The sequence below is a fragment of the Xenopus laevis genome, chromosome 3S, assembly GCF_017654675.1.
Source record: "Xenopus laevis strain J_2021 chromosome 3S, Xenopus_laevis_v10.1, whole genome shotgun sequence".
NCBI lineage: Eukaryota > Metazoa > Chordata > Amphibia > Anura > Pipidae > Xenopus > Xenopus laevis.
In genome coordinates this window covers 21,708,534-21,852,712 of record NC_054376.1, presented here as the reverse complement: position 1 = coordinate 21,852,712, position 144,179 = coordinate 21,708,534, and the positions used below count along the sequence as shown (strand labels likewise).

The 144,179-nt window shown below is 39.5% G+C and overlaps 2 protein-coding genes across 7 annotated transcripts; one reads left to right on the top strand and one right to left on the bottom strand.

The window, feature by feature from the left end:
• Positions 1–28,600: 28,600 nt before the first annotated feature.
• Positions 28,601–46,591, bottom strand: letm2.S (leucine zipper and EF-hand containing transmembrane protein 2 S homeolog). Its single transcript, XM_018255012.2, has 11 exons — positions 46,402–46,591; positions 45,145–45,217; positions 40,082–40,466; positions 38,734–38,877; positions 37,222–37,362; positions 36,849–37,052; positions 35,126–35,245; positions 34,899–35,015; positions 33,859–33,945; positions 33,181–33,222; positions 28,601–30,083 (listed from the first exon to the last, which is right to left on the bottom strand). Exons 2-11 carry the CDS (start codon positions 45,189–45,191, stop codon positions 30,057–30,059), a joined length of 1,314 nt encoding a protein of 437 aa, XP_018110501.1. The 5' UTR covers positions 45,192–45,217; positions 46,402–46,591; the 3' UTR covers positions 28,601–30,056.
• A 23,008-nt stretch (positions 46,592–69,599) lies between these two features.
• On the top strand, positions 69,600–137,473 carry LOC108712682 (histone-lysine N-methyltransferase NSD3-like). Of its 6 annotated transcripts, none has more exons than XM_041588076.1 (23): positions 69,600–70,222; positions 78,779–79,554; positions 85,552–85,717; positions 86,523–86,677; positions 89,947–90,480; positions 97,016–97,142; positions 106,747–106,847; positions 108,970–109,015; positions 109,886–110,016; positions 110,353–110,466; positions 110,807–110,933; positions 111,053–111,250; positions 112,869–113,042; positions 118,558–118,701; positions 124,435–124,591; positions 126,061–126,263; positions 127,156–127,268; positions 127,996–128,265; positions 128,732–128,848; positions 130,338–130,479; positions 132,446–132,552; positions 133,244–133,448; positions 135,259–137,473. In XM_041588076.1, the coding sequence occupies exons 2-23, from the start codon at positions 78,823–78,825 to the stop codon at positions 135,498–135,500; spliced, it is 4,305 nt and encodes a 1,434-aa protein (XP_041444010.1). In that variant the 5' UTR covers positions 69,600–70,222; positions 78,779–78,822; the 3' UTR covers positions 135,501–137,473. The 6 variants fall into 6 exon arrangements, with proteins under 6 accessions (XP_041444010.1, XP_041444005.1, XP_041444011.1 ...); XM_041588071.1 differs by having other exon boundaries at positions 124,432–124,591; XM_041588072.1 differs by lacking the exon at positions 69,600–70,222 and adding an exon at positions 70,229–70,402 and having other exon boundaries at positions 124,432–124,591.
• The last annotated feature ends 6,706 nt before the right edge of the window (positions 137,474–144,179 follow it).

Below are 144,179 nucleotides of genomic sequence, written 5' to 3'. Positions count from 1 at the left end.
GCGTTTTTGTAGAACAAAAGGTGAAAGGATTTGTGCCCTTTATAAAGTGATGTTTGGTGAATGAATGATTCTAAGGAGAGGGTGCTGATATGTGCAACCTTACACTGGTAGTGTGTAATTTACTACAATAAACAAGACACACTGCAGGTCAATGGCTGCACTGCTATTCGGTCTACAGCTGTGGTTCCCAAACTCCGCTTTGCCGGAGTCCACCATCAGACATTCTGTCTGCTTTGAATGAAGCATCCCGCAATAATGGCAGACTCTTAATTTAAATGCTAAGCTAGAGGAGCTCTACAATATAATACATTTCTATTGCAACAAATGTTCCCAAAGGATCTTTCTAATATAAAGCAGGAACGTTTAGCTGGAATCTTTTTCCAACAAAGACACAAAATAAAGCAATCTCTTGGTTGGCTGTGTAATATGCAGATTTCTTAGGATGGCTGCAGCACTCCACCAAGGGGAGCTTTGTCCAAAACTTAAAGAGGCCCTGCCCAAATTGCAGGGCTATTTCCCTTGAGGAACCCAAAAATGTGGTTTTGGAACTTGTGTTGGGGCATTAGGAGGCATCAGGGAGACTTTAAAGGTGGCCATAGACCTTACAATTACAAACTTTCCTGTGACCATTGGACACCCAATCAAAATGTTTTGGCCAGCTGGATTGATAAGCCAACCGATATCCAAGTTTTCTGCCGATATCGGTCAGCTTGTCTCCCAACATAGACTTACTGAATATCGTAGGAAATTTTTAATTTGTTTTGTCACAGTTGATAAATGTTATTTACAGTAGGTTGTTGCTCTGACAAGGTATAGTCTAATCCTCCTCATATTTGATAATAATAATAAGATAATATTATCTTCCTCATTTTTTAATTGATCTGTAACGTCTGACAGCCATATATCTCTACTGTATAACAGTTCCGTGTATAATGTCTCTGCTATCTACTCTCTGTCAATCACCTGAAAACTAGGTTCCTCATTCCATACTCATATATCATAGGGAGCACAAATTAGGCAGGGATTCCTATTCTACCACACTGCCATGCCATCATCTCTAATCATGTTAACTTTATCACATAATCTGTCACTCTAGGTCATCTATTCTCTATGATCTCTCTGTTCTTGTCTCTCTGCAACCCTTTTTATTGCCTACTATCGTATCTGTCTCTGAGGCTTTTATATGTGGAACATAGAGCTCCATCTAACTGTGGCAGGTAGCTTAAAGGAAAACTATACTCCCCGAACAATGTAAATCTCTACAAAAATATAGTGCTTAAAACTGCTCATATGTAAAATTCTGCTTCATGTAAATAAACCATTTTCATAACAAAATACTTTTTTAGTAGTATGTGCCATTGGGTAATCCTAAATATAAAATTTCCATTTTAAAAATGAAGGGCCGCCCCCTGGGATCCTATGATTCACGGTGCACACAAACAAACCATACATGTTAGGTCACATGAGCCAATTAACAATTAATCTGTTGCTTAAGTATTCATTTTGGGGGTATAGAATTCCTTTAATATTCCCCATCATTCTGCTGGGGCACATTGATCCCCATGCAGTAATGATTCCTACTGAGAAGACTGCAGGCAGCAATCACAATACACCATGTCTCGTATCCCTTATGATTTAGGGGATTTCAGTGGTTGAAGATCAGTATTTCCAGGAATGGAAACTATTTTCACTGACAATGAAATGATCTGTCTATCAGCCCCATAGCTAACAATGACTGAGGGGATGGGTAGAAGCACACATATGCCAAATGCCTCTAATAACCTGAAATGGGAAAACATTCGGAAAATAAATATTTTCATTAAATATTCAGTATTTGAGAAATAATTTTGGTGAAATATATTCTAGTCATTTTATGCCCTGAGTGTCTTTATACAATGATGTACTGACACTTTGTGTGCTTTATAATGATGTATTTCTGTACACTGATAATGACCAAGTTGCTCTCTATAATGATGATGAGTATCTGTATACATTGATAATGACCAGGCTGCTCTGTATAATGATGCAGAGTATCTCTATACACTGATAATGACCAGGCTGCTCTGTATAATGATGCTGAGTATCTCTATACAGTGATAATGACCAGGCTGCACTGTATAATGATACTGAGTATCAGACCAGGCTGCTCTGTATAATGATGTGGAGTATCTCTATACACTGATAATACACTGATAATACACTGATAATGACCAGACTGCTCTGTATAATGATGCTGAGTATCTCTATACACTGATAATGATCAGGCTGCTCTGTATAATGATGCTGAGTATCCTATGGGCCCATATCCAGCACAATACCATGGAATACTCTCCTTACATACAGACCCTGCAGCTGCTAAAGCTTCAGGCACCACCTTGTGTATAAGTATCTAAGCACATCATGGCACAGAACCTTGTACTTTTGTTTCACATTTTTCTTTTCGCAGGGCTACAGTCGACACATTAAATTTCTCATTTTCCGAAAATTGATTTCCTGTTGCACGGGACTGACAGATTTATTTCACTTTTATCAACTTTTCCTGACTTTAAACCTTTGATCCTATTACTCGATTGATTGACATCTGTTGGTATTTCCTTAGCATTCTGGGAAATCTTTTACTGGCCGGTTCTTGTGAAAAAATGTTATATGATTTATGGGCATGAGCATCTGTTTAAGTGTGGAATATAGGGAGGCTGTGCAGTAATGCAAAAAGTACATTAACAGGAAACTCCCTACTCATTGGCTGGGGCTGTGCCCAGTACTGACCAGCAGATAATGATACATTACCCATTCTCTATTGAGCACTGTCCAATGAGGTTTAACAATTAGACAACACCTAGAATGGAATGCACAGAATTCTTACAAGCACAAGGTGTTATCAGCCTTACTTCTGTGGGTTTTCAGCCTTTTGGGTCTAATTTTTCCATCTCTGAAGTTGCTCTTCTAGAACTGATCATAGAAAAGTCAGGTGATTTTCTCTGCTCACTAACTTAATTTTCTAACGAGAGCAGCATCCTAAGACATCACTCTGCTCACAAAAGTTATTTAAGCTGACTGCAGCCAGTTGACCAACATAAGCGTCTGGTAGTGCTGTGGTTTTAAGTTAATTGTATTGGATTTACAGGTATTGGATCCGTTATCTGGAAACCCGTTATCCAGAAAGATCCTGTAGCCAGTTTCCTATCCATGAGCAAACGACTTCATTAAGCCCAACAGACCTTAGTTTAGAAAACAGTCGTTTGTGGGGCACGGTATCAAACGCTTTGAAAAAATTCAAATAGATCACATCTACTGCCACTGTCCAGCATCTTACTTACCTCATCATAAAAAGCAATCAAATTTGTCTGACATGACCTATCCTTCATAAAGCCATGCTGATTGCTGCTCATAATGCCATTCACTAGGACAAAATTTTCAATGTGATCCCTTAACAAGCTTTCAAATAATTTGCCCACCACAGATTTCAAGCTTACTGGCCTTTAATTGCCAGGCTGAGATCATAATTCCTTTTTAAATATTGGAATAAATAGGTACCATACCAGATGAAAGTGAATCTGAGAAAATCAGAAATAGGGGCCGTTCTAAGACTGAACTAAGCTCTCTTAAAACCCGGGGGTGTCTGCCATCAGGTGCTGGAGCCTTGTTTACATTCATTTTTATTAAAGCTTTAATGAATCATATCCTGAGACAGCCACTGACTAGATTGAGCTGAGCCATCAGTGCAGCTATGAAGTGAATCTGGGAACTTAGACTCCTCTATTGTATACACTGAAGAAAGTACTGATTTGGCACATTTGCCATTTCTGTATCTGTTACAACCATACTGGTACCATTATTTAAAAGAGCAACTTAAAAAACCTTTTCGGGTTAGTCTTCGCCTCAACCGCTATGCTCTCTTTATTTCCTTTCTTTGCCTTGCAGATTGCAGTTTTACAACATTTATTATAGTGTTTATATTCATTAAATGCAGCTTCTGTCCCAACAGACTTGTAGTTTTTAAATGCCTTTCTCTTCTTTCCTATTATGAGATTGCCTATGACTAAGTGCTAGTTAAGCATGAAATGCGTTAAGCGCCTATTTGATGTTTTATAAGATGTAATAAATTTGTACCTTTTTAAATTTACAAGCATGCTTTGGAGATTTTTTTTTAAGTTATTTGGCTGTACCTCTGTTTGATCACTAGAGGACTCCAGCATGCTATGATTATGTTTACTATGCTCTATACCAGGGATCCCCAACCTTTAGAACCCGTGAGCAACATTCAGAAGTAAAAGGAGTTGGGGAGCAACACTAGGATGAAAAATGTTCCTGGGATGCTAAATAAGGGCTGTGATTGGCCATTTAGTAGCCCCAATGTGGATTGTCAACCTACATTGAGGCTCTGTTTGGCTGTACACCTGGTTTTTATGCAACTAAAACTTGCCTACAAGCCAGGATTTCAAAAATAAGCACCTGCTTTGAGGACACTGAGAGCAACATCCAACGGGTTGGAGAGCAACATGTTGCTCGCGAGCTACTGGTTGGGGATCACTGCTCTATACCCAAACTTACTTAATAGTCCTCAACAACCTGTGCCATAAAATTGTCATGCAACAACTTGTTCCCATTAACTGATCTGGCAGTACTGCTGCTCCAGTCAATGTCTGGGTAATTAAAATCCCCCATTATCATTACTTTACCCAAACTAGCAGCCTTTCTATTTGCATCAGGAGCTTAGCCTCCTCCTCCTCACTGGTACAGAAGCCCATTAGGGGGTCTATAGCATACTCCTACAATTAATTTGCTGGACTCTTTACAATTGGTGAAGAACTCCAACCATAAGACTTCTGCACCCTCATTTTCTAACAGAACTTCCTCCTTTATATACGCTTTTAAATCCTGCCTAACAAACAGACATAACTCTCCTCCTTTTCTATGTCCTCTGTCCCTCCGAAACAAAGTATAGCCACTGATATTTACTGCCCAGTCTTGCAACTCATTCAGCCATGTTTCGGCCAGACCAATCACATCAGCACCTCCAGCTCTCCCATTCTCCCAATTGAGCCTCCTATATCTCCTGGGCCCCCTGCAGCTGCAGGGTTTGCTTTCTGTGTAGTTATGCCAGGACCTCCACTTAGCTCCACCTACATTTGCTTCTATAACAACCTCTACTTTTCAGTCCCAAGAGCATTAGTGAGGCTGGGCACCGATGTTGGGCAACAGGTCTGGTTTAAAGTCTGTGTTCCAATTCATCACACAGATGTTCAGTTGGGTTGGTGGTCAGGCCAGTCAGGTTCTTCCACTCCCATCTCAAAAAACCTATTCTGTACAGACCTGACTAGAATAGCATTATATACTGTAACCTTAAAGGAGAACTAAATCCTAAAAAGCACTATTGTTAAAAATGGCATATTTTACATACTGCACTTATTGCACCAACCTGAAGTTTCAGCTTCTCAATAGCAGCAATGATCCAGACTTCAAACTTGTCATGGGGGGTCACTGTCTTGGAAAGTGTCTGTGACACTCACATTCTCAGTGAGCTCTGAGCAGCTGTTGAAAAGCTAAGCTTAGGGGTTGTCTAAAATTATCGAGAAAATTAGGTTGGCTTGTAATATAAGCTGATGCTACAGGACTGATTATTAAATTCTGATGCTAATTGCACTGGTTTCTGTGCTGACATTATCTGTATTAATTACTAATCAGCCTTATATTGTGACATTTATATTCTATGTATGTATACAGTATATTGTGAGTGTGTCCCTAAGCTAAGTGACAGCAGCACAGAGCATGTGCAGTGAGTCAGCAGAAAAGAAGATGGGGAGCTACTGGGACATCTTTGGAGACACAGCTCTTTACTGCTAAAGGGCTGTGGTTGCCTTAGGCTGGTACAGAAGCCCAAAAACATAATGTACAACATTTCTAGCATACTTCTGTAGTTAAGCTTTAGTTCTCCTTTAAGTTATTTTTTTCCAGTGGAACCAGGGTCCCAAAACCCAATATTCCTCTACCACAAAATTTTACTATTTATATTATGCATTCAAGTAGGCAGTGTTCATCAGAATGCCAGTGAAACGTCATTATTTGCTCTAGAGGACACATTTCCACTGCTCTATAGTCCACTGATGGTGACTGTTACACTGCTCCAGCTGACACACAAAATTGCACATGTTAATGTTAGCGCCAGTTTTGTGTTTAGGTCCGGTGCCACCCTAGGCAAAAGACCTATGTGCACCCCGAAGTTTATGGAAGTGACATCACTTGCATGGCTGTGTCTGACGTCACTCCCACACACAACATGCCAATAGCCTCTCACCCCGCTGCCACAGAATTTATATAGAATGTCTCCAGTGTGGCTGAGGAGATTTTTAACATAAAATAAATAATAATCTATTTCAGTGCCGGGCCAGCCTGGACAGACGCCCTAGGCAGCCCAGCTGGTTGGAGCGCCCCAGCAGCGCACACGCAGAAAACCTGGTGTGCGCTGAAAAAACGCGTGCACGCGCATGCGCAAAAGAATCTGTTGTGAGCGCATGCGCAAAAGCAGCGTGAAAGTTAAAAGCGCGCATGCGCAAGCTGACAAACGCGGCCAGAGAGGGGGACCGGACTAGGGGTAGGAGAGGCAGAAGGTGCGTGCCTGGCGCCCCTCCAGCTTTGCACCCTAGGCACGTGCCTTCTCTGCCTACCCCTAGTTCCGGCCCTGATCTATTTTAAAGACACCTCCTTTAAAGCTGTCGCTCTAGGCTCAGGCCCTTGAGTGTCTATAAATTTGTTTGCCTTCCAGTTCTTGATTCCATAGACAGTTTGGAACTCAGCAGTGACTGCGACCTGACGATACAGTATGTCATCTTAGACAGAGTGTCCCTATGCCTTTGAATAAAATCTGTCTCAGGATATATTTGGTATTTTACCGGCCTAGCCGGTAAAACACCTGCCAAGGCCAGGGCCAGTATTACAAATTTACCGCCAATGCAGTTGCCGGTAATTTGTAATGCCCTTTAAAAAAAAGCCCTCGGCCTGCCCCCATTTGCACAGAACTTACCTTTTTTGCAGTGTTCTTGACATCGCCGTGATGTTGCTCAGCCCCATTTTGCGTCACGCTGTGTAGCCCCGCCCATTTTTGCGTCATGGACCGCCAGCCAGTTCTTTTTTTCAGTAAAGGTGGTAACCCTACCCTGGCCACATTGTCTAATTGTTTATATAGACACATAAAGGGTTATCTATAGATGGCTTAAAGGAGAAGAAAAGCTACCAAGGTAGTTTATTGCCAATAGATTAGCCACAATAGTGCAAGTTATAACACTATTTATTCTGCAAAATGCTTTACCATATCCGAGTAAACAGCTCTAGAAATTCTCTCTGTTTGTTTAGGATACAGTTGCCAAATTAGCTTGGGGTGACATCACTTCCTGCCTGAGTCTCTCCCTGCTCACTCATAGCTCTGGGCTCAGATTACAGCAGGGAGGGGAGGAGGGAGGGGGAGAGAGGAGCAAACTGAGCATGCTCAAGCCCTAGTCATGGAGGTTTAAGCTGAAAACAGGAAGTCTGATACAGAAGCCCATGTGTACACAATAGAAGGAAAGCAATGAGGTGTTTTTTTGAGAGAGCAGCATTACTTTGAGTGTTTATTGGTGTAAAGATAGAGGGGCAGTATAGGTAAGCTTACTTACTTTTAACCTTTCTTTCTCCTTTAAGAGTGGAACAATGATATTCCTTAGATCTGCTGAGAGTCGGCCTTGGGGGCCCGGGGTGTGTTTTTGCCACGACCAGCCAGAAGAAGGAAGGTCGCAGCAGCAAGGTTCGGATCTGGGCCTGCGGGGCCCACAAGAGTCAGTGTCGGTGTCCTATCAGACCAGTCCGACCCTCGATCTGCTTAAAAATAAGGTGACTATTCCATAGAATGTTGTTAGGAAACATTTCTGCTGAGAGTCCCCACTGGAAAGAAAGACAAGAGGGTTAACGTTTCCTTTAGACATTCCTCCTGTAATCTGCCGTGAATAGATTGTTACCCTGGAGAGTTGGGCCAGAACCTGACATGTGGAATTAGGATGGAACAAGAAAGGCAAATATTTCTTTCATTGCTGATAATGGATCTTGCACAAACGCATCCCCAAGCCCACATAGCACACAAGATTCCAAATCTGTCTTTGGGAAACAACATCTGATTTTACAGTAAACAGGATAATGGTCTGCAACGGACTGGGGTGTAAATATTTTCTATAGGAAATAAAAACAACCCTGCTCATTATTTCAGTCTTTCGTGGCAACTGCCTGCATTCTTCCTCCTAAGTAGCTCAGCAGACGCAATGGGAGGAAGAATGTTTTTTTTTCTTCCAAGTTAAAAAACACACACACACCAAAAAATTCCATCGGAGGTACAAAATATTGCTCAATGTGTTGATGGTCCCGAGGGTTTTCACTTCACTAGTAATAATCAGAAACACAGAAACATGAATCACTCAGAAATCACAAAGTGCTTCTAAATTCTGCTTAAAGAGTAAATTTAATCCATTTATATATTTGTTTAGTCTTTAACTAAAAAGTATTGCTTTTCTTCAGTTTGTATTTGAGCAAAAATTAACAAAAGATTAAAACTTTAGATAACCCTTCACTTTGAGCAAGAATGGTAGGATGGAGTCACCTATGTGCCTCCCATACCTGTCCCTCATGAATAAAGTGATGCCAAACCCAGGCAGCATTATATTCATCTGGGGGCATGCAGGAGACCTGCAACATTTTTGTGCAGGGCAGGCAGGGTAGAGTTCTACAATGGGTCAGTTACCCGCAGAATATTATTAATTAACATGTATTTATATAGTGCCAACATATTTCTTAATACTGAATACCCGCAAAGTGGTCGAGGTTTCGGGCAAAAAGTCCCCAATTCCTTGGCTATGCGGGCAGTCCATGGTTAACCTGGCTGGGTACCCAACAAAGGTGTGGAAACCCTTGTGCTTCTTCCAATTTTTTATTTTTTTTGGGAAGATTCAGCACCGGAGTGGGACCCCAGCCAAATGTGACGTCACTTCCAGTTTTGCATGTCCCCTGGGTCAGAAGGTTAATTGGCCTATTGTGGGTTGGGTAGCGGGAACATGTGGGTCAAATTGTTGTTTGCTGGTACAGGTTTCAAAAAATAAACCCGTGCAGGACTCTAGGGCATAATGTAAAGTGCAAAAAAACATAGACATTGTACCTGTTTTTTTGCACTTTGCTCCCTGTCCTGCGCATAATAAATGACCCTGCTATTTTTAATAGATAATAAATTTAACCACTAGGGGGACTATTCTGTAGATGCTAACAATAACACATTTCAGTTAAAAATCCTTGAATTATGGCATTGCTGCAAAAGCTACAGACTTTCATGAGTTATCATTCCCCTCTACATAAACATGAATACCTTGCTGTTCACAGGATTCAGAGAAATGACACACAATTTGCCTAGACTGCCTTGTAATGAAGTGATGCCAAATGCTAATAAATAGTAAAGATAAAATAGACCAATAGCAGCAATGTCTGCTGCCTTTATTTGAGGATATTGATAATTAAATACATTGTACTTCTAGACACTCCCAAGGGTATTGGAAGCTGGAGGCACCTGAAGGCAGTAACCTTACTAAACTGTACTTGTGCTTAGGCTCTAGAATTTCTAGTTGGCCTGGGTAATATCTAATAAAGTGATGTAGATATGTTGCACCTCTGTGAAATGTTTTTTAGGAACCCTCCAAAAATCTTTAACGGCTTCAAGTCCAGAGGTGGAACTAGGGATGAGCAAAAAGGCACGTGCCTAGGGTGCAATGGTAGAGGTGGGGTAGCTAGAACCCTATGCACATAACTTTCCTGCCTTTTGTATACCCATGTGCATCAGCACATAGACAAGTGCGGTTGGCGAGGGTTGTTGATGCCACAAGTTGCAGGAGCCGAGGTGGTTAAATGATAGAGGGACGATGGTAGGGGGTTGCCTCTGGCGCTCTTTTCATTTGGCCTGGTTCTGATGAAGTCCCTCAAAACTTGGAGAAGAAGATCTGTTGCATATAAACTGATCCTGTAAATAGTTAAGAGTACTGGCTTTATCTAATATAAGCAATTATAAAACAACTGGACTTGCTGAGTAATTATTGAAGATGTTTCACTACTCATCCGAGCAGCTTCTTCAGTTCATATGAAAATCTTCATAATCATAGTACTGGCTTTACCTACATATGATATGTGTTTACTCTGGCCAATACTAGGGATGGGCGAATTTATTCGACACTCATTAAAGTCCAGATAGGGAAATTGGATAGAGGCTCTGGCCTAGTCACTCGCCAGTGAAATAGTCAAAAATAAATGGAAAGCCAATACCTTGTCTGCTACAAACGGGTGAATCACAAACTTTATTCCATGGTGCTCACAACACTTCAATGTTCAAAAAAATGAACATTGAAGTGTTGTGAGCACCATGGAATAAAGTTTGGGATTCACCCGTTTGTAGCAGACAAGGTATTGAATTTATTCGACAGGCACTTGACACGCAATAAAATAACTTTGGCGCCCATTGACTTTAATGCATTTGGACAAAACAGTAGCACGTCTATAAAAATGGTCAGGTGTCAAATTTATTTTGACACCCATATTTGAAGGACAGGAAAGAATGACCCCCAATTTGCACCACCCCATTTATTATTCAGTAAGTCCCATGACAGGAAGTGAAACGTAAAACGTAACCTTTATTAAATTAGTTAAAATCGACCAAGGTGAAAGGGTTAATTTAAAAATACAAAAAGGAGGAGCACATCATTAACTGCATGCAGTAATCGACCCCCCACAAACAACTCTAATAATTGATCATATTCAGCCTATTGAGATCATAAAGAGCATATCATTCGTGGGATGGATTGCATCATGTCCTGTATATAATGACAACTATGGTGGTACTCGGTACCCAAGGGGTTAACACACTAGTATGTGCAGAAATTATAATATGAGCAAGAACTGTGGGCAATGTTATAATTGAACCTCCACAGTATCCGCAACACCCTGTATATGACAGAAGTGTGAAAGCCAAAAGTCTGTCCCAAAGGGTTAACTAATCGGCGTTGCCCAAGTGTGACCACTAAATTGTCTTTTAATCGTCCTACCACGGTACAACCCCCAGTATTGCTGGCGGGTCCGCGGTAAGGTCAATTGCGACGCAGGAAGAACTTTAGTTGCAGTAAATGTGCTACCTGCCTAATTGAGCTAAAAGAACTGAGAGGCGCCTGACGCGCGTTTCACTCGCACCCGCGAGCTTTGTCAAAGGCAATCTGCGGCGCGAAGAGGAGTGCATCTATATATAGGTACGGAAAAACCGTTACCGTTCAAATCAGCCAATGCGCATCGGTCTAAAAGTCATCAGCCAATGCGCACACTACTGGAGGCTCATAGGGAGGAGCGAGTACTGCTCATTCAATGTCCCAGTATCCGCCTATCTGCAGCTAACATGCTGATTGCAATACAAAGTATCTACTTGGATTGTCAGTGTTTAAGGGAGATAAGTTGGCAATTTTATCGTTACTTTGTTACATTTCCCTTAAGCACAGTAACAAGTATCAAATACCAGAGAAATGGTTATTTATGTATGATTAGTCATAGTAGATTTAACCTAGTATCCAAACTACCTCCTAGTATATTTTTATCAAGAACAAAAGGCCATCCTAGACTGCATATCAGAGAGCAAGGAAAAATCAAGGATTTTTTTATATAAAAATATTCATGGTAATACTCTCATTCATACCATCAGGGCCCATGGCATGCATGTTGAAAATCCACTCACTCTCTTTGGCCAAGAGGGATGATTCCAAATCACCTCCCCTAATTCCAAGAGATATTTTGGATAATCCTGTCACTAGAAGACCTTTACTATTATGGTTGTGACATTCCAAAAAATGTCTGCTCACTGGTGGTAGTTTCTTTTCCAATTTGATCCATTCCAATGCCCTGTCAATGCTTGTCACATGTTCTAGTACCCTTTTCTTCAAGGCACGGTTTGTTTTGCCAATATATATTTTCCCACAGGGACAGGTCAGCATATAGATCACACAGTCAGTATTGCATGTAAAGCATTGAGTGATGTTGTGTCGTTTGCCAAACCTATCAATGACCAATGATTCATTGTGCATATATCGGCAAGCTTTGCATTTCCCACATGGGAATGTGCCAGTTCGTGTTGTTTTATTACTCTGTTTACGGAAATGGCTATTGACCAATCGATCACGAAGGTTGGGTGCCCTACGACAACATGTCAGTGGTCGTGGTCCCAGTGCATTTGATAGAACTGGATCTGTCAATAAAATGTGCCAATGCTTCTTAAGTACGGAATCAATATATGGCCATTGTTTACAGTACGTACTGATAAAACGTACTGTCTGCGACTCTTGATTGACAGGATTCCTGGTTCTATTGAATAAACTATCCCTCGGAGTCCTAAGGGCCCTTGTGTAGGCTTTCCGAATCAGTGTCAAGGAATAACCCCTAGCTATCAAACGTGTGGTAAGTTCACTGGACCGTGCCTTAAAAGTGGTAGTATCCGAACAGTTGCGTCTCAACCTAATGAATTCACCTGTTGGAATGCCCTTGATTTAGAAGATCTAATTTCTGAACAAACTGAACCAGCACAGACCTTGAAACCCAAAAGCCGATTCATGCCACCGAAAAATATCTGCCCAGCGGTTAATACTTTTGGTGAATTAGTTATGAGAGACTTCATGAATCTGCCTAAGTCCGGTCAAGATAATCTGACACAAGCTGAACGTTCAGCTATACAACAAATCAGAGACTGGGACGATGTTATCATCAAGCCCTCTGATAAAGGAGGGAATGTAGTCATCTGGCCAAGAGTCATGTATTTGACAGAGGCTCTAAAACAATTGAATGACAACCAATGTTATCATAAATTACATGGAGATCCGACCACTGCATTCAGAGTTATGTATAACACTCTCATTACAGATAGCCATCAGACTGGGCTTATCAGTAAAGGCGAACACAAAGCCCTGCTCAATGTATTTTCTGTCACCCCAACGTTTTATATGCTGCCGAAAGTGCATAAAAACATTTCCAAACCACCTGGCCGACCGATTGTATCGGGTAATGGAAACTTGTGTGAGAAGGCTAGCCAATATATCGATTCAAAAATGAGGAGATTTGTTGTGAACCTTCCCTCCTATATTCAAGATACAGGAGACTTATTACACAAACTCCAACATGTTAAGGCAGATCCAGGTACCCTTTTGGTCAGCTGTGATGTGGAATCATTATATTCTTCCATCTCGCACAAAAATGGCTTATGCGCAGCAAGATTTTTCATGGAAACAGAAAGTGATTGGGACAGGGAATATATTGATTTCATGGCCGATCTAATTGAATTTTGCCTTAGTCATAACTTTTTTGTGTTTCATGAGAAATTCTATTTACAAGTGCGAGGGGTTGCGATGGGTGCTGCATTTGCACCCACCTATGCAAACCTCTTTATGGGCTGGTGGGAGGCTTTTTGGGTTTTTGGTGATAAAATGTCCCGATTCACACCTTTTATTTCATCCTGGTACCGTTACATAGATGATCTGATATTTCTATGGACTAGTAACCAGGAGTTACTCAATGAATTTCTACTGGCACTGAATGATAATAACCTGAATGTCAGATTAACACATACCATCAGTAATCGTAGTATTGATTTTTTGGACATCACTCTAACATTAAATGATGATGGTTCTATCTCTACCGATTTATTTCGGAAAACCACAGCCACCAATTCCATCTTACACTTTGAGAGTCACCATTCAGTATCCACCAAGAAGGGCATTCCAACAGGTGAATTCATTAGGTTGAGACGCAACTGTTCGGATACTACCACTTTTAAGGCACGGTCCAGTGAACTTACCACACGTTTGATAGCTAGGGGTTATTCCTTGACACTGATTCGGAAAGCCTACACAAGGGCCCTTAGGACTCCGAGGGATAGTTTATTCAATAGAACCAGGAATCCTGTCAATCAAGAGTCGCAGACAGTACGTTTTATCAGTACGTACTGTAAACAATGGCCATATATTGATTCCGTACTTAAGAAGCATTGGCACATTTTATTGACAGATCCAGTTCTATCAAATGCACTGGGACCACGACCACTGACATGTTGTCGTAGGGCACCCAACCTTCGTGATCGATTGGTCAATAGCCATTTCCGTAAACAGAGTAATAAAACAACACGAACTGGCACATTCCCATGTGGGAAATGCAAAGCTTGCCGATATATGCACAATGAATCATTGGTCATTGATAGGTTTGGCAAACGACACAACATCACTCAATGCTTTACATGCAATACTGACTGTGTGATCTATATGCTGACCTGTCCCTGTGGGAAAATATATATTGGCAAAACAAACCGTGCCTTGAAGAAAAGGGTACTAGAACATGTGACAAGCATTGACAGGGCATTGGAATGGATCAAATTGGAAAAGAAACTACCACCAGTGAGCAGACATTTTTTGGAATGTCACAACCATAATAGTAAAGGTCTTCTAGTGACAGGATTATCCAAAATATCTCTTGGAATTAGGGGAGGTGATTTGGAATCATCCCTCTTGGCCAAAGAGAGTGAGTGGATTTTCAACATGCATGCCATGGGCCCTGATGGTATGAATGAGAGTATTACCATGAATATTTTTATATAAAAAAATCCTTGATTTTTCCTTGCTCTCTGATATGCAGTCTAGGATGGCCTTTTGTTCTTGATAAAAATATACTAGGAGGTAGTTTGGATACTAGGTTAAATCTACTATGACTAATCATACATAAATAACCATTTCTCTGGTATTTGATACTTGTTACTGTGCTTAAGGGAAATGTAACAAAGTAACGATAAAATTGCCAACTTATCTCCCTTAAACACTGACAATCCAAGTAGATACTTTGTATTGCAATCAGCACGTTAGCTACAGATAGGCGGATACTGGGACATTGAATGAGCAGTACTCGCTCCTCCCTATGAGCCTCCAGTAGTGTGCGCATTGGCTGATGACTTTTAGACCGATGCGCATTGGCTGATTTGAACGGTAACGGTTTTTCCGTACCTATATATAGATGCACTCCTCTTCGCGCCGCAGATTGCCTTTGACAAAGCTCGCGGGTGCGAGTGAAACGCGCGTCAGGCGCCTCTCAGTTCTTTTAGCTCAATTAGGCAGGTAGCACATTTACTGCAACTAAAGTTCTTCCTGCGTCGCAATTGACCTTACCGCGGACCCGCCAGCAATACTGGGGGGTGTACCGTGGTAGGACGATTAAAAGACAATTTAGTGGTCACACTTGGGCAACGCCGATTAGTTAACCCTTTGGGACAGACTTTTGGCTTTCACACTTCTGTCATATACAGGGTGTTGCGGATACTGTGGAGGTTCAATTATAACATTGCCCACAGTTCTTGCTCATATTATAATTTCTGCACATACTAGTGTGTTAACCCCTTGGGTACCGAGTACCACCATAGTTGTCATTATATACAGGACATGATGCAATCCATCCCACGAATGATATGCTCTTTATGATCTCAATAGGCTGAATATGATCAATTATTAGAGTTGTTTGTGGGGGGTCGATTACTGCATGCAGTTAATGATGTGCTCCTCCTTTTTGTATTTTTAAATTAACCCTTTCACCTTGGTCGATTTTAACTAATTTAATAAAGGTTACGTTTTACGTTTCACTTCCTGTCATGGGACTTACTGAATAATAAATGGGGTGGTGCAAATTGGGGGTCATTCTTTCCTGTCCTTCAAATATTTATCATTAATCCTTGACCCTGCACACCATTTTTGTGCTTTTCTTGTTGGTGGAAGGTGCTATATACTCCAATTTCTGTACATTATTACGTTATTTTGACACCCGTTGTCTTTAATGCATTTGGACAAAAAAGTTGCGTAAAATTTGTTGCGAATCAAAATTATTTTGACACCCACTGACTTCAATGCATTTCGGAAATTTTCTGCCGTTTCACGATTTTTTCCTGAGTTTTAGCAAATTTTTCAGCGATGCGAAATGGGACAGATTCGCCCATCACTACCCAGTACCCACCCCTAAACAGATGCCCATGGTCCATCGGGCAGAAAAACCAGGCTGTGTAGGAAAGATCATAGAGAACAAATGTGCCTATATATATATATATATATATATATATATATATATATATATATATATATATATATATATATATATATATATATATATATATATATATATTTATATATATAAAGTCAATGTGGTGAGCGCACTCTTACCGGATTTCTTTCAAAGTGGGTGCGTTGGTCAAGGTTACATAATAGTAAATGGACCCGCACTCCAATGTTTTTGTGAAAAAAAGTGATGAATTTTATTCACAGATGCATATCCTATAGAATGTGAAAATAGTGTTTTGTTTTTATTCACAGATACATAGCCGACGTTTCGGTCCCCATTGGTACCTTTTTCAAGGTGACTTACGCACCCACTTTCATCAAATCCGGTAAGAGTGCGTTCACCTATATATATCGTAAAGGCTACTATGCACTTTAATAGCACTTGTACACGAGGCATCGGACAATCCCAGGAGGCCTACAGCTTACACTTGCAAAGCCAATTGCCCCAGAGACAAACCAATAGCTAAAGGAAATCTGCACTGGGAAGCTATTAGCTGTGTCTGAAATGTGTTTCTACACAATTCTACATCAGCAAATAACTCTTACCCCCGGGACGGCCATATCATTCCTTTCAGACTGGACACATGTCGGATTCATATTGTACTAAGTAGAGCTCAGTTCAGATGCACAGTGCGTGGCAAGAGCAGGTTTAACTGAGGATCATTACAGGTACCTGGATCCTTCCCAGCCAGCACAAGAAATGTGTAAATATTGAGACAAGCCTCATCTGTTCCGCCTGTAAACTCCAGGTGGCAATTTTGCCTGACTCAGTTGACCAGTTCTTTGACCAGTTCTTTCTCAGAGCATGTTAGTGCAGGACAGGAATTCTAGTATGTTGGTAGTGCTGAGTGAACCATATACAGTGTACGAGTCAGTCATGCTAAGTGCCAGTTGCTTATTGCCAATAAATCAGACCAAAGAGATCTGTCTGTGACAGCATGGGTCAAGTGCTTGCAGCAGGAAGATTGGTTTACTCTTTGTGCTACTAGAATGGCAACATTGTATTGCAGAGGGGGACAGGTTTATTAAAAGGAGATCTAACCCCCTCAAAAATATCTTTAAACTAAGTTACTGAGAGTGATCTTCTCAGCAGTCTTGTAGTTGACTGGCAGAATAGAAAATCTTTCTAAAATAGTTAGTTAGCCAAAAATGTAATGTATAAAGGCTGGAGTGACTGAATGTCTAACATAATAGCCAAAACACTACTTCCTGCTTTGCAGCTCTCTAACGCTGAGTTAGTCAGTGACTTGAAGGGGGACACATGGGACATAACTGTTCAGTGAGTTTGCAATTGATCCTCGGTATGCAGCTCAGATTCCAAAGCAAACAGTTATGACCCATGTGACCCCCCCTCATGTCACTGATTGGTTACTGACAGGTAACCAATCAGTGGAAACCAAGAGAGCTTCAAAGTAGGAATTGGTGTTCTGGCTATTATGTTAGACATCCAGTCTTTATACATTACATTTTTGGCTAACTAACTATATTAGAAATATTTTTTATTTTGCACAGCCTATCTATTTACCCCGTTTTTATTTTTATACTGAACAATTCCTTTAACTATAGAGGAAGTTTTATAGGATTTAAGGATCACAGGCACCATCCTACAGAGCAACTGAACCTGATATAAGAAATATAAAACTGCTAATTTATTAAAGGAAAACTATACCCCCCAAACAATGTAGGTCTCTATTAAAAGATACTGAGTAAAACAGCTCATGTGTAAAACCCTGCTTCATGTAAATGAACCATTATCATAATAATATACTTTTTTAGTAGTATGTGCCATTGGGTAATCATAAATAGAAAATTGCCATTTTAAAAAATAAGGGCCGCCCCCTGAGATCGTAAGATTCACTGTGCACACATACAAACCACATGTAAGGTCACATGAGCCAATTAACAGACAGAGTTCTGCCTTTTGCTTCCTCACTTCTTCCTGTTACAGTTAGTGTTGTAGTATTTCTGGTCAGGTGATCTCTGAGGCAGCACAGATAGAGTCACGAAATGGTGGCTCAAGGCAAGAGATGTAAAAGGGCAATATTTGTGTAAATATATATTCCAGTTTGGTAAGATTCTTTAATATGTCATTCAATTTGATATAAACTATCTGTTGCTTAAGTATTCATTTTGGGGGTATAGTTTTCCTTTAAGAAGCACTAAAAATAGAAAATGAATGTAAATGGCAAAATGAGTAAGTTTACATCTGTTCATTGTTTGTCTTTAGATCCCATTTAAGCCAACTGTTTCATTCCCTTTATTGATTTAGTTGCAGGTCTCTGTATTTTTTAAGTTTAATAATACACAATAGTAAGGGAGAACAAGGACTCTAGGATAGTTTGACAAAAATATTGGAAGAAGAAGAGGCTTGAGAGTGAACATTACAGAACCAGAGGTGATTATGACATGGCCATAGTACATGAAACCACTAGTGCATGTAGGTCCAGGGTGGGCTCTTAAAACTGACCCAGACCATGTGACCGTGCTGAGTTTTTAACTGGCTCCTGAGTGACTGCAGGAAACTTTCTATAGAGGTACGTAGCTGCAATTAATAAGAGCCGGCTATTTATAAGAATGATAAAATGAGCCAGTGGACTCCTCCTATAAGAAGAGCATTAATGAATTGCAAGTGATTGCAGGTGAAATGGGCCTAATTGCCCTTATCATCTGCATCACGTCCAACATAAATATGGAAAGTATTCAGAGTCTGAACATTCAGTATGAAATATTCATGGGGACAGAGAGGCAGCGGCCGCTGAAAGAGACTGTGCTCAACTGCAGACATTCCATTTCGCTGCATTTTTGGGTCTCAAGGGCCCTTCCCTGGGATAAAATCAGTGATCAATAAGAGATTTGGTTTGCAAAGATGTTTTTAATTTCTACCTGCGTAGAAAGTGCTTGCAGCTTCCTGGGAATAAGATACATTAATCTGATTGCAGAAGGGACGGATGAGATTCCTATCACTTACTGAAAATGCTCTCTGACTCACTGCAGAGCACAAGGGGAACATGGAGAATGGATGGAAGAGCAGCTGGCGTGAGGGGGGAGTGAGAATAGGACAGTGAGTGACATGGAGTTTAAGACATGGGGGGATAAGCATGACAAGACATCAAACAGATCCATATGGAATGTTGTCTAAGTAAACATTGTATGTCAGGCTGGCTACTAGCAACAGACATTAATATCACCTCTGATAACCCTCTTATTGTGTTATAATGTCCAACCTGCCAACATGATAATTAGCATTAGTCTTCTTTTTTTTAAAATTTTGGACTAGGCAATGATGCCAGTGTTTTAAAGTAATGAAAATATAATGTACTGTTCCCCTGCACTGGTAAACCTGGTGTGTTAACTTTAGAAAGACTACTATAGTTTATATAAACAAGCTGCTGTGTAGCCATGGGGGCAGCCATTCAAGCTGGAAAAGGAGAAAAGGCTCAGGTTAAACAGCAGATAACAGATAGGGTTGCCACCGGGCCGGTAAAGATGATGGTTGATCCCAATGTTATTAATACGGAAAAAAGATAAATATATAGGAAGGCCAGAAAAGGTGGCAACCCTGATAACAGATAAACTCTGTAGTATACAATGGGATTCTTCAAAACTTGTCTGTTATCTACTGTATATCCTGTTGTTGCCCCCATGGCTACACAGCAGCTTGTTTATATAAATTATAGTGTTTCTAAAGCAAATACACCAGTTTTACCAGTGCAGGGAAACAGTACATTATATTGGCATTCCTTAAAGACAATTTTCTTTTTTGGAATCACTGTTCCTTTCAAGAGAGCTAATTAGAAAAGCCCATCCAATCCTTACTGACTTAAGCCTGTCTTCTTTATTAAAAAATGGGGGGTCTAATAAAAAGGTCAGGCTAATGACACATATGGAGATTTGTAGCTGGTCACAAGTAGGTTTGATGGGGTGGGGGGCACACTAGACAACAACCTCCAACAAAATTAGAAATCTAACTACAGTCACTAATCTCCCCGTTTGGCACAAAGCAGAGTAGACTGACCCATGGTTATAGTTTTAATTTTTAAAAATGTATATTCTTCTAAAAAAAATAATCTATGTCTTGTAAATGTGTAATGGCATAGTTTATGTTTACATAGCTTTAAGAAGGGGTTGGATGGTGTTTAGCATGTGAGGGAATACAGGGTTATGGGAGAGCTCATAGTACAAGTTGATCCAGGGACTAGTCCGATTGCCATCTTGGAGTAAGGAAGGAATTTTTTCCCTCTCTAAAGCTGGCCATAGACTTGATTTGACTTTCGGGCCGTGTATGGGGTGTCCCGACATTTTTCGTGCCATGGCGATTGGTCGTTCAGACAGGTTAGAAAATTTCTGACGGCTACCGATAATATCTCTGCATGTATTACCGATCTGACGATATCAGTGGGAGACTGCCCCAGCTTTGTTCGGACCTACCTTTCATACGATTGCTGTCAGGGGCAGAACATCGTCTGATCTGTTCTTTTACTACTTTATTTGATCTGAATGGATAGTGGCAGGTCGGGAGATGGCACGATCGTTCGTCCGATGTGAATCTGCAAGTCTATGGCCACCTTAAGGCAAATTGGAGAGGCTTCAACTGGGGGTTTTTTTTTGCCATCCTTTGGATCAACTAGCAGTTAGGCAGGTTTTATATAGACTTAAAAGGTTGATTGAACTTGATGAACGTGTGTCTTTATTCAACCTAACGTACTATGTTACTATAGCATGTGTTATCTGTATATCTTTATTGACTACTGGGTAACTTAAAGGAAAACTATACCCCCAAAATGAATACTTAAGCAACATAGTTTTACGTGGCATATTAAAGAATCTTATACCAACCTGGAATATTTATTTAAGTAAATATTGCCCATTTGTATCTGAAGCACACCCTTGAGTGTACTTTTGCTGTGTATTATGGCTGTGTGTAAACCAGGCTAAAACTGCTTGTAATGTGCCCCAGACAACAAGGTACACGTGCAACTCCCTGCAACTCCCGATACCTGGTGTAATTCAGTGCAGCAGGAGATTCCGCCAGACAAGTTTCTTTGCAGTAAAATAAACTTGTTTATTAACAGAGAACTGTTGCAATGGAGTGATTCAAAGGTACTATGATATTCACAGAGATAATAGAATAGCTTCAAACAGCAATATTCCCTAAAGGGGGTACAAGGTGCTCCAGATGAGCCAATATCCAATATATCAGAGTAACAGCAATAATAGATTTAGAAGATAGTTACCACTCTCACTAGGCACTATCCCTCCAGATGAACACTAAGGCATGGGATTCTCAGCCTTGTCTCTCAGCACCTCACCCACTGTATTCAGCCTGGGGTCTTGGGTCTTGATACCTTATCTGGTCCTCAACTTACCAGCTGTAGTCCCTGCTCTAGTGGTTGACACACCACGGGGTCATAACCCCTCTACTTCTCCTCGTTGGAGCCACATCTGCTCCCTAGCTTCCCTGTGCTGACTCTCACTCCTAGAGTGACTATTACCGTATTTACTATTGCTAACTCACACTTATTTAGCTTCACCGGCAGACCTGTACCTCTCAGTGAGGCATAGTCCCAGGACAGACCTCGAGCACATGGAGCTAAACCCCTTTATACCTTGGAACTACTGCCACCTAGTGGACAACCCCTTATTAACTGTGGACCCAGAAAAAGGGACATAGCCGCCTGGGTTAACTAAGGGACCCTTATGTGTCCTATTATAACAAAGGGGACTGCCTGAGGAATATACTCAAATCTCAGGGTCCCTACACATCTCTTGCCTTGAACCACCATTTCGTGATGGTCTGTGTGCTGCCTCAGAGATCACCTGACCAAAAATACTGCAGATCTAACTGTAACAAGAAGAAGTGTGGAAGCAAAAGACAGAACTTCTGTTAATTGGCTTATGTGACCTAACATGTATGGTTTGTTTGGGTGCACCGTGAATCCTAGGATCCCAGGGGGTGGCCCTTGTTTCTTAAAATGGCAAATTTCTATTTAGGGTTACTCAATGGCACATGGTATTAAAACTGCATTATTATGAAAATGGTTTATTTAGACGAACCAAAGTTTTTTTTTATAGAGACCTACATTGTTTGGAGATAAAGTTTTCCTTTAATGTTGCCATCAGGGCATTTAGCCTTGTACCCTCAGCTATAGGCCCGGCCCTGGTTGCCATAAAATTCTATATAAATGTTTCCCTATATTCTGCAGAGCTGTTTTAATAATAATAATAATAATAATAATAATAATAATAATAATTAATAATAATCATAATAATAAGCCACATGTTACATAGATGATAACTATGTTTAGTTCCAGTACTTCACATTGCCCCAGGAAACCAGCAGAAGCTGGAAATTTCAGATTTCTTAGCTCTCAGAGTGGTCTGCACCTTTAACAAGCCAGTTCAGCAAATTTCCCCCTTATTAGCATGGGAAGAGTGATGGCTGACAGCAATGGACTTGTATGAATCGATTCCTACACCCAAGAGCAGGTTCATCTGTCTAAAGGTCTGGAAGGAACAATATGACAGAGGCTCATGAATAATTCAAGCAGTTTGTGCCTGGCATGCAGGGTCAGCCTCTATGGAAATGGGAAAAAAGGCCCCTGAAAATTAACAGAAGTGTAGAATTGATTGTTTCACTTTTCATTGTGGACGTTTAACCTTGGAGCTGGTACAGGGGCATGTGATACTTTGGAGGACAATAAGAGAGCAGCTTTGTATGTGGATATGCTGTTTAATGCTATTAATGAGCAGAGACACCCCAAGGGGGGAGTACAAAGGCCAATGTGTCCCTGTACCTCAAGCCATGGGCAGGAATGTAACTATAGTGGAAGCAGACCCTATGGCTGCTGGGGAGGCCATGTGTAAAGGCCCCAGGGGGGCAATGATTGATTAAACAGGGATGCATTTCAGTCCAGGGCTGCCCTAGGCATTGTAGCACCCCTTCTCCAACTGGAGCATTTACTGCTCAGACTGCCCATGTGCCAATAATTTTAAAAAATTTTTAAAAATATATATTTAGGCACCCAAAGGCCGCCCCTTAAAGCTACTGCCCTAGTCCCATGTCTATACTGTATATAAATATGGCATAAATGATAATTGATAACACACAGTGTTGGCTCATGGGTTGGGCCTTGATTTATTTCAACAGCACATGATTCATAGTCATGATGAGCAGAATAATGTGTGAACGTGTGAAAATGGCACATAAGAACATGTCCTGGTATATGTGGCAGGTAGAGGGGATTCCAATATGGCAACATGATGTTACATTACTTCATGAGTGGCTAACAATTCCCAATACAACCCAGGTAGAACCAAGTTTAAAAGCTGGGATAATGTCAAATTCAGGGCCTTGGACTACCCTCACTGAATGGAATTAAACTATTGATTGTGGTTGGGTGTGAGAAAGACTGGGGAAGTTCACTCCAACACTGCTTCCAAAGATTCCTTGTCTTGGAACCAGAGGCACTTACAGAAGTAGCGTACAGAGTGAGAAGGTGTGGGAACAGGTCGGTTGCGTGTCCTACAATGGCAGGTTTGTGTCGGGTGCAGGTTGAGTTTTTCCTGACTGGCACACCACTAGATGGAACTGTATTGAGACCTTCAACCACAGTTCTTGTCAGCAAGTTTAACCAGATCAAGGGTTGCATCAAGGGGCTTATTAATGAAAGAGTGAAAATAAAGTTCCCAACAGTTCATTAGTGGTGACTTCACTTGTGTGAAAAGAAAGTGGAGGGGTGTTATGATGATTTCAAAAAGGGGTGTTATTCCTTTACAGAAACTGAAGAAAAGGGAATATTAGGCTGTTCAAAAACATAGCGGTTTTTGCATTGTTCTTTACAAACTCAAACATTCACTGTATAAACTGAAAAATGTTACAAGATTTTGCTTTCCTTTGAATGACTGAACTAATATTGAGTTGTATAAGTAGTGTTTCTGAGAACTGCTGCACATCTGTGTTGCATGGAGTTCACCAACTTGTGGCACCTTTTACATTCTACAATTCTTCAGCATTTCTTGGTTTTGCTTCACAAACAGCATTTTTTATGTCACCCACAGGGATGGGCGAATTTGACCCGTTTCGTTTCGCCAAAAATTTTGCGCGGCGAAAATATTTTGTCGCGCGTCTTTTTTTTTTGACGCACGTCTCCATACAAGTCTATGGGCGTCATTTTTTCGGCGAAACGAGGCGAAAAAATTCGCCCATCCCTAGTCACCCACAAGTTTTCTGTTGGATTAAGGTCCAGAGATTGGACTGGCCACTCCATAACGTCAATCTTGTTGGTCTGGAACCAATAGGGCTGCCACCTGGCCAGTATTTTACTGGTCTTGACCAGTAAAAATTATACTTGACCCCAATGTTATTAATAGGGAAAAAATCTAAATATATAGGCCGATATTTTTTTCCAAAAAGGTGACAACCCTAGGAACTAAGATGTTGCTGGTTTACTGGTGTGTTTGGGGTCGTTGTCTTGTTGAACCCCCCATTTCAAGGGCATTTCCTCTTGGGCATAAGGCAACATGACCTCCAAGTATTTTGATGTATTGAAACTGATCCATGATCCCTGTGATAAATAGGCCCAACACCATAGTATGAGAAACATCCCCATATCATGATGCTTGTGCCATCATACTTCACTGGCTTCACTCTGTACTGTGGCTTAAATTCAGGATTTGGGGGTCGTCTGACAAAGTGTCTGCGGGCCCTAGACCCAAAAAGAACAATCTTGCTTTCATCAGTGCACAAAATGTTGCTCCATTTCTCTTTAGGCCAATCAATGTGTTCTTTGGCAAATAAGCTCTTCAGTACTTCTTTTTTTCAACAATGGTACTTTGCGCGGACTTCTTGCTGATAGCTTGGCTTCTAATTGTAACAGTATCACAGGTAACTTTACACCTTCTTTGATCTTCCTGGAGCTAATCATGGGGCGAATCTTTGCCATTTTGGCTATTCCTCAATCCATTCCAATATTGGTTTTCCGTTTTCTTCCATGTCTTTCAGGTTTTAAGGCATTTGAGATCATTTTAGCTGAGCAGCCTATCAGTTTCTGCACTTCTTTATATGTTTCCCCTTCTCCAATCAGCTTTTTAATCAAAGTACGCTGTTCTTCTCAATAATATCTGGAACGAGCCATTATTTTCTTTAAAGGGCACTTGTTGGGCAAAAATATTATCCCCAATCAAAGGTACAGGCTAATAGAGCCGGCACTCCACTTGGGGCTAACAGTAGTTTTTTTTTTTTAAATTGTCATCAGGGGCAGGTGAATGATGTCAGGTGTAGGGCTGGGCAAGGGGAGGGCGATCACTATTAAAGCTATTCACTTTAAAGCTCTGTCAAGATTTGGAGATGTGGACAGCCCTTCTGAAAACTGGCCAGGTGGCACCCCCCCCGCTAGAAAGTTACACAAACCCCCAACTAGGCAAATGTGCAATTTTCACCAGTACTCAGGGACACAAATGTTGGGGGTAGAGGTGATTCCCTTTGAAGAGTCTGGGGGTACACAGATTATTGTATATTGCATTATGCTGGCCATCCAGCAAGATCCAGTCAATAAGCATTTCCTCCTACAACCTGGTCTACAGGTTGAACTATTCCCTACACAGAGTATGAAACTATCAAATGGGAATAATAATATACTGTAGATATGTATAAACAAATATGTGCTGGCACTACATAGTGATTCTTACAGAGATTAACATTGGCAGCCCAGTTTTTAGACACCACAAAAGCTTATTTAAAGCAGATGTTTCTCTGGGAAGGGGAACCACTGGAAGAGAAACATGAGAGTAAAGAAGACCTGGGGGGGAGAGATTGAGCTGAACAAAGGGATACTTGTTTCAGGTCTGCAGGCAGGTAATGTGTCCTTTTTAACCATAAATTATCCCCTTCTCCTGTGCCAAGTTTGACTTGGCAAAGGCAAATAAAAATTCCTCTTGCAAACATGGAATGATAATGGTTTTCTGTAGCACACTGACACCTAGTGGTTACTGAGGGTAATGCACTAGGAACAAGTAGATTTTTATATGGATAATGTGTAGTCATGCCTCCATGCTGTTAGAAGCCTCTGAGGAAGTCGGACACCGACGAAACGCGCCAGGCAAAGCGGTCAGCGTCATCCCCAGGTGCCTGAGAGGATACATGCGGTGGCAGACAGCGCTGGATGGAGTCATAGCTGCTGAATCTGGACTAATCCTTACACAGGCAGACAGAAAGGGGGACTCAAAATGCTTTTAAATACTTCACAAATGTGAGTGTAATTGTAAATTGTGTTTTAACTAATTCCTCCCAACTGTTCAGTTTTCAGAGGGACAGTCCCCCGTTTGTACTGGAAAGTCCCGTTTTTCTCTGCACCGAACAGCCAGAAAAAGAAACAAAGTTTCTAACTTAATTGGCTTTTGGCAAAGAGCCATAGCTGCATATAAGATACTTTTGTAATAATTTCAAGATAAGCAAATAAGTAATTGTAACAATATAAGATAACAAGTCCCTTGGGAGAAGTTAGACTCACAGCTTAAAGGGCAATTCACCTTCATTAGCAAAAATGTAATAACTGAAAAAAAACACAGAATTATGTACAAACTTTAACCTGCCAAATTTTGTAAAATGATGAATGAACATGGTAATTAGGGGTGTGGCCACAAAAGGGACGTGGTCAAAAAATTGCCACGCTATGCGCGCCAACTTTTTTGTCTCTCTTTTTATTTCTGAAATGTTGGGAGGTATGCCCCAGATCTACACTATTATTGTGTTATGGATGGTCTTTTGAATAGTGAAGAAGCCACTTCAGACAAGACACCAGAAGACACCACTGGCAAAAATCATTTATTACATGCAGATAGTTTGTGTAAGGGCTCTTACTGACCAGTGGTTGTAGCTGCACTCCCCTGCTTGCCATTTTTCTGCGTTCAGCCGCAGGGGAGCGCAGGAATGGATGCATTTAATCTTTTTTCAATGGGGCTGTACTGTCACCGCTCATCAGTAAGAGCCCTAAATGTTTTAAGTACACACCTTCATCGGCGCATGGTGAAATTTTAAGTTACTAAAACCCTATGTACCTTGGGACAAATTAAAGGTGGATTGAGTGAGTGTGGGGTGTTGTGGAACTTTAACAATAAGGAATACTACACTATATATTACATTTTCTTGTGCTCTTTTCCCTGCTTTCATTCCTAATTTAGGCGAATTACCCTGAGCTTTTGTAGCGCTGACTCGATTACTTTATTGAATTGTGCAAGTCTACACTCGAGAGAGAATGAGTTTTTTACGAGCCGGAATAAAATGATCCAGGACTTGACACTTGTTACATGGGGTCACCACCTTGGAAAGTGTCTGTGACACTCACATGCTAAGTGGGCTCTGAGCAGCTGTTGAGAAGCTAAGCTTAGGGGTCGTCACTAATTATCCAGCAGAAAATGAGGTTGGTCTGTAATATAAGCTGATGCTACAGGGCTGATTATTAAATTCTGATGTTATTTGCACTGGTTTCTGTGCTGCCATGTAGTAATTATCTGTATTAATTACTAATTGGCTTTATATTGTGACATTTCTATTCTATATGTACTGTATATTGTGAGTGGGTCCTTAAACTCAGTAAGTGACAGAAGCACAGAGCATGTGCAGTGAATCAGCAGAAAAGAAGATGGGGAGCTACTGGGGCATCTTTGGAGACACAGATCTTTACTGCTAAAGGGATGTGGTTGCCTTGGGCTGGTACAAAAGCTAAAACATTATGTACAACATTTCTAGCTACTTTTTTAGCTAAGCTTTAGTTCTCATTTACAGTCGTAGGGGGCAGTCAGTGCAAACTGGAACCCAGAGCCAATTTAGCACATACAGAGAATATAAATTCCGTAGTTAACTTGCAATCCTACACAGTTTCTGAGGCTGTTCTGCCACACAAATACCCTGCCAGAAAAGTCATTTTGAACTTGAGCCTGTGCCAGCTAAATTGGTTTTGGTTTATGTCCAAAGATAGTCAAATAGCATCTGAAGGTTGCCAGGGTTTACGGGGAGTTGTAGTTGTAGCTTGTGTTTTCCCATTTGGGTGAAGATATGGCATGCAGGGGCACTATGGAGGAAGCATACCCTGCGACAGCTCGGGGGGTCCCAATGGGACATGGACTGATAAGCATTTCCGTGTATGTTTGAAAAATATCTTATAACCAAAGTTTAGAGGGCCTTAAAGGAGAAATCAACCCCCCCCCCCAATTAAGAAAAGCCCCTACCTACTAACCTAGATAGTCGCCCTCCCTGCATACTTCAATAGCCCTGAAAATGTTTAAAATATTCCTCACCTATCAGTACAGAGAAAGTGCAGCAGAGCTTCTGGGCGACTAAAAATGATTTTGTGTGAGGCCCAGTGCCTTCTAGTTACATTGCCGATGGCATATTTAAAATAAATAAATAAATAAATAAATACACAAACACATAAGAGTTAAAAACAAATTTGTGACATTTAATAGAGGCTTTGTTTCCAGTTACAGACAGCAAGGAAAAATATTCAACTGTACATACAAGAATATAAAGTATCTGAGCATAAATGTACAGTGGTCTACATTGGTTTATTCCAAAAATCCCTATGTACATATTTACATACAGTATAATTTAAAGGTCATCTATATAAAGAGATACTTACATAAAATGGTATTTCATTTCCATGTAAACTGTTGGACCCATGCGGTTTATACAGAACAGTTATTAGGTCAGCACTAATTCAGGGAGATACACTGGTCTCTTCTCATTGCAACAGACAAACATGGGGCTGCATTTTCAGGCTGGTGACGAGCCTTCCCAGTCTCAGTCAAGATCTGAAAGTTTCCTGTACTGGAAGCTGTAGCTAGACTCCCTGCAGATTAACTGCCGTTTGCCAGTACAGCTGCAAGGGTCACATCTGGATCCTGACTGAGGCTAGTTTCAGACTGATGACCCCACCCAATCAGCCACAGTTGGAATCCCAATGTAACCTTTGCAGCTGTGTTGTCAACCAGCAGTAACTAGGACCCTGCAGAGTGACTGCTGCAAGGGTCAAATTAGGATCCTGACTGATGCTGTTTTCAGTCCAGTGATTATGCCCAACCAAACAGGATCTAAATGTGGCAGTTGTAGTTGTGCTGGCAACATGGATCCTGACTGAGGCTACTTGGGTGCAGTCATCACAAGGCTGAAAATGCAGCTGCAGCAGATATTTTTTTTTTTATGTAGTGGAGGAGGGGGCATGGGAAATGCATGCTTGGTCTGCCCCATTTTCCCCTCACTGCTGTAATAAAAAAAAACTGGGCCCTGTAAAATACATATAATTTGGTGATGTAATTCTCAGCATTATGATATGCACCTGCTTTAACCATAAATGGCAGGGGACAAATATGACACTTGAGAACCTTGTCTCAGGAGGCAGCGAGTGGCCAGTTACAAGGGGTGGCCTGTGTAACTTAAAGAGCTGAATTTCAGGGTTTTAACTCTGAATTTCGGCTCTGCTAGTGCAGAGAGTGGTATTGCGCTCATTGCACTAGTGATGCTGCCCTCCTTTGAACCGCTCAGACATTGATTTTTAAGCGTGGATTGGGAGGCGGCATCTGGCAACAGAAGCCCCAGAATTGCCCCTGGCAACAGGCGTCTGTTCCGTCAATCGCTGATAAATTAAGAGTATAAGCAGCATCAGTATACTGCAATATATAGTGATACCACAGCAAAAACCCAGCACACCTAATAGCACCCAAAGAGGGAGCGAAATGCGTGACACAATGCAACAATTCTGGGAAGTTCACTGCACTCTTCACGTGCAAAGGCACCATCGTTCTAGATGAGAGGTACACAGGAGATTTTTTTTTTTAAATTGTCGGCTGAGGTGCGACTTTCGGTGGACCTTGCTCTGCTCCTGGTATCCAGCGACGTTACACCCCATTGGCACTGGCTTTTGTCTGCAGCAAAAAGCACAAGATATTTAACGTTCACCCCAGTCTCACAGTAAGAACCTAGAACTGACAAAATGACAGTTACATTTCATCATATTAGATAAAATTAAGTCTCTTTCCTTAGGTCTAGTTGTAAAAGGGAGCAGAAGCCTGCATATGGTTTGACTTAGCAGAGAATATCAAGAAGAAATGTGGCCTCCTTACCCCAAATGTTAAATTACTGCATTGTTACTAAAAGTCATAGTAACACAGCAGGCACGTTCCCAAATAGGGTCAACACACAATATCTGCTACACTGTCACAGCTCCCGATGACATGGAAAGCAATTCCCAGATAAGCACAACTCGCATGAAAGAGCACATCAGCAGCATTGTATCAGGAAAAGAAGATATTGCAGGCCGGCCCAAAGCCAGAGGGTCGGGCGAGTTCGGGCCGACTTCCCCAGTACATCCTCAGTCAGGTTTAAGAACTTTAGCCTCCATTCTCCCCGCCCAGCAGCCTTCTTCTGCCCCACTTCCACCTCTGCGCACGCCTTATTATATACACACGCAGGCCAGCCCCTTTCATGATGTCACAGCAGGGTAGGCGTGGATAGATATATATATATATATATATATATATATATATATATATATATATATATATATATATATATATATATATATATATATATATATATAGATAGATAGATAGATAGATAGATAGATAGATATATATAGATAGAGGGGAGCGAGCCGGGTTAGGGTCGGGTGCGGGTTGAGTTTTTCTCGACCCACACATCACTAACTCGGCCGGTAGCAAAACATTTTAAAGGGGAACTATCGCGAAAATGAAAATATAATATAAGCTTCATCAAACTGAAATAAGAACTTTCTAAATACGATCAATTAAAAATTCTGTACCGTTTCTGAAATAATCAAGTTTATCTTTACTAATCCTCTCTCAGTATCTTCATTCATTCTTCATGCAGCAGTTTGGTGTCAGATGAATGATCCAATTTATCTTATAGGGGGGCTCCTTTTGCCTAGAAGATGTATTAGAGCTCACAATTAAAAATCACCACACATCATGTCTCTCTACATGCAGAATTTGTGCAAAAGGCAGTTATTTTGTTAGATTTTGTTTGTACTGGAATCAGTTATTTGAATGAGCACTTATTCAACTGCTAGGAAAGGAAACCCACCTATAAGGTATATTGGATCAAACTGTCAATGATTATCTGACAACCAACTGCTGCATGAAGAGAAACAGATGCTGAGAGAGGGATAGTGAATATAAATTTGATCATTTCAGAATATTAAATTGATTGTTTTTGCAAAGTTTCTTATTTCAGTATGATGAAGCTTATGTTAAATTCTCATTTTCGCGATAGTTCCCATTTAAACATTGTTGCAGTAGTAATGTAGATAATTTGCAGACAAAAGTAGCAGAGAGAGTTTTACCATGGCAGAGAGGAGGTAATCATCATAAGAAATTAAAAAGTTAAATGGATATATTTATTATGTTCTCGGTAACCATTAGGTCTGAATTCCATTTTTGATAGAAGTTGTTTTGTCTAGTTCGATATTTTTAAAGGATGCACTTTTTTGGTACAGATATAGGATCCGTTATCCGGAAACCCATTATCCAGGAAGCTCTGAATTACGGAATGGCTGTCTCCCGTAGACTCCATTATAATCAAATAATTCAAATTTTAAAAGAGATTTCCCTTTTCTCTGTAATAATAAAACAGTAGCTTGTACTTGATCCAAACTAAGATATAATTAGTCCCAACTGAATGTAAAGCAATCCTATTGGGTTTAATTGATGTGTTAATGATTTTTTGTAGATTTACGGTATGGAGATCCAAATTACAGAAAGATAACTTATCGGGAAAACCTCAAGTCCCGAGCATTCTGGATAACAGGTCCCATACCTGTATAGATAGTCTTTTATCCATTGTTATTTCATTTGTGAAAGAGTTAACAATGGGGAGACATCTTAGATGTGTCACTTCCAGTTGTTTGCCTTTTAAATTTAGATTTTTATTGTGTCATTTGTCTGCCTATGAATAAGTGGCAGACGCACAAAAAGCGGCAGGTGTTATTTTAATGGATTTAATAAAGATAATGTTTTAAGCAACATCCCACCCAAAGCGTTCTGGAGTGCAAGAGCCAAGTATTTAAATTCTTAAAGGATAAGTAAACCATACTGTCATGGGAAAAAAACATTTTTTCAAAATGAATCAGTTAATAGTGCTGCTCCAGCAGAATTCTGCACTGAAATCCATTTCTCAAAAGAGCAAACAGATTTTTTTATATTCAATTTTGAAATCTGACATGGGGCTAGACATATTGCCAATTTCCCAGCTGCCCCAAGTCATGTGACTTGTGCTCTGATAAACTTCAATCACTCTTTACTGCTGTACTGCAAGTTGGAGTGATATCACCCCCCTCCCTTTTCCCCCCCCAGCAGCCTAACAACTGAGACACATTCAGTTACATTGAGAAGGAAAAACAGCAGCCTGCCAGAAAGCATTTCTCTCCTAAAGTGCAGGCACGAGTCACATGAACAGGGGCAGCTGGGAAATTGACAAAATGTCTAGCCCCATGTCAGATTTCAAAATTGAATATAAAAAAATCTGGTTGCTCTTTTGAGAAATGGATTTCAGTGCAGAATTCTGCTGGAGCAGCACTATTAATCGATTCATTTTTGATTTTTTTTTTTTAACCATGACAGTATCCCTTTAACTTTTAGTATGATGTAGAGAGTGATATTCATTTAGCTTTTTATTCAGCAGGGCAAATTTTTTTTACAATCTGGTTGCTAGGGTGAAAATTACCCTAGCAACCGTGCATCGATTTGAATAAGAGACTAGAATATGAATAGGAAAGGCCTGAATAGAAAGAGGAGTAATAAAAAGTAGCAATAACAATACAGAGCATTTGTTTTTTAGATTTGAAAGCTGGAAAGAGTCAGAAGAAGAACAATTATTTTAAAAAACTAAAATAAATAATGAAGACCAGTTGAAAAGTTGCCTGGAATTGGACATCCTATAACGTATGAAAGTTAACTCAAACTCACTCGTTTAACCCAGTCGAACGACTGACACCGACATACTTACATTTTTTGAGTGTGTGGCAGATTCTGAAACAAGTTCTTCTTCCTGCAGAGATTGATATAAACATTATGTTGGACAGCCCGAGAGAAGAGCCAAAATCTCATTTTACATGCAGTCAATCATTTCCCACTACAGGTATGGGATCCATTATCCGGAAACCCGTTATAAAGAAAGTTCCAAATTACGGAAAGGCTGCCTTCCATAGACTCCATTTTAGCCAAATGTTTAAAAATGATTTCATTTTCTCTGTAATAATAAAACAGTACCTTGTACTTGATCCAAACTAAGATATAATTAATTCTTATTGGAAGCAAAACCAGCCTATTGGGTTTACTTCTTGTTTACATGATTTTCTAGTAGACAAGGTATGAAGATCCAAACTAAAGAAAGATCAGTTATCCGAAAAACCCCAGGTCCCGAGCATTCTGGATAACAGGTCCCATACCTGTACCATGGGTCACTGGTACAGACGACTTAAGGGGAGCTGCAAGCCCTGCAAGAGGCTGCCATATACAAATTTGTTTCAATTGTCGAAGGAGACTTGAAAGGCCCTGATCACATGATTACAGCACAAGCTCTGAATAATGGCTATGATTGCTGCTGAATCTGGAAGCATCATTTTTTATAACAAGACTGAAAATGTGGGTGAAGTGGGGGGGGAAGAAACTTAGTTGTACTTACCTTTAACCCTTTCAAGGTAGGAGCCGTGTCAGCAAGATTATCCTTAGTGTCTATGGAGTCTACCACAACAGGCTTGACTTTAGGGATCTAGAATAGAACATTAGAGAATACAATATTACCATAGGAAAGTGGAGCCCAATACATGCATGAATGCCTGTACCGAATGCCATGAAAAAGGAAAGAAAAGTACAAAAAAAGATGAATAAAATAATTTTTTAAGATTTACGTGTGCCAATGTTTGAAAGATAAGTAAACCTTAAAAATAAGTGAATGTAAAACTGATGAGGGTTCTATTCTAAGCACTTTTGCAATGTCCATTCATTATTTTATTTTTTTTAATTCCAAGATATTAAATTTTTTTTTTCAACAGCTCCACCTGCTGGTCATTTTCCTGACCAGTCTGACCACCAAGTAGCCAAGGAGTTGTGAGGAGAAAGAAAGAGGCTGCTCGGATGTTCTTCTGCTTAGGAAAACAATTAGAAACCTTTCTCAAATCTTTCCTAACCAGAAAAAACATCAAACCAGCCCTTTTTCTTTCTCCTGACTACTTGGTAGTCAGAATGGTCAGAAAATGGTCAGCAGCAGGTGGCGCGGTTGTAACAAAATCAATTCATATGAACAGTAGATGTATCCTTTAATATTTTGGAATTAAAAAAATTGATGAATGTACATTGCAAAATGCTTAGAATAGCATCCTCGTAAATTTTTACTTTCAGTTATTTCTAAGGTTTACTTATCCTTTAATGAAAGAGTTATCGATTAAGGGATATGGTGTACGAGGCATTTTGAACACCAATGCCCTTCAGTGGAGAATGGCAGCAGTCAAAAATCTCTGGTTTGCTCCATAAGCTCTGTTTTATTCCTCCCAGCATGGAACCGGGGAATTTCGCCCACTGTTGTTTTCTGCACGATGACAGGATCACAATTACTGTTCCCAGGAACAAGACCTGTCTGCAAGTGATTCAGTACATATATATGAATGGAAGGGGCTGTGTGAATGCTAGACTCATGAGTCGCACAATCTGGCACCTCTCTCTTACCTCCACCGCTTGTTTCAAGGGCAGGATGGGCTTAGGCTTCAGCTCCGTCAGATACAGTGCACGGGAGAGAAGAAGCAGAGATGGGGGAACATTCTCCTTCAGGTGTAAATCCAGCCACTGGGGAGAGGGAAGAGAAATCTGTGTAATAACTCATTTGTATGGTTCTAATAATAACCAAAATATAATAAGCAACAAATATCTCCATAATAGTGTTTCTCCCATTCAACCTGTTTCATTTGCTCCTTCAGTTGCTCCTCTGTGAGGCCCAGAGATCTCATGCCCCGTGCCCTGCTGGCAGCTTGAAGCTCTGCAACAGTGAGGTTTTCTACCCCTTCCTTGAAGATCATCTGTACAACAGAAAACTCTGTGAACAAGTGTGCATCCATATATACACACATACACACTGATTGAACTGTGCAGGGCTTACAGCATTAACACTGGCTAGCTCATTTGTATTCTAGGCAGTTGTTTTTCCATCACTATATTTTAGATATAATGTATGCTTCGGTTTAAAGAATACTGAATGATGTTTATGTGTATTTCATTGGGTTACTCAGTCCAGCGGTAAGGGATAATATTCTGCATTTCAGTTGACATTTCTAACATGGCTACCCTGATTTTGCCAGGATAAAATTCATTTGTATCCTTCATAAGGGACAGGCTTCTGTGCGCTTATTTCCCGGTTCTCTGGTGACACCTAATGGGCACATTGCTGTACTGCAAATCATCAGGACCTATACATTAAAGGATAAGTAAACCTTAAACATAAGAGGAAGTAAAATTGATGAGGGTGCTATTCGAAGACCTTTTGCAATGTACATTCATTATTTTTTTTTTTAATTCCAAGATATTATGGGATACATGTACTGTTAATAAGAATGCATTTTGTAACAGCTGCTGGTCATTTTCCAACCAGTCTGAGCACCAAATAGTCAAGGAAGTTGCCAGGAGAAAGAAAGAGGGCTGGTTGGATGTTTTTGTGGTTAAGAAAAATTTGAAAAAGCTTTCTATTTTTTTCTTAAGCAGAACATCAGAGCAGCCTCTTTCGTTCTTCAGACAACTTCCTTGACTACTTGGTGGTCAGACTGGTCAAAAAATACTCAGGTTTCTCTGTATGTAGTGCATATGCCAATCTGGGAATCCAATTTTTCCTGAAAACAATGGTTTTCTCATTCTTTATCATCCACTGGATTATTTATTTTTGTATTATATTAATTGTTTATATAATCACTTTGTTACTATTCAGTTTGATAACCGTTTTAAAATGTGATGACTATATGAACATTTTTCTTTTCATTTCATTTTCTTGTTCATATTGAACTAGCTCACTTGGTGCAACTTGTAATATGATTTTGAGACTGCAGGATAGTAGCTGTCATGTTTTTTTTGCGGTTTATTTTGAAAATTCCAATAAAAATATTTGAACATCATAAAAAATAATTAATGTACATTGCAAAAGGTCTTAGAATATCACCACCCTCAATTTTACATTCACTTATTTTTAAGGTTTACTTATCCTTTAATGTTAAAACAAGACTATGTTCATAATTCATTATTTCTGTTGTGCACAGATATGTGTATTCAGTCTGCTAAAGTATTATTAGAGTCTGAATTGCATTAATAAGGCAAGTCCAATTTAATAAACTGGTAGAGCTTAAAAATCTAAAGATCATGTACACGAGACATATATATATATATATATCATATACAGGTATCATGTATTATTAGGCATGATGTACGCCCCTACTATATATAAATATAAACTGGAAGTTATACTTTTAACGAAGAAAATATTACACATGGAGTAAGAATATAAGAGGCAACAAGTGTATTCATATTGCTCTCTTTCTCTCTTTATTGTTCCTGGGTGCTTATAAGAAACATTACTAAGCCATATATGTATGTGTGTTTGTGGGTGCATAATGCAAACCCAACTGGCAGCAGCCTTACCTCATCATCAGCTCTTATGGAACGGAGCTGCATCATGAGCTGGAAGCGCAGCAAGTTGTTGGTGCCGATGGGGGGCAGTTCCAGCAGTCTGCACAGGGCCACCAGCTGAGACCTTTCCAGGTGCTCTAGGGTTAATTCATCCTCAAAGAGTTTGGAGAAGCGCACAATCTCCTTTGTGCTGGGCTGCTCACCTGTGCCTCGAACCTGAAACCCACATACATAGTGTAATCCCAAGAACATACAGGACAATAACAATACATGACATGAGTTTACTTTTATTCCTATTCTCCCACCTTTCTACTCCATTCTACAAAGTTCTCTATATGCTACAGTTCTGCAAGTAATAGGATGCACTACATAGGGAAAGACAAACCTGCTGCACATAGGAAGAGAACTGCTGCTGGCTTTCGCCTCCAGTCTCTGCCTTGTTCCTCCGTGCCATCTCAGAGATGGTCTCTTGCAGGAATTTGGCCATTTCCAGTTTTGCCGCAAACTTTTTCTTCATCTTTTCTTCCTAGGCAGTGAATACAAAGAAAGGGTGAGCGAGTTGCAAAGCATGACTAGAATTAGAGTTTTACTGCATAAAATTGAAACAGCATATTAAATCAGCAGCATGATTTTCAGTCAGTTATCAGACAGGTGCACCTGTTAGAGGGTCTCAAATATGGGCTGCGACCCAGGTCTGTGTATGGCCACCTTAAAGCCTAGCTGTTCCATGCTGCCTCAGTGTAGTTGCTTAAAGGATAAGTAATGCTTAAAAATAAGTAAATGAAAAATTGATGAGGGTGCTATTCTAAGCACTTCTGCAGTCTACATTCATTATTTTTTTTTAATTCCAAGATATTAAAGGATTATTGTACTTTAAATATGAATGAATTTTCATACAGCAGTGCCACCTGCTGGTCATTTTTCTGACCAGTCTGACCACTAGGTAGTCAAGGAAGTTGTCAGGAGAAAGAAAGAGGATGCTCTGTTGTTCTTCTGGTTAGGAAAAAGAAATTTAAAAAAAATTAGAATCCTTTCTCAAATCTTTCCTAACCAGGAGAACATCAGAACAGCCGCTTTCTTCCTGCTGACAACTTTCTTAACTACTTTGTGGTCAGACTGATCAGAAAATGACCACGAGGTGAATAAAAAAAAAATAAGGATGCACGGAATCCAGGATTCGGCCTTTTTCAGCAGGATTCGGATTTGGCCGAATCCTTCTGCCCGGCCGAACCAAATCCTAATTTGCATATGCTAATTAGGGGCAGGAGGGAAATCGCGTGACTTTTTGTCACAAAACAAGGAAGTAAAAAATGTTTTCCCCCTTCCAACCCATTTGCATATGCAAATTCGGATTCGATTCGGTATTCGGCCGAATCTTTCGGGAAGGATTCAGGGGTTCGGCCGAATCCAAAATAGTGGATTCGGTGCATCCCTAAAAAATAATGAATGTACATTCAGCATCACTGGTGATCTGCTATAACGTGGCTCAGGAGATGGTTCTAATGAGTGGATCCACAGTGCCTCTATGGAAGGTCTAATCATCTCTACAGAACCTAGGAAGTGAACCCAAGTATGGCTACAGTATTTTATGAAGCAGGTCTGTATCTCTATAGTTACAGTGTCAGACTATAGTCCCCTGTAGTATTTTCCAAACAATTTAGTACAGTGTGGAAAATAAGGGTTTAAATTGGGGATTAAGAGTCCACATTGGTGTTAGTGGTCAGTGATGCTGTTGTTGATCATGAATAGCATGCTCAAATAGATCAGTTCTGATGAACTGACAGCGACAAATATCAGGAAAATGTATATGTCAGTCAGGAGAGTTTTAAATAAAAGGGGGAAGAAAGATTGAACTCTGATCCATCTTTCGGTTTCTTTAGCGCAATATTATACTGACCTTTTTTGATTCCGTTTCAAATGTGGAAGGTAACATCTCTGGAAAGAGCTTCAGGAACACAGGCAGGAGAAACTCCATGAAGGGAACGATAACAAAGACCATGAACGGGACCAGGCGGAAAAGATCAGCGCACGTCCTCATAAGCTATGGGGCAAAACGGATGAGAAAATGGCAGTGAGACATGGCATTAAAAAGACTATTAAAGGGGGTTGTTCACCTTTGCATTAACTTTTAGTACGATGTAGAGAATGATATTCTGAGAAAATTTGCAATTGGTTTTCATTTTTTATTATTTGTGTTTTTTATTCAGCAGATCTCCAGTTTCCAATTTCAGTAGTCTGGTTGCTAGGATCCAAATTACCCTAGCAACCATGCATTGATTTGAATAAGGGACTGGAATATGAATAGGAGAGGCCTGAATAAAAAGATGAGTAATAAAAAGCAGCAACAACAATACATGTGTAGCCGTACTGAGCATTTGTTTTTAGATGGGGTCAGTGACCCCCATTTGACAACTGGAAAGAGTCAGAAGAAGAAGGCAACTTATTTTGAAAACTATAAAAAAATAAAATAATGAAGACCAAATGAAAAGTTGTTTAGAATTGGACATTCTATAGCATACTAAAAGGTGAACCACCCCTTTAACTGCTATACCCGCTATTGGCTTTGGAATAAAGAAAGGCAGCTGACTATATTCATGAACAAGTTAAAGTATATATTTTTCATAGACTAGAAGCCCCAACAGTGTGCAGAGACTACAGTTACTGATCCCACTCTATAAATAGGTCCCCTTTGGGAGCTGGAGTTCCTCCTCTGTGGCAATTTCATTCCTTTAAAAAAGAAGGAAAGGTTAAAACTAAGTAAGCTTTATCAGAAAGTTCTATATAAATACACTAGTAAACCCTCAAAATAACACTGATCTGAGTCCTCTGTGAAAAGAAACACCACATTTCATTCCTTTTATTATGTAAACTTGGGCTTCTGAATCAGACTTCCTGTTTTCAGCATAAACCTCCAGAGCGTGGGCTTGAGCATGCTCATTTTGCTCCTCCTTCTTTCCCCCTCCCTTCTGTAATCTGAGCTCAGCGCTATGAGACTGAGGCAGGAAGTGATGTCACAGCAAGCTAATATGGCTGCTGCTCTCCTAAACAAACAAAGACAATGTCTAAAGCGGTTTACTCAGGTATGGAAAAGCATTCTAAAGAATACAAATGGCATTCTAATTTGTACTGTTGCAGCTAATCTATTGGCAATAAAATGCCGTGGTAGCTTTCCTTCCCCTTTAACCATAGATTGTCCAGTCTACAAAAGAAAAGTTTTGACTCCTATTCATCAGAGCCCAACATACCCTTCGCCTTTCCCTCCTAGTCAGGACTTGGCCATGTAGCAACCGCCAGACCATCCGAGCAGCCACCTTTGTGTCAATCCAGAGCAGACGGAAACCGTGGTAGAAGTGCTTGATTTCATCCACCACTCTCTGGCTGATGGATTTACGTACGACCTGCGGAGATTTCTCTGGCTCCGGAGGGGGTGGAGGAATGGAGGGAAAAGGAGGGGACGGGGCATCCTGAAGAGAGAATCCAGAAGCATGGAAAGAACGAGTGCTCCATGAGGGGCTCACAAAGGCAGTAGACACCAAGCAGCTCAGTCGAGGGACACACTCCCTATTTTGTGTGCAGAAAGCGGAAGCGTATGTCGGGCACAGGTTCTTTCTCAGGACCAGATGAGAACTTCTGGAGGGAAAAAAACAAAAAAAAAAAAAATATTGGGTTATAAACAAATGAAAGAAATGGAATTGGTAAGGGCAGGAGACATTTGGCACTACATTTCTAGCAGAACTACATCTCCCAGAATGCCTACACCAGCTGGATTTCCAAAGAAACTTATACAGGTAAGGGATCTGTTAACCAGAATGCTTGGGACCTGGGGTTTACTGGATAATGGATGTTTCTGTATTTGGGATCTTCACACCTTAAGTCTACTAGAAACTCATGTAAACATGAAAGGGATACTGTCATGGGAAAATTTTTTTTTCAAAACGCATCAGTTAATAGAACAGATTTTTTTAGATTTAATTTTGAAATCCGACATGGGGCTAGACATATTGTCAGTTTCCCAGCTGCCCCGTCATGTGACTTGTGCTCTGATAAAGTTCAGTCACGCTTTACTGTTGAACTGAAAGTTGGAGTGATATCACCCCCCCCCAGCAGCCTAACAACAGAACAATGGGAAGGTAAACAGATAGCAGCTCCCTAACACAAGATAACAGCTGCCTCGTAGATATAATAAAAGCACTCAGTAAAATCCAGGTCCCACTGTGACATTCATTGAGCAGGCGATTCAATCCTAAAGTGCTGGCTCTTTCTGAAAGCACATGACCAGGCAAAATGACCAGAGATGGCGGCCTACACACCAATAATAGAACTAAAAAAAAAAAAAAACACTTGCTGGTTCAGGAATGCAATTTTATATTGTAGAGTGAATTATTTGCAGTGTAAACTAGAATAAAAACTACATCATAAAAATCGTGACAGAATCCATTTAATTAAACCCAATAGGCTGGTTTTGCTTCCAATAAGGATTAATTATATCTTAGTTTGGATCAAGTTCAAGTTACGGTTTTATTGTAATAGAGAAAAAGAAAATTGTTTTTAAAAATCAGAATTATTTGATTATAATGGAGTCTATGGATGACGGACTTTCCATTATTTGGAACTTTGTGAATAACAGGTTTCTGAAGAACAGATCCCATACCTATATATAAATACTATATATATATATATATATATATATATATATATATATATATATATATATATATATATATATATATATATATATATATATATATATATATATATATAGGCTATGTAGCCATTCTATTGCACCGACGTACAGAATAAACATATCCAAACAGTGAGTGCACCAGCAGTGTTCAGACAATTACCATTTAAGTCAATTTCCAAGCATTTGGTAGGCAGCAGGATTTGGATTCATTCAGTTTCCTCATTTAAATTCACATTGAGTAGTATGACCTGTGGAAACCCCTCCTGGGAAATATGAAGCTGTTGTCGGACGGCTAGAAGGGCAGACTATTCAATCACACAATGTTTCACTGGGGCAGGGGGTATCTGCGCAGTGTCTGTCACATTGTTTGGGGCTTTGCTAAATCCAGTGTGTAGGTTCCAACTATTTTTGCAGTAGAATCCACCTGACACAGAACCTCACCTAGCTGGGTCACTAGCAGGCCCGGAACAAGGGGTAGGCAGAAGAGGCACCTGCCTAGGAATCAACACTGGGGCACTGGGCAGGTGCCTGTTCAAGATTCTTCTGCCAACCCCTAGTCCAGATTCACTTCCCTCTGCAGGTCCCGCCTATCCCCTCTGTCGCTTTCTCCTCTGTCCGTCCCTCCCGCCCTCCTCTGGCCCTCTGTCCCACTGTCCGTCCGTCCCTCCCTCCACCGTCCAAACTGCCCCTCTGCTTCCCCTTCATTGCACCTATGCTATGGTACGCATGTATGCATTTACACAGAGGTGGGATTAGCCGCCCAAGTTGCCTAGGGCGCCCGGTTAGCTTGGCCCGACCCTGGTCCCTAGCAGTGTCGCATAGGTGCTACTACCAAGTCCCTACAGAACCCTATGGTTCATATTTGATTCAGCATTTAGTATGCAACTATTCAATTGGTAATTTTTCGTTATCGTTTTTTAATTATTATTTGACTTTTTCTTCTGACTCTTTCCAGCTTTCAAATGGGGGTCACGCACCCCCATCTAAAAAAAAGATGCTCTGTTAGGCTACTAATGTATTGTTATTGCTGCTTTTTATTCCTCATCTTTCTATTCAGGCCCTATCCTATTCATATTCCAGTCTCTTATTCAAATCAGTGCATGATCGTTAGGATAATTTGGACCATAGCAACCAGATTGATGAAATTTGAAACTGGAGAGCTGCTGAATAAAATGCTAAATAACTCAAAAACCACAGATAATAAAAAATGAAAACCAATTGGAATTTGACTGAAAATGTCAGTCTCTGCATCATACTAAAAGGTAATTTAAAGGTGAATTCTCCCCAAGTACAACAGAACACAATATCCCAGTCACTATCACGGGCATCTTCACTGGAATATGGAAAGAGTATAGTTGAGGGGTTTGCAGGTTCAGCATGGATTCTGCCAAAAGAAACATTATGTTCCTACCAGGGATGAGTGTCAACCCATAGCACTGTATGTACAGACAGAAAACTCGTGTGTGTAGAACTAAAATGCAGTGGCTCACTCTCATTTCAGAACCTTTACTGGGCTGACTGTCATGTTATCCCCCTTGTTAGCTCAGTTGTTGCACTTTAGGGCTTACATTCTTGCCTTTAACACAGAGGAACAAAGGTCGAATTTCGAATTCGTGCGAGTTTTTAAAAACTCCCCTAAACTCTCATAAATTTTAAATTCGACTGATTGACATTTATTAAAAAAAAAAAATCAGATTTTTTGAACTCAGATGAATGTAATGACCTGATAACTTGGAATTCAATTTGAATTTCAAAAACTCAGTTCGAGGTTTTTCTCCGAAAAAAACCTTGAATGTCAGGAAGACTGCAAACAACTCCAAATTGATCCCTGGACGTCTCCCATTGACCAAAACAGCAGTTTGGCAGGTTTTAGGTGGCGAATAGCCGAATTTGAGTTCTTAAAGGGCCTGAGTATGATACATCTTGAAAATCAAATTGAATTTTTTCAAAAACTCGAATCAAATTTGAATAACTCCCTAGTCGTATTTGAAATTCTAATTTTCAATTTGACAATTGACAAATCAGCCCCATAAGTTTTGAGATACAGTACATGAAAACAAGAACTGCAAACAAGTATCCACTGCAAATGTGACCACACCTTGCTTGTAGCCTGGGTTTTTAATATGCATCGCCTGATGCTTAGGTAAGTTAACCCTGACTTTATAACTGCAAAAATATGGTCTCAAGCTACAAACAATCATGCAAGGAGAAAAAGAGTAAATGCAAAAGGTCTTTAAACCCCATTAAAGTCCTTCCTGTAGGATAAAAGGGCAAATCTCAAAAAGGACTGTACCGGTCAAACAGGATCAGACTTAGATGGAACTGTAAGATATGCAACTTGCTAAGATTAGTGCTTGATCTGTTCTATACATAGTCACATAGTAGCCAATGCTTTAGCCCACATAATTCCTACCTAGATCCATCCTTTCTCGGACAACAGTTTGCCTCAGGGAAAAAAAACCTCTTACTGATTCTAAAACAACAAAAATAGCAGTTCCTTGGCTTCATTGTTTATACACTGTAATACTTTAATTGGATAAAGAAGCCCAACCTTTTCTTGAAAGTCTCTAATGTATCTGCCAGCAGAACCGCTTCAGGGACGGATTTCTTAACCCCCTAGCCAGGGACTGGATGTGCAATTCTTTGCTTGCCCAGTGCTGCTTGTGTGTGCCATTCTCTGCTTGCCCTACACTACCTGTGGGATATAAGCCCTATAGGGGTTTGTTAGCATTTGGAAATGGTTGTTAGGGACCCCTAAGGTGTTTAATCATGTGTTGGGGGGTTGTTGTATTATCCACAGGGGAGGAGGAGGCATATGGATTTAAGGATATGTTTTAACATGACCTAAATTTTTCACATATGAGTGATGAGGGATATCCCTGCAGTGATCACCAACCATTTGTTTTTTTGGTGTGCTTCCACTGTTAATGTGGATATGATCTTAAAAGTTCTTGTCGTAACATGAGTGTGGTTTATAGTGGGTGTGGTTTAAAATGGGGAGTGGTCAACATGGACTTCCATTATCGGCCCTCCACCACATAGGCCAGAAAATTTTCGGCCCTCTGTACCACAGAAGTTGGACAGCACTGCTATAACGTACTAAAAGTTAATTTAAATGTGAACCACCCCTTTAAAGGATCAGTAACATTGAAAAATTTTTTTAAAAAAAATCGTTAGTATATATTAAAAAAAAACACCAAGACAAATTGAACTTTAAAATCGCAAAGTCTTTATTAAGAAATAACTTACCGAAACTCCGCTTGAGCTCCATTTCAGAAAGCGATTGGGCGATCATCGTGCGACGGTTGATTTCTCCTCCCTGCCTTCCTTATAGGAGATAGCCAGGGAGGAGAAATCGAGCGTTGCACGATGGATTGTCGCCGTGTTGCCTTTTCTGAAGAGAAGCGGAAGCGGAGTTTCGGTAAGTTATTTCTTAATGAAGACTTTGCGATTTTAAATTTTAATTTGTTTTAGTGTTTTTTTTTTAATGTGTACTAATGAATTTTCTTAAAAAAAAAAATGTTGATGTTACTGGTCCTTTAACTACAAATCCCTCTTTGGTAGGGCCACAGGTTGGACACACACACTATACAATCAGGTCTCTGATATATAGCACTTTCTTACCGGCAACGGAGAGTAGCCAAGACCAGGCTGCAGCTGTACGTAGCCATTTCTTACGTTAAATCTTCGCCTCGAACTGCAAAACATAACAGATATAAGTGGGTTTGGGAAGTCATTTGGGAACCCAGTAACACAGACTGTGGTAATGCTCTGACCCAGGGAGAATACCAATGTGTTGGTACACAGGCAGAGTGCAAGTAAGGAGCACTCTGGATTCGATTTGCACAATTCACTCTCAGGTTATCAGTTTCATAGGAATTCAATAGAATTGTATGTAACATATGTGCTTGTGTGGTCACTTACACACCAATGGAGGCTTCCACATTCACTGAACATGTACACACTATTATTTTCTGTGTTCATCTTGGTCACAATATCTGTCCCCCAATAAAAAAAAATTGGGTCCCTAAATTACATTTTAATACATTGATTAATCAATTAATAAAATATATAAACTAAATAACGTATTAAATAAATTAACAAATATATTAAATACATTTAACTAAACAGTCAGTCTGTGTTGGCCACAGCACTCTAGATGACACACAGAGCTCCACTGTATTTAACTCATCCATCTGAGCTGCAGGGAGAATTACATAATGCTGTTTTTTCCATAGCTTTACAATAATGGAAAGTCAAAGAGTAGGCTGCTATTACGTATCTATATATAATACACAAAAGCCATGAATAGCTTGTAAACGGTAAGCGTTTATCCTTATAAACGGTGAGTTCTGATGTCATCAGTTATAAACGGTTAGTTCTGATGTAATTTCTATCACATGACTCACTGAAACTTGTGTATTATAATAAATTAAGTACCCCCAGTTGCAAAATATGAGGCTATTAGAAGTTACCTTGGAGTTCCATGACCTCTGTAAAAACACTCGGCCTTGTGTTTTTATAGGGTCATGAAACTCCTCGGTAACTTATAATATCCTTATATTTTACAAGATGAGGTACTTTATTCACTATAGAATGACCAGGCTGTGCTATATAATGAAACTGAGAATCTCTGTACACTGATAATGACCAAGCTCCTCTAAATAATGATGCAGAGCATCTCTATACACTGATAATGACCAGGCTGCTCTGTGTAATGATGCTGAGTATCTCTATACACTGATAATGACCGACAGCATGGCACTCAGACACTATACAATGATCAGAAGTGTCACCCTATCTGTCTGCACTGGACTCCTACTAAGCTCGAAGCACAACATCCCGCACCCCTCAAGGCTCCGGTAGTTCCAGTGTATGTACCTCACTGCGCCCGGTTCAACCAACACATTGATCCACGTCGTCGTCGTCGTCGCCGTCGCCGCTCCCAGGCCTTTTTAGCACAGCTCCTTACTCGGCTTCTCCTTCCTCACCTCTGGATTTCACCTCTTCCTAGAATACAGATACTGCTGCGGAGGCCTCCGGGAAGCGTGTTTCCAGCCAATCAGACAAGGCGTAAGCGGCCAACAGCCACAGCGTGGGCCAATCAGCAGCGCTGAGGGCGGGAGCGTCGAACTATCGACTGAGGAGTCAGCTGAGGATGGCATAGCAGACGTCACAGCGTGCATAACTTACCCTTTCTTGGAGCAGCCTCAAATATCTGTCCGCACATGCGCTGTAACTACCCAAACGTTTATTGCCGTCTTCTTGGCAATTTACTTAAAGCGGCAGTCACATTTACATAGATTAGTGGCATGTTTACTAGCATTGCAGCTCACCTAATCGACCAATCAAATCTTTGCTTTGTTTTCTTATTGAATGTTACTGTTCAAATATAATAGCTGATTGCTATGAGTAACTTAACTGGTGATATTTATCTGGAATGATGGTGTTAAAGGAACAGTAACAACAAGAAATTAGTGTTTTAAAAGATTGGTAATATAATGTAGCGTTTCCCTGTTATGGTTTTATTTGCTTCAGAAACTCTAGTTTATATAAACAAGCTGCTGTGCAGCCATTGGGGCAGCTATTCAAAGGAGGAAGGCACAGGATACATAGCAAATAACAAATAGTATACAATGGGATTATAATTCATCTGTTATCTACTGTGTATCCTGTGCTTGAATGGCTGCCCCTATGGCTACACAGCAGCTTGTGTATATAAACTACAGCAGAATTTCCGAAGTAAACACAGCAGTTTTACCAGTGCAGGGAAACACTACATTATATTCAGGCCCGGATTTAGGGAAAGGCCCCCTAGGCCCGGGCCTAGGGCGGCAAGATGTTAGGGGCGGCAAGCAGGGCCTTAACATTTCTTAACACTGCGGCCGCCACTCCTGGCTCCGGCTACAGAGTCCTGCTGTGTGCGCAGCGCCAGCGCGCCTGTCACCACTCCGCTCTCTACTCTGGCCACGGTGCCTTCCGTGCAGTCAGTGTGCGCACGGCACGCAGCGCACGCTGTCGCGGTGACGTCATCACGGCGTCACGTGACTGCGCATGCGTCACTCTGCGCCAGCGGCCAGCCAGCCTCAATCAGCCTGAATAGGGAGGGGGTGCTGCGCTCATGACGTGAGCGCGTCACCTGCTGCGTGTGTGCACTGTGCACAGAGACTAGTGCAACAAACAGCACAGGAGTCAGGACAACAACAGAGGACGGTCACAGAGCATGAGTGCACACAGAGTGCATGTGCATGTGCATGTGTAATGTGAATTTGGCTGGCTGCCTGCGGCCCGCCCCTTGCTGCAAGCCTGCAACTGAGCAGCAGTGGCTGTGGCAGAAGTTATTGCCCTATATTTTTTAATTATTGCAACACTCGGTAGGTTAAAAAGTTAATTTCATTAATATTCATATAAATAATAAAAAATAGTGCTATACAATGCTGTCTGCTGAGAAATATTAACTACATAGATTATGCTGCTGCTAAGATTTGAAAAGGGATTTTTACTTTTTTTTTTTATAATTAATATTTAACTGATACTGCCACTGCCCACTGGAGCACAATTGACAGGCAAAATACCGGCACTCACAATAACTGAATCAGAGATGCCTGGGTGCAGTTCCATGTCTGATTCAAACTTGACAGAAGTAGCCGCACTCACAGGTCTTATATAAATGAAGATATTTATTTAAAAGAGAACACTGACGTTTTCATCAGTTATAAACGGTGAGTTGTGATGTCATTTCTGTCACATGACTCACTAAAACTTGTGTATTATAATAAATAAAGTACCCTCAGTTGCAAAATATGAGGATATTAGAACTTACCTCGGAGTTCCATGACCTGTATAAAAACACTCAGCCTTCGGCCTCGTGTTTTTATATGGTCATGAAACTCCTCGGTAATTTATAATATCCTTATATTTTACAAGAGGGGGTACTTTATTCACTATATATATATATATATATATATATGAATTCTACTGATGAAAAACTTCATTATAAATGCAAAAAAACTGACCAATCATCTGTGCAGTCAGTACCCAAATGACTTGGATGACAAACTGCCTAATGAATGCCTGCATCTCTGCTCTTGTTTAAAATGTATTGGTGCCCTGGACATCACTGTATCTCAGCTGCTGAAAACCATTGTTGAAGACTCACTGGAAGTGATTTACCCAAATGTGTATGTAGCATTACGCATTTTTCTTTGCACACTTGCAACAAACTGCAGTGCTGAAAGATCCTTTTCTTGCTTAAAAAGAGTGAAAAACTACCTGAGATCTTCTCTTAGTGAAGAAAGGCTAAACAGCTTTGCTCTACTTGCAATTGAAGCTGAGATTGTCAGAAAGTTTTCTTATGACAACATCATTGATAAGTTTGCAAAGATGAAAGTTCGTTCTAAAAGGCTTTGTTAATCCTAAAGTTTTCAGATTTTCTCAGACTACACTTCAAGATAATTTATGTTATTTTTTTACTGTATTTACAAATATACATATTGGTTATATTTAAAAGTTATTTATGGTTTAATACATAATTATTTCCATTTTATTGTCTGTGTTATTTTATTTTGCATAAATGATTGGATAAAGATTCGCTTCCAGAAAATGCGGGGGGGGGGCGGCACAGTAGCTGGGCCTAGGGGGGCAAGAAGGGTAAATCCGGCCCTGATTATATTGCCATTCCTTTTAAATAGTTTAATTTTTTGGTGTTACTGTTCCTTTAAATTTGGCCCTTAGTGTGTTATAAATAACCCATTATGTGTTTTGTGTGGAATTTTACTTGTTAGCCTTCCAGGTGAGGTTTTATTGATTTTCTAATTTTTTTATTGCTTTTTTCTAATACTGTGTAATGCTAACTTGGGCTAGGCAGACCAAAAGTAGTTAATGTCCAGTTAGTGATAAAAGCATGTGTAACATGTGTCTCAAGCACTTTAGGCTAGGGTGTCTTCAATGATTACTCAGCAAGTCCAGTTGTTTTTAGATTTACCTATACTAGATTTAGGCTAGGGCCTTGGCTAAGTGGAAGATTTCAGGTATGGTGTAGTTTAAAGTGTCACCCAGACACAAAAATCTGCATAATAAAAGTCCTTTTCAAATCAAACATGAAATCCAATATTTATTTTTTTATTAAAGCATTCATAACTGTTGTAATCTCATTTAAAAATCACAGCTGTCAATCAAATATTGCCTGCCCCTCCTCTATGCTTTTGGCATAGAGATGGGGCAGACAATTACTTTCACTTTCCACTCAGCACCTCCTAGATGTCTTTGCTCTCCACACATTTCCCCAGTTCACTTCACCATTTAATTGTGTAACCAGTGCATGGGGATGGATATCTGCTCCCCCATTTTGGTGCACAAACAAGATTCTGAGATGATGCAAGGCTTGCCTTAATAACCCACACAATGGCTCCTGCCTGCTTGCTATAATTATGAATTCCCAGACTGAAGGAAACAATATTCAAATAATTTATATTGCATAGTTAAAGTTAATTTTGCTTGACTAATGTGTTAAAATAGGATTTTGAATATTTTTTTGTGTGTGACAGATCCCCTTTAACTACAACTACCACGGGCTACTGTGCAATAAAAAGATGGATGCCAGGAGGTTCTTGTGGTGAAACAAAGAGTAACAGTTTTAATTGTACAAGACAAATGTCCCACAGGTTTACTTACAGTCAAATGAGGTGGAAGAGACAGCTGAGGAATGTGACTCCCATAAGGCATTGTAGTCAAGCAGTAACCGGAATCCCAGGCAGATGTACCTTGAAAGTGGTCCGGATCCCACTGAGTAGAGTGGGCAGGGAGAAAAAGTCTAAGCCTGACACCTTATCCACTGTGGTCCCTTCACTAAAGGCAATCTAGGAGCCTTGGAATGCTACTCCCTGCTACAGATCCTTGATGGAGCACAAAGTTGCTCTTACTATCTGTACTCTCACTCTCCTAGAGAGTCTTTAACAGATATTATCCCGTCTCTAGCTAACCTTGTTCATGGGGTACCCTGCTCCCTGACTCAGACACTAAAGGTGCTGGTCCCTTTAGGGCAATGGATTTACTGGGCCTTGGTGACATGCTCAATGGACACATCCAGATTGTTAGGACACCAGCAGCCAAAGAGAAAGATCCACCCCTTTCCATGCACTATATTAAAGTGTGGTAGTAAGTGGTCATTACACCTCTTGGCCAATAACTGGATAGATGAAATGTAAACCAGATACATGGGCTTCTGCCCAGTAGCTATGGAAAGGAAGGGTAGAGAATCAAAGCCATAGGGGCATAGTCACTCTCAATTTCAAAACACAGCTATGGTGTCTATTTTGCCCACCTGAATTACCTGTTTGGTGTCTAGTTTGCCCACCTGAATTACATGCTTAAATGGCCATTTCAGCATTAGTTAATAGAATAATGCTTTGCAAAAACCTTGTTAGGTTTCAAAGGATGGTTTGTCTAGAAAATCTCTTTTTCTCTCCCTTGTTTTTCTTTTTGATTACCCTTTTCTCCCAGGTAAGACCTTTACTGAAAAGTCTAATCCAGAAGTGGTGTTGAACTGTTCCAGTGTGCAGCATTGCTTGCACAGACAGTCATCAGGAGCAAGACTTAAGTGCCTACTCATCACAAACATTAACATCTGCGGAATGCAAAACTGCATCTAGACAAGCCAGAGACAGGGCTGAAACTAGGGGTAGACAACTGCCTATAGCTCAATCTTTGGGGGCACACTTTGGAGAAAAGTTATATTTTTACTTTTTTACTGTGTTGGTTACTGTGTTGGCCTTTAAAGGGAAAACATGTTTCTTTCAAAATGCATCAGTTAATAGTGCTGCCCCAGCAGACTTCTGCACTGAAATCCATTTTTGTATTTCATTTTGAAATCTGAAATGTGGCTAGACATATTGTCAGTTTCCCAGGTGCCCCCAGTCATTTGACCAGTGGCATAACTATAGAGGAAGCAGACCACACAGTCGTAGGGGGAACCAGGGAACAGGGGGACCCAGACTGTAAAAAACCCTCCTCCCCAGCTGCTCTCTTACCTGTGGCAAGGAAGAGGGAGGCAAGTCGGGCAGAAGTGGGTGGAGTTGGGGTGTGGCTGGGGCAGAAGCGGAACATGGGTGGGGTGGAAGCTGGGTCGGAAGTGGGTGGAAGCATGGGAATCAGAGTGCGCCGGGCCCCTCTGAAGATTTTTTTGCAGGGGGCCCGGCGCACCACTGCATGTGACTTGTGCTCTGATAAACTTCAGTCATTCTTTACTGTTGCACTGCAAGTTGGAGTGATATCACCCCCCCTTACCCCCACTCTGCCCCCAGCATCCCATCAGCATAACAATGGGAAGGTAACCAGATAACAGCTCCCTGGTACAGTAGATATAAGAACAGCACTCAATAATAACAATCCATGTCCCACTGTGACACCTTCAGTTACATTGAGAAGCAGAAACAATAGCCTGTGTAAGATATGTGTGTCAAAAGGGTGCATTATTGTGTGCTGCCCCAACTCCCTCAGGGCTATTATTTTTCCATTTTGCACTACCTTTTCCCCCCTCGTGCTGACCTGTACCTTAATTTGATTGAATGTGTTGGGATAGCGCATGCGCAGTGGATGGCAGTGGCTGCCTGTAACTTCATGCTATTGGTTAATATCGCTACATATATTCACTTATGCTGGCATTGTTTAGGGGATCCTGGTGTGACCGTTGTTGGACCAGTTTTATGTGACACTGGCTGGCTGCTGGCACAGGTACACAGGGGCATGTAGTGGCAACTAAAAAAAAACAAATTTAATGTGGTTACACGGATGCTGGCACAAGTTCTGTGAGAGCAATCAGAAATGTTTTTTTTTTTTAAACCTATGTGTGCTGTATCTGGGGGGTGGGGAGCTACTGTGTCATATTTGCTATGATTATTTGGTTGTAATATTGATATTTGAATTTATATTTACATAAAATACAAATTACATTCATTAATCTGTTGCAAGATTTCTATTAAAAACTGAAATGGTAAAATGGCACTGTGGGAAAAGGGTACTGGTTGGGGGAGTGCCAGCTGAAGCACTTGCCTAGGGTGCCAAAATACCTTGACCACCCGGAAGTAGAAAAAGGAGACAAAAAAAGGAGCTGCATTTGATGGGGAAAAAAAGACACCTTGCCAACTGCAAAACACGAGGGTGTATCCAATAAGCTTTGGGCTTGTGTGACAGCCGTGACTCAGGAAACATTGTACATTATGTAGAGAGATATTCTTACAATACAGCCATAGTCAGTCAAGATCAGAAAACAGTAATTCAAAAATTCAAAAACAAGTTGAGCTCTGGCTCGCCTCAGGGGTATGTACTTTCCTCACAGCGTTTTACACTAATGACATATGTGTCAAGACTCACCAGTATAATCCAGTCGTAGAAGGAGCTGGAGCAGAAGATAATGAACCCACAAGCGCCTCACACAACCGCTACCCACCTGGAGTGGAACAGGGAGCAGGGTTGTGGAGAGTAGCCAGTGAGACGAAAAGCGAAGTACAAGGGATTAGGCAAAGTCGTAGTCAGGAGATCCGAGGTCAGAAGGCAGGCAGCAAAATTCGTAAACGATGAGACAGGCAAGAAGGTCGAGACAGGCGGCAGTAATCAAATCCGGGTACAGGCAAGGGTCGATAATCAGGAATCCAAATGTTCAAGATGCTAGGGTTTCAGTTCAAACAACCTAATAACCAGGCAATGCATCTGAGTCTGGTTTGGGTTTAAATACAGATACTTTGGCGCCAAACTGGCGTCACTGCGCTGACGTCGCGGAACTGACGCCAGCACGTCCATCACAGGCGTTTCTGCCTACGTCCTTGCGCCCGCGACCGTCGCCGGCGCCTCCGCGCCCGCGACCGTCGCCAGCGTCAGATGCCGACGCGCATTAGCGCGCCCGCGCCTGCGCCGAACAGGACGCACGCGTACATTCTCACATTGCCCCCCATCAAGGAGCGGCCTCAGGACGCGACCACCAGAAGGCTTACCAGGGTAAGTTCCATGGAATTTCTCCAGCAACTCCGGAGCGTGGATGTTAGACGCTGGTTCCCAGGAATTTTCTTCCGGACCATAACCCTTCCATCTTACCAGGTACAGGAGCCGCTTGCCTCTTAACCTGGAATCCAGGATCTCCTCAACCTCAAATTCTTCTTGACCGTCGACCACCACAGGTAGCGGAGGAGGAGCCGAACGCCCAGGAAATCGGAACGTTGAGGCCGGTTTCAGAAGAGCAGCATGAAACACTGGATGGATGTGCCAGGACGCTGGAAGTTTAAGCTGGAAAGCCACAGGATTGACTTGACGAATAATAGGAAAGGGACCCAAGAAACGTTGACCCAACTTCCTACTGGGACAAGAAAGCTTAAGGTTAACAGTTGACAGCCAAACACAGTCACCCACCTTGAACTCTGGGTCACCTCTCCGTCTCCGATCGGCATAAATCTTGAAATTTTGTTGGGCCTTCTTCATGTTTTCCTGAAGTTTTTGAAAATTATTGGATAAGAAAGTTAATCGGTCCTTGACAGCAGGAACTAAAATGTCAGAAACAATGGCAGAGGGAAAAGTTACTGGATGAAGACCATAGTTTGCGAAGAAAGGGGACTGATTTATTGAAGAATGGTGGGAATTATTATAAGCAAACTCTGCTAGAGGAAGAAGATTCACCCAGTCATCTTGGAGGTATGAAGAATAACATCTCAGATATTGCTCGAGAGTCTGGTTAGTTCGTTCGGTCTGGCCATTGGACTGAGGGTGAAAGGCAGAGGAAAGGGACACCGAAATCTTGAGTGCTCCACACAACGATCTCCAAAACTGTGATGTGAATTGCGGTCCCCGATCCGACACCACCTCATCCGGAAGACCATGAAGTCTTACTACTTCCTTAATGAAGGTATCAGCAGTCTCAGAGGCAGAAGGAAGTCTAGGTAATGACTTAAAATGAGCCATCTTGGTTAAACGGTCCACAAAAACAACAATGGTGGAACAATCACAGGACAATGGCAAATCAGAAATAAAGTCCAAAGAAACTGATCCCCATGGACGGGAAGGCACAGGCAGAGGTTGCAAAAGACCAATAGGCCGAGAATGAGAGTCCTTGGATCTAGAACAAACTTCACAAGATGCAACAAATTTAAAACAGTCTTTAGCCATCCCAGGCCACCAAAATAATCTCTTAGCCAAGATAATGGTTTTCTTGATACCTGGATGACCCGCCAATTTGGAATCATGCACATTCTTAAGGACCTCTAAGCGCATTTGTTCAGGAACAAAAATGTTACCTTGATGAAGAAGAAGACCCTCCTTGGAGACTAATGATGGTTCAGAGATATTTATGGAAGCGTCTTTAATTCCATCTACCAGGGTAGACTGTAGCAGGAGGAAATTATTAGAGTTTAAAATCGTCTCAGGAGCCAAAGGAATCTCGTCTTCAGAAGAAAACATTCGGGATAAAGCATCTGCTTTAACATTCTTAGACCCAGGTCGATATGTGAGATGAAAATTGAATCTCATGAAAAATAAAGCCCACCTTGCTTGTCTAGGTCTCAACCTCTTGGCCGAACGTAAATACTCCAGATTCCTATGATCCGTAAAGATAAGAATCGGATGTTTAGACCCTTCAAGGAGATACCTCCACTCTTCAAGTGCTAACTTAATAGCAAGTAATTCGCGGTCGGCAACATCATAATTACATTCGCTCTTGGCCAACTTACGAGAAAAGAAAGTAACAGGATGAAGATCCTCCTGAATTCCAGTTCTTTGCGACAACACAGCACCCACCGCAAGTTCTGAAGCGTCAACTTCCAAGATGAAAGGAAGGGAAACGTCTGGATGGTGAAGAATTGGGCCTGAAGTGAAGAGTGCCTTCAGCTTCTCAAAAGCCACCTGAGCCTGTGGTGACCAACAAAACTTTTGATTATTGCGAGTCAACTCAGTAATTGGAAGAATGACTTGGGAAAAATTCTTTATAAATTTTCTATAAAAATTTGCAAAACCAATAAAACGCTGAACAGCTTTTTTGGAAGATGGAATCGGCCAATCAAGAATTGCAGAGATCTTCCTGGAGTCCATCTGAATTCCCTGAGGAGAAATGAAAAAACCCAAAAAGTCCACAGATGTTTGTTCAAAGACACATTTCTCGATCTTAGCATAAAGCTGATGAATGCGCAGACGAGCCAAAACCTTCTTTAAATGTGATCTGTGTTCTTCCAAAGAATTAGAAAAAACAAGGATATCATCCAAATAAATGATGACGAATATATCAAGGAAGTCTCTGAATACATCATTAACAAAATGTTGAAACGTTGCAGGGGCGTTGCAGAGACCAAAGGGCATGACCAGGTATTCAAAATGCCCGTAACGAGTACGAAAAGCCGTCTTCCATTCATCGCCTTCTCTTATTCTGACGAGATTGTATGCGCCGCAGAGATCCAGTTTAGAAAAGATCTTAGCTTCCGCCAAGCGTTGAAAAAGTTCTGGAATAAGAGGAAGTGGATAACGATTTTTGACAGTAATCTTGTTCAGATCCCGGTAGTCAATGCACGGCCTTAATGAATGATCCTTCTTTTCAACAAAGAAGATCCCGGCTCCTGCTGGAGAAGAAGACTGTCTAATGAACCCTTTGGCCAGATTCTCATCTAAATAAGAACGAAGTTCCGACAGTTCAGACTCGGATAAAGGATAAACTCGTCCAAAAGGAATCTGAGCCCCTGGAAGAAGGTTAATAGGGCAATCGTAAATACGATGAGGAGGTAACTTGTCCGCCCCTTTCTTATTAAAAACGTCCGTAAATTCCCAGTAAGCTTGAGGAAGAAGATTATGAATTTCAGAGGCAGGAGATAACGAACAAACTCTATTTGAAGAAGAAATACATTGAGAGGAACAAAAATTTGAAAGAAAGTTCACTTCACCGGTAGTCCAGTTGATGGATGGGTTGTGTTTCTGCAACCAGGGTAAACCCAGGATGACGGGAAATAAAGGAGAGGAAACCCAGTCGAAGTTCATGACTTCAGCATGCCCTTTATTTAATACAACAAAAAGTGAGACAGTCTCTTGCACCACAGGGCCTGAGGTAATCAGAGAACCATCTGCCACACGGAGGGCTATGGGGTTCTTCTTAGACTGGAGTGGTATCTGGAACTGTAGTGCCACTTTATTATCCAAGAAACACCCGCTGGCCCCAGAATCAAGAATTGCTTGAAGCTCTACCCGCTTGTCTCCCCACTGCAAAGATAAAGAGACAGTCAGGAGAGGCACGGGAACATGACAACCGGAAAAGTCTCTTTCAAACATCCTCTTACCCGTTGGACGGATCAGACAACCCCGAAGTAAATGACCAGCTTGTCCACAATAAAGGCAGAGGTTGAGTCTGCGACGTCTGATCCGTTCCTCTGGAGTCAATGCAGATCTAATGGCTCCAATCTGCATAGGCTCTGGAGCTGCGCTGAAGACGGGCGGAGGGACAGCTGGAGGAAAAGTGGAAGGTATTCGAATAGGAGGTGGAGCGGTTGGTAACATCCAAGACTGAGGTGGAAGGCCTGCTCTCTCTGCCTGTTCTTCCTCTCTGCGTTCTCTGAGCCTCCGATCCAGTTGGATGGAAAGAGAGATGAGATCTTCCAAACTGTCAGGAATGCCAGTACGGGCTAATTCATTCTTTAATTCGGAAGAAAGTCCGAAGCGATACTGGTTTTTAAGCGCTGCCGGGTTCCATTCCGTGTCATCTGCCCATTGCCGGAATTCCAGGGTGTAGTCTTCCGCTGGACGGCTACCTTGCTTCAGGGCACGTAGGGCGGCTTCAGCGGTAGTGGCTCTGTGAGGGTCATCAAAAAGAACTGCCATAGCATCGAAGAAGGAGTCCACTGTGGCCAATACAGGACTGTGACGGTCCATAAGACGAAAGGCCCGCGTCTGTGGCTCTCCCGTAAGAAACGAAATAATCACCCCGACCCGGGTCTGCTCAGTAGGATAGGTGTGCGGTTTGAGAGAAAACAGCAGTTTGCAATTGCTCCTGAAGTTCCGAAACATCTTTCGGTCGCCAGCAAATTTTTCCGGAAAGGCCACCTTAGGTTCCGAAATTTCAGAAGTGATCACCTGAACTTCCGTTGGAGCAGGAGGAGTTGCAGCGCCCGTGGAAGGGAGAACAGCTGGTGGATGGGTCCTAATGTGCTCCTGTAGCTGAGTATAACCACTTTGCAGCTCCCGGACAGCTTGCGTGAGGGATGACAGCTGTTGAGTCAGTGTACAGCAAAGGAATTCCAACGGCACACAGGACTGTGAGAAATCTTCAAAAATGTATTTCAATGCGGAGTGCGATGCAACGTTTCGGGGAGTAAAACCCCTTTGTCAAGCATACGTGATCTACATACAGAGTGCAAATAAATAGAGCAGTGCATTGTTCAATTAGCGTGTCATCATTAATTATCCAATCAATGTAAGTTAAAAACACATCTAAAAAAACTTTCTCATATATAGTTGAAATGATCCAATAGATAGTGTACAATACATAAAGTGTCATAAAAGTACATACAATAGAAAAACTAATACCCACAGAAGTGTACTCGATGAAAGGAACAAAATCACAATGAGTAATCAAAAAAATTATTACAATAATACTAACTGTGTCACACAGCAGCCATAAATGGTTAAATTAACCCTTGCAGGGATTCTTCCAGAATGAATCTTACCCTATACAGGGAAAAGGGGAGGCTGACCCTGCTTTCAAATTATGCTGCCATTTGTAGTAATTATCTGTAAAAGAGAAAAATTTAAAATTTAAAATTTGAAAACTGACTACACTAAACAAAGTTAGATTACAACATGTTAAAATCCTCATTGAGTCCCTTCGGATCACGAGTTTGAAGAAGCCAAATCCAAAAACATTCTCTTTGGAGAAGTAACTTTTTGATATCCTGCCCATGTCTTGCGGTAACCTTTTCCAATATCTGCCATCTGACTTGTGACACTTGGTGACCATGGAAGAAAAAATGTTTAGCCAATAGTGTCTCTTTCTTTGTCTTGCACTTCTCTTTGACATCACTATTACTATCTGCTTTAAAATTTCGTATAACAGATTTGTGTTCATTTAAACAAATTTTTATCGGTCTAGTGGTTTGTCCTACATAGGACTTACCACACGGGCATTTAATACAGTATATGACATTCTGGCTGTCACATGTGGAAAAGAAGTTAACCTGATGTTTGGTACCCAATGATGGGTGCATTACCGCATCACCTGCAATAATCCCGTTACAATGACCACATTGCCTACAGGGAAATGTACCTTTGATATTAGTGGTTACATGCAAATCCCCTCTCCTAGTGGTGCGTGTTCTAATAATATCCCCAATATTTTTTCCCCGTCGATACGAAAATATGGGGGGAAGATTAAATATTTGTCCGAATTTAGGATCTGCTTGTAATACTCCCCAATATTTCAAAATGATTTTTTTGCACTTAGCAGAATTCGTATCGAAGGTGGAAATAAATGGGATCCGTGTATTAGCTGAACGTGTTGCTTTATTCTTTTGTAAGGTATCCTGTCTAGAAATTGTGGCAACGCTTTCTTTAATTGCCACAAGCTCCTTTCTGTTATAGCCTTTAGCAACAAATTTCTTAATGATCTTAGAGGACTCCTGTTCAAACAATTCATCATTTGACGTGATCCGTCTTACCCTTAGTAGCCCACTCTGGAATGAGGGAACTCAAGCAGCAAATACAGACGACAGAGGGGAGTTATCGTTCTACACTCGAGGCAAACGAAAGCAAACTGCAGGAATTAGAACAGGAGATGGCGCTATTACAACAAGAAATCCTGCAGGTAAAATTGCGCAAGTTCAAACGCGATACGCGAGACTACGAGCGTGGCGAAGTATACACCTGGAAGGAGATGAGAAAGGCATTCCGCAACTCCAGGAATTCAACGTACAGATCGGCCGGCAGCCATTCTCCTCATGCTGCAGGCGTATCCAAGTTAGACCACAGTTCTTCGGCATCGTCCCAACTTTCTTCTACTCCTTCCACTCCTTTTTTAGGCAAAGGCCAGACTGTGGAAAACGCAAGATCCGGAGGGGCCTTCGAAAAACCGGCTCCAAGTTGGCGGGGACGCAGACGTTTGCCGAATCAGAGGAGGTAAATATGGTGTTTAACCTCTCCTCATATGAACTGACTGAACTTGAACGTAAGACTTTGAATAAGGGTTTAAATTTTATCCCTGCACACACTGTGTCTCCTTTTTCTTTAACCATCGATGTGTTCAGGTTTATCAGAGCGCTTAAACTGAAGGTTTTCTTTGCAGATAAGCCACAAACTGTACATAGGGATAAAATGTTGCCAATTTTGAAATCTAAGCTTGCTACTAAAAGTAATTTTGTACCACCTGGGACTTTTCCTTCTATTGATATATTTGAGTCGATAGTGTTACAGGAGCTGGGAAAATTATCGTATAATCATAGGAGCACTACCCATAGCAATTTAAATAAGGCAGAGAGGGATTCTCTAAGGAACTTACAGGTTAACCCTTCCATTACCATCACTAAAGCTGATAAGGGTGGAGGAATAGTATTGTTGAATACTAGTGATTATGTAAGGGAAGCAGAGCGCCAACTTAATAATCATCTTCACTATAAAAAACTGACAGGCGACCCTACATTAAAATTTAAACAAACAGTGAATATCATGCTGAATGAGGCTACTCTCGAGGGTATAATCTCTGATGAAACTGCTAAACTGTTGCTAACCCAGTGTCCAAAAACACCGTACATTTACTTTTTGCCTAAAATACACAAAGATTTGGTGAACCCCCCAGGACGCCCTATTGTGTCTAATGTAGGGTCTGTTTGGCAACCTCTAGCTATTTTTGTTGATTCTTATTTACAGGAGGTGTTACCTCAGCTCAGTGCTTGCCTAATTGACACAGGTGATTTTCTAAACAGGTTGGAACGGATAGTAATGCCAACAGAACCATTCTTACTCTGTTCACTTGATGTTAAGGACCTTTATACATCAATTCCTCATAATGAAGGCATCGAATGTGCTCGGTCCTACTTGTCCCAAGGACCATTACCAACGTATATGATCAATTTTGTATGCACTCTACTCGATTGTGTATTGACTAACAACTATTTTGAGTTCAAGGGGGAGTATTATCTACAGACCCAAGGCTGCGCAATGGGTGCCAACATGGCACCGGCGTATGCCAACATCTTTATGGACCAATTTGAAAAAACCTTTATATTTTCCCATGGTGAGTTTTCAGTCCACATACACTCTTTCATGAGGTATGTGGACGATACGTTTTTTCTATGGACAAGCAGTTATGAAAATTTGATGGAGTTTGTTAACTATCTAAATAGTGTGCATAACTCTGTCAAATTTACTGTTGAGGCACACGCAACGGAATTACATTTCCTTGATGTAAACATTACAAGGCAGGGGAATAGATTTGTAACATCAGTTTTTACCAAACCAACTGATAAAAATAATTTGGTGCGTCCTTCCAGTCAACATCCACCAGGTGTATTTCATGGTCTCCCCAAAAGCCAGCTACTAAGGGTAAGACGGATCACGTCAAATGATGAATTGTTTGAACAGGAGTCCTCTAAGATCATTAAGAAATTTGTTGATAAAGGCTATAACAGAAAGGAGCTTGTGGCAATTAAAGAAAGCGTTGCCACAATTTCTAGACAGGATACCTTACAAAAGAATAAAGCAACACGTTCAGCTAATACACGGATCCCATTTATTTCCACCTTCGATACGAATTCTGCTAAGTGCAAAAAAATCATTTTGAAATATTGGGGAGTATTACAAGCAGATCCTAAATTCGGACAAATATTTAATCTTCCCCCCATATTTTCGTATCGACGGGGAAAAAATATTGGGGATATTATTAGAACACGCACCACTAGGAGAGGGGATTTGCATGTAACCACTAATATCAAAGGTACATTTCCCTGTAGGCAATGCGGTCATTGTAACGGGATTATTGCAGGTGATGCGGTAATGCACCCATCATTGGGTACCAAACATCAGGTTAACTGCTTTTCCACATGTGACAGCCAGAATGTCATATACTGTATTAAATGCCCGTGTGGTAAGTCCTATGTAGGACAAACCACTAGACCGATAAAAATTCGTTTAAATGAACACAAATCTGTTATACGAAATTTTAAAGCAGATAGTAATAGTGATGTCAAAGAGAAGGGCAAGACAAAGAAAGAGACACTATTGGCTAAACATTTTTTCTTCCATGGTCACCAAGTGTCACAAGTCAGATGGCAGATATTGGAAAAGGTTACCGCAAGGCATGGGCAGGATATCAAAAAGTTACTTCTCCAAAGAGAATGTTTTTGGATTTGGCTTCTTCAAACTCGTGATCCGAAGGGACTCAATGAGGATTTTAACATGTCATGCTTTTTGTAATCTAACTTTGTTTAGTTTAGTCAGTTTTCAAATTTTAAATTTTAAATTTTTCTCTTTTACAGATAATTACTACAAATGGCAGCATAATTTGAAAGCAGGGTCAGCCTCCCCTTTTCCCTGTATAGGGTAAGATTCATTCTGGAAGAATCCCTGCAAGGGTTAATTTAACCATTTATGGCTGCTGTGTGACACAGTTAGTATTATTGTAATAATTTTTTTGATTACTCATTGTGATTTTGTTCCTTTCATCGAGTACACTTCTATGGGTATTAGTTTTTCTATTGTATGTACTTTTATGACACTTTATGTATTGTACACTATCTATTGGATCATTTTAACTATATATGAGAAAGTTTTTTTAGATGTGTTTTTAACTTACATTGATTGGATAATTAATGATGACACGCTAATTGAACAATGCACTGCTCTATTTATTTGCACTCTGTATGTAGATCACGTATGCTTGACAAAGGGGTTTTACTCCCCGAAACGTTGCATCGCACTCCGCATTGAAATAAATTTTTGAAGATTTCTCACAGTCCTGTGTGCCGTTGGAATTCCTTTGCTGTACTCTGTTGTGGGGCTGCCGAACCTCTGCCAGTGAGCACCAGGCATATTGCTGTTATCTGTTGGGTGTGCGGGATCCTGCTTTGTTCCTAGCTGTTGAGTCAGGACAGCAAACGGGGACGCCCCTTCAGCTGGATCCATCTTGGCCTGGTTATACTGTCAAGACTCACCAGTATAATCCAGTCGTAGAAGGAGCTGGAGCAGAAGATAATGAACCCACAAGCACCTCACACAACCGCTACCCACCTGGAGTGGAACAGGGAGCAGGGTTGTGGAGAGTAGCCAGTGAGACGAAAAGCGAAGTACAAGGGATTAGGCAAAGTCGTAGTCAGGAGATCCAAGGTCAGAAGGCAGGCAGCAAGATTCGTAAACGATGAGACAGGCAAGAAGGTCGATACAGGCGGCAGTAATCAAATCCGGGTACAGGCAAGGGTCGATAATCAGGAATCCAAAAGTTCAAGACGCTAGGGTTTCAGTTCAAACAACCTAATAACCAGGCAATGCATCTGAGTCTGGTTTGGGTTTAAATACAGATACTTTGGCGCCAAACTGGCGTCACTGTGCTGACGTCGCGGAACTGACGCCAGCACATCCATCACAGGCGTTTCCGCCTACGTCCTTGCGCCCGCGACCGTCGCCAGCGTCCTTCGTCAGACGGCGACGCGCATTAGCGCGCCTGCGCCGAACAGGACGCACGCGTACATTCTCACAATATGATTGCATTGCCCGGTTTGATTTCAACCATATTATTACATTTGCAGATGATACAACTGTGATAGGATTATCTAGTGAAAATAATGAATCAGACTATTGAGAGGAGGTTGATCAGCTGGCAACCTAGTGTGTTGATAATAATGTGTCCCTTAATGTTGATAGAACAAAAGAGCTTATTTGTTGATTTTAGAAAAGTATGCCCAGTTCATAAGGCTGTTCATATAAATGTCTCCATTTTAGAGAATGTTAGGCACTTTTACAAATAAGTAAATGGTTAATTTGTTCCCTTGTCTGTCAGCCAATCATCTCTCAGAAGAGGCTTTTTAGTTCACGATCACCTGACCTCCTTGCCTGGGCTGCAGGTTTTTATAAGAGGGTTAGGCTGTGGAAATTGGCGTTCTGAGAAATCTAGTAATTCTGTAACTATTTAGTTAGAATTTGGCACAGTCGTGGGAAGCTTGACTCTAGTTTTCAGCAAGTTGCTGGTATTTGTGTTTTGTGAAGTTATTTTGATACCTGTTACCAGAGGCAAATATTCTTTTAAGGTACTTTGGTGTGAAAGCGGTGTGTGGGCAGAAGAGACTGGTTACTTACTTGCTATCTCTTACTAAGCAGTCCCTGTTGTACAGATGCATTTCACAGACTCTCAATTGTCCTGCGCAGCTACCTGCCATTGCTCTGGACTGAATGCATTGTCTGGTGGGGTACCTTCTAGTGATGTGCGGGTCAAGATTTCCCTCACTTACTAAGGTGTCCAAATCTATATTTCACTAAAAATAAAGACTTTTTTCCCAGTTACTTTCTATTTTCTAATATTGAAGTTTAAATATAAATTTTTAACCTTCTTATGTCTTCCTAAAAAAGATGGGGGGGGGTCAACAGCTTTGAAAACTGTTCTAAATTGATACATTAATTGATTTGTTATTATTTGTTATCTTGGGCCCTGCTGGGCTGAATCCCTGAGTTTCATTAAAGGCAGCTATTATAATTCATATAATAGTTGCTAATATTGCACATGTAATAGTGATGCACCAATTCTAATTCTGAACTGAATACATCAGCCCAGAAAAACTGACTTTTTTTATTGACCATTTTATATTCACAGTGCAAACTATACAAAGAAAGGATAGCATGTGGTGAACATTTTAAGGGTCAGAGCACTGAATGTAAGAACAAAAATAAGGTGGTAATGCAAAAAATTGCAATATGGACATACAAAAAATTTCCCGAGTAACAGATCAGCTTCCTACATTGTTTCTTCTATAACAGTGACCACTTTGGAAAAGATATTCCCAAAATCAACACCCACTATTTTTTATTTTATTTTTCAGTACAATTGTCTCATTTTAAAATAGTATATGAAAGACTGAGGAGGTGTCATTCCACCATTTTACACATAAGTATATAAACCACATAATAGCTATACCTGATCCAAGCTATCTGTTACAATCATACTTTAATCTATACAAATCTTGAAATAGGAACAATGTAATTAAAATTGTAAGTAATTAAAAGGAATAAAACAAAATGACAAAACTGTAAATGAGAAATCAAATCAAAAAGAAAAGAAAAAAGAGAGAAAAAAAGAAAAGGAGATTCCTCTCATAATACAGTCAAATTCTGTAAATCATTTGGAAAGAATATTTAGCTTTCTATTGGTTTTCTGACTTAGAGCTCCAATAGTTGAGAATAGACTTGCCAAGGACGCCATGTGTCATAAAATTGTTTATATTTCCCTAGAGATTGTGCTATTAATTTCTCATATAAGTATACCCTCATCAACCTTTCTTTTACTTTGTTAAAATGTAATAAGTTGGTCTTCCAGGCTGCTGCAATTGTTAGTTTTGTTGCAGTAAATACATACGTAATTAGGTGTAATTCAAATTTATTGATACCATCTATTGGTTTGTGCAATAGGGCATCCCATGGATTCTTGGATGGAGTCACCCCCAGTATGTTGTTTAACATAGCATATACTCTGCACCAAAGGTGTCTGACTTTGGGGCGGCTCCACCAAATATGAGTCATTGTGCCCGCTTCCTGATATCCTCTAAAGCCAGTGGTCCCCAACCAGTAACTCGCGAGCAACATGTTGCTCACCAACCCCATGGATGTTGCTCCCAGTGTCCTCAAAGCAGGTGCTTATTTTTTAATTCATGGCTTGGAGGCAAGATTTGGTTGCATAAAAACCAGGTGTACTACCAATCAGAGCCTCCTGTAGGCTCCAAATCCACATAGGGGCTACCAACAGCCAATAGCCCTTATTTGACATCCCCATGGACTTTTTCATGCTTGTGTTGCTCCCAAACTCTTTTTTACATTTAAATGTGGCTCACAAGTAAAAAAGGTTGGGAACCCCTGCACTACAGCAGTTAGCATTGGAAGGGACCCATTTTGCTATTCGTGCAGGGACTAAATACCATCTTGTTAGGATTTTAAATGAGGTTTCCTGAATATCCGAGCTTATAGAGCAATGGGCAATTCTAAGAAAAATGAAATTCCATTCCTCTTCCTCTAAAGTTAAATTAAGTTCCCTTTCCCAAGCTTTTACATATTTTAGGTCTTGGGAGGGGGGAAGTATTAGTCCATTTATTGTAAAAGGTGGATATTAGTTTCTTAGATTGGGGATATTTGATACAAAATAGTTTAAATTGGGTAGGGGCACTGTAAATTGTAATTTGTGAGATTGATTGGATACAATGTCTGATTTGAAGGTCGTGATAGTATTCTGTTTGTGGAAATTCATATTTCTCTCGTTGCATAGATACTTAAGTAAGTTTATAAATAGTTGTCAATCCCCGTTCTATCCAGAATTTGGTGTGGAACCTGGGGGGGAGGATGGGTAACCAAATAGGCTAATAGCGGGGGGGTGTTCAGATATGAGCCCTAATGGTCTTTTACAATGCTCCCAAACCCTAAGGGAAAGTGCAATAATGGGGTTCAATATTGGGGGGGGCAGACCCATGACTTGGGGCAGCTGGGAAATTGACAATATGTCTAGCCCCATGTCAGATTTCAAAATTGAATATAAAAATATCTATTTGCTCTTTTGAGAAATGGATTTCAGTGCAGAATTCTGCTGGAACAGCACTATTAACTGATTCATTTTGAAATTTTTTTTTCTCCCATGACAGTATCCCTTTAATAATCAGTCTTATATTGTGTAATGTATATTCTATGGGACACAGATCTTTACTGCTAAAGGGCTGTGGTTGCCTTGGGCTGGTGCAGAAGCCCAAAATATAATTTGCAATATTCTACACTATTTCTTTAGTTAAGCTTTAGTTCTCCTTTAAAGGAGAACTAAAGCCCCTTAAGGCAAAAGTCCCCACTGGCCCCCCTCCCTGCTTCCACTTTGCACAGTGTTACCCCTGAATTGTGTCCCCTCTTGAAATACTGACCACACATGCAGAGTCAGCACAGCGGAGCTCACGGGCGTCATCTTCCGGCACTTCGGTATTCTTTGTGGCTTCTTCCCTTCTGCAATTTCTGTAACTTTTGGCACATGCGCAGTTGTATTAAATGCTCCAGCTGCGCATTTGCCAATACGGCGCTCACCTAACAAACTAACGAAGAATACCAAAGCGACAAAGATGGCGTCTGTTAGCTCTGCTGCGCTGGCTCATGCATGTGCGATCAGTATTTCAAGAGGGGACACAATTCAGGGGTAACACTGTGCAGGGGGGAAGACAGGGAGGAGGGCCAGTGGGAACTTTTGCCTAAAGGGGGGTTTAGTTCTCCTTTAAAGGACAATTCACCTTCATTAGCAAAACTGCAATAACACATAAAAACCACAGAAATGTGTTAAAACTTTCAAAACCTCAGGCCCGGATTTATGGCGAGACCACAAAGGTCCGGGCCTAGGGTGGCAAATTATTAGGGGCGGCATGCCGCCCGGCCGCTTGCGACACGCAGCTCCCCTGTGCTCCGGCGTGTGCGCTGACGGGGGGGATGCTAGGACCATGTGGTCTAGCCACGGACGGGGGCAGCGTAGGGGCCCTACATAACCTGCCAAATTTTGGAAAAGGAACATGGTAATTAGGGAGTGTGGTCACAAAATTTGCCTTGCTCCAAATCTATTTGTCTCTCTTTCTATTTCCAAAATGGGGGAGGTATGCTGTAGTTAGGGTTGCCACCTGGCCAGTATTTTAATGGCCTGACAGGTAAAAATTATGGTTGGTCCCAATGTTATTAATAGGGTAAAAAGATAAATATATAGGAATGCCGGTATTTTTTTCCAGAAAAGGTGGCAATCCTAGCTGTAGTCCTGTTTACTTGATACAAGCAAGCAGTGTCGGACTGGGACACCAGGGGCCCACCCAAAAACCTTAGACCATTGGCCCACTAAGAAAATTTAGGCCAGGGGCCCACTCTCAGTACTATTATTCTTCCTCTCTCAACCTCTATTCTCCTAGTTGTTATGTTTTTTTTTTAAAACATTTTTTTATTCGAGCAACATTCAGATACAATTACATCCATCTCAAGGTAGTGACACATAGTTCCTGTACAACTCGGTACACTGTATCAGTCAGGAGTATATGGCAACAATAATACAAGGTAAGATAATCATACATAGGTCACATAAGGTATAGACAGAATACCGTTAATTTAATTGGATGCATAAATCGAGTCACCAGTCAGTCTCGCATGTAACGAGATGGAGATCCAAAATAAATTGTTAAATAGCAAGAATGGTCAGTATGTTGCGGTGTAAACTTAACAACATAAGTAACATGTTAACTGTCGTGTTTGTCAGCCTCTAACCCATATCACAGTGATAACCCGTCCATTTTCTCTTTGCTTGTTCGCTGGTTACATTATGTCTCTGCCGCTGCCGTGCCGGAGGTTACAGCTACATTGTGCATACGTTCAGTCATAAGTTAATAGGGGGATCCCCACATACAAGTCTCGTAACATACCACTCATTATGTTGAAAACATTCATGCAACTTCACCTTCATCGTGTGTGGTATAATCTCAATAAACGACTCCCAAATATCAAAAAACCTTTGAATTATTGAGTTTTTATTTAAAGATGTTTCTATCCAGTCCATGTAAAAAACTCGAACCAGTTTCTCCAGGAAGAGTTTGATAGTGGGAGGGGTGTTGGATATCCAGACTTGCAATATAGTTTTTTTCGCCACTGCTGATATAATCAGTAGGAGCCTTCTAGCCCCCCTCGAAATTTTGGTATGAATGTGTGGGGTGACGCCCCAGAGCGCCCACGATGCTGAGAGTGGAATATAGTTGACCAAGTGTTTTGTTGCAAAATCACGTATCTGACTCCAGAATCCCCTGATGAACGGGCAGGCCCATAGACAGTGCATAAGATTAGCTGCGGCTTGACCACATTTCGTAGTTGTTATGTTTTGGGTAGCCGAGGATGAGTAGAGAATAACAGTGCTTTATTAGCAGACTTCTGCAGCCATTACACAACAGTAACTTTCACTTTTAAGCTGACAGGAAGTATGCACAGTATAAGTCTGAGCACATCTACAGGCCATTTGTATAAACACCACACTAGTCTCTTTAGTTATACATCCTATAACGTATTATTCCATCTATTTAACCTCTTTGTTCTCATAGAAATAGGGAATGGCCATGAAATAGGCCAAATGTTTAGCAGCACAAGGGCCCACTGACACCTGGGTCCACCGGTAGTTTTCCTGGTGTCCCGGCGGGCCAGTCCGACACTGCAAGCAAGGCTGCTCCTACCATGAGGCAAGGTGAGAAACTCACCTCAGGCAACAGACCTCAAGTTACCAGGGGTGGCAAAAAAGCCGCTCCTTGTAATTTTAGAAGCCAAAATTCAGATTTTTAAATTGGAGTTTTGCCTCTGCTAGTGCAGAGAGTGCAATTGTGCTCTCTGCACTAGCAATGCAACCCCCCCCCCACACCAGCAATTGAAATGGTATTCAACAGGTGCGAGGGGGTGGCATCAGAAAGGCCGTCTCAGGGCGGCAAGGAGCACCGAAATGCCCCTGGTTACAAGTCTCACAGCATTGGTTGCCTCTCGCCAGAATGACTTGTGACTTCACTCCTACATTATATATAGTGCAAATGCCTGGATACGAGAGGACTTGTGAGCACTGGTATCAATAATGTCAGGATTTGGGGCTGCCACTATGTCTGTCATGAAATATTAGGGGCCAGAATATATATATCAAATATTGTGCAGCTTTTTCCCTCCTCCAGGCTTAGTTGACTGGGAGTGGTATTTGGGGTGCAACTGCAACCACAAAAACCGAAATTGTCAAACGTTACGTCATATCCTATTGGTGCTTTATGAACAGTATAATAATAATAATATAGCAAAACAATATATAATTCTGCTCTTCCTTCAGATGGAGCGCAGACACCACACGGTAAAAAGCCAACACAAGACGAACAAACTTCTTTCTTGCTAAACTTTATTGGCAAAGCAAAAGGAGCGCAGTCACTGAAACTACAAGTCCCAGTTCCCTGCGCGCCCTCCCGACCAATCCGAGTTCAGGAGAATTTATTTTGGCGCTACAGGGCCGCGCGGGCGGCTTTTGTGGGACGAAGAAGCGGGTGGCGGTAACCCGCAGTCACAAACACATTTTATTTGGGGGAACAAAATTATCCAGACCAGAGCCCCGATTCCCGCAGTGGAAAGCACCAACCCCCCGGAAATACCTCCCCCCGGTGGCCTGAGACAATACAACACCCGGATATCGAATTATTAGCGCCCCACAGTCAGGCCCTGGGGCCCCGTAACACTGACTGGCGCGTAGGGCCCCTCAGCAGCCGGATATTTTCCACCACCAGAGGAACAGAACAGCCCGGCAGCCATTTTCTTTCTCGAAGCCCGAAAACCTCTGGATATTTCCCCCGCACGCCCGGATTCCAGGTCCTGCAGGGGAGGGGCGCCGGATATTACGTCACACACCCGATTTTTTTTGTAGGCACCCCTCCCCCCTCGTCTCACCCGCGGGTTCCTGTCGCTAAGGCCGAGACACCCTGATCTAGAATGGAACAAACTGAAGGTGACACCCGAGGGTGTTATTATAAGAGGGGGCTGGGTCTGTGGCACCGCTGGCACCAGGGCTTTGGGCAGGGGTTGGCATTGCTACCGCTCTCCAGATGCTAAAACTACATCTCCCAGCATTCCTGGCTGAGTGGGGAGATAAGGAAGACTGCAGCTCCTGACAGCTGGAGGGAGACAGGTTTGGCATCAGTGGGATGCGCTGTACAACTCCTGTACTTACTACTGAGGGTAGATAGGTGTAGGGACCTGGTACCTGACATCCATTGCTAAGGTGCCTATATGACCCGAAGGCTATCAGCTCATTGTTGTCAATGATTGAGGGGGTTACAGTTCTTTAGCCAAGGGAATGAGGAAGGTACTATGTATTACTATAAGGCATAGGGAGTTACTATACACTGGGATCTGGGATAAGTAGTTACTATACACTGGGATAAGGCATGGGTAGTTATAGGGTACTAGTACAAGGGATGGGAAGTTATAGTCATAGTGTACTAGTGCAAGGGGTGGGGAGTTACAATGTAGTGGTACAATTGATGGGGAATTACAATGTATTGGTACAATGGTTGGATGATTACAATGCACTGGTACTATGGGGAATTACAATGTACTGGTACAAGGGTTGCATAATTACAATGTACTGGTACTATGGGGAATTACAATGTACTGGTACAAGGGTTGCATGATTACAATGTACTGGTACTATGGGAAATTACAATGTATTGGAGCAAGGGTTGGATGATTACAATGTACTGGTACTATGGGGAATTACATTGTGGGGAATTACAATGCAGTGATGATCGTTAATTGTTTAGTAATTTGTCGTTTTTTAATTTGGGGGTTTCCAGATAATGGATCTTTCTGTAATTTGGATCTTAATACACAAAGTCTACTAGATAATCATGTAATTAATTAAGCAATTTGCTTGAATATAACTGAAGCTTTATAGTATTATGATATGGAGACTCTTGAAGTTTTCTGTGCGTTAAAGGGGTAGTTCACCTTCAAACAACTAGCTTGTTTCAGACAGATCATCAGAAATAATGACTTTTTCCAATGATTTTCTATGTGTTACCATTTTTCTATTATTGAAGTATAAAGTGTAATTTTCACCTTCTGAAGCAGCCCTGTGAGGGGGGTCGCCGACCCTGTAAACTGTTCTAAATGGATACATTAAGTTGATCAATTTGTTATCTTTGTCCCTGCTGAGCAGAATCTCTGGATTTCATACCAGGCAACTGTTAGAATAGATACAATAGTTGCTAATACTCCAGAAATGCTGTTGAGGAATGAATCAACTAAATGTTGCAAAATTGTAGCGCCTGAATTATTGAGCTGCCAGAATCAAACACCAGAGACAGGGACATTCAACTTTAAGCTTAGATTTTGGAAAAACCGTAAAAAATGGTAAGTCATTGAAAAAAGTCTTTATTTCTGGGGAACAATCTAAAAACAACTGAATTGAAAAAAGTGTTTGGAAGGTGAACAACCCCTTCAATGACTCTTTATTTACTTTGTTACCATTTGATTTCTGATGCTCTGATGCTTACTTTCCCTAGCACTTTTAACATTTTTATGCAGTGACTAACTGCATGTTGCTTCTAGCCTAGCTGCATTAAAGTATGCAACAGGCAGACGATATCTGTGATTACACCATACCGACAACAACATTTACTAGAATGTGTTTGCCTTTAAAGGAACAGGAACACCAAAAAATGTATTAAAATATAACGTAGTATTTCCCTGCACTTTTAAAACTGGTGTGTTTGCTTCAGAAACACTACTATAATTAATATAAACATGCTGCTATGTAGTCTTGGGGACAGCCATTCAAGGCTCAGGTTACATAGCAGATAACAGATGCACGCTGTAGAACACCATTGTATTCTATTACAGAGTTTATCTGTTTTCTGCTAAGTAACCTGTGCATTTTCTCCTTTTTCAGCCTAAATGGCAACCCCCATGGATACACAACAGCTTATTCATATAAATTACAGTATTGCAGTCCTTATAAAACAAACACATAACTTTTACCAGGGCAACAGTACTTTATGTTTTAATTACTTTAAAATTTTATTTTTTGGGTATTACTGTTCCTTTAAGGCAATGGTTATCAAACAGGGGGCTGTCTTTCCCCCTTGGGTGACTCAGAGCCCTGGTTGGGGGCCCCTCCTAGAGGCCTATTACCGACAGATAAATCTCAGTCTTTTGACTCCTAGGCCAACTAGAACTGCGCCTTACCACCCAACCCACTTACAACTCATGCGTTGAAGGGAGTCGCATTGGGGAATTGATTTGCCAACAATTTGAATCTCCTTCCCAGTACAAAGTCCAGCCTCTTTCTTTCTATCTATGCGTCCTGCATACCACCCCAAATAATTTGCCATGTTAGGCCTGGAGTTTGTGGCCTGCCCACACATCCATGCCTTGGAGAATATCTATTTGCTCTTCTAGATATTCCTGGAAGACCGCTGTGGAGGCCAGAAAGCAAGATTTGGGGCTTCTTTGATGTTCGATACGTTCCTTAAATTCTGACTGAATGTGTGATTAAAATGTTTTCATATGTTTACATTGTGGTTATAAATGAAGGGAGGGCCTCGAAGCAAATAAGACTGGCAACCACTGCTTTAGGCATGACAACCAAAAATGAAAGCAAATGTAACTCAAAGCAAAATTCCAGTATACCTTCCTTAAAGGAGAACTAAAGCTTAAAGGCATACTGTCATGGTAAAACATGTTTTTTTTCAAAACACATTAATTAATAGTGCTGATCCAGCAGAATTCTGCACTGAAATCCATTTTTCAAAAGAGCAAACAGAAACCAGTGCAACAAGCATCAGAATTTAATAATCAGCCCTGCAGCATCAGCTAATATTAAAGCCAAAACTCATTTTCTGCTTGATACAACCAATAAACTTAGCTTCTCAACAGCTGCTCAGAGTCCACTGAGCATGTGAGACACTTTCCAAGATGGTGACCTCCTGGGACAAGTCCTGGATCATTGCTGCTATTGAGAAGCTGACATTTTATGCTGGTGCAATAAGTTTAGTATACTGTATAAATTATGCCATTTTTAGCCACATTAAGTTTTAGAGGTTAGTTCTCCTTTAAAATGTTCAGTAGTTGTTTGTAAAAGTGACTGTTTTGGAAAACAGTATCAGTCTGTCTCTTGCTATTCTCTTGCTAGCTCTCATTTATGAATGAATGTAGCAAAAGCCAGCAGTTAGCTCCGGCTCTTTGGCCAGACAAATGCTGATTTTAATACATTGTTTAAAAAGTCTAGAATTAGAATTACAGAAAGGGACAGACATATACTTGCATTTGTTGCAGTCACATTTATGAATAACTGGATATTTGCATTTATAGTCTATTGGAAAGTTGCATAGAATTACATTTCTTTCAATAGGCAAACTTTTGTATTTGAGTTTTCTTCACCTTTAAGATGGGAAGCGTACACTTAGAGGTATCCAAACTGTGGGACATCTTTCCCACAGGAGTCCAAAGGAATGTGTAGGATTGATGATTGCTCAGTTGGTATAATGGATACTTCTCTGCCTGGTTCAGGGCAGCTTTTATAATAAGACAAGTTTTAAACTGTCTCCAATGGCGTTTGCTAATTCATGTGACTAAAATAGTCCAGACAGTCTATAGAGAAAGAAAAGTTGTAAATAATGTTTTTTTTACTTTATACAAAACACAACTATACAGTGGCAACCCCCCCCCCATAAAAAAACCTGTTTTTGTGTCAGTCATCATAATAAATAATTATCATTAAAATAATTATAATAAATATAATAAATAATTTATCATTAATAAAGATGTGAGCAACCAATGAGAACAACATACCAAATGTAATCATCTTTATGATAAAAGACAAGGGATCCTAAAAATACTGGATGGGCATGAAATTCATAGGCACCCCTTTCCCCCCCAGTGAGCAAAAAAATCAATTTATTTGCTACCAGCTGGGTGCCTCTGCTTTAAAGGGGTGGTTCACCTTTAAATTAGCATTTAATCTGAGAGAGTGATATACTGAGACAATTTGCAATTGGTTTTCATTATTTATTATGTCTGTTTGAGTTGTTTAGCTTTTTATTCAGCAGCTCTCCAGTTTGCAGTTTCAGCAATCTGGTTGCTAGGGTCCAAATTCCCCTAGCAACTATACTTTGATTTGAATGAGAGACTGGAATATGAATAGGAGAGGCCTGAATAGAAAGAGGAGTAATAAAAAGTGGCAATACATTTGTAGCCTTACAGAGCATTTGTTTTTTAGATGGTGTCAGTGATCCTCATTGGAGAGTTGGAAAGAGTCACAAGAAGAAAGCTAATAATTCAAAAACTATAAAGAAAAGATAAAATGAAGACTATTTGAAAAGTTGCTTAGCGTTAACCATTGTTTAACATGCTAAAAGTTAATATAAAAGTAAACCAGAGATAAGAAAGGAATGCTATCACAGCATTGTTGTTTGCTGGGCCCCTGAGATTGCTATAGGTCTGGGAGTTGTTCCACTGTATCCAGATTACATTGGCACGAGTGTTCCTAAGGGTAAGGGCACGACCTGCCCGAAGTTTCCTCGTGAGGCAACTTCTGAATACGAAGCGCTGCGTGTGCCATGCCGTAGGCGATTTTTCATCATAGCCGGCGGAAGACAGGGGGAAGCCGTTCTGGGAGATTAGTCGCCCCAAAGAAGAGGCGATTAGTCGCCAGGGGACTAAATCTCCCCAAATCGCCAGGTGTGCCCTTACCCTAAAAGGCCATTTTTTTTATTTAGACATGGAAAAACCACTTTAAACGGGTTGTTCACCTTCCAAACATTTATTTCAGTTCAGTTGTTTTCAGACTTTTTTCAATTGCTTTCTATCTTTTATTTTTTACCAAAATTTAAAGGGGTTGTTCACCTTCCAAACACTTTTATAGTTGAGTTGTTTTCAGATTGCTTGCAATCAACAAAGACTTTTTTCATTTGTTTTCCATCTTTTATTTTTTACCGGTTTCCCCAAAATGTGAGTTTAAATTTTAGTGCTCCTGTATCTGGTGTTTCAGTCTGGCAGCTCAGTGATTTACAGTTTGCTACATTTAGTTGATACAATTAGTTGATACATTTCTCAGCAGTATCTTTTGGATATTAGCAATTATTGTATCAAATCTAACAGCTGCCTTTAATGAAACTCAGGGATTCTGCTCAACAGGCACAAAGATAACAAATGTATGAACTAAATGTATCAATTTAGAACAGTTTTAGGGAAAAAAGATAAATATATATAGGAAGGCCGGCATTTTTTTCCAGAAAAGGTGGCAACCCTAGATACATGTCATATTCCAAAAGCTTTTGGTAACTCTTAACTTGTTCCATAGTATGGTTGAGAAGATGAGCTCAGCAGTTTGAGGGGTTGAACATGTTTCAGAGTATAAGGGACGATGGCTTACAGTCATTGTGTATATAATGATAATAAAATCCCTAAGCAGTCATTTCAGTTATTATCCAAAGAGCTCATGTTCCTTTTTAAAAGTGTATGTTAAACAGGCGTTTCTATATCTTCATTAAAGCTCCATGATACATTGAATAATCTGGAACAGCATTGTGCAACTGCCGGTTTGTGGGATACATGTTTTCCAAGAGATTTTGGTGACTCTTAACCGGCCCAAGGCTTCCAAAACCCTGGTTGACGTTATTATTGGTGGAGAATCCTTTTATGTAGGAAAGGGTGTCTCTGAAGTGGGGTATCTTTCAACTGCAGTGCTGCGCCTCACCCTGTCTTTATCAGCAAACACTGGTGGATTCCTTCTACTGTATTTCGAACATGTGCTGATAAACTCACACTGCAGGCACGTCCTAATCTTGTTCCCACACCAATTCAAGGGAAGGTCAGCAGAAACTGTAGCAGGCAAAATTGTATTTAAACAGCTTCCCAAGCAGCCTTCACCTTAACACGAGAAGATTGTGATGCTGCATTAAAGGATAAGTAAACCTTAAACATAAGTGAATGTAAAATTAGAGTGCTATAATCCACTAATAGCTGGTTGCTGATTACAAATATGTCTCCCAGCCAATATACAAATGTCTGGACGACCTGGGTACTTTTTAAAACAACTTCAGATTATACCCGAATTTTACCCACTTAATTCCTCAAGAGGAAGCCCCCTGATGACCATATCACCAACCAGTTAATGATATAATTTGGAGGGAAGTATTAAACCCATATGCAATAAAGAGAAGATCGCTAGGCAAATACATATTAATAGGTTGTGTTGCCCTGATCTACCCCTACCCATTCTCTCTTCCTGGGATGACCCTAGACAAAATTTAACAACTGCTCAATTAGGCAATATCTTTATTGTTCATGTTATTATACAAGTTCTCATGCAAATAATGATTGTGATGAATGATATATCGCTTAGTGATCAATGTCAGGGTGAACCCATTGTTGTTCTTATTTTATTCTTCTTGTACAATGATTTTGTTTTATCTGGAAAAAAAAAAGAAAACCAAATAACGAATAAGTAAAAAAAAAAAAAAAGTAGAGTGCTATTCAAAGCATTTTACAATGTACATTAATTATTTATTTTTTAAAGGAAAACTGTACCTTTAAAATGAATACTTAAGCAACAGATTTATATCAAATTAAGTGGCATATTAAAGAATCTTACCAAACTGGAATATATATTTAAGTAAATATTGCCTTGAACCACCATTGTGTGCTGCCTCAGAGATCACCTGACCAGAAATACTACAACTCTAACTGTAACAGGAAGAAGTGTGGAAGCAAAAGACAGAACTCTGTCTGTTAATTGGCTCATGTTACCTAACAAGTATAGTTTGTTTGGTATGTTTTTGTGCACTGTGAATCCTACGATCCCAGGGGGCTGTCCTTATTTTTTAAAATGCCAATTTTCTATTTATGATTACCCAATGGCCCATACTACTAAAAAAATATAATATTATGAAAATGGTTTATTTGCATGAAGCTGGTTTTTACATATTAGCTGTTTTAAGAAATATATCTTTATAGAGACCTACATTGTTTGAGGGGTATAGTTTTCCTTTAATTCCAAGATATTAAAGGTTACATGTACTGTTAACATGAATTAAGTTTATTATAACAGGGCCACCTGCTGGCCAGTTTCCAACCAGTCTGACCACCAATAGTCAAGGAAGTTGTCAGCTGTGATGTATTTCAGGTTAGGAAAGATTAGAGAAAGGTTTCTAATTTTTATCCTAAGCAGAAGAACATCAGAGCAGCCTCTTCTCCTGACAACTTTCTTGACCATTGGTGATCAGAGTAGTTGGAAAATGACCAGCAGGTGGCCCTGCTGTAACAATAATCATTCATATTAACAGCACATGTATCCCTTAATATCTTACATTTATGTAACTCACAATGCAGTAATGTGACATTTGATATTGTTGCCTGTTGGTTCCTGTTCTGGAATGCGCAGTACCCTTTTTGCCTTCTGTTAGTGGATAATATTGGCTGAACAAATACATGTTGATAATTGCTTAAACTGCATAAAGTATGGCAGACTGGCATGATCGCCTCCTGCACTGCAGAGATTGTACGGATAAGATTAATGCCTGTGAATGAGACACTCACTCCACAGAAGGATTCACTAATTCATTGCTTCAACTTTGTCAGGGGAATTCTTATTTCATACGGTAGCTGGCAGCGGGCCATACTGGCATTCTATCTCTCATGCAGGAAGTAACCATGTGATGCTAATACATCCGTGTACGTTTTGTTCCTTTATTTGTAGAACTGTCTTGTACCCTTCTCTCTGTTTCTGCTGTATGTAGGGCAGTGAACATGCCATTTAAAGAAGAAGTAAAGCTTAACAAAAGAAATAGGCTAGAAATGTTGTACATTATGTTTTGGGATTCTGTACCAGCCCAAGGCAACAACCGTTTAGCAGTAAAGATCTGTGTCTCCAAAGTTGCCCCAGTAGCACCCCATCTTCTTTTCTGCTGATTCACTGTACATGCTCTGTGCTGTTGTCACTTATAGAGCTTAGGGACTGACTCACAATACACAGTACGCATAGAATAGAAATGTCACAATATAAGGCTGATTAGTAATTAATACAGATAATTACTACATGGCAGCACATAAACTAGTACAACTAGCATCAGAATTTAATAATCAGCCCTGTAACATCAGCTTATATGACAGGCAAACCTCATTTTCTGTTTGATAATTTTTGACGACCCCTAAGCTTAGCTTTTTAACAGCTGCTCAGAGCCCACTGAGGATGTGAGTGTCGCAGACACTTTCCAAGATGGTGACCCCCTGTGACAAGTTTGAAGTCCTGGACCATTGCTGCAATTGACAAGCTACAACGTTAGGCTGGTGCAATAACTTCATTATATGAAATATGACAATTTAAGCCATAATCATTTTTAGGGTTTAGTTATCCTTTAATCAAACTTATAAACCAGTATTTATGATTCAGTGTAAGCTGTGATGAATTTCAATGCTGTTGCTTTCTGTAACACCGAATGAGATGTCTATGGCTAAATTAGAATGTCATGAAACGTTGCTAAACTGTATCCTCTCTTCTTAGGCCCTATGAGAGAAAGGGAAAGCTGATGATGCCTGAGCACGACAATGGATTTCTCCTTCTCTTTCATGCAAGGGATCATGGGAAACACAATCCAGCAACCACCTCAACTCATCGACTCTGCCAACAACCGGCAGGATGATGCCAACAGCAGTGACCAGGCTGATGAGGGTGGGGGCACACCCTACGATTCTGGCCTGCAGCCAGACTTCCAGTACCCAACCCCCACCACTGAGGATTTGCCTCCTCTTACTAATGGCTACCAGCCTTCACTGGGATATGAGCCACAAGGCAAATACCAGACATATTCTCAATATCCCAATGGCTCAGCCAATGGATACAGTACCAGGAACTATACTGCTCTGGAGTATTATCATCTGGAGACTGCAGCTTTACGGCCTATTGAAGGGATGAGTAAAGCATCTCCTCCTCAGCCCACTTCCCCTCCCAAGCTTCTCCAAGCTCCCCCATCTTCCACTACCACCCCTCAGAAGAAGACAGGCTCCCCTGAAATTAAGTTGCGAATCACTAAGACTATTCAAAATGGTCGTGAGATGTTTGAGTCTTCACTGTGTGGAGAACTCCTTCATGAATTTCAGGCTAGTGAGATGACCAGGAAGAAACATGAACGGAGGAAAGAAAGGCGGGAGAAAAGAAAAAAGACCCGGCATCATCATCACCATCACCACCATCATCACCACCACAGCGAAGAGGTGAAGTCCGAAGAGCAACAGCCAACCAAGATAAAGAAACTGGAGCCTCCTCCAGAGGAGGAGCATGTAAGTGTTAAATTACATATATATGTGTGTGTGTTTATATCTAAAAAAGTCAAAGGAGTATCCACACTCAAAAGCCAAAAATTTGTATAATTCGGGGTGCACAGTTGTGACTTCTATATACACAAATCTTATATATATATATATATATATATATAAGTCCAAACTCTGGTGCACACATAACAAATGCTTCTGCCTAGGTGCTGGTTATAGTAAATCATAGATAAAGCAAAAAACCGCACTCACAGGACTTTTAAAGGTGCAAAATCAAAAAATGATATTTATTTCAACGTTTCGGCTAATCACTTAAGCCGTCATCAGGAAGTCCTTCCTGTGATTAAGTGATTTGCCGAAACGTTGAAATAAATATCATTTTTGATTTTGCACCTTTAAAAGTCCTGTGAGTGCGTTTTTTTGCTATATATATATATATATATATATATATATATATATATATATATATATAAAGACGTCTGGAAGCCGGCACAACTCGTATATCACTCGTCACTGATGCCTGGGTGCAATAAGCCCAAAGTTTTAAGTAGAAAAAAAGAAGCTTGCACTCTCAGGTCTTAGCAAAATGTGTAAAGGTGTTTATTAGAAAACAAAAATGACTAACTTTCGGCTAACACTCAAGCCCTTCTCAAAGTGCAAACACAAACAAACACCAACTTTTTAAACACCCAGTGGTGGGAAAATACAGGTAGTGACATCACAGTGACGTGTGTGTGGAGAAATAAACATAAAACAATAAAGAAAGCAAAAAAAAAAAACAAAAAAGGATACTATGTACAAATGTATGCTCGCAACATACATACACAATAGCATGTAAATTTATGGAGATGCATTAAGGGTTAAATTATATAAATGAGTAATTAAGAATTCCCTTTGACATCCACATTAGCGTGACACAGTGATATAGGGAAACTTTGAGGTGAATATGCTGCACTGAATATTGGAATGTATAGGGTATTTTATTATTTGTTACACATAATACGGCACACTGTTTTTCCTTTGCGCACATTACAGCTGTATGGCCCTTAGGTATCCATATAAGTAGGAATGGGCTCAAATGAGTGGGTCTACATAATTGAAAGGGATTGAGATACACTATGGACGCTGTTACATACTCACCAGGTAACATACTTTATACACATAGCAGAGGGGTTAGAACCACATTTGTTATTTCCCATACATTAGCAGGGCCCGGATTCAGAACTTTCAAGTGGCATCATGAGTGGTAGTTTTTAGACTTGACACATTAATTTATATATACGATGGATAGAGCTTCAGAGCAGGCCTGTCAACTGTGCTCATTTTTTGCAATAATGTTTAACACTGTGACAATGAAGTGAAATGTGACAGTTTAAGTAGTATATTGAAACAGTGTTACATTATATGGTTATTTTAGCAGCAGAATTGTTATATTGTTTAATCATAGAGACTATTAACAAAATACCAGGTATATATGTGTTATGCAATTTTTAACAAATTTTTTGAGATGTTATTAGTGATATTCAAATTAGCAGTTTCGTTTCAGTGATGTTATCAATACGTCCGTTCCCATTGGTTTCCCGCCAAATCTTATTTATTTATGGCATTTTTACAAACAATTAGACACTTTGAGAAAGGCCTCGGAGGAGGCCGAAACGTTAGTCTCGCATCTTACAATAAAACTTTTTTTTATCCTCTTCTTGTTTGGTGTATATATCTGAATTTTGATACTGCACCCAGGCACTTTAAACCATTTATCTTTTAGGGATGCATCGAATTCAGGATTCTGCCTTTTTCAGCAGGATTTGGATTAGGCCGAAATCTTCTACCCATCTGAACTGAATCCTAATCTGTATATGCAAAGTAGGGGCGGGGAGGGAAATTGTGTGTGTGTGTGTGTGTATGTGTATATGTATATGTATATATATATATATATATATATATATATATATATATATATATATATATATATATATATATATATATATATATAGTCAACTACAAGAGGTCCTCTGCACTCAACCCATTATCAATATATTTAAGACAATGACATTTTGTGCATACTGCTACTAAAAAATGCCTTACCCTTTAAACAACACAGGGATTGTTTGTCCATATATTGCAATATATTTAAGCTGGCCAACTACGTCAAAGTCATCCCATATCTGGCCAGTCCTACGCTTAATTTTCATCTGATTCATTAAGAATTCAATTGCTTAATTATACATTTTACAAAGGGACTAAGTTTTACCTGCAACTTACTAGCTGCTTTCAAAGTAAAACTCCCAAACTTGGCTGCCCTTTTATTAGACACCAGTGGGATCACCTGACTATAGATGGGAGGGGTGGGAGCTACAACATGGAGCTGGTCACTGCTCCTGTATAACTATAACAAACAAGGGAAAGTTGTGCTCACCACTATTTTTTAAAACCATTAGGCGGGGGTGCAATGAGGGTGTGACCACAAAATACATATAGTCAACTACAGGAGGTCCTCTGCACTCAACCCATTATCAATATATTTAAGACAATGACATTTTGTGCATACTGCTACTAAAAAATGCCTTACCCTTTAAACAACACAGGGATTGTTTGTCCATATATTGCAATATATTTAAGCTGGCCAACTACATCAAAGTCATCCCATATCTGGCCAGTCCTACGCTTAATTTTCATCTGATTCATTAAGAATTCAATTGCTTAATTATACATTTTACAAAGGGACTAAGTTTTACCTGCAACTTACTAGCTGCTTTCAAAGTAAAACACTTGTTTGTACACTTGCTATTTATCCTTGAAAAAGGTCCTAGTGTGGACCGAAACGTTGGATATGCATCTGTGAATAAAATTTATAATTTTTTTCACGAAAACATTGTAGTGCGGGTCCATTTACTATTATATATATCATTGTGCTGATAGTGGCAGTGCTCAACTGAAACAAACGTGTGCCTTTTTAAAAGTATTGCCACTATCAGCACAATGGTGAAATTGTGCAGCACTAAAGGTTCCATGCAGGATGCTGCCACTTTGCAGAGTGATTTGTCTAAGTTGGAAAAACTGGGCAGCAAACTGGAAAATTAGGTTCAATGTTGATAAATACAAGGTTATGCTCTTTGGCAAAAATAATATAAATGCAAGTTATACACGAAATGGCAGTGTGTTGGGAGTTTCCTTAACTGAGAAGGATCTATGGGTTTTGTGGATAACAGTGTCATTCTGTGGCTACTAAAGCAAATCAAGTTCTGTCTTGCATAAAAAAGGGCATTAACTCATGGGATGAAAACATAATTATGCCTCTTTATATGTGCCTGGTAAGGCCTCATCTGGAGTATGTGGTGCAGTTTTGGGCTGCATTTTCTTTTCAGGGGTGTGATTGACTATCAACATCCTATTGTGGCCTCCAGGGGGCAGATTTACTAAAGGGCGAAGTAGCCGTCACTAGTGAAAATTCGTCAGAAATCCCATCCGCAGGGACATCACAATTTACTAACAGGCAGAGACGACAATTTGCTAGTGAAAGAGACCTTCACTAGAGCAGTTTCCTGCCCTATCGCCAGGCGCATTTTCACCTAAGTGAATGATCGTTACTCCGCAAATCCACTAAAGTGCAAATTTTACATAACGTTACCTCTTTTGCCAGAGTTTCCTTCGTAAGCTTAGACCTGGCAAACTGATAAGATGAAGCTACATCCTCCTCAACCTTAAGTCAGTGACATCATATCCTGTATGCCGGAAAGTCGTAGATATTATATAAAAAAAAAAAAAAAAAACTAGCGTTTTTTCATATTTTATAGCAGGATTGTCTTTAAAAGTTGTAACTATTACACTTTTTTGTTTCAAACATTTGAGAGGCATGCCACATTTGTTTTAGGGTGGGCTCATGTCTAGTACATTAGAGGATCTCTTTTGTCTTTATTTTGCTTCCTGGGATATTTGTAATAATAAGTGGCCACTTCAAGCATTTGCACCACCATCTCTAAAAAGGACATTTACTGTATATGACCTATATGTACCCGCCCTATTCAAATTGACCTAAGTGTACTAATGAAGTTTCGCTAGGCAGAAATGAACGTTGGCGAAAGTTTGATATGAAATGCTCGCACTGACGAATTTCCGCTAGCGAAACTTCAACAGCATTCGGCTGCTGAGATGCAACTTCACATTTTAGTGGATTAGTGTAGTGGTAGCGAATTTGCACCTTGTAAAGTGTGGAGAAGCCTTTGCAGGTCGAAAACTTGCCCTTTAGTGACTATGGGGCATGTTTACTAACATTGGAGATAAATATCTGGAAAGATTTCTGGAGATGTTGGCCCATAGCAACCAATCAGATCTTTGCTTTTGTTTTCGAACTTATAGGTGTTTAAATCTAATTGCTGATTGGTTGCCATGGTCAACATCTCCAGAAATCTCTCCAGATATTTATCTCCAATGTTAGTAAACATGACCCTATTTATCATGCTGTGTAAAAAGTGGGGTGAAGCTTTACAGACGATGTTGCGCACAGCAATCAATCATATCATTGATTTTGTTTTCTAACTGCTATGAGCAACATCACTTGTAATGTTTCACCCCACTTTTTACACAGCATGATAAACAGACCCACGTATTTGTCCAGGGGAAAGACTGTTGGGAAATACCCACCACTCACTCGTTCACTTTTAGTTGACATGCTTTAAATTTTTAACAGATATCTGATGGGTCAGAAATAACTGTAATGTTATGTAGGTAGTAACGTTGAATATAAAGTGCTAATTGAAAGGAACCGGAATCTTATGAAGAAGGTGCACTGAATGTCAATTTTTGACAGATATCCGATGGGTCAGAAATAACTATAATGTTATGAATATAAAGTGCTAATTGAATATAAAGTGCTAATTGAAAAGAACTGGAATTTTATGAAGAAGGTGCACTGAATGTCACCTTTTGTCTATAATGCTCTGGACCTGGGGGTTTTTCTGGATAAGAGATCTTTCTTGTAATTTGGATCTCCATACTTTGTCTGCTAAAACATAATTTAAACATTAATTAAACCCAATAGAATTATTTTGACACCAATAAGGATTAATTATATCCAAGTACAAGTGCAAGCTACTGTTGTATTATTACAGAGAAAAATGAAATTGTTTTTAAACATTTGAATTATTTGATTAAAATTGAGTCTATGGGAGGAGGCCCTCCTATAATTCGGAGCTTTATGGATAACGATCTAATAACAGCTCTCTCTGTAAAGGGGGCATTTACCTTGAAATTCACTTTTAGTATGATGCAGGCATTGGTAAAGCAATTAGTTACTGGTCTTTATGACGTTAAGTTATATATATTTTTAAGTAATGTTGAATTTTTTATTTCATTTTTTGCATCTGCCTGCCATGTAGTTGCCACAGTCCCACTCTACCATGACAGCCAGGCAGTGCTTTGAATTGCAGATGATGAATACAGGAGAGTCTGAACAAAAAGACAAGTCATCAAAACATTATAGCCATTTATGGTGGATTTGTATTGTTTTATTTCTATACCATGTTCAGACAATTCCCTGATGTTTTTGGTTTCAAGCTGGAGAGAGGCGGAAGCTGAAAACCCTACTAAGTTAATTAACTTGTACATTTTTTAAAGGAGAAAGAAAGATCTTTTAACTTGGGGGTGGCAAAAGTAAGCCACCTCCAAGCGATAGCATGTACTTACCTGAAACCCGGGGCCAGTGCTCCTATCAGCAGAAAACTGCACAGGCCTGCGATTAAATAAATATAAATAACCCCCCTTAGTGTAAAAACAAACATATTCCATATGCAATAAAAAAAAATTAAAGAATAGCGGAATAATATATTTAGCAAAAAATCTCTTTGATTGTCTCCTGCCAAACACTGGTGTATACCAGCCCTTTAAAATGACAAAGCTATGTGAGGTTGCGAAAGAGGTTCTGTGAACAAAAAAAGCAGTTTTTTATGATATGTCTAAATCATGGGATCATTTATGGTTCTGATTGTGTTTTTTCCAATCCCCCCCTAGGTACAGAAGCACTTACCAGTTTCCCCACTCTCCCCTGAGGTCAGAACTGGTGTTTGGTTCCATGTGGGAGACTTAGTTTGGTCTAAAGTGGGGACGTTTCCTTGGTGGCCCTGTATGGTGTCCTGTGACCCCCAGTTACATGTCCACAGCAAGATCAATACAAGAGGTGAGAGAAAATATTTTATTTATCATATACCGCTATATGTTCAAACTAAATATATTGCTCTCTTCCATTGTTTACTTATATTCTGGTATACAAATGTTACACTGTATAATATTTATATAATACACAAAAGCCATGAATATCTTGTAAATGTGATGTAATCAGTTATAAACGGTGAGTAGTGATGTCATTTTTGTCACATGACTCACTAAAACTTGTGTATTATCATAAATAAAGTACCCCTTGTTAGTAAATATGAGGATATTAGAAGTAACCTCGGAGTTCCATGACCTGTATAAAAGCACTCTGCCTTCGTCCTCATGCTTTTATATGGTCATGGAACTCCTCAGTGACTTATAATATCCTTATATTTTACAATAGGCGGTACTTTGTTCACTATAGAATGAAGTCAATAATAGTGCCACACTCACACTATACCGCTTTTTGAATCGTCGGGTACACTGCTGTGTTCCTCTCTTCAAAGGTTAATTCCCACAGTATAACATAAAATCCAGCAGCACTCCGATAAGTGAATCAAATATTTATTCGTGCCACTAGCCAAGCAACGTTTTCGGGCTATTCCAGCCCTTTATTGTTCACTATAGAATGCACAAAAGCTACAAATATCTTGGTGATGTCATTAAGCAATATAGAGACTGAATAATTATGAAAAAATAACCATTGGTTAACCATTATTTATGGTTCTTAATACTTGACAATGCTTTCTGTCTCTTATATATATATATAACTTTATCCATTGTCTAATGACTCTTTATTCAGCATGTCTAAAATGAGGTCTCTTTTTCAGGTGCTCGGGAATACCACATGCAGTTTTTTAGTAGTGAGCCAGAGAGGGCCTGGGTACATGAGAAGCGAATGAGGGAATACCGCGGTGAACAACAGTATGAGCAACTAGCAGCAGAAGACTCTGCCAAAGCATGCAACCAATCAGATAAGCTCAAGGTACAGTTCTTATAAAAGTCACTATATATATATTGTGAAAGATATTTATATTACAAGGCTGAATATTAATTCCATAAACAGCAAATGACATACACAGAAAAACTGAGACAGCAACTATCTTTAGGGGGAATTTCATTAAAAGATCCATAGTTTGCACAAAGTCTAGCAACCCACAGGATCCAATCCTCTAGAAACATTTACTGGTCACTTGGTTTGGAAGCAAACATATGATTTCTTTGTACACCTGGCTCAAAGTGTCTACCTTTTTTAACCCCCCCTTTAAAGGATAAGTAAACCTTAAAAATTTGTGAATTGATGAGGGCGCTATTCTAAGCACTTTTGCTATGTACATTCATTAATTTCTTTTTTAATTCCAAGATATTAAAGGATACATGTACTGTTAATATAAATGAATATTGTTATAACAACGCCACCTGCTGGTCATTTTGCCGACCATTCTGACCACCAAGTAGTCAAAGAAAAAAATTTAAAAACATTTCTCAAATCTTTCCTAACCAGAAAATCATCAAACCAGCACAATTTCTTTCTCCTGACATGAATTCGAACTTTGATAAATGGGCCTTTGAGCCTTTGAGCACTGTTCTAACAAAATTAATTTATATTAACAGTACATGTATCCTTTAATATCTTTGAATTAAAAAATAAAAATAAATAATGAATTTACATTGCTTAGAATAGCACCCTCATCAATTTTACAAGCACTTATTTTTAAGGTTTACTTATCCTTTAAGAAAAAAAAATTGAATGTCTAATATTCTATCTAATGGTTCTGAACCGTATTCAATTTGTATTTGATTTGTAGAAATCGAGTTTATTAACATCTCCAAATGGCTCAATGGACATCTGCCATTGACTTGTACAGGTATAGGACCTGTTATCCAGAATGCTCGGGATCTGGGGTTTTCCAGATAACAGATCTTTCTGTAATTTGGATCTTCATACCTTAAGTCTACTAGAAATCATGTAAACGTTAAAAAGTTATTATTGAAAATATTAATATGCACCAAAAGTTACATATAGCTCATGTTGATAGTTTTTCACTGATAGAGCTGCTTTTGTAAGTGTCACTTGAAGTTCCTAAACCTGACGGTTTTGCCAACCTGACTGTCCCTTCTCAACATGTCAGCTAACAGACTGCTGAAGTTCAAATATGACAGCACCCTAAGAGAGGAACATGGGGGATCAGATGGGTAATGTAAAAGCATTTGTAAATACTTTTATGGCAAAATTATAGATAGCATGCAAAGACAATATTATGATAGATGTAAAAAAAGGTTTAATTTCTGGTGTCCGTATCACTTTAAACTGGCCAACTATGTCAAAGTCATCCCTGGTATGGCCAGTGCTACACTCAACTTTCATCTGATTCATTAACAATTCTACTACTTTGTTATACAATCTACACAGGGACTAAGTTGTACCTGAAACTCACTTGCTACTTTCAAGGTGAAAACTCCCAAACTTGGTTTCCCTTTTATTGGCCACCACTTAGATCACCTGACTATAGCTGGAAAAGGTGGGAGCTACAACATGGAGCTGGTCACTGCTCCTGTAAAAACTATAACAAACAAGGGAAATTTGTGTTGTGGTCACAGAATCCTGAGAGTGCGGTCTCTTAAAATTTTGGTTTGTATAAATATGGTTTGTGACTCGCACGTGGGTACCTAATGATTTTTTTTCGTGAATGCATTTTTGGACATTTATTTATATATATATATATATATATATATATATATATATATTTATATTTATATAAAGTCTGTTATGTGTATGCACTCTTACCAGATTTTTAGTTACTTCGGGTGCGTTGGTCAATTTTCATTATACAAGAAGATAGAAGGACTCGCACACCATTTTCCAGTGAGCAAAACAGTGTTACATATACAGGTATGAGACCCGTTATCCAGAATGCTCGGGACCTGGGGTATTCCGGATAATAGATCTTTCTGTAATTTGTCTACTAGAAAATCATGTAATCATATCAGAGCTTTCTGGATAACAGGTTTCCAGATAACAGATCCAATACCTGTAATAAACAATAATACATATACTTAGAGGCACATTTATCAAAGGTCGAATTTCGAATTCATGTGAGTTTTTAAAAACTCCCCTAAACTCCCATAAAATCTAAATGTATTAATAAAATGGAATGTTTAAAACTCGGATTAATTTAATCGACCCAAAAACTCAAATTGAATTTGATTCGAATTTAAAAAACTTGATCAGAGAAAAAAACTTGAATGTCAGGAAGGCTGCAAACAACTCCAAATTGATCCCTGGACTTCTCCCATTGATTTAAACAGCATTTCGGCAGGTTTAAAGGAAAACTATACCCCCCAAACAATGTAGGTCTCTATAAAAAGATATTGCATAAAACAGCTCATATGTAAAATCCTGCTTCATGTAAATAAACAATTTCCATAATAATATACTTTTCTAGTAGTATGTGCCATTGGGTAATCATAAATAGAAAATTGCCATTTTAAAAAATAAGAGCCGCCCCCTGGGATCGTAGGATTCACTGTACTCACAAACATACCAACAAACATACATGTTAGGTCACATGAGCCAATTAACAGACAGAGTTGTTTCTATTGCTTCCACACTTCTTCCTGTTACAGTTAGAGTTGAAGTATTTCTGGTCAGGTGATCTCTGAGACAGCACAGAGACCATCACGAAATGGTGGCTCAAGGCAAGAGATGTAAAAGGGCAAGATTTACTTAAAAATATATTCCAGTTTGGTAGGATTCTTTAATATGCCACTTAATATAATATGAACTATCTGTTGCTTAAGTGTTCATTTTGAGGGTATAGTTTTCCTTTAAGGTGGCGAATAGTCTAATTTGAGTTCTTAAAGGGCCAGAGTATGATAAATCTCGAAAATCTAAAATCTAAAATTCAAAATTTTTTTAAAACTCAAATTGAATTTGAATTTGTCGAATTTGACAGTTTTGACCATAAAGCAATTCAAAAATTTGAAATTTGAATATTCAATTCAACTCTTGATAAATCTGCCCCTAAATGTATATGAAAGAAAATACAGCCCTAGCTGCATTCAGCACTAATATCTCATACACTGTATGATATAATATCATAGTGATCATGTTCTGTGTGGAGCACATAAATCAGTCCTTTATAGAACGGTAATTCATGGTTTAGTTTATACAAAGCAGTAACAAATGTGATGCAGAAAAGAATGGCAAAGTTCACAGATGGGTCTGTAACAATATTACTTTTTGTACTCTAGATGAAGAAACCACGGCCCCAGCGAGAACGTGTGCAGTGGGAAATAGGAATTGCCCATGCAGAAAAGGCTTTGCGGATGACACGGGAGGAGAGGATAGAGCAATACACCTTCATCTATGTGGATGAAGAAAAAAACCCTGAACCCAAAAAACCTGTAAATGTGGGCAAAAAGAGTCGGCGGTCTACCTCCAGCAGTGAGCCTGATTCGAACCGTCTGTCTGAAGTTTTACCCTCGCCTCCCCGTCAGCCTCCCCCGCCATCTCCAATCTCCCATAATAATAAAGACTCTCCAGCTGAACACAGGAGGCAAAGTCAGAGGAAACAGCTGCACGAAGAGGAGCATCCGATGCCACCAGCAAAAACACCATGGAAGACTGCAGCCGCTCGCAAGTCGCTTCCTGCTTCAGTGCTACTGCATAGGGGTACGCTTGATCTCCAGAAGTGCAACATGTCCCCTGTGGTGAAAATTGAGAATGTCCTTGCTTTACAGAATGCTACATCTGAGGGATTTGAACAGTTCATATACACAACAAAGGTAATCGTTTGTGTCATGCCGCTTAAGCTCCTAATACTCCAGACAAATAATATACTGATACATTATGGAAATATTCCTATGAAAAAATGTGTATACAGGTATTGGACCCGTTATCCAGAATGCTCAGGATTTTCTGACTAATGGATCTATCCAAAATTTGGATCTTCATACCTTAAAAGAAATGTTCAGTATAAAAATATAAACTGGGTAAATAGGTTATAGGTAAAAAAAATATAATGATAAAGGCTGGAGTGACTGGATGTCTAACATAATAGCCAGAACACTACTTTCCTGCTTTGCAGCGCTCTTTGCAGCTGCAGTTTTTTTGGTCAGGTGATCTCTGAGGCAGCACAGAAACCATCACAAAAAGGGGGTTCAAGGCAAGAGATGTAAAGGGGCAATATATATACTTAAATATATACTGTATATACCGGTTTGGAAAGATTCTTTAATATGCCACTTCATTTGATATAAACAATCTTGCTCAAGTATTCATTTTGGGGGTATAGTTTTCCTTTAAGTCAAGTAGGATATCATGTAACCATTAAATCAACCCAATAGGTTGGTTTTTCTTCCAATAAGGATTAATTATATCTTAGTTTGGATCAAGTACAAGGTACTTTTTTATAATTATAGAGAAAAAGGAAATATTTTTTAAAAATTTAGATTCTTTGGATAAAATGGAGTCTATAGTATAATGGGTTTCCGGATAACTGATCCCATACCTGTATTTTAATTATAAGTATGAGCTTTGGGTTGATGAAAGTTTCACTAACAATTTCTTTTCGTAAAGGAGAACTAAAGCTTAACTAAAGAAGTATTGCAGAAATGTTGTAAATTATGTTTTGGGCTTTAACACCAGTCCAAAGCCACTACAGCCTTTTAGCAGATCTGTGCCTTCAAAGATGCCCCTTTAACTCCAAATTTTTTGATTGATTTACTGGATCGATGCACAAGATGCTTAAAGTGATACTGTCATGGGAAAACACTTTTTTTTTCAAAACAAATCCGTTAATGAAATCCGTTTTTTCAAAAGAGCAAACTGATTTTTTTATATTTAATTATGAAATCTGAAATGGGGCTAGACAGGTGCCTGATAAACTTTAGTCACTCTTTACTGTTGCACTGCAAATTTGAGTGATATCACCCCCTTCCTTTCCCCCCAGTAGCCGAACAACAGCTCCCTTGTAGTTATAAGAACAAGACTCAATAATAAAAATCCAGGTCCCACTACAACACCTTCAGTTACATTGAGTAGGAGAAACAATAGCCTGTCAGAAAGCAGTTCCATCCTAAATTGCTGGCTGTTTCTGAAAGCTTATGACCAGGCAAAATGACCTGAGATGGCACCTACACAGCAATATTACAACTAAAAAAAAATACAATTATTGGTTCAGGATTTAAATTTTACATGATAGAGTGAATTATTTGCAGTTTAAACAGAAATAAAAACACCATAAAAATCACAACAGAATCCCTTTATGAAAGGCTGAGGCTGATAAGTAAATGATTATTGGAGCAGGGCAGATCAAAATTTAATAGTCAGCTTCTATGACAGGCAAACCTCATTTTCTGCCTGATGATTTCTGGTGACCCCTAAACTTAGCGTCTCAATGGCTGCTTAGAGCTCACTGAGCATTTGCAAGTCGCAGACACTCCGCAAAATCCAAGATGGTAAATTGAAGGCCTGGATCATTACTACTATAGAAATTCTGAACCTTTATGTTGGTTCAATAAATTTAGTATGTAAAATATTGTAAAGTAAAAGAGTTTAGTTTATTGTTTACACTAGACATGCCTCCCTGTTTACATTCACAAGGGAAAGGGAAAATATTTTTATGTAGTGCTTTTCTATTGTGGGACACAAAGTACTTTTTACTGCAGGCATTTCAAGAAGCGATAGAGGAGCCCATTGCAAGGCCCCCAAAATCTTGCCCAGCCTCTCTCACTCGGCAAACTGTCTCCATGATTGTTTCGATTCTCCACAGCTCAAGATCAACTGCCTTTTTCAAATATAGTTTTAAAACATCTTTCTTTCACCTGTATAAAATAGCTGTCAACACGGTTAATAGCAATACATTTTAAATAAAATGTATTGCACTAAACCGTGCTGATAGCTATTTTTAAACAAATGAAATAAAGAAAAAGATGTTTTAAAACTATATTTGAAAATTGCGGTTGATCCCGAGCTGGGAAGAATCTAGATGATCATGGAGAGCAGCCTTATATGTGAAACTAGTATGCCACTAGTATGACACCAGGGGAATACGAGACTTGTTCAGGGTCACAAGGAGTTGCATCAAATGCTGATCACTTAGCCTCTAGGCCAAATCCTCCCTCTATATAGAGTAGAAGGAACTGGAGGGGTGTTCTTTGGGTGCATTATCCATCATGAGTGTAGTTGGTTGTGCTGCTGTGCCTAAAGCAGTAAAACACACAAGGGTTATATTTATCATGCTGTGTAAAACGCGGAGAGGAACATTGCTGGTGATGTTGCTCGAAGCAACCAATCATCAATTTGATTTCAAAAGAAAGCAAAGATCTGACTGGTATGGGACACATCACTGCTCTTCCTGTCACCCACATGTTTTCTATGGCTAATGGAGCGCACTGCATTGTCAACCAGTTAAAGGAATTGTTCAGTATAAAAATAAAAAAATGGGTAAATAGATAGGCTGTGCAAAATAAAAAATGTTTCTAACATAGCTAGTTAGGCAAAAATTTAATGTAAACAAGCTGGAGTGACTGGATGTGTAACATATTAGCCAGAACACTACTTGCTACTTTTCAGCTCTCTTGATTTCCACTGAATAGTTAACCTGGTTACCAAGCAGTAACGAATCAGTGACTTCAGGGGAGCCACATGGGTCATAAATGTTTGCTTTGGAATCTGAGCTGCATGCTGAGGATCAATTACAAACTCACTGAACAGTTATGTCCCATGTGGCCCCCCTTCAAGTCACTGACTAACTCAGAGTTATAGAGCTGAAAAGCAGGAAGTAGTGTTCTGTTCTGTTATACATCCAGTCACTCCAGCCTTGGCTAACTAACTATATTATAAACATTTTTTTATTTTGCACAGGCTATCTATTTAGCCAGTTTTTATTTTTATACTAAACTGTTCCATTAACTCACGCTTGAGTATTTTCTGGATAGATTCTGCCCTATGTGCGCAGTGATGGGTGGATGCCATTTAACATGGCTTAAAGCAAACACTGGCAGTTCAGACTGGTATTGGTAATGATCACCATAGGCTAAGATGCATTTCCTATAACTAGGATGGAGTGATCCTTTGGGACCTTTACTGTGACTTATTCTTACAGCAGCAAAGAAGTATAAACACATAAGGGTTGGTGACTCACTGATATTTAATTGGTTTGTAGTAAGGATATATTGTGCTAAGGAATAAGGAATTGTTCAGTACAAAATTAAAAACTGGGTAACTAGGCTGTGCAAAATAAAAAATGTTTACAATAGATTTAGTTAGCAACAAATGTAATGTATAAAGGCTGGAGTGACTGGATGTGTAACATAATAGCCAGAACACTACTTCCTGCTTTACAGCTCTCTTGGCTTCCAATGATTGTTTACCAGGCAGTAACCAATCAGCGACTTGAGGAAGAGCATAACTATTGAGTCATAACTATTGCTTTTGAATCTGAGCTGCATGCTGAAGATCAATTTCAAACTCACTGAATGATTATGTCCCATGTGCCCCCCCCCTTCAATTCGCTGAATAACTCTGTTAGAGAGCTGAAAAGCAGGAAGTAGTGTTCAGACTATTATATTAAACATCCAGTCACTCCAGCCTTTATACATTACATTTTTGGCTAACTAACTATATTAGAAACAATTATCCAATTTTTATTTTTATACTGACCTCCTCCATTAAGGCACTCAAGCAATATCTTTTGTGCTTAGTACAGGTATGGGATCCGTTATCCCGAAACCAGTTATCCAGAAAGTACCGAATAACAGAAAGCCGGTCTCCCATAGACTCCATTATAATGAAATAATCCAAATTTTTTAAAATGATTTCCTTTTTCTTTGTAATAATAAAACAGTAGCTTGTACTTGATCCCAACTAAGTTATAATTAATCCTTATTGGAAGCAAAACCAGCCTATTGGGTTGATTTAATGTTTACATGATTTTCTACTAGACTTAATGTATGAAGATCCAAATTATGGAAAGACCCATTATCCGGAAAGCCCCAGGTCCCGAGCATTCTGGATAATAGGTCCCATACCTGTATAGGATTTCCAGTGTTAAATAGAAATGTGCCCATTGTATCTAAGTCCAAATAAGAAGGACTTTTTACATTTATTCTAAATCTGAATAAAGTTGAACAATGTTACAAGAGTTTGACATTCACTGTATAACACAGTGTGTCGCAGTTGGTTATATTAAATAAAAGCACTGCTGTATACATACATTTTCCTGAACAATTTAAATTAGTGACAGGGAATACCTGTCCTTGAGTAGCCTATAGGTGTTTTTACAGGCAGTCCGAACAAAAGGAAAATTAAAAAGGTGCCCATCCACTTGTTTGGTCTGTCATACACGAAAGCAAAATTATGTACCGGTATGCTGAAATTTATCTTCTATAAACTAAAAGAAATACAGATGTTAAATTTAGAAAGTATTTTAATTATCATGCATTTACTCAACTTTTAATGTTCCCTGGGCATACAGCTGTTGTTAGGTCCAATTGTATTTCTGTTGACTTAGTGCTTTAAAAGACGTATAGGATAAGTGAAAACCCTGCTAATTTTGTAGGCAATAATGAATAATGTAGGGTGCTGGATTTATTTTAGGCCAAAAATTATCATTATCTTTAAAAATTGCTCCTTTATTGGAGCTTCCCATAAATCTTTTATAGTCCCTGTCCGTGGTTCAAATGAGGGGTGGCTGTGTCCTAAAGGCCCCAGCCAGAAGCACAGTAGGAGGGGATTAGCCAATCACAGACCTGCAGTCACACAAGCAAAGTCAGGCCTCAGTTCCCTAAATTAAGTTCCCTATCAGGTCAACCTAGCTTATACCCCCAACATTTTGGAAATAGAAAGAGGGACAAAAAGAGCTGCGCTGAGCACAGGGAAATTTTCTGACCATGGCCATTTTTTATTACCATGTTCACTTTACAAAATTTGGCAATGAAAGTTTGAATAAATTTCTGTGGTTTTTGTGTGTTATTACAGTTTTGCTAATGAAGGTGAATTGCCATTTTAGCTGCAATTCTTAATTAGTTACAGTTGTTTCATTGCTTATCTTAAATTGTTACAAAAAGTATCTAAGTGCACCTGCCACATATTCGGAGCTTTCTGCCAAAAGCCAATTCATTTAGAAACTAGCAGGGAGTGGAAGAGATGGATAGGACTAGTATAATTTTTGCAGAACTTATCAATACATTTTAAAGCACATTCCTTCTATATTTAAGAGAGTAAAATGCGCTGACTCATTCCTGTTTTTCACACAAAATGCTTTCTTTACATAGTAGCATAACCTTTTAACTTTTTTTTTTAATCTGCCTAAATGCCAGTTGATCCAGAGGAAGGCAAAAAAACCCGTCTGAAGCCTCTCCAATTTGCCTCAGAGGGGGAAAAAATTCCTTCCTGACTCCAAAATGGCAATCGGACTAGTCCCTGGATCAACTTGTACTATCAGCTATCTTCCATGACTCTGTATTCCCTCACTTGCTAAAAAGCCATCCAACCCCTTCTTAAAGCTATCTAATGCATCAGCCTGTACAACTGATTCAGGGAGAGAATTCCACATCTTCACAGCTCTCACTGTAAAAAAAAAAACCCTTCTGAATATTTAGGCAAAACCTCTATAATGTCTTTAATTGTGAACACACAACAAGCAAAATTTACTGATACCATCTAAACAAATGCAGTCCAACCCCATATTGTATGTTCAGCTGAACTAAGCTAATTTATCTAAAGAAGTGTATGGTGCCTGTAAGCAGACCAGGACCATAAAAATCCCTTGGAGGGCCACATCCAACCATTGGGCCTTTATTTGGACACCCCTAAACGGACTGTACTGTTATTAAAAAAACATAGACACCAAACAAAATTAAGTCTTTTAAAGGAATGAAAATATAATTTACTGTTTCTCTGCACTGGTAAAACAGGTGTTTTTGCTTCAGAAAAGCAATTATAGTTTAAAATAACAAGCTGCTGTGTAGTCATGGGGGCAGCCATTCAAAGCTGAAAAAGGAGAAAAGACACAGGATACACAACAGAGAAAAAAATAAACTCTGTAGTATACAATGGTATTCTTCAAAACTTATCTGTTATCTACTGTGTATCCTGTGCTTAAATGGCTGCCCCAATGACTACACAGCAGCTTGTTCGTACAAACTAGTTTCATGTTTCTCAAGCAAACACAACAGTTTTAGAGGTGCAGGGCAAGAGTTCATTATATTATCGTTCCTTTAAAACACTTTAATTTTTTTTTTAAGATGTTCCATTAAGATGTTTTAGAGTTTGCTTTCTTTGACCAATCGTGTTCATCTTTGTTTTTCTTTAAAGGAAGTCGGTAACAAGACAGAAATTACTGTCAAAGCCCCAGAAAAGGCGTTTGCACCCTCCCCCAACCAGAAGTCTGAGAAATCCTCGGCACAGCACACGCCTGCTCCGGAAACATCGGGGGCCACAGGTAGGCACAATATGAAACTGCACGTGTCTACCCCCTAACACAGCTCCCTACTGCCAAAGTGAATTGGGGGAGGGGGGAAAAAAAGAGAGACTGGCCCAGTGCTAATGTGGAGCGAGAACAACTCTGTATTTTTTCTCAGAACTGCGCCATCATCCCTTTGATATTTTTGTTATATGCTGCTTTTTTTTGTGCAATAAACAATACCAAGATGACCAGGTGTTTGCAGTGTTGAATGGATTTACCTGTTGCCAAAGGTTACGCTCAGCACTTGAGCCGGTCTTTGGCGGTGTTGAGAATGTATTTACAAATCTATATTTAATTTTTCATTGTATACAGCAATTTATAAACTCCATACTTTTATTTAAGAGAGGATCACTATGGTTAATGCAGTTCATGAATTTCATACACATTTCCATTCCATTCAAAGGAACATTAAGCACGAGTGTGATTCACGCATGCAGATTCCTTCCGTAGACTTCACTATTCAGAAGTGTGACCTGAGGACCAACTATTTGTGCAGGGATTACATGAACATGAGCAATGAAGGTGACCTTATAATGCAAGAAATACACAAGTTGCTCCTAACTCATCATTAAGTGTTGCACATTATTAAAGGGGGAATTCGCCTTAAAATTAGCTTTTCCGTGTTTGTTTTTGAGGCTTGGAACTTTTTGCTGATGTTATAGTTTAAAGGGGTGGTTCACCTTTACGCCAACTTTTTATCATGTTGTAGACTGGCCATTTCTTAGCACGTTTTAATTTGGTCTTCATTATTTATTTATTTATGTTATAGTTTTTAATTATTTTTTTCAGCTTTATGTCCCCATCTCATATAAAAACAAATGCCCTGTAAGCCTACTTATGTATTGTTATTGCTACTTTTTATTATTCGTCTTTCTATTCATATTCCAGTCTTTTAATCAAATCAGTAAATGGTTGCTAGGATAATTTGGACCCTAGCAACCAGATAGCTGACATTGCAAACTGGGGAGCTGCTGAATAAAAAGCTAAATAACTCAAAACACACATATGATAAAAAATTAAAACCAAATGCAAATGGTCTCAGAATATCACTCTCTACATTGTATTAAAAGTTAACTCAAAGGTGAACAACCCCTTTAAACAATCAGTAACACCAAAAAAATAAAGTAATGAAAATATCATGTACTGTTGTCATGCACTGGTAAAACTGATCTGTTTGCAGAAACATAATTACAGTTCATATGAACAAGCTGTTGTGTAGTAATGAAGAAAGTTGGAAAAGCCTAAATGGCACAGTTTAAATAGTGGATAACAGATAACACCATTTTGTTCTACAGAGCTTATCTGCTATCTGCTGTGTAACCTGAGCCTTTTCTCCTTTGTAATTAACCCCATTGCTACACAGCATCTTATTTATATAAACAATAGAAGTGTTTCTGAAGCAAACACACCAGTTTTACAAGTACAGGACAACATTACATGATATTTGTATAACTTTAAAACACTTAAATTTTTTGATGTTACTGTTCCTGTAAAGGAGAATTCAACCCCTTCGGCGCTTAAATCCCTCCCCCTCCCCTGTGTTGCCCCAACTCCCTCCTCCCCCCGACCTACCTCCTCCCCGGGCAAATGCCCCTAACTTGTTACTGACCCCTCTGTGCAGTTCCTCTCCTGTTGAGTTCACGGCAGCCATGTTTGCCCAGTGCACTCTTCCTGTATTCGCCGACATTTGGTGGCGCATACACAGTAGAGGGATTTATCGGTAAGGATCTACTGCGCATGCGCCGAAAGTCACAAAGTTTCCGAAAAAAAGAAATCGGAAACTTCCTGACTTTTGGGGGCATGAAGAAGAGCGCATGGGCAAACATGACTGCCGTGAACTCAACAGGAGAGGAACTGCATGGAGGGGGTCATTAACAAGTTAGGGGCATTTTCCCGGGGGGGGACACAGGGGAGGAGGGAGGGATTTTAATGAAGGGGTTGAATTCTCCAATATGGATGCCAGGGCATGATCTTAGCAGCCATAAAGCTGACTAATGCAGAGGCTCTTGTCTATTAAAAGCTGTTAAATTGTAGAGTGCAGCAGCACTCCATAGGGCAGAGCATTTAAACACATTTGGAAGAACTGACTTGTATCAGCTTCGATAACTGTGTTAATTTGTTAAAAATGATCGACTGATCAAGCGCTATGGAATAATTCTTAATTCTTAATTCCCCAGTTTGATCTGTAATAAATCTGCCTCAGCCTTTTTGTTCATGGTCCCTGTAATTTATTTACATACCTAATTAAAAAACCACAAAGTAAAGACCAGGTGCAAATTGTTTTCCTCTCAAAGTTTGCATCATGTTGAAGGTTAAAGGACCAGTAACATAAAAAAATTAAATTGTTTTAAAGTAATAAAAATATAACGTACTGTTGCCCTGCACTAGTAAAACTGCTGTGTTTGCTTCAGAAACACTACTATTGTTTATATAAATAAGCTGCTGTGTAGCCATGGGGGCAGCCATTCAAAGGAGAAAAGGCTCAAGTTACACAGCAGACAGCAGATAAGCTCTGTCTGTCTAATGGTGTTATCTGTTATCCATTATCTATCCTGTGCCATTTAACCGTTTTTCAATTTCCGCCATTGCTACACAGCAGCTTGTTTATATGAACTATAGTAGTGTTTCTGAAGCAAACACATCCGTTTTACCAGTGCAGGGCAACACTACATGATATATTCATTACTTTAAAACACTTTCAGTTTTTGGTGTTACTGTTCCTTTAATTTCAAAGTGAACAAAAGGAGCCATAGAAGCACATGTCCAGACGCATGGACATTTTTAATGAAAATACATTCTGACGAGTTTCAATTTAAAAACAGAAATCTATTTTTATATTTATCTATGAAGACTTTTTACACTGACAGGGATCATTTAGTCCTGCTCTACCTCCCAGTTAATTTCTCTGTATAAAGCTTCTTCTTATGATGACATGTCTATTTTTGGTATTTACTGATTTTTTTTTTTTTAATAAGAAGCGCTGATGTGACATTTGCCAAGTGACAATGGCCAAGGCTGGGAGAGAGGAGCTCATTATACAGAGCTTCATATCTCTCCATTTACCAGGAGGGCTTGAAGGGGTGCTGTTATCAGAATAAAATCATTTTAATCGTTCAGACTGTTCTGTTATTTAATTTAGTGTTGTATTGTGAAAAATAAAATGGAAAGAGCAGTATAGTCTTGTTTTGATGCAAATACACAATTGCACTCTGTTTGACTAAATAAAACATATTGCTGCAGGAAGCACATTTAACTATGAAAGCACAAAAAGGAAATGAAGTGCAGGTATGGGACCTGTTATCTAGAAAGCTCGGGACCTGGAGTTTTCCAGATAAGGGATCTTTCCGTAATTTGGATCTTCATACCTTAAGGGTGGTGACAAGTGAGGCATCCGGCGGGAAGGCTTTTCGGGAAGAAGAGGAGATTTGTAGCTGGGCGACTAATTTCCCGGAATCTTAGTGTGTGTCACCACCCTAAGTCTACTAGAAAATCATGTAAACGTTAAATAAACCCAAAAAGCTGGTTTTGCTTCCAATAAGGATTAATTATATCTTAGTTGGGATCAAGTACAAGTTACTATTTTATTATTACAGAGAAAAAGAAAGTAATTTATAAAAATTTGGATTATTTGAAAAAAATTTAGTCTATGGGAGATGTGCTTTCCATAATTCAGAGCTTTCTGGATAATGGGTTTCTGGATAACGGATCCCACAGCTGTACAGGATTTATCATCCAGAGTGCTCAGGACCTGGGGTTTTCCAGGTAGGGAATCTTTAGGTAATTTGGATCAGACCTTAAATCTGCTCAAAATCATGTAAACATTAAAGGGAAAAAAATGTTTTCAAAATGAATCAGTTAATAGTGCTGCTCCAGCAGAATTCTGCACTGAAATCCCTTTCTCAAAAGAGCAAACAGATTTTTTTATATTCAATTTTGAAATCTGACATGGGGCTAGACATATTGTCAATTTCCCAGCTGCCCCAAGTCATGTGACTTGTCCTCTGATAAACTTCAATCACTCTTTACTGCTGTCTGATCTTTACTGATATCAACCCCCTTCCTTTTCCCCCCAGCAGCCAAACAAAAGAACAATGGGAAGGTAACCAGATAACAGCTTCCTAACACAAGATAACAGCTGCCTGATAGATCTAAGAACAACACTCAATAGTAAAAACCCATGTCCAACTGAGACACATTCAGTTACATTGAGAAGGAAAAACAGCAGCCTGCCAGAAAGCATTTCTCTCCTAAAGTGCAGGCACAAGTAACATGACCAGGGGCAGCTGGGGAATTGACAAAATGTCTAGCCCCATGTCAGATTTCAAAACTGAATATAAAAAAATCAGTTTGCTCTTTTGAGAAATGGATTTCAGTGCAAAATTCTGCTAGAGTAGCACTATTAACTGATGCATTTTGAAAATAACATGTTTTCCGATGACATGATAATAATATCTTGGTTGGGATCAAGTACAAGCTACTGTTTCATTATTACAGAGAAAAATGATAGCACTTTTATAAATTCCGATTATTTGCTTAAAATTGGCTCTATGATAGATGGCCTTAATGTAATTCTGAACCTTCTGGATAATGGACTTCTGGCTAACAGATCCTATACCTGTAAATGTATTTTATTTGTATATTTTTTAATGAAATGGTTATACATATCACATTATCCACATAAGCCCAGTTGTGCATTGCCTGTATAATTTCATGTTTACTTTCTAGTACTGTTTTGCTTTAATTTCACAGACCAGAATATTAGTTCACTGCCATACTTACTTAGAGGGATACTGACCAACTGAAGTTTTTGCAAATATGTCATTAAAGGAGTTGTTCACCTTTAAAGGAGAAGGAAAGGTTAAAACTAAGTAAGCCTTATCAGAAAGGTCCACCTAAATATACCTGTAAACCCTCAAAGTAGTGCTGCTCTGAGTCCTCTGTCAAAAGAAACACTGCATTTCTTTCTTTCTATGGTGTAAACATGGGCTTTTGTATTAGACTTCCTGCCTTCAGCTTAAACCTCGTTGCCCCGGGTGTAAGCATGCTCAGTTTGCGCCTCTCTCCCTCCCCCTTGCTTCTCTGCTGTAATCTGAGCCTAGAGCTATAAGTGAGCAGGGAGAGACTCAGGCAGGAAGTGATGTCACACCAAGCTAATATTACAGCCGCTTTCCTAAACAAACAGAGATCTTCTAGAGCTTTTTACTCAGGTGTGGTAAAACATTCTACAGAATAAATAAAGCATTCTAGCTTGCATTATTGCAGCTAATCTATTGGTAATAAAATGCCTCTGTAGCTTTCCTTCTCCTTTACATATACTTTTATTATGATGTAGAAAGTGATATTCTGACAATTTACAATTGGTTTTCATGTTTTATTATTTGTGGTTTCTGAGTTATTTAGTTTTTTATTCAGCAGCTCTCCAGTTTGCAATTTCATCAGTCTGGTTGCTAGAATCCAAATGACCTCAGCAACCACACATTGATTTGAATACGATTGGAATATAAATAGGAGAGGGCCTAGATAAAAAGATAGCAATAACAATATATTTGTAGCCTTATGCTGGCCATAGACGCAAAGATCCGATCGTACGAATCGAGGATTCGTACGATTTTCGAACCGTGTGTGGAGAGTCACATTTTTCGTCCGGCGGAGATCGGTCGTTTGCTCGATCAGACAGGTTAGAAAATTTCTGTCGGCTGCTGATAATATCTCTGCGTGTATTGCCGATTGTACGATTTTCAGTGGGAGACTGTCACCAGCTTTGTCGGACATAGATATCGTACGATTGCTGTCAGGGGCTGATCTGTTCTTTAACTACTTTATTTGATCTGACTGGTAAGACTTTGATATGTGGCAGGTCGGAAGATGGGGAAGTCCGATCGTACGATGATTCGTACGATCGGATCTTTGCATCTATGGCCAGCTTAACAGAGCATTTGTTTTTCAATGGCATCAGTGACCCCATTTGAAAGCTGGAAGGAGTCAGATGAAAAGGGCAAAAGATGAAAAAAACTATAAAAAATAAATAAAGACCGAATCGAATATGAATCAAATATTTGAACAATTTTTTCTTAAATAACCTCCCATTCGGATTTTGGGTATATTCAAATTTATTAGCATAAAAAGAAATTCACATGAATTTAAGATTCAACCTTTGATAAATCTATTGTTTGCGATCTTCTGAAATGCCATCTTGGAATTCACTTTTTGATTCTTCTGATTACATAGTGAAACTATAGCCATGCCCATTTTATATTGGTTAAAAAAAAAAAAACACCCATACCTGTGTATGAAATTAGTGTATTAGTCAACATAAATAAGACAATAAAAGCTGAAGAGAAGCAACTTACTGGGATCTTCCTGACCAATGTATGTGACCTTTTCACCAATATCGGGCTGAAAATTGACCAGATATATATTGGACAGGTTAAAACCATTGGACAAGTATTGCATCAATGAAATGAGGTGGCCTTCGCCCAACTGTTCTCCCTAGGCCCCCAAACCATTAGATCAATGTTGGTGGCCAAATCAAGTGGCTCTTACAATGTATGGCCACCATTACGGCACATTCCCTTTGTGGAATTATTAGTTTGATAAAGGTGATCGTTAAAGGGGACCTGTCATTCTAAGCAATCATTTGAAATCCTATTTTATGATGATAGTCAAGCAAAATAAACTTAACCTACACCATATCAATTATTTCAGTCTTGTTTCTTTTAGTCTTGTAATCCACAATCACATCAAGCAGTCAGCAGCCATTTTGTGGGCATTGTTAATAAGGCAAGCTTTGTATCAATCCAAAAACTTGTTTGTGCACCAGAATAGGGCACCTGATGCCAAGTGAAGATTGGAAAGTGAAAGTAATTGCCTGCACCACCTCTATGTCTAAGACATATAAGCTGATGCTACAAGGCTGATTATTAAATTCTGATGCTAGTTGCACTGGTTTATGTGCTGCCATGTAGTAATTACCTGTATTAATTACTAATCAGCCTTATATTGTGACATTTCTATTCTATGTGTACTGTTTATTGTGGGTCCCTAAGCTCAGTAAGTGACAGCAGCACAGAGCATGTGCAGTGAATCAGCAGAAAAGAAGATGGGGAGCTAAAGGGGCATCTTTGGGGGCACAGATCTTCCCTGCTAAGGGGCTGTGGTTGCCTTGTGCTTATACAGAAGCCCAAAACATAATGTACAACATTATTAGCCTACTTCTTTAGTTAGGCTTTAGTTCTCCTTTAAAGATCGTTAAACAGAAAATGTAAGGTAAGTTGAAAAGCTGAGTAAGGTTTACGATTTTAGACTAAGGAGAAGCCTAAGCTAGAGATGGTATCAAAGGCTGATATAAACTGGCTACAGACCATCTCTTTGAGTTATGTTAGATCCTAGGATAGTCCTTGCACATAACACTGTCAATCATCCCTTGGTTCAGCCATTTTCCCCAAATCTTGGATGGACTGCCTTTGTTTGTATGTATTCATTTTTGATGAGATTTTCAGTGCCTTCCGATATCTGATTTGTGATGTTGAAGCAACTTTTCAAGTCTTTAATACATTCCTCTCTACAAAATGCAATAATTGCAGCAAACATAGTCTGTCCTGTACCAACCTATTTATTAAGCCTAGATAGCATAGCACAGGGGAATGGACATACAGTATAAAAGGAAAAGCTAACCTTTAAGAAACTCTTGAATGTGTTCACTTTATAAACCATGGTATAGTGTTACTTTTTAGTTATAAAATGTTAGGACTACGGGAATATCAAGTAAAAATGAAGACATTCTGAGATTTTAACTGCCTTGAAATATATTTTGTTCCTGTTTTAAGGGCTGTAGGATGAGTTTCAAGCAGTTATTATAATTTCCAACTTGCATATGATGAAGCGCACATAATCCCCATGCATTCACTTTAGGTTCTGCAGGTAACCCCCATAGATCATTTTGACCAATCTCTCACTCCACTGAAAATAGGCACACTAATGTACTGTCTATTGTTTTCTCCATCGAAAGGTATCAATAAAAAAAATCCAAATATCACTCATGCATCAAATTTTTTAGCATTTTTTAATGGAATTGCCTTTGAACGTAAAGAATGACATTGCATTTACCCAACTGTTTGCTTGGCCTTCCCAATTGTATTTTATGACTTGAGTTTCTGTGTAGAGACTATGGCTCGTAACATTGTGAAGTGAAGATAAAAGCATTCTATTATATTTTTATGGAAAGTGGTTATATTGTTGCCAAATGTTGTTTGACTTTAAGAGCATTGCAGTCTGGAAACACTTTTGAAGACTTTAAAGGGTTGTATTATTTATTTTTCCAATAAAATATTAAAACTTTTTGTACTCAACAGTTGTATTGTCTTCTGCTCATTTTTGTGTTGAAAATGTTCTGGTTAATATAGGACTCCAGTTGCAGTGAATACATTTAAGGCAACATCTTCAGATCTGATGCGCTGAGAGAAAGCATATGTGAAAGAATAATAGAAATATCGCACCTACAAACTGCATGCATACGACACGTTTTGTGAAGACGCAAAGTGCGGAGTTCTCATCCTGCAGTCCTGTCGGATGCATGCAGTTTTTTATTACTTACATAATATTCGGCCTATCCGTCTTGTCGCATGCGCTTCCTCTCATTGCGTCTGATCTGAAGACGTCACGCCGTGGAGTTTAGCCCTTACAGTTGTAGATTGCACAAGTTAGCAATGAAAACAAATTGAAAAAAAAATTCTTATGAACGGAATGGAAGCCATATAAAACCTGCCCTGTTTGGTATGGAAAACAAGCAAATGGGGGCAATTGCTAAGTTTAAATGGGGAACTATCTTGAAAATGTAATTTAACCTTCCTCATACTGAAGTTAGAAACTTAATATAATCAATTAAAAATTCTGCGTTGTTGCTGAAATAATCAAGTTTATCCTCACTATTCCTCTCAGCATCTGTTTCTTTTCATTCTGTCTTCATGCAGCAGTTGGTTGTCAGATATTCATTGACCGTTAGATCCAATATATCTTATAGGGGGGCTCCCTTTCCTGATGTATTAGAGATCACTCAAATAACTTTCCAGTACATTCCAGTACAAAAAAAATCTAGCAAAATAACTGCAAATCCTGCATGTAGAGAGACATGATGTCTGGTGATTTTAATAGAGCGAGCTTTAAAACATCTTCTAGGCAAAAGAAAACCCCCTATAAGATATATTGGATCATTTATCTGACAGACAACTCCTGAATGAAGACATAATGAGGAGAAACAGATGCTGAGAGAGGAAGAGTGAAGATCAACTTGATTATTTCAGAAATGGTACATTTTAAATCGATTGTATTTAGAAAGTTTCTCATTTCAGTATACTAAAGCGAATACTACATTTTTGTGATAGTTCCCTTTACATCCTTTAGTCCTATGTTCTAAATTTTACATAGGAAATAGACCTGCAAAGTTTTGGAAAAGGGGCCCATAGACTAATTACTGTGTTCATGGTTTAATTTAGTTGCATTATTAATTGTGGGTCATCATTGTGGTCCTAGGAGAGTCTGGCCCAATAATGGATTAATGCACAACAGAGTTTCTCTTTGCCAGGACCTTCAGAGAAGAAGCATCAGAGAAGGTCCAACCGGACTCGGTCGGAATCTGAGAAATCACTAGACTCCATGCCAAAGAAGAAAGTCAAGAAGGAGCAGGTGGGTTGCATGTGCATGGAGGCTGGTTTTCTGAATAAACTTCATTTCATTGTTTTGTCGCCAATATGTTTTTATGTGGATAGAAAGCCAGATAAAGAATTTGCATTAAAATAGTTTTTTTGACATGACTAGCTGTACCCTATAATAAATGTATTACTTATTTTCCTCCTTTTATTTACTGGAGTGGGTAAGTAAAGGAATTAATATCTACCCATGAAACACAAGACTAAAAGCCTTGGAGGCATGCAAATGTTTTGGGGTTACAATAAGTGCTGTTGCTGCAAACTGAAAGTGATGTCATCAGAAGTGACCAGGGAATAACAAAATACAGGTGAAAAGTGTTTTAAGGGAGTGCTATATATGAGACCAGATGACTCCCGACCCACTTCAGAACTTGATACATAACTACAAGCAATTCACACTACAATTGCTGATCAATCCATTTCAGGGATACAATGAGTCATTGGTCTGAAGTGATCAAAATGAATGTGATTGTTGCATCAACTTATAAGAGGAAATAAAAATTTGGCCTTACAGAAAAAAACTATTCCAGTCACTGTTCTATAATCATTCCTAAAAATTGTCCAAATGGGGAAAGGATTTGCCCCCATTCATATTCAAGTGTCTTAGGGGTTAATTTATCAAAGAGTGAAATTCTGCAGCTCTCCATTAATTTCTATGGGATTTTGAAAGGCGTATTTATCAATGGGTTAAAGTGAAATTTCACCCTTTGATAAATAAGTCTTTAAAAACCCCATAGAAATGAATGGGAAGGGGCCGGAATTTCACTCTAGTGGCGGAACTTCACTATTAACTTCCCTCTTTGATAAATATACCCCTTTGTGAGGTAGTCACTTATACTAAGCACGAGTCAGTTTTTCAGTTCAGAGCGTATTTGCTGGGCTTCAGGTCTGGGCTTTATGTAGACCAACCGCATTCATCCATTCCAGATGCAGGAAATCATATCTTTATGGATCTTGTTTTGTGCATTGGATGATTGTCATGCTGAAATAAAAAAGGCTATTTCCAAAGTGTTGCCACAAAGCTGGGATTCTCTAAAATATCATTGTACCCTGTTGTGTTAATATTTCCCTTCACCAGATCAGACCATTATTCTTTTACCACCATCTATAGATAGCACAGTGCATGCAGATTGTCCAAACCCAGATTTGTTTGTGATGATGAAGCATTATTCATTACTCAATAAAAATCATTTCCATTCCATGGGGAGTCCAATGATGGCATGCTTTACATCACTCCTGGCGTTGTTTATGGTGATCCTAAGCTTGTGTGCAGGTCCTTGGCCATAGAAACACAATCCATGAAGCTCAGCATAAACTTTTCTTTTATTATTGTCATAAACATTATCTAAGGCTAGAAACTCCTGCAGTTCATTAAATGTTCTTCTGAGATGTTGCAATATGACCTCCTGGATGACTGGGATAATTTTAACAGGCCAGGTACTACAGGGAGGATTCATCACTCTTCCAAGTCCATTTGGAGAAAATTACTTTTACTATGGATCAATAAAATTCCAAAACCTTATGTGGGCTGATGTAATTACAACTTTACTTCTTCTGAAATTTACTTTTATGGTGGCATGGCATTCTTGTAGAAGCTTTGTGTTGGCTACTTCACCATATTGGTAAGGTCCAATATATTGTAGGTTTGGATTAGACAGTACTGATTGCAAACAGCCTTGATACAACATATTTTTTTCAATTGGAGCAAGTCTGGAGCAATGTAGACCAGGTACTTTTTAAAGAAAATAAGAAATGCCCTACAATATGTTAACATGCTAGACTATGGAACTTGAGAGCACATTTTATTAAGACCTAACCTAAGTTATGCATTGTCTAATGACATTAGCACTTCATTGCTGTGTCAGGCCAGTCTTGGGTGGCAATTCCAGTTTCTGCTCTCTTGTCTTTAAGGGACCGGTCACTCCAAAAAGTTGCATTTGCATATCAAGATATGGCTGAAGACTGCAGGGCATTGCAACTTGGTTGCCATATTTTCACTTTATTATATTGTTTATATTTCTATCAGGAGTTATCTTGTAAATAATTGAGCCTTTTTTTAACACTTTCTGCATAACATAAAAATCTCCTTTTCTGGGCAGGCAGAAGACACCCCTCTTACTGCAGTTCAGACTGGGCTTCAAAAAGGTGCGTCTCTCAGTGCTGAACCCAGGAAAATCACCAACCTGAAAAGTCATTATACAGTAATCATTTCAGTCATGACAGTTGCCAGAGGGCATTGATAATCCCATCATAATATGTGAATCTTAAATGAGAAATGTTAAAATTATCAAAAACATAAAGCCCCCTGGTTTACCACAAGATACAAATGCATATTTTACCAGGGAATCTGCTATATACATAGCCTCTATATGCACATTAAAGGGTTGGTTCACCTTTAAGTTAATTTTAATATGTTATAGAATGGCCAATTTTAAGCATCTTTTCAATTGATGTGCATTTTTTCTTTTTTATAGTTTTTGAACTATTTGCCTTCTTCCTAACTCTTTCCAGTTTTCAAATGGGGGTCACTGACACCATCTAAAAAAAAATATAGCAAATTGTCTCAGAATGTCACTCTCTACATCATACTAAAAATTAATTTAAAGGTCATCAACCCCTTTAAGACAAGAAGCACCTATGAAGCTAAACGGAAAACAGATGCTTTAATATACAGTATATGTTTATAAGTGTTCCCTATGAGTGTCCAGAAATGGTAAAAGTAGCATGAAACACAGTAGGAAGTTCTTGCCTTTGTTTATACAGTACATTGATACGAGTAATTATAGCTATCTAAATGCTTGGCAGCAAAGACTTTCCAGCTGTATCCACTTCTTAAGAGAATTAGGCCAGCATCACTGGATAAATATAGAAGGAGAAAAATGGGGAAGGAGCTAAGTCAATAGTAACCTTTTCACGGTGCCATCTGTCTTATATGTCCACATAAAGGTGCTCGGATGGGCATTAAGTCACATCAGAACCTTTTTTTTGGTAAATCTCCAAACCTCTTATTCAAAGGAGCCAGTGAGATTTCCGATGCCTGCAAGCCTCTGAAGAAGAGGAGCCGTGCTTCTACTGACGTGGAGCTAGCAAACTCCTCCTACCGCGATGCTTCAGACTCTGACTCCCGTGGCCTCAATGACACACAGGTGAACCATGCTTAGCAATACTGAAGAGAATATAAATCCCAGTTCATTACTGGTGTATAACCCAGTGTTTATTGAACCTGGGTAGCTTTATAGCATTGTAGTGCCTAAAATCAGTCTTTTTCGATAAAATAAACATTTTTTAGGGCACAGGCTAAGTGTGCAAGTACATAATACAACTTTATACAGAAAGGCCACTGCTATCCATCCCATTGGGTAATTAGCACACGGGCCCAGCTTGCTCGTCTTTAATTTTTTAGCTCTCTATCCAAGTGTGGGACAGTGTTCCCTCAAGCAAGTTATGTTTACATTATTTCCTGACTGGCCTGTTCAATTCAGATCGAGAAGCAGGTGGACAGTCCATCAGCCGCAGCAGATGCAGATGCCTCAGATGTGCAGTCTGTTGATTCCAGTATTTCACAGAGATCGAGCAAGAGAGACTCTGTATGCCAGGTATGTATGAATATCAATAAATAGGCTGTAGTAGTCTTTTTGTATCCCCTAAGATGGAAAGGATAAATCACTTTGGTTAAAGAGATAGACCGGACATTAGCTTAGGACCTGATCAAGCTAGAAATGGCTGTTGATGCAGTAACTGGACTAATGGCACATGACTTTATGTAACCGATAAAGTGATGGATATGCTTTACATTGTACAGTGCACAATGCCAGCAAGCCTTTATAAAAGCCAGGAGGCCTTTACAAAAATGTCCTAGCTTTTTTTTTTCAGTGATGGCAAGCATTATTAAAATGATGGCTTCATGTTTCAGATTGTCTTTTTTTTCTTTTATAGATCTGTGAAAGCTTTGGAGAGTCATTGGTGTTATGCGATGGGGAGTGTTCTCGCTTATTCCATTATGAGTGCTTAGGGATGGATGTGCTACCAGATGGGAAGTTTATATGTATGGAGTGTAAAACAGGTAGGGTCAGTTCATGTAGCATATATTTTACTCTGGGGCAAGTCCCAGTGGTTAGACACAACTTTTGGAGGAGTTATACATAGAGTTTGACACATATGTACATTATTTTTTCTTTACAGGCCTCCACACCTGCTTCTCCTGTAAGATCCCTAGTACAAGTGTAAAGCGATGTTCGGCTCCATGCTGCGGAAAGTTTTACCATGAAACCTGCGCCCGGCAGTACTCTGCCACCATCTTTGATTCTAAAGGCTTTTGCTGCCCACACCACTGTTGTAGCTCCTGCACTGCCGACAAGGACCCTTACAGAGCTAGCAAAGGTAAGGAGGACTGTGTGTGTTAGGTCAGTAAGTAGAGGAATCTATTATATAGTTAAAGGGGGTTATTTATCAAAATCCAAATTTATCTCATTATTTTCTGAAATATAGTCCGACTAAAGCCGCATGGTTATTTCCCTTTATTTTTTTCGAGTTTTTGGCATTCAGACTTTAATAAATTACACCCTTTTAGTATGCACATACTGCAGTGGATGTGCAATGTCTTTTTAGTACTGTATACCATAGACACACAGATCCTATCGTACGAATCGAGGATTCGTAGGATTTTCGGATCGTGTGTGGCGTGTGCCGACATCTTTCATCCGGCAGAGATCGGTCGTTTGCTCGATCGGTCAGGTTTGATTTTGACCCGACCAATCCCGCCGGAGCCCACGGCACATCGTAATTGGATCGTTCGGCCATACGGCCGAACAATCAGATTACCCCCGATATAGCCATGTTTGTTAATGGCATATCGGGGAAAGATCCGCTCGTTTGGCGATGTGGCCAAACGAGCGGATCTTTGCATCTATGACCGCCTTAAGTTTTATTATATTTTCCTTTCCTTCAACCTTCTCCACCATGAATTTTTATTATTCTTGCTTTAGACAACTCACGTGTATGACAGCTGAGCATTCCAGATCACTGACACATGTTAGAATTGTCATTGTAGACAAAGTCTGGTTGGGGCTGTGTCCACTGCTGGTGAAGACACTCCCTGATTAATGTGCATATAGACAGGCTTGAAGCGTGAAGCATTGCCTGTTTGCTTAATTTAAAGGAGAACTAAACCCTAAAAATTAATATGCCCAAAAATGCCATATTTTATATACTGAACTTATTGCACCAGTGTAAAGTTTCATCTTCTCTATAGCAGCAATGATCCAGAACTTCAAACTTGTCACAGGGGGCCACCATCTTGGAAATTGTCTTAGATGCTCAGTGTGCTCTGAGCAGCTGTTGAGAAGCTAAGCTTAGGGGTCATCGCTAATTATCAAGCAGAAAATAAGGTTGGCCTGTAATATAAGCTAATGCTACAGGGCTGATTATTAAATTCTGATGCTAGTTGCGCTGGTTTCTGTGCTGCCATGTAGTAATTATCTGTATTAATTACTAATCAGCCTTTATATTGTGACATTTCAATTCTATGTGTACTGTATTTTGTTAGTGGGTCGCTGCTAAAGGACTGTGGTTGCCTTGGGCTGGTATAGAAGCCCAAAACATAATGTACAACATTTCTAGCTACTTCTTTAGTTAAGCTTTAGTTATCCTGTGTAGCAATGGTGGAAATTGACAAAAAGGTTATATGGCACAGGTTAAATAGTAGATAACAGGTAATGCCATTATGTTCTACAGAGCTTATCTGTTCGAATGACTGCCTCCCATGACTACACAGCAGCTTATTTATATAAACAATAGTAGAGTTTCTGAAGCAAACAGTTGTGCCAACACTACATTATATTTTTTTATATTTTTATTACTTTAAAATAATTAATTTTTTTGATTTTACTGTTCCTTTAACTTTAAAGGCATAATCTGCATTCCTTGTATGAAGATCACAGTGTGTAGGGGCAAGTTGTAAGTCTTCCCTGCCTTTAACTGTTTTCTCTCTCTTCTGCAGGCCGCATGCTATGCTGTGTACGGTGCCCGGTGGCATACCATAATGGGGATAGCTGCATTGCTGCAGGCAGCCTCCATCTTTCGTCAAACCTCATTATCTGCAGCAACCATTCCAAGCGCAGTGGCCATGCCTGTTCAGCTGTTAATGTGGGCTTCTGCTTTGTGTGTGCCCGAGGTAAGCAGCTTATGCATGCTTTGGGTATAGATATTTAGTAGAAAGGATAGGGTAGATTTGCATGCTGGGAGTTCTTTAGACATTTCAATAAGGCAGATTGTATATAGAGTAAATTGTTTGAATGGTATACACGTGAGGTTGTATGCTTATGTGTTTGTAAAGGCAGAGGCAGGCAGATTGCCTTTAAAGGAACAGGTTGGTGTAAAGATAAAAACTGGGTAAATAGATAGGCTGTGCAAAATAAAAAAAATGTTTCTAATATAGTTAGTTAGCCAAAAATATAATGTATAAAGGCTGGAGTGACTGCCAGAACACTATTTCCTGCTTTTTAGCTCTCTAACTCTGAGTTAGTCAGTGACTTTAAGAGTGCCCACATGGGACATAACTGTTCAGTGAGTTTGCAATAATTGATCCTTAGCATTCCGCTCAGATTCATATGACCCATTCCCCCCCCCCCTCAAGTCACTGATCGGTTATTGTCTGGTAACCAGTGTAAACTAAGAGAGCAGAAAAACAGGAAATAGTGTTCATGCTATTATGTTAGACATCCAGCCACTCCAGCCTTTATACATTACATTTTTGGCTATATATATATATATATATATATATATATATATATATATATATATATATATATATATATATAATCTAGTGTGTTACCGCTGTATAACTAGGTGATGGAAATATTATCCCTGTATATGTTATCCAATCTTAGCCACAACCACCAGATATCATTATTCAAAGTCCTAAGCAGGTTGAGACTCTAGAAAGTTTTCTTCTTATTTATTCACATTCCCTTCATTGTCTCATTCATGTGCACTCTGGTTTAACCCTTTAGTTATAAGTCTGTTTGAAGCAGCTCAAACACTTGATATTATTTATATTGAGATTATGTTCAGACTGTGACTATCTCTTGGCCATGTCATACACACGCATCAGTTTTACTGTACCAGCATATGTACCCGCTCTGAGGTTGGTATATGTACTGGTAGAGTACATTAGTAGATATACTTGCATTGCTTTCAGTTGACCGGTTTTTCTCCAAAGCTCAAACTTCTATATACATATAAACAGGTACTAGAGCTGGTAACGTATGTGAGGTAATTCAACATGAAGCATAGCATTCAGTTTGGTAATGGGCAACATATATACTTCAGCAGAACTGCACACTGTAATAGTACCATCTAGTTTGTTGTACAGGTATGGGATCCGTTATCTGGAAACCTGTTATCCGGAAAGCTCAGAATTACAAAAAAGCCATGTCCAATAGACTCCATTATAATCAAATAATCCACATTTTTAAAAATGATTTCTCTTTAGTAATAATATAGTAGCTTGTACTTGATCCAAACTAAGATATACAGTTCGGCCCATAAATCTTTGGACACAGACATTTTCTAATTTTGGTTTTGTACATTACCACAATGAATTTTAAATAAAACAACTCAGATGCAGTTGAAGCTCTGGATTCCTTGAGAGCTCAGGTAGCACAAAGATGACATATTTCGTTATCACTGCTTGATTAAATTGAACTCATACACAACCAGGCAGATTAATTTCCCTTGAGCCCTTTTTTGTATGCAGGAATGAGATATGGTTTGGTCTGTATGCCCTCAGCAGAAATGGGGTGCTGGATTTATGCAGTGGACATACTGTAGGCCAGAGACCCACACAGCCTTTTAATAATATAAAGTGTTTAGGTGTAAAACTACAGACTGTTGATATATATTTTTAAGAGTTTGGGTTCCCATGTGGCTCTTGTGTTTTATACACTGTTTACAGTCAAGTTTGTTTTCCTTAAAGGAACAGTTCAGTGTAAAAAAAAAAACTGGGTAAATACTGTAAATAGGCCGTGCAAAATAAAAAATGTTTCAAATATAGTTAGTTAGCCAAAAATGTTATATTTAAAGTGACTGGATGTCTAACAGAACAGAACACTACTTCCTGCTTTTCAGCTCTCTAACTCTGAGTTAGTCAGAGACTTTAAGGGGGACCACATGGGACATAACTGTTCAGTGAGTTTGCAATTAATCCTTCGCATTCAGCTCAGATTCAAAAGCAACAGTTATGACCCATGTGCCCTCCCTCAAGTCACTGATTGGTTATTGTCTGGAAACCAATCAGTGTTAACCAACAGAGCTGAAAAACAGGAAGTAGTGTTCAGGCTATTATGTTAGACATCCCCTAGTCTATCTTACCTAGTTTTTATTTTTATACTGAACTGTTCCTTTAATAGATATTTCTAGGAATTTGAAAGATGCATATGTATGATATGGGACAGCAGACAAATTGTACTGATAAAATATTTCGCTACATACATGGGGGCCTGATGATCTCAACGATATCCATGAACTATTGATATTGGTCAGTTCATTGATTGGGCAAACTTGAAAATGTAATTGGCATCATATCTTTTAGTTTATGGTGCATTGGCAGATGAGGAAAGGAAGAGGAGCCTCAACTCCTTTTTACTTCATGCAGTTCAGATTCTTTGGACTGGCGGCCCAAATGAGCAGGGCAATAGAAAGGAAGCCTACCTGTATGGGCCCTCGTACTGTATCTATCCAATTGGCCAGCAGAGCAGTATGTTGGCCCATGTATGGGTGACAGCAAGGTGAAGAGAAGGTTCCTCATATTTATGACCCTTAGAGGCTTATCTTCTCTAATAGTACAAAAAGGGAATGTTACCAACATATGCCAAAGGTAAGAATCCAGTGAGATGAGAAGTGCATAGGAAGGCTGATAAATCCTAATTCATTAGTTTAGTAATAACATAGGCGTCAAAATATGTCACCTAAGTTGGAGCATTTTATTTAGTAAAAATTTCCTCTGGGATGCACTTGAGAATATGTCACCTAAGTAGAAGCATTTTATTTAGTAAAAATTTCCTCTGGGATTTAGTAAAAATTTCCACTGGCTGGTTAAAAGTTTCTCAGCAACCATATATTTTTATATATTATACCTTAGGGCCTTTGTAGACTGCTAGACCTTCCCCTGGTCTCACTCCAGTGTTACGTTAAATATCCAGAGCCACTTGGAAATTCTACAGTGTCACATTCCTCTGTTTCATCATATCATACTCCAAAAGGGACACTATCCTACCCCTAATGCAAGTTGTTGTTGCATGAAAACACACCCAGGTATTTCTAGGAAATCAGACTTCTATCACTCCAGCTTTTGTGAACTACATCCACTCTGTAAAATTTACATTGCAGATTTTTATTTGGTTTCTTCGAAAGGAGTCTGCAGCTTATCTGCCTGCTTATAGGGCAACGCGATTGATCAATGGGGCAGTTTTAAGAATACCATCAAAGGAGGAGAAGTCCATGGGCAGGTTGATATGGTCCTCATGCCACAGGACTCTGTAGGCCCCAATGACTGAGCAGATAGGGCCAATGATTGTTTAAGCACAGTCTGGCTAAGAATATATCCACTAATATTTCATCCACAGGCTCACCCGCAACAAAATTTTATGTATGAAAAAAAGACTTATTATAGTGACAATATGGTAGAACTATGGGTAGGAGGACTTGTTGCTGTAAGAATGGTAAGTAGGAGGTGTTTGCAGCAACAAAATATTCACGGATCAGCACACACTGAATTTCTGCAGTTGATGAGCTTACTCCTTTTATAGTATCACCGACAGTATCAACGTTTCAGGGGGGGCACATACTCCCTTCATCAGGATACATAATAAAGTACACAGTCGCCTTCATACCATAAACCCCTCCTTCATTACCCATAATCCTTACACATCTAATAGATCAAAATAATAAATAGAAATTATTTTGATAGTTTCCAAAAGACCAATGGTAGCAATAGAAAGTCCAATTGTAGCAACCATCCAACCATAATAGAAATGTCGAAATCAATCCATAACAAGCCTTTTTTTTTTTTTTTTTTTTTTTTTAGAAACATTTTTCAAAAATACTTCACTTTGGGAAAAAAAAAATAAAAAATATATATATATATATATATATATATATATATATGTATTTCTTTTTTTCTTTTCAAAATGAAGTATTTTTGAAAAATGTTTCTAAAAACTGCTTGTTACAGACTTGATTTGGACATTTTTTATTATGGTTGGATGGACTTTCTATTGCTACAATTGGACTTATGGAAACAATAATTAAGGTTCTATTAGATGTGTAAGTATTATGGGTAAAGAAGGCAGGGTTTATGGATATAAAGGTGATTGTGCACTTCATTCTGTATCCTGATGAAGGGAGGGTGTACCCCCCTGAAACTTTGATACAGTTGGTAATACAATAAAAAGGGTATGCTCCCCAGCTGCAGAAATTTAGTATTTGCGGATCCGTGAATATTTTGCTGTTGCTTAGGGACCAAGCCAGGTCAGCGTAGAGCCAGCACCACCAGTGCAGTACATGTGAATTGCAGGAGTGCAGTGGATTAATTACAATAATAAAAGAAGGAGGTTGTCTTGGTAAGGAAGAGGGGATTCCCCAGTAAGTGTGGGGCACTGACAATATATACTACAATCTTACTGGCCTACAGACTATGAACTTCAGAATAATGTGCCCATAACCTTGTTACCTCCCAAGATGTACTTGAGGTCACCAGACCCATGTCAGGGCTGCTGATGTTCGTCACTAGCAGGGGCAGTTGATGCTGGCTAATGTATTTCACAGCCGCTGAAATGGCAGAAGTTTGATAAGAATGAAAGGAATTCATAATATTATGGAGCAGATTTATTAAGTGAAAATTTGAATTTTTTTTTTTTGGTCAGAACTCTCAAATTCGAATTGTAAAATAGCCAAACTCGATTCGATTTGAATTTTGAGATTTATTATACTCTGGCCCTTTAAGGTCCATGGATCAATTTGGTGATGTTTGTAGCCTTCCTGACATTTCGAGTTTTTTTGGAGAAAAAAACTGGAAACTAGTTTTTTAATTTTTTTTCTAATTAGATTCGAGTTTTCGGGTAGTTTAAATTATTTGAGTTTAAAAAATGTGATTTTATTAATAAATTTCGACTAGTCAAATTTCGAATTTATGGGAGTTTAGGGGAGTTAAAAAAACTCACATGAATTCGAAATTCGACCCTTGATAAATGTGCCTCTAATAATCTGTTGGGAAGTAGTGACAGCAGCTATATTTCTATCCAGATATATATATATATATATATATATATATATATATATATATATACATCTGCCTTTTGAGCAGTACAAGAGCAACTTGCAGTTTGGCAGGGGTCTCCCTCCAACCGTGAAGCTACACAATCATCAAGAATTATGGGCCTTTGCCCCCCAAAAGGAATGCAGAGGCCCCTATTTATTTTGGCTTCTTGCGGTGACACATAACACCAATAGCCCCTTGTGCAGCTTCATCATATAATCACATTTTATCCATTCTCATTGCCATTGTCTATTTTTTATTTTAATTTCTTTCTTGTCCCCCCTCTCCCCTTTTGTGTATTTATTTTACACTTTTCTCCTTGTGGAATCATGGGTGCTTTCATTGACTGCATCTCTCTGTTTGTTTTGTATAGGGCTGATAGTTCAGGATTATTCCCTGGTCAGTTCTATGTCCTTTAAGTCCCACTTTCTACTGACTGACTCAAAGCGTGCAGAGTTGATGAAAATACCTATGATTCCTTCTTCCTCGCCAGCTTACATAAAGAGATCTGAGAAAGGTAACTAAAAAAAAAGCTTTTCTCTTATTTATTTCCCCAGCCCTCTGATTTTTGTTTTGCTTATTAAGCCGCTGTTTAGAAATATATCCCCTGCCAAGCTACAGCACCCTTCCCCGAATTCTTGCTTTGCACGTCATGAAAATTCACAACAATTGCTTTTTTCCGGTGGTTGATTTGTTCTCATGGCTTTGTGTGTGTGTGTGTGATTAATGGCTTAAAGGGCTTAAAATAATTCAAACAAAACAGGTTAATATTTTAATTTGCTCACATTATCATAATGTAACGCTAAAACGGATCTTATATGAAACAGTATGCACAGGGAACTTGAACTTGGAATCTGTGAGCCGTCAATCTATTGTGTTCTGTTGGCATTCTGCATTAGGAGTGTCCGATTTCTCTAAGAGTGTTATTAAAGTGTTACTGTTTCTTTAAGAATTGCAGGTTTACGTAAGTTGCAGAATGACCCTGCTTTCAAATAACCAAGAGGAAGTTCACCTTAAAAGCAACTTGTAGTAGGATTTAGAGTTTTTCAATCGGTCTTTGTTTTCTGATAAAAGTGTTATAGGGTCACTGACCCTGGCAACCAGGCGGCAGTTTGTATGCAGGATGAGAAGGGCAGACTAAAACAGAATGACCGATAAATTAACACTATCTGAACTTACAGAAATAAATATAGATGCATTTTTTTTTTTACATATTTGATTTCACAGGAAACCATGAATACTGGTACAAATAAACCACCCCTTAGGCTCACAGTGTAACCCCTCATCTCCCAAGCCTTATTCCATTGTGTAGTCCATCCCCTTTTTCATAGTGGGTGGTGCACAGATTCTGAAACCAGGGTCCCAGAATGCATCACTTCACAATAGAACAAGGTTAGGTAGGGTTAGCAAGACCCTGTGATATTATGGGGGGCATTGGGAAATGGTTGGGTAACTCTGTAAATGGTCTGAAAGAGATACTGACACCAGAAAGAAACCTTTTTTTTTACATGTATCATAACATTTTCTTTGCATGCTATTTATAATTTTGCCATAAAAGTATTTGTCCTATGCTTTTACAATACCTATCTGATCCCCCATGTTTGTCTATGATGGGGGCTGCCATATTTTGCAGCAGTAGTCTGTTAGCATTAGAAGCTATAACTGACAGGCTCAGAAGGGGCAGTCAGGTTGGCAAAACAGTCAAGTTTAGGAACATTAAGAAACAATTAATAACAAAAGCAGCCCTATCAGTGAAAAATGATCAATGCAAACAATAGGTCGTTTTTAATGTACATTATTATTTTGAAGAATAATTTTTTAGTGTCAGTATCACTTTAAGATTGGTACTCGTCTTGCATCCCAGAAGAACCAATCAGCAGGTAGAATTTACTGGTCAGCAGTTTGAATACAATAGGTTACTAGTGGTGGGCAAGCTTAATACTTTCTATTACATTACCCCAGAGCAGGGGCGTAACTACAGAGGAAGCAGACCCTGTGTCTGCAAGGGGGGCCTAGGAGGTATAGGGGCCCACAAAGCCCTAATTATTTTACAATTTCAATAAATATTGGTAAAACAGGTCAACCTCCGGACTTTTTGGGGGCCTGATTTCTCTTGCAGAAACCTGTGGGACACAGGGACCATGGGGTATAGCTTCCTCCACTTGTCCACTGCTGCTATACCCCTCTATTTAGCCTGAGGGTGCCCGATTTGCAAGTATCCTCCAGGAGACAGGACCTCCTTTTTCTCTTATTCTGAGGCTAGTTCTTCTCTGGCACCAGGGGTTGATCCAAAGCTCTCTGGCTTAGGAGTCCCTCTAGTGTGACTTTACCCTCTGAGGGGTACTAAGTGATGGGGCTGTTAATACTCCAAGGAATCAAGCACACTGCATAGTAGACTCTATTCTGCTGTCTGTGCACTTGACCTCTTATAAGTTCTAGCAACTCTCTGGTTCTGACTGCTCATGAGATTTCCTTTCCAGTGCTTTAAGTACCCTCAACCCCCTTGGGCTCCATAGCTACCTCTTCCCCTCCTTATACACTGACTTCCCTTCCTCTGTCCATGGCAGTACTTTTTTGGCCCCCACCATGCGTCCTCCGGTACCCACTAAAATTCTGCTGCCAGACTTCCCGGTGGTTTGTGTAACTTGCACTTATGTCGTTCACAATGCACTTTGCCTCTACCTTATACTGTGGTTTTCCTTGCTTTGTCCCTGGCACTTTTTTGGGCCCTACCATGCCTCCCTCAGTTCCCACAAAAGTTTTGAGACCAGACTTTTCAGGTGGTGTGCACGACTTCCACCTACGTCATACTCAACATACTTTGTTCCAGTTCCATTTTGTCACTTCTCTTCCACTCGCTTGTATATAGTTACGTTATGTTGGTCATTGTTCCTGCTGTATTCTTCTCTTTGTTTTACAAAAGTGGCACTCTCAGGCTAAGGTAGTGGGGTGGGGTGGGAAAGGTCTTCTTCTCTCTCTAGTGTCCTCTATACTCCATGGTCCCTGTGTCCCACAGATGACTTAGGAGAAAATAATTTTATGGCTAGTATCACAAAATCCCTTTTTTGTTTAAGGAGTGGATCAAGGTAGGCAGCTTGAAAGTAACAGAGTAACATAGTAAGTTAGGTTGAAAAAAAAAAACATGTCTCTTAAGTTAAACCTTTTAACTGTATTTTAACCTGCCTAACTGCTAGTTGATCCAGAGGAAGGCAAAAAAAACCCATCTGAAGCTTCTCCAATTTGCCTCAGAGGGGAAAAAATCCTTCCTGACTCCAAAATGACAATCTGACAAGTCCCTGGATCAACTTGTACTATGAGCTATCTTCCCTCTAACCCTGTATTCCCTCACTTGCTAAAAAACCATCCAACCCCTTCTTAAAGCTTCTTAAAGTAGAACAAAAGATTTTGTTCTGACAGTATAAAAATATATGTGGTTTTAGGGTGAGAGAAAAGTAGTGTCTATAAACTAGGAAACTGCAACCATGCATGGGTTTCACTGAACAGCTTGAAGATAATAATAGTAATAATAAGATGGTCTGGACTGAAAGATACACCCACCTTTCTTCTTGTTGCTTTACTCATTGAACCATGCATCAATATAAACTGGAAAGATGAAAATAATATTAAAATAAAAATGAAAAAGGCAAAGACCAGTAGCAAGGCTGCTTAGATAAGTGAACTTTTAGGTGGACTTCCTCTTTTAGAACAACCATTTCTACTGAAAGGCATCATTGGCATTCTGTTAGTAGGAATATGGAACATGTCTTCAAAAAAAAAAAAAAATTTGTTTAAAGGAGAACTAAGCCCTAAAAATGAATAGGGCTACAAATGCCATATTTGATATACTGAGCTTAATGCCCTAGCCTAAAGGTTTATCATATCAATAACAGTATTGATCCAGGCCTTCGAAGTTATCATAGGAGCTCACCATCTTGGAATTAGTTAGGAGTGTCAGCGGCACTGCACATGCTCAGTGTACTCTGAGAAGCTGATGCAGCAGGGCTGATAATTTAATTTTGATTTATTTGGTTTATTGTGAGTTGGTCCCTAGGCTTGGGAAGTGAGAGCAGCACAGAGGATGTGCAACGAATCAGCAGAAAAGAAGATGGGAAGCTACTGGGGTATCCTTGGACACACAGATCTTCCCTGTTAAAGGGCTGTGGTTTCCTTGGGTTGGTACAGAATCTAAAAATATAATGTGTAACATTTCTACTAGTGATGAGCGAATCTGTCACGTTTCACTTTGTTTTAGAAATTTGCTAAACTCTGAAAAAATTTACAAAATGGCGAAAAATTCTTGAAACATTGAAGTGAATGGACGTCAAAATTATCTTGACGCATTAAACTCAATAAATTCGCCCATCACTAATTTCTACCCTACTTCTTTAGTTATGCTTTAGTTCTCCTTTAAAACAAACATTTTTGGTAAGAAATTAGGTATTTGATTAATCTTCCTGTGGTAACAGAAATATTGTTTTTTTCTAGCTTTTTTCCTTTATTGATGTTACTAAAATCACCTACAATTATTTTCAGCCCTCTGCTTGCTCATTTTGCATCTGGCTTTCAAACGCTGAGCCGTAAGCACTAAGCAGCTTCTTGTTTTGAGTTATATTTGCTTACACAGACTATTTTCCCTCTGACTTAAGCCTTCCGTTCCACATGCCTATTTTTTTTTTTTTGTAAACAATTTTTGTAAACAATGAGATGACTTTGAGCTTGCCAGAGGGAATATAGTGGGTTTTATTTTGTGGAGGTGTTGGGTTTTGTTTGCTGTGTTTGTTTGTTTGTTTGTTTGTTTGTTTGTTTGTTTGTTTCTGTTATTCCACAAAACCCTGGGTGAATTTTCTCTTTAACTGGGAAGTGGAGCAAAACACTAATTGTTTCTGTTCGTGGTGTGTTTCAATGATACATGGATGGAATGGTGTTGGACAGCTCAAGAAAGGGTTTGTGCTAATGTTTTGCTGCTTAATTGGAACATATGGATTTTCCTGTTTGAAAATATGTTACAAATCAGAGTTTGCAGATAAATGTGCCTCTGTGTTAAATTACACATTATACATGTGTAATATCTGCTTTTGTACTCATAAGCAGCTCAGGGATTTCTGTGCCTGGCGGCATCATCTGTAAGATTCTCTTCTCATAAGGTTGTTGCAGCCACACACAGTTAACATTTCTAGAATTGAAGGTTATGACACCTTTTAATAACTGGTCCTATCACTCCATATAACCATTCCTCCTCATATAGCTCCATAATCATTCCTCACTATAATCTCCATACTGATCCATAAAATGCATCCATATAACTCCTCCTATTGCTCCATATAATGCCTCCCTATAACTCCTCCCATTGCTCCGTATAACCACTCCCTATAACTCCTCCTATTGCTCCATATAACCCCTCCCTATAACTCCTCCTATTGCTCCATATAACCCCTCCCTATAATGCCTCATAGTGATCCATTTAAACCCACCTTATAAATCCTTGTTTTGCTAGATATAATCCCTACCCATAACTCTGCCTATTCACCCATATAACGCCTTGCTATATGGCATCCCATTGCTCCATATAACTCTTCCCTATAACTCCCATTGCTCCATATAACCCCTCCCTATAACTTTTCCTATTTCTCCATATAACCCCTCCCTATTACTCCTCCTATTGCTCCATATAATCCTTCCATATAACTTCTCCCATTGCTCCATATAACCCCTCATATAGCTGCATATATTCCACCCTATAACTTCTTTTTTTGTTCCAGATAATCCTCCCTATAGTTCCTCTAATTGCTGCAAATAACCCCTCATATTGCTCCATATAACCCTCCCAGTAATGTCTTCTATTGCTCCATATAATCATCCCTATAACTCCTCCTATTGCTCTATATAACCCCTCCCTATTACTAGCTAACCCTCCTTGTAACTCCAATAGCTCCAACCCCTCCCTATAACTTCTCATATTGCATATATGATTATTGTATTACAATTATATTGCATATAATCATAACTCCTCCTATTTTCCCTTTAACTCCTCCTATTTCTCCATATAATCTCTCCCTATAGCTCCTCCTGTTACTCCATATAGCTCCTTTATATAATGCTTTCTGTCCGTTGGCTTCAAAACAAAAATAACAAAAGCCATAGTTCCCCTTCAACCATTGTTTACATTTCCTAAAATGTGAAAGCTGCATATTCCCTGGCAGGTGTATGAAACACTAATCTTAATAAGGTGTTCTCTTTTTCAACCGAGGAGGTGGCAAACTCCTGTGCTGTGACTCATGTCCGGCTGCCTTCCACCCATCCTGCCTCAACCTGGAGATGCCTCAAGGCTCCTGGAGCTGCAATGACTGCAGAAGTGGCAAGAAACTGCACTACAAGCAAATTGTGTGGGTCAAGCTGGGCAACTACAGGCAGGTTGAATTGAGAACCTTTACATGACTCCATACTGTTTTATGATGCTGAGTATCTCTATACACTGATAATGACCAGGCTGCTCTGTATAATGATGCTGAGTATCTCTATACAATGATAATGACCAGATTTCTCTGTATAATGATGATGAGTATCTCTCTACACTGATAATGACCAGACTGCTCTGTATAATGTTGCTGAGTATCTCTGTATACTGATAATGACCGGGCTCCTCTGTATAATGATGCTGAGTATCTCTATACAATGATAATGACCAGATTTCTCTGTATAATGATGATGAGTATTTCTCTACACTGATAATGACCAGACTGCTCTGTATAATGATGCTGAGCATCTCTATACACTGATAATGACCCGACTGCTCTGTATAATGATGTTGAGTATCTCTATACACTGGTAATGACCTGACTGCTCTGTATAATGATGTTGAGTATCTCTATACACTTATAATGACCTGACTGCTCTGTATAATGATGATGCGTATCTGTATACATTGATAATGAACAGACTGCTCTGTTTAATGATGATGATTATCTCTATATACTGATAATGACCAGGCTCCTCTGTATAATGATGCTGAGTATCTCTATGCAGTCAAAGCAGTTATCAGCAGCACACCGTAGATTTGCACAAACGTGAAATTTATTGTGTCAAAGCAATTCAAACAGAGCAATGTTTCGTGCCACCCGGGCCCTTTATCAAGCTCTCCACTTCTGTCACTGAGTATCTCTATGCAATGATAATGACCAGATTTCTCTGTATAATGATGCTGAGTATCTCTCTACACTGATAATGACCAGTCTGCTCTGTATAATTATGCTGAGTATCTCTATACACTGATAATGACCAGGCTGCTCTGTGTAATGATGCTGACTATCTCTATACACTGATAATGACCAGCCTGCTCTGTATAATGATGATTAGTATCTCTATATACTGATAATGACCAAGCTCCACTGTATAATTATGCAGAGTATCTCTATACACTGATAATGACCAGACTACTCTGTATAATGATGCCGAGTATCTCTATACACTGATAATGACCACACTGCTCTTTATAATGATGCTGAGTATCTCTATACACTGATAATGACCAGGCTCCTCTAAATAATGATGCTGAGTATCTATAAACTGATAACGGCCAGACTGCTCTGTATAATGATGACGAGTATCTCTATACACTGATAATGACCAGAGTGCTCTGTATAATTATGCAGAGTATGTCTATATACTGATAATGACCAGGCTGCTTTGTATAATGATGAGTATCTCTATACACTGCAGTGTATAAAGACTGCAGAGTATAACGATATTGAGTATCTTTATATGCTGCTATAAACAGGCTTACTATACTTGCATTTTTCGGCCATTATATAAAACCTTTACATTACCTCCTTTTCTGCCATGATCACTCAGCTAAAAATCTGCTGTGTGTGTGTGTTAGGTGGTGGCCTGCAGAGATCTGCAACCCAAGGTCTGTTCCTTTTAATATCCAAGGCCTGAAGCACGACATAGGAGACTTCCCCGTTTTCTTCTTTGGATCACATGATTATTACTGGGTGCATCAGGGCCGTGTGTTCCCCTATGTAGAAGGAGACAAGAGCTTTGCTGAGGGCCAGACCAGTATTAATAAGACCTTTAAGAAAGGTGAGTACCTTACAGTCTTTAATTACCAACAGTTCCAACCTGACTCCAACATACTAGCTCAGTGTCATTTACAGCACCTACTCTCAAGGTGTGTGGAGGGGGGATGGGGTGGTTAATATTGCACCCCTACCTAACTACTGATGCTGACTAAATAATGTATGTCAGTATCATACTTGTTTAAAGGGAGGTTCGCCTTGTAGAAATTGATATTCTGAGACCATTTGCAGTTGGTTTTCATTTTCTACTATTTGTGGTTTTTGAGTTATTTAGCTTTTTATTCAGCAGCTCTGTTTGCAATTTCAGCAATCTGGTTGCTAGGGTCCAAATTACCTTGGCAACCATTTATTGATTTGAACAAGAGATTGCATTTGGGATACATTTTTTATTATTTGTGGTTTTTGAGTTATTTATCTTTTTATTCAGCAGCTCTCCAGTTTGCTGTTTCAGCAATCTGGTTGCTAGAGTCCAAATTACCCTAGCAGCCATGCACTGATTTGAATATGAGACTGGAATATGAATAGGAGAGACCACAAATAAAAAATGTATCCCAAATGCAAATTGTCTCAGAATATCACTCTCTACATCATACTAAATGTTAATTTCAAGGTGAACAACCCCTTTAAAAAAAGAGATTTAAAATGATGAGCGATCTTCAAGATATTAAATCCACCAAATTTATCGGCCCCTCCTAAGCAACAGAACTGATCGTCTGATGGAGCCACAACAGATTTCTTTTAACTGGAAAGTGCATATTTAACATATTTACAATCAGTTTACCCATAGTTCCCCTTTGTCTTTCATATTGTTCCCCTTTTTTTTGCACGTTTATTCATCTGCCATGCTTTTCCTTTCTTATGTACCCTCTCTGCCGTTCTGTCATGCTATGATTCAGCTTTGGAAGAGGCAGCTAGGAGATTCCAGGAGCTGAAAGCTCAGCGAGAAAGCAAGGAGGCCCTGGAGATAGAGCAGAACTCCAGAAAACCACCGCCTTATAAGCACATTAAGGTAGGGAAAGCTCAAGCTGCTTTTATGGAAATGACTGATATTGCCCGCAACAACGGTTTAATTGTTAAAGGGGTGAACATTGTACCCAGGTAATTAAAGGGAAACTATCAGGAAAATGTTATATAAGCTTCCTCATACTGAAGTCAGAAACTTTCTAAATACAATCAATTAAAATGTATGCATTGTTTCTGAAATAATCAAGTTTATATTCACTATTCCTGTATCAGCATCTGTTCTCTTCATTCTGTTGTCATGCAGCAGTTGGGTATCAGATGAATGATCCAATATACTGTATCTTATGAGGGGGGCTTCCTTTCCTAGCAGATGTATTAGAGCTCACTCAAATAACTGATTCCAGTAAAAGCAAAATCTAACAAAATAACTGCCTTTTGCACAAATCCAGCATGTAGAGACATGATGTCTGGTGATTTCAAAAGAGTGAGCTCTAATACATCTTGTAGGCAAAAGGAGCCCCCCATAAGATGTATTGGATCATTAATCTGACACCCAACTCCTGAATGAAGAGAGAATGAGAAGAAACAGATGCGGAGAGAGGAATAGTGAAGATAAACTTAATTATTTCAGAAACGGTACCGAATTTTTAATTAATTTTTTTGAAAGTTTCTTATTTCAGTATGATGAAGCTTATACAAAATTTTCATTTTTGCGATAGTTCCCCTTTAAATCTGACAGTAATGCTCAGTTCATGGTATTCTGTCTCTTTCAGTCCAATAAACCTGTAGGGAAGGTCCAGATCCAACTGGCGGATGTGTCTGAAATCCCCCGCTGTAACTGTCGCCCAACTGATGATAATCCCTGTGGCCTGGACAGCCAGTGTCTGAACCGCATGCTGCTGTACGAGTGTCACCCACAGATCTGCCCGGCAGGTGAGCATTGCCTCAACCAGAACTTCACCAAACGACTGTACCCAGAGGCGGAGATCTTCTTCACAGAACGGAGGGGATGGGGGCTCAGGACCAAGAGGAACATCCGCAAGGTATGGCCTTATTATGTGATCATAATTGTTGGCAAGGGCAACTTGTGTTCCTCTAGTAATATAGTAACATAGTAAGTTAGGTTGAAAAAAGACACACTTCCATCAAGTTCAAACTTCTAACTGCTAGTTGATCCAGAGGAAGGTGAAAAAACCGATTTGAAGCCTCTCCAATTCGCCTCAAAGGGGAAAAAAATCTTTCTTGACTCCAAAATGGCAATCGGACTAGTCCCTGGATCGAGTAGGTCCAAGACTCTTAAAAAATTGCTCCAAAATCGGCATAGTGATAATATGCTTCCTTTATGTTTATAGAAGTTCAGATCCAGGGTAGTTATATATTCTCGAAAGCAGAGAGAAGTGACACAATGTTCTTTTATACCATTATGATGGTTTCGAAAGATAATTACCCTATTTTTGTGCATTCGTTTTGCCTCAACCCTGATTGAACTAAATCTTCTTCCCCGTCAAGGGTGAGTTTGTGAATGAATACGTGGGGGAGCTGATCGATGAAGAAGAGTGTAGGCTGCGAATGAAGCGTGCCCATGAAAATGGCACCACCAATTTCTACTTACTCACTGTCACCAAGGTACGGGTATCTCTGCATAGTGATACTGCAAAGAGGTGGAACGGGCCGATTTCAGTTAAACACCATTACACTTCACTGCACTACACTCCATTTGCAACATCCCAATTACTGTATATAGCCAACATCCAGGCCTTTAAATTTGTGCACAGGAGTTTGCTGTTTTGGATGTGGTTGAGATACTGAGCTTAGGGTTCAACACAAATCATCAAGAAGAAAATTAGGTTTACCTGTTGTAGAAGCTGATGCTACAGGGCTAATTATTATATTCTGATGCCTATTACACTGCAACTCGAATAAATGTATCTAGGAAGATAAAAAAATGGGATATGTTTCCTATGGCATCAATTACATGTACAAGTATTAAAATGAGGAAGGCCACGTGTGAATAGCATTCACTTTGCCATATCAATCTCCTTATCTGTAGAAATAAGTCAAATCAACCGGACTTGCTCTATTTTTTTCTTATAGACGTTTCACCAACTGGCTTTCTCAATTCAGAATGACTTGTAAATAAGATCTTTCTGGATTAAATACCCTGGAAAGTTGCTCCAATCAGCATCATCTTATTTGGCACCTCTCCTTAGAAGGTTTAATAACACCTCATAGTTCCAACCATGCTAATAAAATCAACACCTAACTTCATGACATCCTTGCTGATTATGATAAACAGACTATGCTGATTGGAGCAACAGTGCAGAGGTTATATTCAAGTTACAGTGAAACCTCGATTTTAAGTACCCTGATTTTAAGTTTTGCCGCATTTTACATTTTTTTACTTGTTGTCCCACCAATTTATAATACATTTCAATGGGTGCATTTCCATGATTTTAAGTAATGTTCTCTGGGATTTTGCATCAAAATTCTGTCCTGATGTTCCCAAAAAACTTCTTTTTTTCCTTTATGAATGTTATTATTTGTGAAATAAAGAGGTTTAAAATACTAAGCAGGTGTATATTTATCCATGGTTCTGCCTGTAAATGGTCAATTCCAATTAGTCTGCCCCTTATACAGTCCCGCACTAATTACTAATTGTTTTAGGTTGTGTATGTGACTGACAGAGAGATCTTGCACATGACCCTATAGTGTAACATTAACACTGCAATGCTTAATCCTTGTTAACACGGTAAATATTGCATCTTAAGGTAAAACATACTTCAGTGCTTATTTCCTTTCAGTACTTGAATAAAAAGTTTTTCTTGGATTTTACATGATTTTTTCCTGGTCCCCTGAAAAACATAAAATGGGGTTTTTGCTATATTCTGAATTGAGAATCATTTGGATGACTGGTGAAACATCTTCAGGAAAAAAAACACAGCAAGTCCAGGTGATTTGACTTATTTCTACAGATATACCATGACCTGAATGATTGAGAATCTTCACAAACATACAACAATCTCCTTGCTTGCAAAGCAGGAAAAACAAATAAGAATGAAATGTTGAATTCACCTCCGAGCAAACTGAAAATTGTTTTTATTTCCACTGTCTCTAGGATCGCATCATAGATGCTGGGCCCAAAGGCAACTATTCTCGCTTCATGAACCACAGCTGCAATCCCAACTGTGAGACGCAGAAGTGGACAGTGAATGGGGATGTCAGAGTAGGGTTATTCTCCCTGTGTGACATACCTAAAGGTATTTTATTCCTTTAACTAGATTTAATGACCACAGCAGCCTGCTCTTGTGTAATTCTTAGTGGGGCTCAGTTATAAACAGTGGGCAAATTTGCACCTGAGCAGTAACCCATGGCAACCAATCAGATGATTGCTTTAAGTGTTCAACCTGCAGCTAGTTGAAAAAAAGTAAATCACTGATTGTTTGCTATGGGTTAGTAGTGCCCAGGTGCAAGTTTGCCTAGTGTTTAAAAAAGGGCCCCACTGTTTCCACTGGGGAGAGGCTCCGTTCAGTCAGATAGTGCTTCCATACAAACATGCTGGTAGGTTATGCTGCTTTGATTTTACTAACTTATATATACTGACAAGACCCAAGCAGGCCTGTGCTTTATAAATGTGCTCGGAGGCTGTCTTTAAATTGTTGCAAGATGTTCAGGTATACAAAATGTAGCCAGGCTTTACACTGTGCCTATAAGCTTGCTCTAAGATGCACACATACCAGTGCAAGATGTATCACACTCGGGTCCTACTTGTGCGGCCAGGCACAAAAGAGTAAGTAGAGGGTTTCACATGTACTTTGTCTGGCTATGAATGAAAAATACTCATTCTTTAGCTACCGAGGGATCTTCTTATCAGGTGAGCAATGCTTTGGAGCTCCAAAAATAAGCATTAGCCATGTCATAGACTTCCTTTACAACTGAATTCGGAGCTTTGTAGATTATGGGTTTCCGGATATGGGATCTAAATGCAGTTTTTAAAGGACAAGTAAACCTTTAAAATAAGTCAATGTAAAATTAATGAGGGTGCTCTTCTAAGCACTTTTGCAATGTACATTCATTATTATTTTTTTTTAATTCCAAGATATTAAAGGATACATGCACTGTTAATATCAATTAATTTTGTTACAACAGCTCCACCTGCTGATCATATTCTGACCATCAAGTAGTCAAATCAGGAGATTGGAGAAAGGAGAAAGAAAGAGGCTGCTCTGATGTTCTTCTGCTTAGGAAAAAAATTAGAAACCTTTCTCTTTCCTAGCCAAAAAAACATAAAACAAGCCCTCTTTTTTTTCTCCTGACAACCTCCTTGACTACTTGGTGGTCAGAATGGTCAGAAATTTACCAGTAGATGGTGCTGTTCATTTACGTTAACAGTACATGTATCCCTTAATAACCTGGAATTAAAAAAATAAATAATGAATGTACATTGCAAAAGTGCTTAGAATAGCACCCTCATCAATTTCTCATTCAATTATTTTTAAGGTTTATTTATTTTTTAATAGCTGTACTTGGCAGAGTCTTGGAGATTGTAGCCCATATTTTGTTCTGCCTATAGACTCCCCAATATCTCTCTCCCAATCTATAATTTATTTCACTAGAGACTAATATTCTCGGGATGATAAAGATTTGTATGGTAGCGATAAAATTCCCTTCATTGTACCATCTTGTAGGCAGCATGTTTCTAACAGCTTACGTGGCTGACATTGGAAGAGTTGAGTTCAAAGCAAGTTGAGCATAGGGGTAAAGTTTTTGATGGATTCCAAATGATCCCATTAAGTAGACCTTTTTATTCATAGGAAATGGTTGGATTTCAATCAGCCAAAATCCTGGTTGAAACAAGCCCCCCGGCCATCTAGTGGGATTTGAATTTGGACGCATTCAAATTCTTGCTCTGCAATGTGCCCCATTTTATAGTCTGTTTGAGAATTGAACTTCTAACGGACAGTGAGTTAGAATGAGATTTTTCCATCCACAAGACGCAGTTCAGTGTGTGGGTTGTACTGTAAGCCTCTAATTGCACCCCTCTATTTTCCTCATGACATAAATGCAGAGAGAGCTGCGCAGTTTTGTAATATGTAAATAGTTTTGGTAGGCCTCCATTAATTTGGAATTTATGCATTATAGGTAATGAGGATACCTACTCATAAATGTTGGAACTCACTGTTACTCCTCAGACTGAATAGGCTCTCAACTTTTTAATTGTTTCAGGGGCAGAGTTGACGTTTAATTACAATCTGGACTGTTTAGGGAATGGTCGGAGGGAGTGTCATTGTGGGGCTGATAATTGCAGCGGGTTTTTAGGAGTAAGGCCAAAGGTAAGTGACACACATTCTTATTGCTATAGTGCTTATGATTACACCCAGGGCTGTATTTATATACAGACACCCGAGGGCCTATGACTAGGGAGGCAGCTTTAGTTGGCGGCCCTTGGCTGCCTATATGATAAATTACAATTTTTTAATGCAACGCCGGAGACTTGCTGTGTAAATCATGCAGAGGTACTGGGGGGGGAAAGAGGGGTACCTGGGCCATAGTTACATAGTGATGTCATCTGCAACTTGGTGTGATGTCACAAGCATACAGATCACAAGCTTTAGAATTGCACTTACATCCTGTACCTAAGGTGGCGCCGCCTCCCTCACTATCACATTATTATATACAATTTATTATTTATATTAGTATTATATACATATTATTATTTACATTATTACATTTATAGAACACCATTGTTTCCCACAGAGCTTTACAGAGTAAAGGGATACAAATATTAGACCAAACAGTTAACATACAGACAATCATTTCTCCAAAAATGTTTCACAGTGGATTTTGTTTAGAGACAGTAGGGGGAGGGCACTGCTCACAAGATCTTATAATCTAATCACTGTAGCTATAAACATTTATTTACGTTTCTAGCTATGAACGTTAAAAAAAACAGAATAGTTTATATTGCCTTCCCAAAACTATTATAATCTAAGACCATTTTTTTAATGTTCCTTATCTACACAGACAGCTTGTGCCACAGCGACAGAGGAAAGGTCGAAAAACGCTCGTCTAAAGGCAAAGAAGAGGAAACTAAAGACTGAGCAGAAGCAAATGCATGAAGATTTCTGTTTCCGGTGTGGGGATGGAGGCGAGCTGGTGATGTGCGATAAGAGAGACTGTCCAAAAGCTTATCACCTCCTCTGCCTTAACTTGACTCAGCCTCCTTATGGTAAAGCAAATTATGTACAAACAGCATAAATGCTTTTGCTGTATATTTGCTATATTCTCATTTCTGAGCAGAATTATTCCCCGTCACTGTGCTTTATTTCCTCTGCTAGTGTGCCTCATGCAGAAAGGTATGTGCCCACTATAAACAATGTTCTGCTTACCTGAATATCATGCAGCGAAAAGTTCCTTATTGCCAGCTGGATTAATATAACTCTACTGCAGCTTGTATGAGCAAATGCTAAGTTGTACAAATATGGGTAGATATTTGCAGCCAACTTGGCTGTCCTTAAAGGAGAACTAAACCATAAAAATGAGTGTCTAAAAATGCCATATTTTATATACTGAACTTATTGCACCAGCCTAAATTGTGTGTGTGCCTGGGTGCACACTGCAGAAAAGTCATATAGAATATCATGTAAAGCAATGCACTCACAGGTCTTAAAATATGGTGAAAAAGAGATAAAGTTTATTTGTTATTCCGTTATGTTCATTTGCCTGGGTGCAAGATCAACAATTAATCTCCATCTACTGCAAAAAAGATCAGCGCTCTCAGGTCTTAAAAATGTAGAAAATTTTTATTAATAAAATGGCTCAAGACGTTGATGTTTCAGCCTACTCTAACGCCTTTCTCAGTGCCAAAATCAACTAAGGACATGCCTTCAAACCACAAACTGGCGGTAAAACAGCAGCTGCAGCGTTATCACATGATCCGTGTCATTAGTAAACCCCAATTAAGTATTTTCTTACACATACATACATTCCATAAGAAAACAATACACTAATTATTAAGTTTAAAATCAAATAACATAGTAACCCAATAGCATAATCATGTAACATTGTATACCGTAGTTACTAGAAGTTACAGATTCTATTGATATCTCTCACATATCATCTCATTACAATATTGTATACAAGAAACGTATACAATTGCTAGTGTTACAAATATGTGAAACATTGAGATTGTTTCTAGAGTCAAACACATTGGTATCTCTCCTCATGTTTATATCTTTTCTATTGTATAGCTTTCCCTTCCATTAAATTACTCCCTCTGTCGCTCTCTATCACTTTATCTAACTTATCCTGTATTCATACTGTTATTCTGTGGCCATAAATGGATCAATCTGCCTTTGGTGTATTCTGTCCACTTAAATTCCTTGCTATGTATATTACTTTCAGGTGACTCAATCTATTGTTGCTACGGATGGTGAAGCACCTACAAATACTATGTGTTAGCCCACCCACTGCTCATCCAGATCCCCTTTAGCTGAATCCCACTAAATCGTGTGTGCATACGTAGGCGTGTGCATACGTAGGCGTACATTCAAAAAAATATATCTGTCCCCATTTTATATCTATGGTGATCATTCTCCAATATTCTTGTGCATTAATCACCATAAATTGAAATAACAAACTGTTACCCTTAATTAGTGTACTCACTATATTGTCACATGAATAATATTTAAGCCATATTGACCTGTGTGCAAAAAAATCAAAAAAGTACAGAAAAACTTAAACAAGAAAAGTCAAAATTGGCCCCAAAAATTGCCTGGATGCAGGTAGATAAAGATGGAAGAAGCTACACTCGCAGGTCTTAAGATGCAAACAACTTTTATTTGCACAACTAGCGTTTCATCTGAATGTTTGTTTGTTTGTTTTTTAAAAAGGCTTGTTCAGCCAAAATGTTAATTGTGCTAATAAAATTTTTTTGCATCCTCTATCTTTATCTCTATATATTTATACTTTATCTCTATACGTAAAGTAACACTACATCACTCATTTTTTAATGACCACATACATTTCTCTTACTGCAGGGAAATGGGATTGTCCGTGGCACCAGTGTGACATTTGTGGAGCTGCTTCATCATTTTTCTGTGATTTCTGTCCTACATCCTTCTGCAGAGAGCATGAAAAAGAGTCCCTGGCTTCTTCAGCCCTGGATGGGAGACTCTGCTGCTCAGACCACGACCCTAGACGCCCTCTGGCCAATGGGCACAGGAACAAGATTAGATGTAAAACAGAGAGCGATGACTCCTTGTCCCCCCCACAGTTATAAAGCAGGTGTGGCACCCACTTAACTCCGACAGAACAGACAAGAAATCTCTCCCCGTCAACATGAAGTGCACACATTGTATACGTTTGCAGCGGGATTGGATTGTCCATGTCCTTTCTGTGTCTTCAAGTCGTCCTTATTGGTTTTTATTTTTTGGGTTTTTTTTGTTTTTTTTTTACTGGTAAGACATTATTCCTCTTTTTTTCCCAAGGTTGTGGTAAGCAGATATTGTATTTATTCTATTTATTCTTTTATTATTATTCTTTTATGGATTATAAAAAGAAAAAAAAAATCAAGTCTGGCGCAGGTAACCAGTTTCTTGAATTTAGTACCGAAGAAAAGACGGAGTGACGTTTGGTAAATGTTTATGGAACGATATTCCCGAAGCAAATTTCAGTCTCCTCTTCATAACTTCCAGAGTATGCCTAAAAAAGTACTTGCAGGGGGAATAAAAAGGCACTTATTCCGCCGACGCTTCAAGAGCATTCGTTGAAGGATGTGTATTTATGTCAGCAGATTTCAAGCCCCCACCATGTTATTTCCATAAAGTTTTCTAGGAACAGAACAAGAGAAAGGGCAGCTGTTTAGCCCTGTGTCAGTTTCTGAAGGATCATATGAAGACATGAAACTATATTCCCTGTCACTCCTAAATCAGAGAAGTGAAGTTGTACTACAGTGAAATGGCAATGTCCTGTCACTTTCAGCATTCTCATAAGAGGACAAATGTGGAAATCATTCTCCAAAATAATAGAACCTGTTGCTTCTAGAGTACCAATAAGCGACACATATTGGCTGTCTTTCATCACAAATTTACATGCTGTACATTCAAGTTTCAATATAAGTTCAGGTGCTTTCAGCCCAAGTTATACAACCATCAACAAGATTAATTCATAAGAAATGTCAACCTGTAAGGGGGTTATTCACGATTGTAGGTGCTTTTATTAGTGTTATCGGCACTTCACTCATCAAAGCTGATTGGTTGCTGTGATTTTAGTTATGTATGTCCCGTTGCCCCGTAGTGTGCTCTCCTATATGCTTTGGCAATATACGTTATTTGTGTTATGTTGGTTTCATGATATTAGCAGTTTTTACACTGCCCCCCTGCTGTTTTGTTTGGGTGGTTGGCCAGACAGAATGGCAAAAGCATCTTCTGACTCTTGCTCAGTATAGTCGCTCCTATCATAATGAGCCATAGAACTGAGCATTGAAACAACAGGAGGCACTTCCTGTATCAGTGATTTCAGTTTTTGATTTTTTTTTTGTTAACCAGCCACCTGGATGGAAGGGGGGGGGCACTCTTATTTTACTTTTAATCATGATATTACCAGTGTAACTGCTAATATGAAAGAAGAAATAATATCCATATGAATGCTAAAAACAGCTAATTTGGATTATTTTTGCACAGGAACAAGTGAGTCTGCCTCTAAATGATTTACTCATTTCGGATCCGGATTTAAAGGGATAAGGGGGGCAACCTGAAGACCAGATTAGGTTCCACAGACCTACTTTACGATTTCTGTGGCTTTTAACTGGCATATGTACAATGGCAATCACTGCTTAAAGGAGAAGTTCAGTAGTTTATGAAAGAGTGGTGTTCTAAGACAACTTTGCATTTGGTCTTCAGTGTTATTATCAGATCTTGTAACCCATAGCAGCCAATAATATGTTGGTGATTCTGATTGGTTACTCTGTAGCACTTTTATTTGATGGGAAGAAGCAAATTATAGACTCAACCCTAACAAAGACCAGCTATTAAGTTGCTCACATGACTTATTTGCAAGATAGTAGTTGATCTTCCCTGTTCCGTTCTATTAGTCTTACTTGTGCAATACTGTTACTACCTTCATACCATTTTATTTCCAATCTAATTCCATAGTGTGTAATAGGGATGCACCGAATCCAGGATTCTATTCGGGGTTCTGACAGGATTCGGCCGAATCCTTCTGCCCCGCCAAACCGAATCCTAATTTGCATAAGCAAATTAGGGGCAGGGAGGGAAATAGCATGACTTTTTGTCAAAAAACTAGAAAGTAAAAAATGTTTTCCCCTTCCAATCTCGAATTTGCATATGCAAATTAGGATTTGGTTTGGTATTCGGCCGAATCTTTCACAAAGGATTCGGGGGTTCGGCTGAATCCAAAATAGTGGATTGGTGCATCCCTAGTGTGTACCTCAATGTTATAGACACAGACCCAAATTCCTAAATAACAGGGGCACCTCCATTCATCTTAAGCACTTTGGGTGGCCAGCCATTTTCAAATGTAGTTCCCTTCCCTGTAATTAAAGAGATATTCTTTACTCATGGCCGTTTGCACCGCTCGAGGGTATGGATCGCTGGATATGCACTTACAACATGGCAAAGTGATGTGTTTCTGCGAGTCTTTCCATTTTGCTTGTTAAACCAGAAAAGGATAGAAAGAGTTCAAATAATATGGAGGATTTTTATTTTCCTCTTGGGTTTTATGCAGTTTTTTTAAAAATTCTATCATAACGGAACGAAATTTGTATAAAATGAGCATGATCGGATTGTGACATATGATGGAGTGCCACACCACCCCTTGTTCCTTTATTCCTTAATACACATGGATATACAGATGGGTAACTCACTAGTTGTTGCTGGAATATAGTGGACTAAACAAAGGCAGATATTGACCAATCGCAGACAGGTATCTGCTTATAAATATATGGCCATTTAGCCCAATTTGAAGCAGAATCTGCAAGAACTTATTTTATTCCAGTCGGAGACATTGTGTGTGTCAGTTTGCCATTCAGCAACAACCAGGTCTTGGGGTTGCATATCCTCTCACCTTCGTGTATAATCACAGGGTTTTAGTGAGCAGTAAATGTTAAAAATAATCCATAATTAGGTGATATTGTGCCAAACACACCAGCCTTTTCAGTAACTGGGTTTGTATGTGTGGGAGGGGGTTGTTTATTAGATTTTCTATTGTGTTTTTTTTCTCTGTTATGTGCCAATTGTAGGATTGTACAAGTTCGTTGTAATGATCATGCAGCTGCTGTTGATTTTATTCGGTATTTTGCAGTGTTAGTGCATTTATTTTCTTGTGTATGAGATCCAAGCCTACAAGCCCCTTTACACTATCAAAAACCAGTAAATGCTGCTATGGAAAAGCGATGGCCAGTTTATAAAAGGTTTGGCTTGCTTTAATGGCCGTGGGTACGAGGGATGTGATTGATTCCAAATTCTTACCTAGCAGAAAGTCTCCGTTTTACATATTTTGCCCCCTTGTGCCGATTTGTTCTTGTCTTTTGCTGTTATGTCCATTTAAGACGGAGAGATTCTGCAATCAAATTCCTTTGTGTTGTTTATGTGTGCAAATTGTAATTGAAAAGAAAAAAGTTGTCGTTTTTAAAATGCTTGTAGGCTAGTAGGGAGTTTCTGATATGTGAACCCACTAGGTGGCACTATATTGGAACAGGAGGTGAAGAATAGCCCAGGATCTTTGCAGACTTGGCTTAAAAATACTTTAAACCTGGAAGTTCTGTTACAGAGTCCCAAATTTGATGCATCTAACCAGTGGCGTAACTATGGGAAGCAGACTCCGCAGTTGCATGGGGACCCAGGGAACAGGGGGGGGGGCCAGACTGTGGGATCTGCTTCCTCTATAGCTAATAAAAAAAAACCTTCTCCCCAACTGCTCTCATACCTGCAGCGAGGAAGGGGGGCGCAATTTGGGTGGGCAGAGGCAGGGAGTAGTGGGTGTGGCAGAGACAGGGCATGGGCGGGGGTGGAGGCTCTATGGGAAGTGGGCTGGATGATGGGGAACAGAGTGCGCTGGGCCCCTCTGAAGATTTTTTTGCAGGGGATGCTCGGCGCACTCTACTTACGCCTCTAACTATAGTGCTGCTTAATGGGTTTGAATAATAGAATAGGCCTCTTTCACTTAAAGAGCAACTCCACCCAAAAATACCTTTTGCATAGAACTCTAAGCATCTTTCCAATAGGCATTCATTACACATTTTTAATGGCTTTGAGGTTATTTTTGGAATGGAATTGCTTATAAAATCAGTATCTGTCCAGTTGTTGGTATGGATTGTAGGAAACATTGTTGCAAACCAGACTTGGAAGAGAACCGCATCCTATTACATTATGTCAAGTGGAAAGCACAGACAAATGCTGCTTTCAACAGAAATTCAATTAGAAAAAGGAATTTAAAAAATTTGAATTGTTACTGGAAAATTACTAAGAATTACATTTCTTTTTTATATGCACAAAATATTATTTTAAATAACTTAAAAACACACTGTAATTAAAATTAAATTCATTGATTAAAGATTTTGCTTACATGATCACAGTATACTACATTCCTAAGCATCAGAGCTGTCTTATTTGCAGTTTTCCTTTTACAGGACAGTAAGAGCACAGTACTCCAACTGGTGTCTTCCCACACACCTACCTCTCTGCCAGCTCACCCAAAACCAGTGCCCAAATGTTCTCTCAATGCCATCAGTTAGTGGAATAAAGCATTATGGTGCTGAGGCAAGATGTTTTGCCTGCGGACTACAATGTGCCACAAACCCCTTTTCCCAAATATGTTTGCATCTTAAAGTGGCCATGCACTATATGATCCGCTCATTTGGTGAGATTGCCAAAGAGCAGATCTTAACCCAATATGGCCACCAAAGACAGGGCGAAATTGGATTAATCCGAACGTTCAGCCCAAGGGCCAAATGATCGGATTACAACTAAGAGAATGGGCGCCAACGGGTCGTAAAACCACATCAGCTTGCCGATGTGGTCCTCGTTCGCAGGAATAATCAAACCCGCCCAATTGATATCTTACCGATTTTTGGCCTGATATCGATCTGGGAGACCTGTTGGAAGCCCCCACACACGGGCCAATAAGCAGCCGATTATGGCCACCTTTACTTTGTTATACTTTATTATACTTTGATTTACTACTAGATGCAGAGACACAATAGTTGGAGGGGTGACCTCTCTTTAGCTACGCCACATGGTAAATAACTGAAATATATTTTGCACATTTTTTCCCCTTCTGATAATTTGCGCACAATCGCCAGTATGTAAAAACTGCAACAGGCTCAGTTTGATTGAAGTGTAGGAAGTAGTCATTATGCCTTTGTTTCATGAAGTAGAAAACAGAGGGTAAAGGTGGCCATACATGGATAGATCCGCTCGTTTGGCGATGTCGCCAAACGAGCGGATCTCCCTCCGATATGCCCACCTTGAGGTGGGCAATATCGGGCAGATCCGATCGTGGGCCCTAGGGCCCAACGATCGGATCCTAGCATTCGCAAACGGGCGGTCGGACCACATCAACGAACAGATGCGCCCGCGATCCGACGGGATTTTTAATCCCATCCGATCGAGATCTGGCCGACTTTCGGCCAGATCTCGATCGGGGAAGCCCGTCGGGGGCCCCCATACACGGGCCAATAAGCTGCCGACTTGGTCTGTCGGCAGCTTTTATCGGCCCGTGTATGGCCACCTTAAGGGCTAAAGCACACTATGAGATCAGTCACCTGAGATAAGTCACCCGAAGTTTCCTTGTCAGGTAGCTTTGGGCGTCTTTTTAAAAACAAAGCACTGCATATATTTTGCAGTGGCCATTTACTGCCAATGGTAAAGTATTTTTTTTCAACCTCCCTGTCTGCCATCATCTAAAGCTGGCTATAGAATAACCACTTCCATGTGTGATCTGGCCAGGAACATATAGTTGGTTTTAATGTCTCTTTTTGCAGCGGTACAATCTGATTGGCTAGGGATTGAGAGGGAGATGTGACCACTAATGCTTTCTCCACTACTGGCACCAATGTTGACTGACTGATTTATTTGTGCAGAGTGGCAAACTATAATTCATTTGGACCATATTATAATGGTTGGCTGAAGGCCTACATAAGTGTTAAAGTTGACCATCTTGCTGCAAAAAATAGTGGACTCATTTCTAGCTAGCCAGCTTAAAGATGTTTAGTGCTAAGTTTTAGTTCTAGTAAAGAAAGGGCGGGACAATTGTGCACTGCTATAGATAGATAGTGTTGATTGGTCGACTAGGAGAAATTTCGATGGGCCCCCGCACTAGTAGGCTCCCAATGGGACAGTAGGTATGCATATGGAGAGCAGGTTTTTTTGGCAGTGGGTAGGTATGGTGGGACCCTGGAGGTCAGGTTCTCTGGAGGGCCCTTTAGTCTCCAGTCTGATACTTTTTTTAGGTCCCATATCCACTGTCATCATCTTTTGGCAGGATGCTGTGAGTTGTAATTCACCTTCCCCAAAAAAGGTCACATATTGACCTTTCCTGTTGTACTGTAAATTTTAGAAAGCCCAGACTTGCTTCTGTTCTGTAATGATTTATACAACATAGGAATATTCTGCCTTAATGACATATGTGTATTGGTTGGCTACGAAAAGCACTTGGATTTTAATCAATGTGAACCTATTTGAGCACCCTTTCATTTGATTATTGATTGAGTAGATCATGCCCGAGCCGCACAACTGCATTGTAAAGTGTAGAACGCAACACTATATACACGCTGCGTAAATGCAAGTCACTTAAACATTCACCATTGTCCAAAATATGCTCAATAAATGACCTTTTAGTATCCTATACATTAACCTATTCTAGTCCACTTTTACTATGGTCTCTATTATTTAATTTGCATAGTTTATTCCTTAAAAAAAAAAAATTAGTGATTTGATCAAATTTGATCGTTTCACTTTGTCAAAATCTAGAAAATGGTCAAAGTCTATGGACGACAATTTTTTTGACGATCAACCAATCTTTTTTGTCGTGCGTAATTTTCGCGGCAAAACTTGATGAAGAATTTCGCTAATCACTAAAAATTATCTAAATTCCGAGTCGCTGCCTGGTTGCTATGGTGATTGAGCCCTAGCCAACAGATAGCAGTTATAATTCCAAGGCTGAGAGTTGCAGAACCAAAAATGGAAACATTTGACAAGTTGCTAATTTGCATAGAGCTGCCTGCATCAAAAGTTCATTTACCCCCTTTAGGAATAATATTCCAGATCACTTGAACTCTCTCTACATCATTGTACTGCACTGCAACATCCATTTACAACCATATATTATATTACACTTTATTAGTGTCAGGTTCACAGAGACCACTTGCATCTTTATAGAAAATCCACCAAGATTATCCCTCTGCCTTATAGCTATATCTATTTGGTGAGTGTGATTCTCCTTTAATTAGAGCAAACAATCCACTTTAATGGGTTACTGATCCTTTAAAGAAATGCTGGTCAACTTTTAGGTAAGAGCGATCAAAATGGGCAAAAAACTACCAGACCTACTTTGGGCACCGACCTCTCCCAGTCTTTGCTTTATTGATAGGGACCTTGAGTGGCAATTCACGATGGACAAATCTGTCCTGTTTTGCTATCACCCATCACTAAAAATTATGAGGGCAGACTGTCAAGGTTGGGGTTGTTTTCTCTGGAAAAAAGGCGCTTGCGAGGGGACATGATTACACTTTACAAGTACATTAGAGGACATTATAGACAAATGGCAGGGGACCTTTTTACCCATAAAGTGGATCACCGTACCAGAGGCCACCCCTTTAGACTAGAAGAAAAGAACTTTCATTTGAAGCAACGTAGAGGGTTCTTCACAGTCAGGACAGTGAGGTTGTGGAATGCACTGCCGGGTGATGTTGTGATGGCTGATTCAGTTAATGCCTTTAAGAATGGCTTGGATGATTTTTTGGACAGACATAATATCAAAGGCTATTGTGATACTAAACTCTATAGTTAGTATAGGTATGGGTATATAGAATTTTAATTAAAAGTAGGTAGGGGTGTGTGTATGGATGCTGGGTTTTCATTTGGAGGGGTTGAACTTGATGGACTTTGTCTTTTTTCAACCCAATTTAACTATGTAACTATGTAACTAGTGATATAGGTTATATCATTATATGGTATCATAGAGACCTCTGGCCCTTTGCTGTGATTTTTGATATATTTCTCTTATTGATGGAACCTATACGTTTCCCGTGTGATGCTCCGTTGTGCATCCATAGCTGGTTGTACAGTTAATTCCTTAGAAAGAGCTTTCTATATAGTGCCACCATCTTTTATATTGGTTTGGGGGGCATGCATCGTATCCCCCTTGTTAGTATTAGGGAGAACGGACTCTACATCTACCTATAGATATTAGTGTGATGTATTTATTTGGCTTATATACTTTATGTATAAATGTGTGCTGCACTGAGGTCTAAGTTCCACTGTCCCCTTGACCAAAACACCAAGTTTGCACTAAGTTTGGGGATGTGTGTGCATGTACAGTATGTATACAATATATAGATAAACAATAAAGTCATATAGGGGGTTATGTAATAAAAAGAACTAAGTTTGCCCAGGAGCAGTAACCCATAGCAACAAAAAGGATATTTGCTTTTAAACAGGTAACCAGTAAATTCTGCCATCTGATTGGTTGCTATGGGTTACTGCTCCTGGGCAAACTTGGTTCCTTTTATTACATAACCCCCTATATGACTTTATTGTTTATCTATATATTGTATACATACTGTACATGCACACATCCCATGAGTGTTGTGTTCCACTATTTTCTCTGGGTGGCTTAGTATAAGAGAGAGTACAGGTTTGGATTTTAGAGAGCGCCAACTGTGGAGTAAATACAAGTGTCCTTGGATGCTGGCAGTTGTAGATCAACAGGAAACAAAGTC

Coding starts and splice junctions, on each gene's coding strand:
- letm2.S (XM_018255012.2), bottom strand. CDS start 45,191: ATGGCTACGTACAGCTGCAGCCTGGTCTTGGCTACTCTCCGTTGCCG. Junction 40,467..45,144: donor TTGGCTACTCTCCGTTGCCG/GTAAGAAAGTGC, acceptor TTTTCCCTCCAG/AAGTTCTCATCTGGTCCTGA. Junction 35,016..35,125: donor TGAAGGAGCAAATGAAACAG/GTTGAATGGGAG, acceptor CCCTCTCCCCAG/TGGCTGGATTTACACCTGAA.
- LOC108712682 (XM_041588071.1), top strand. CDS start 78,823: ATGGATTTCTCCTTCTCTTTCATGCAAGGGATCATGGGAAACACAATC. Junction 126,264..127,155: donor TAATAAGACCTTTAAGAAAG/GTGAGTACCTTA, acceptor GCTATGATTCAG/CTTTGGAAGAGGCAGCTAGG. Junction 132,553..133,243: donor TTTTAGGAGTAAGGCCAAAG/GTAAGTGACACA, acceptor TTATCTACACAG/ACAGCTTGTGCCACAGCGAC.